At 46.7% G+C, this 141,185-nt stretch overlaps 8 protein-coding genes across 11 annotated transcripts in view; 3 read left to right on the top strand and 5 right to left on the bottom strand.

Moving 5' to 3' along the window:
* LOC138999206 (complement factor H-like) overlaps positions 1–17,315 on the bottom strand; it is a 26,307-nt gene extending 8,992 nt beyond the window's left edge. The window contains exons 1-6 of one of the 3 annotated variants that reach the window (XM_070401289.1): positions 17,185–17,315; positions 14,091–14,285; positions 13,505–13,681; positions 4,864–5,046; positions 3,065–3,241; positions 891–1,067 (exon numbers count right to left, since the gene is read on the bottom strand). In XM_070401289.1, coding sequence (XP_070257390.1) covers positions 891–1,067; positions 3,065–3,241; positions 4,864–5,046; positions 13,505–13,681; positions 14,091–14,285; positions 17,185–17,242 — 967 coding nt within the window. In that variant the 5' untranslated portion in view covers positions 17,243–17,315. Of the gene's footprint in view, positions 1–890; positions 1,068–3,064; positions 3,242–4,863; positions 5,047–7,471; positions 7,549–13,504; positions 13,682–14,090; positions 14,286–17,184 lie in introns of those variants that run through there. The other 2 variants (XM_070401287.1, XM_070401288.1) reach the window with 2 other exon arrangements.
* Positions 17,316–18,828: 1,513 nt separating this feature from the next.
* On the bottom strand, positions 18,829–36,064 carry LOC138999205 (complement factor H-like). Its single transcript, XM_070401286.1, is given in 17 exon segments — positions 18,829–19,235; positions 19,763–19,945; positions 20,169–20,342; positions 21,611–21,787; positions 22,714–22,763; positions 22,765–22,876; positions 23,577–23,765; positions 24,230–24,406; positions 25,245–25,421; positions 26,791–26,973; positions 27,088–27,270; positions 28,185–28,364; positions 29,372–29,554; positions 31,937–32,113; positions 32,518–32,712; positions 34,221–34,394; positions 35,974–36,064. Coding segments are annotated over 17 exon segments (2,769 nt in total). The 5' UTR covers positions 36,032–36,064; the 3' UTR covers positions 18,829–19,038.
* A 3,336-nt stretch (positions 36,065–39,400) lies between these two features.
* Positions 39,401–48,727, top strand: LOC138999211 (complement factor H-related protein 3-like). Its single transcript, XM_070401295.1, has 7 exons — positions 39,401–39,516; positions 41,081–41,254; positions 42,323–42,517; positions 43,990–44,160; positions 45,815–45,991; positions 46,200–46,382; positions 48,197–48,727. The coding sequence occupies exons 1-7, from the start codon at positions 39,459–39,461 to the stop codon at positions 48,391–48,393; spliced, it is 1,155 nt and encodes a 384-aa protein (XP_070257396.1). The 5' UTR covers positions 39,401–39,458; the 3' UTR covers positions 48,394–48,727.
* A 1,494-nt stretch (positions 48,728–50,221) lies between these two features.
* Positions 50,222–55,542, top strand: LOC138999213 (complement factor H-related protein 1-like). Its single transcript, XM_070401297.1, has 6 exons — positions 50,222–50,364; positions 52,173–52,367; positions 53,095–53,271; positions 53,926–54,099; positions 54,323–54,505; positions 55,027–55,542. Exons 1-6 carry the CDS (start codon positions 50,307–50,309, stop codon positions 55,221–55,223), a joined length of 984 nt encoding a protein of 327 aa, XP_070257398.1. The 5' UTR covers positions 50,222–50,306; the 3' UTR covers positions 55,224–55,542.
* Positions 55,543–56,054: 512 nt separating this feature from the next.
* On the top strand, positions 56,055–63,662 carry LOC138999210 (complement factor H-related protein 3-like). 2 transcript variants are annotated; one of them, XM_070401293.1, is made up of 7 exons: positions 56,055–56,153; positions 56,841–57,014; positions 57,631–57,822; positions 58,719–58,895; positions 60,816–60,992; positions 61,234–61,416; positions 63,228–63,662. In XM_070401293.1, exons 1-7 carry the CDS (start codon positions 56,096–56,098, stop codon positions 63,422–63,424), a joined length of 1,158 nt encoding a protein of 385 aa, XP_070257394.1. In that variant the 5' UTR covers positions 56,055–56,095; the 3' UTR covers positions 63,425–63,662. The 2 variants fall into 2 exon arrangements, with proteins under 2 accessions (XP_070257394.1, XP_070257395.1); XM_070401294.1 differs by lacking the exon at positions 57,631–57,822.
* Positions 63,663–64,714: 1,052 nt separating this feature from the next.
* On the bottom strand, positions 64,715–76,914 carry F13B (coagulation factor XIII B chain). Its single transcript, XM_070401292.1, has 12 exons — positions 76,851–76,914; positions 74,626–74,826; positions 73,187–73,372; positions 72,574–72,750; positions 71,672–71,848; positions 70,659–70,838; positions 70,386–70,571; positions 68,242–68,424; positions 67,640–67,840; positions 66,927–67,115; positions 65,263–65,476; positions 64,715–64,871 (listed from the first exon to the last, which is right to left on the bottom strand). Exons 1-12 carry the CDS (start codon positions 76,912–76,914, stop codon positions 64,838–64,840), a joined length of 1,992 nt encoding a protein of 663 aa, XP_070257393.1. The 3' UTR covers positions 64,715–64,837.
* A 2,272-nt stretch (positions 76,915–79,186) lies between these two features.
* ASPM (assembly factor for spindle microtubules) lies at positions 79,187–103,511 on the bottom strand. The gene is made up of 27 exons (XM_070401458.1): positions 103,269–103,511; positions 101,857–102,000; positions 100,206–101,691; positions 98,943–99,047; positions 98,413–98,559; positions 97,274–97,519; positions 96,966–97,033; positions 96,128–96,269; positions 95,463–95,593; positions 94,917–95,092; positions 94,100–94,245; positions 93,785–93,870; positions 93,229–93,450; positions 92,885–93,092; positions 92,650–92,795; positions 92,419–92,547; positions 91,136–91,330; positions 86,218–90,462; positions 85,708–85,874; positions 85,350–85,446; positions 84,088–84,237; positions 82,860–83,051; positions 81,976–82,168; positions 81,690–81,844; positions 80,766–80,942; positions 80,247–80,416; positions 79,187–79,424 (listed from the first exon to the last, which is right to left on the bottom strand). Exons 1-27 carry the CDS (start codon positions 103,509–103,511, stop codon positions 79,319–79,321), a joined length of 9,672 nt encoding a protein of 3,223 aa, XP_070257559.1. The 3' UTR covers positions 79,187–79,318.
* A 2,558-nt stretch (positions 103,512–106,069) lies between these two features.
* Positions 106,070–128,268, bottom strand: ZBTB41 (zinc finger and BTB domain containing 41). The gene is made up of 12 exons (XM_070401285.1): positions 128,189–128,268; positions 126,243–127,634; positions 123,182–123,389; positions 122,383–122,452; positions 121,489–121,636; positions 119,399–119,528; positions 118,118–118,213; positions 116,424–116,530; positions 115,360–115,465; positions 113,336–113,424; positions 111,142–111,977; positions 106,070–110,183 (listed from the first exon to the last, which is right to left on the bottom strand). Exons 2-11 carry the CDS (start codon positions 127,486–127,488, stop codon positions 111,322–111,324), a joined length of 2,856 nt encoding a protein of 951 aa, XP_070257386.1. The 5' UTR covers positions 127,489–127,634; positions 128,189–128,268; the 3' UTR covers positions 106,070–110,183; positions 111,142–111,321.
* Between the last annotated feature and the right edge of the window lie 12,917 nt (positions 128,269–141,185).

Raw genomic sequence — 141,185 nt, 5'->3', positions numbered from 1 at the left:
TTTTTTCTTTAATCTATTACTTATTATCTAACTTATAGCATTCTTTTGAGGAAGGATAAAGAATGGTGTTTACACCAAATTCATGTCTCCCAGCTCTGTTATGATACAGAATTAGCACATTGGACATATATGTAAGCCCAAGAAACATTCGATGTTCTAGATCAGGGGTGGGGAACATCTGGCCCAAGGGCCATAAAAGGCCTTGGAAATCATTTGGTCTGGCCCTGCCAAGGCATTAGGGGTGAGTATATCAATGTTTGACCAATTACAGCAGGATAATTTTTAAGTTGATAATTTTGTGTGATCTGAGAATGATTTCATAAATATCCAAATGGCCCTTGGCAGAGAAAAGGTCCCCCACCGCTGCTCTCAATGATCTAAACCTGTACACAAATCAATGACCAAATATCATTGTGTAACTATTCACATTCCACAGAAACATTTCATCAAAACTTTTTGGGGGAAAAATCATTGGAGGCAAGCATTTCATCAACAAATTTTAACTCTACATTATATTGTATATGGCATTGAATTAACTCTGTGAGGCTTGAAATTGTCTAGAAATTCTCAGGGAAACTTAAGGTGAGACCCACGCTGATAGAAATGTCCAACACCAATGGTGGAAGTTATGCAAAAATTATGACTAAAGAGATCACTCCAGCATCACACAATATGTCCATCTATGGAGATTTTTAGTATATACTCCAAGAAGCAATTAAAGATTATTTCCTTAAATAAGAAAGTGGGAGGTATCTACTACCCAACACACATTCCTGGCTTAATGCACTGAGTTATCGACACACTGGGAGCCAACAGAAAATTAAGAGGAAAAGGGCAGTTGATATCCAACATTCTTATTCTTGTTTGAGCAGGTGTCAGAAATTAGTCACCTTTACATGTCGGAGGACTAGGGGACCATCCAAAGTGGTAGCACTGAAGAGAGTCTGCTCCAATAAGTTTAAGTCTATTTCTGCAGGAGAATTTCAACACGTCTCCAATGACATATTTCTCTTTCCGGGGCTGAACAATTAAGGTCGGCTCTATATCGGGAACGATGCATTCTCTTTCTATAAAAAGGGTAAATAATTTAATGAGAACAGATGATTAACCAGTGCCAAGTAAACTTTATATGTCATGCAAGAATAAGTGGCTGGGTGTTGCCTATACGGAGAGGCATCAAATAAATGTTCTCCCTGGAAGTGCATTATCTATTATGTCTGAAACATCCCTCACATTCATTTGGGACCCTCTGATAGCAATAGATGTGTCCTGAACACTTATTTGTAATATGAACTAGCTTATAGTAAATCTGATTTTATCAATGACATTTATAAAATTAAATGCTACATTTTTGGTATTATCAAAACAATACTATTCTCTCACATTAAACAACAACGAATGCTACAATTTTAAATTGCATGCTTAAATAAAAATTGGTTATTTTAATTTAATATAGTCGGGGACCAGGCCTTTTAGAGAAGCATTTCTTATATATTTCAGTAGAGGAACATTAGTAGTTGCTTAGTTAATAATTTAAATCAATTCCTACATAGAATAAAATCCCAACTCTTTCACGCCTACACTTCCAATGCCATCTTATCTTTTCCTCCGGTTGTTGATCCAGACCCCAGGCTTCATGGTCTCTGAACATTTTTTAAGAGATCAAGTTCCTTGCTCTCCCTGTTGCATGGTTCCGAATGGTTTTCAAACTTTCTGTGAGGAGATGCCTTCCTGTATGAAACAAGCCCTCCATCCCTCCTATTTCAAAGTCCTTCGGTATATGTGTTCCTTTGAAAATATAATAATGTATTAGAAATATTATTATCATTTGATTCATTATTTAACTTTTTTCATTGTTGTTGTTTTTTCCATAATGCAAGGAGCCTGCATGGAGAATGTAGTCTAATCACCAGAATATTTTTTAAAATATTAGGATGCTTGTCAACATGGAAACATTTCACAGAAATGGAAGGATAAACAATGCTGCCGATCAGCTTGGTGCTGCCCAAAGACACATGCTTGGCAAATCGGGGAGTGGAATTGAAACCCACCCAGACTATGAATCCATCTGTCAGACTTCCTGTCCCTTTCATCCTTTTATCTCCCCACACCTAAGGCAACATTCATTCCAACATTTTTTTCCTCCTGATTCTCTGAGTCCTTTTATTCTCTCTACTTTGCTGCCCTCTCCTCTTCTGACGGACATCTGCATGCTGGAATGCTTCAGGGCTCAGTCTGGAGGTCTCCTCTTTTCTCATTCTGGATTCTTCCCCCATGAGACGTTGTAATTTACATGGTGAGAATCTCATATGTTGAACTAGCGAGGCCTCAACATTCAACTCTGTAGCTTAGAATCCAATGTTGATGGTCCCTGGGCGGCTCAACGCTCATGTGCCCACGTCAACAGTGGAGACGTTCCTCTCCAAGAGCTTTCTCCTGCCCGCACCGCCTGACCAAAAGCCACCTGCATGTACCTGCTTCCTTCTGAGAGAATATTTACAATAAGCATGTGAGTCCCTGGATGATTACTCTGCCTGACACCCAACACTCAGTAACGTCACTGTGTTTTCTACCAACATGCATCCCAGATCTGTCCTCTGCTCTGCATCTCCTCAGCTGCCACTCTGGGCCAATCTCCACCGAAAATCCCCCCCCCCCCCACCCCCTTCCTCAGTGGAACACTCATAGTACCCAAGGATTGTTTGGTTTTCAAAGCTTTACACACACTGTCCACCCACGTGCCCACAGATGGAGGTTCTATTTCTAACCCCGGAAAACAGACAGAGGGCTGGCAGACACGCAGGAGATTCCTGTAACTGTCCTCAGAACTGTCCACAATCAGGAAATAAGGAAGTCCTCTCGGGGCCTGCAGGAATGAACACTCGGCTGGGAGGTGGCAAGAACCAACTCGGGAGAAAACTGCTGGGGAATTTGTAAAACATATCACCTAGGTCACAAGTATCTAAGTTCACATAATATAAATGGTTGTGTTTAGGATAACAAAACAATTATACGCTTTACACACATTTTGTTTATTTCGATGATCCTGAAAATCAGTACTTACCCTGACAGGTGGGTGTATCAGACCAACCATTTTCCTCACACACTATGGAGCCTACGGTGTGTCCATCTCGGTTTTTATATCCATCCTGGCATTCATAGACCAACTTGTCATTGACCTTAAACCACGTGCCATCACTTCTGGCTCTGGCATTCTCAAATACTGGCACACCACAAGATTCTAATGCATAATAGAATTGAAGATTTCACTTCTAATATTATTGAAGGGACAATCAAATTTCATAAGTTCCATCCCAAGAATAAAGAGCGTTATCACTTAGCATGTGCTAATAGATTATGCATCATATACAAGTAATCTACGCATACTAGTGATAAATCACTGTCCTAAAATTGGTACTCATGAGAAAAGCTTGTGTTTCTAGACAGCAGATTTATCATCACTTAAGCCACCAAAACCTTTATTTTAAGAACATTTTTCTCAATGCAATTAAACTTAGATATTTATTCCGTGTTAGCAATAAAATAGGCCATAATAGACGCGTTGTACTTTTTTTTGGCAAAGCAGAATAGCATTTTGTGAGTGTAGATGCCAAAGTTATTAGCAGTTGTGACACATAAGCCAGAAAAAAACAGAATTGGTTCAACTAAAAAGTTATTTTTCAACAGTGAGAGCAAATTTAACATTTATGCAATTAGACATTCTACACAATTCTCCTTTAACACATACTAATTTTTACAGCCTACATGCTGATTTAGCTTTTTCAGATATTTTTAATGACTATATTCTTTTATACTTTTCGAGGTGGAATGTAAAGATAGTTCTATATTTATAATTAGTATAAGAAAGCTAAGTGCTAAAATATGGTCTCAATTTTCACTGACACTATATTGGAGTGGTGTTAATAAAAATTTAAATAATTTACCTCTTATTTTATAATATACTATGTAGGTAGCTAGCTTAAAGTGTTAAAAATAAACTACAATTATAATAATAAAAATAGGCACATTTCTTCTTTTCCTAATAAGAGTGTTGTAATGAATAGTTGATCACAATTTAATATAAAATGAGTCTGATATGGATGCAACATCATTTTTGCTCTGGCTGGTTCCCATGGTACGTATGGAAATGGAAAGCAATGAAAACAATAGGAATGGACATTTTAAATATCTCCTTCACTTAAAGTAAATGAAAACTATCACCACGTGGCTTTGGAATGAATAAGACAAAATGAGCGAACTGTCTAGGGAATGTTCATAAACTTCGAGGTCATAAAACAGAGAGCTCTCTCCCTGCCGCGGACTCTGGTTGTGTCTAGGAGCATCTCACAGTCTCCACTCACTGCACATCCCTGTGGGCTTCCTGGAGGAAGTGGCTGCTCAGAAGAGGAGCTCCCCTGCAGCACCGAACACATAAATCACACAAGTGACATTCCTCTAACCTGTGTCCTGTGAGCGCACATTTCACTTACAAACCTAACTTTTATGTCTAGGAACTGAGACTCTGAGAGGAAAGTCTGATCACCTGCAAACAGGTAAACTGGGCAGGACCTCAGCTCAAAACGATGAGCTTACAGCGGAATCCACACAGGCTCCCTGGGCAGTTTGCAAATCGCAGGGTGGTTTACGGGGATAAACCTTGAACTGAATGGTGGACTCATGTCTACCCTACTAGTAATTCATTGTAAAAGACAAAAAGAAATTACATATATTTTCTCACAAATTTCTTATGTAGCTTTTACAAATAGAACTACGTCAGCTCCACCACCCCACAAAAAAGAAAGCAGTTAAACGTTTGTTCAACAGCCATTAAAATAATGGACACCACAGTCATGAACGACTTACTAATGCATCTGGGTTGAGCTGACCATCCATTCTGGAGACACGTAATATACCCGGATGTGTGACCATCTTCTGTTACATAATATTGTTTGCACTTATATTTTACTCTTTGATTTAAGAGATATGTAGATTCAGGCTCAGCAATAAATCCATTCTCAATTTTTATTTTTGAATTTAAGCATGTTTCTAAAAGGAAGAGAGCATAAGGAAACGGTAAGCATATGGTCAGGAAACAGTTTCCTAAGGACTCGCATAACATTACAGCATAAGAAATAAAAACCTGGAAAATTCCTGATCATCCAAAGCATTGTGTCTGAGAAAATAGGTTATGAGTTTCCAAAAATATTAAATCTAGATGTTAAAAACATATGGGGGGACTAAGCCAGATTCAAAACTCTCAGGATGCCTTGTAAGAAATTATTAAAAATCAGTTTGCCTCATGAATCTGAAAGCCCCCTCCCCGCCAGAGCTCTCCTAGCAACAGGCCCTTTCCTGTGCCTGATTGGGTGTCAGTATTGCAAAGAGGGTGGAGCTTAAGTGTTCTCACCCCATGGGAAGCAATGGCACCTATGTGAGGTGATGGATGTGCTACGCAGCTCCATCTGGTGGTCATGTCACTATGTGTGCTTATATCAAAATAGCAAGCTGTCCAAGTTAAACATATGCAATTCCCATTTTCAGTTCCACCCCATTCATGCTGATAAAGGAAAACCAACTGGAAAACAGAAACATCTGAGCAGGAATCAACTAGAAACCAAACACTAGAGAGAATGTACAGAGTCATATGCTGGTTCATTGAAAATATGCACTAAAATGGATAAACACACGGAAAGAACAATGAAGAGACTGCCAGCCACACAGACACAATGAAGAAACGGAGCCAAATCTATGAACATGACCTTGGGAGGCGTATGGACACAGCCAGTGCCTAACAGTGGTTCCCGAGACATAGGGTCAACCGATGGGCTGTCCATTCTCAACAGGGCTTTGCTGGGAGGTGGGAATTTCCCAGATCACAGCACAGGAAGGGAAAGACCCAGAGAGGAAAGAGCCCTGGATTGGGGGGGAGAGCTCTACCAACCTGCACAGCGATCCTAGATTCTTTGGTGACTACATCCCCCTGGAGTGGAGGGCAGAACCCCCTGAGAATGGGCAGAGAACAACTACCAGAGGAAAGACCTGCCAGGAAACAACAAATTCCAAGATCCCAGGGCACACACAGCACTGAGAACATTCAGATGAATCAGTCACATGGGAACAGGTCTTAAACACAAATCACTAGAGAGACTGGGAGAGGCCTTCTCCATCCACTTGTACAGGAGTATATGATTGCGTGTCCCAGGTCATATTTGCTCCTGTCAGCAACGAAATGACTGTTTGCAATTCTTGGAGGGTCACAGGCTGATCACCTAGACACAGTGTTATGTAAAATCTGTCTGCAGTGTTGGATGTTAATCGACACGAACCTCAAATGAGCCTTAAATATGTTTATTTTTCCTGGCCGGTGTGGCTCCGGGGTTGAGCATGACCTCTGAACCAGGAGGTCAGGGTTTGTTTGCTGCTGAGGACACATATCCAGGTGGGCAGCTTGATCCCCCGGGGCGGGGAGAAGGAGGGAGCCTATTACTGATTCTCTCTCATCATTGATGTTTCTAACTCTCCCTCTCCTTTCCTCTCTGAAATCAATAAATATATATTTCAATACATGTTTTTCTCTCACTTTAATCTGCTATATCTACCATATTTTCAGATTCCCATTGCAGTCCAGTCTACATATCTTAGTTTTTACTCTTATCTACTCTTAACACCATTGCGTGAAGTCAAAAGTTCTGATACATATATAAAAACACACGTTTCCCTAAGAGACAAACCAAATACTATTGGGAGAATTTTGTTAGATTAGTTAGGAATAGAAGAACTTCTGGTGGGTGCTTTCCAGCAGTGGGCATACATCCCTTGACAAATTGTAATTCCCTACTCTCATCATCTCCATGAAAGTAAACGGTGCTGTTAAAACATTGCCTGGGCAGGTGCCTCTATCCAACAGAGTAACAGCTGAGACTGTACAAACCCGTGAGGCCACATTGTTCCTACTGTTAGAAGTCATCATTAAGATTTGGGATAAGAATAATAATCCCACATTGGCACTCCCTGTTGTGAATCAGTAGAAACATCCAGTTTGCACAGGGACGGATGAATTGGGTGAAAGATGGCTTTTAATTAGCTGGCCTTGATACTTTTCATCATTCCTGCCAATGATTTATTGTGAGAGATTGTCCCTAATGAATGCAGAGACCAAAGTTTTGGTAAATTACCTTCTAACACCCATAGCCGGTGGGTGTAACTGCGGTCAAGGGCACATATCTTGGTGGCAGTTTCCAACTGAGGCCCTGGTTAAGGCTTGTGCGAGAGGCACCCAGTCCATGTGTCTCTCACAACAATGTGTGTGTGTGTCACTCTCTCTTCCCCTTCTCCCTCCCTTTCACTCTTTCTCTAAACATCAATGGAAAAAATATCCTCAGGTGAGGATTTTTTATAAAGTAAAAACAAATGAAAATGGGCAAAGTCCTACTTAAGAAGGAGCCAAATATTCCCGTCAGTTTCAACTCACCTTGTCCACGAGCCCAGGAGACCCACAGGGTGAGGATGACCGTGACTAGGAACTGCATGGTGGGCTCCCCGGGTGTGTTAGCACAGAGAGTCCAGCGCTGCTGTTTGGGGTTTAAATCTGCTGCAGTTACCACGTGTGGCTCTGGATTTAAGTGAAATTACCAGGAAGCTGGTTGACTGGGGTCACTCGGTAGATATCAAAGTCCAAAGACTTTTGCAATTCTGTAAATTTACATGAAGGATTTCACAATCATTTCTTGAGTTACTTCCATGACAGGTACTTGTGCCACTTTCCTTAGATAAGTTGAAACCTGGATCCAAGAGTGATATGAAACTCTATTGTTTAAACAATTCTTGAGAATCGGTGAGGTTCTTCCTCAACCAGGAAATTAGCATGGGAATAGCTCTGCCTGCATGTCCCTGTGACGGTCTCTCACCCGAGTGCAGTCTTAGGGGTCTGTGGACACAGCGTACATTCCTGTCTGTAGGACAGCACTGATTTTTGTGTAAATTCACAATAGACAACACCACAAAGTCCAAGAATTTCAGCACATTGTTGGCATGCAATTTTTTTTCATGATTTAAGAAGAAGAAGGAGGAGAGAGAGGAGAGAGAGAGAAGCATCGATGTGAGAGAGACACATCAATTGTTTGTGTCCTGTGGACCCCCGACTGGGACAGGGATCGAACCTGCAACCCAGATCCATGCCCTTGACCAGGACTTAAACCGCATACCCTCTGGCCCTTGGACCAAAACTCTGATAACTGAACCACAAGGACAATTTGAACAAATAATTTTTGATTATGTAAAACCCACAGTATAGTCTAAGCTCACATGTTTTGTTTGACTGGTTAAACATCCGATTCAATAGGCAGAAAGTCACACTGTTATGTCCATTGCTGTTTATTGCTCAATTGGCAAGTAGTCTAATCCCACGATGGTGAAGAATTATTGTCCTGGTACAAGTGTAAGTGATGATATAGTTGCGTTAACAACTTTGGGAGAGGATTAAGTTGAAAAGGAGGCTAACATATTGCCTTTATGTCCTTCGAAATATAGTGGGAAAGAGCAGGGAATGCCAGAAGCCTGGCAAGCTTTGAGGCAAAGAGCAGTAGGTGGGACTGGCCACATATTTGGGGCCACAGGGCTTCTTCATTCACACCTGGGGAACTGCACTGTCCCTTCCCAACACCTGCTGATACTGGATATTTTATCAGTTTTTAAGTCTGTGTTACAATAGCTAGGCCCCTGATTAGAATCTAATACCTCCTTATGGACCTGTTTGAATGATTGTATGTGCTAGATGGATAGTAGATGTTGCATTTCATCATTTGGGGTGTAGTGAGCCATGGATAGATAAGCAAAACTAAGTAATAACCTCTACCAACTGTTGCCAACATGGGTGTGACACAGTTTGGTTTTGACATGTTTGTGAAGTGATTTTAAGGTGAAGAAGGAGACAAGCATTTTTCATCCTTTCCTCTGAAATTAGAGTCTCAAAACCCCCCACAGCTGTGGAGAAGCTTTGAGAAAGTCGGGAGGGTGGTGGGGGGAGCAGGGAGGGGAAGAGATGGCATCTGCTTTCTGGCCAGAGATGTTTCATGAACAGAACACGTAGCATCTTGGTTTGTCACATTTTAATGAGATGCTTATGAGAAGTGGTCCGTTGGTCTCAGATTACAATGACATCTCCACATGGCATTTAACAGGAATTCTGATTAATGAATACAAGTGAGTTACAGCCTACTAGAAAAATAAATTGAGAAGAATTAGATTAATATTAAAACATTCTGAATGATGCGCATATTTTAATGTGAAAACTGCCACACAGCTCTCTTTATGCACAAGTGGGAAACTCCATTTTTCCTTCATGACATTGTACTCGGAATGCAGACGCTGGTGACACTCTACGATAGTGAGGTCGACACGCAAATTCAACATAATCATTTGATCTGGAATAAATTTTTTTCGCATCTGACCATTTCAACTGTATGTTATGTTCTTTCATGATTTCTTCTGATATTATACAGGCATCTGAAGGTTAAAAAAAGGAACATAAAAGTTTAAGTAGTATACAAATATTTCCCACAGATCTTTACACTTTATGTAGAATATTCTACACAGATCCAGGAATTTATTCTCAAATCCTTTTCCAAACCAATTCATTGAAAACCCATCATGTTGCCATAACACATTTTAAACTATCGATGACGTAAAAATGAGGTACTCTGTGGAATGTGTGGTCATTGCACGTTATAATCAATGTTCACAGTGTCACCTACGCTATGAAGGGCTTTCACTGAAGAATCCTTGAAGGGGGAGGTGGAGGTGGATGAGGGTGGAGGGGGCATAAGTGGTGATGGGGAAAATAGATTAAAATAAAGAAAAAGAACTGTTTCTTGCTGTTTTAGCTCAAGAATTTTTTAGACTTTATACCCTCAGACATGACTATTTGATTGTCAACAGAATAGGTGATAGTCCATGCACGTTCTGTTGTAAACAGCAAACATGACATTCATTACACGGATTTAACAGAACCCATGAGACATTAAAGGACTTACCCAAGCATTTGGGTGGCTCAGACCACTGTCCATCACGGCACGTTATTCTCCTGTTTCCCTCAAGTTCATAGAAGGCCTGGCATTGATACTCCACTGAAGACCTGGGAGCATAGACTGCTGATGGATACGTGGTAATGTCTCCATTGTCAATAACAGGAGGGGGCCCACATTTTCCTTTGGGCTCTAAGAGAGGATATTGTTTGATTTATTGAGTGAGCAGTTGATTTTAAGGGAGCTGCGGAGTAGGTGGGAGCTACACTCACCTCCTCCCGGCCCCAAACCGATTTACAGGAAACGATAGAGCAACAAACCTGAGTAACCAATGAAGGCCAGCTGGACAGGAGTCTAGTAACCAAGTGCTTACAGAAGCTGCACAGAGACTGGGAGGGGAGAATGAGACACCTACCCTTGCACTCAGGTGGGTCTGTCCAATTCCCACTTAGACATGTCACTTCTGCATTCCCGACGAGGCCCAAAGGGTGCCTGCATTCATAACGTGCTGTGTCCCCATGTTGATACCTGCGCATCTCGTTTGGAATAGAGGCATTTTGCACTGTGGGAGGGCTGCCACAGGAGAGATCTGAATAAAGAGAAAAAACATGGATCTCTAATGCAGTGACCATTAAGACACAATTGAGAGTGAAAATCTTCACAAATTTACGTGTAAGATTGAAAAAAAGATGATAAAGCAATTTTTTTTTTTGGTAAGAGTTAAGCTTTTGTATCTTAAATTTCTTTCCCATCCTCTCTCAAAAGTTAATAGAGATTTTTAGGCCAATGAAAATGATGATTATGCTGTGCAAAATGTTTTAGTTTGATGTTGTTATATTTGTTTTTTTTTTTTCTTTTGTTTTGCTTGCCTGAGGAGATATATTAAAAAAATGTGACTATGAGAAATGTCTAAGATTTTACTGCCCATGTTTTTTCTTCTAAAATTTTTGTGGTTTTTGAATCTTATATATACATTTTTAATCCATTTCAGTTTATTCTTTTGTAAGGTATAAGAAGGTGGTCCAATTTCATTTTTTTTTTTTTGCTTGTGTTTGTCCAATTATACCAGCACGATTTATTAACCAATAGCACCCCAATAAATTCAATAAAAATATAAATACCTTTTAAAAGTAAAAAAAAAAATTGATGGTTTTTCTGAAAATTTTTCTTTAACTTAGTAAAATAAACATACATTATATAAAATTAAAGTGAATTTATAAACCAAAGAAACTCATAATAAACATATTATTTGGCAGCCAAATGTGGTTCGCAAACATCATGTTTTTGAATTGGGATTTCAGGCCCTTAGAAAATGAGCAGAGTAGCCAGGTTCTTAGAAAATAAGTCAAGTATTGCCATGCTTTGAGGAATATCGCATGGCTAAAGAAGATGATGATTGCTTAAGATATCCACACAGAAACTGAGGAAAATTAAGAGTACAATATATTTACAGTTTCCTAAAAATACTTTCATAATGTGAGTGCTTAAGGGCACTGCAGTGAGCACTGTGCAGTTCATTGGGGAGACTCGGGCGGATATAAAGTAATAAGAGGCTGAAGCTACGGTTCCCCACAAAAGTGGGTGCAGAGCCCGCTGGGAATTGCTACAACGGTTTCAGGGTCACAACCCCTGAGCTTCTGATGCTGAGTCTGAGTGAGCCTGTGAGTTTGCATTTGCCTTCCTACCAATTCCTCAGAGATGCTGACATGGCTGTTTCTGGGGTCACACTCTGAGGGCTCTGGGACCCCAATGCCCAGTACTGAGTGCACATCCCATTCCTCTACATTGAGGCATAACCCTTCCTTCATCTGGTTAACCCAGAAACTACGTCTAAATTTTAATGAAGCCAGAAGCCATTCATCAAAATACCTTGGCATGTGGGTGTTCCTATCCAGATGCCGTCCCTAAACTCTACAAAATTGAACTCATCCACTTGGTAATAATCTGCACAGCGATCCTAGATTCTTTGGTGACTACATCCCCCTGGAGTGGAGGGTGGAACCCCCTGAAAATGGGCGGAGCACAACTACCAGAGGAAAGACCTGCCAGGAAACAATAAATTCCAAGATCCCAGGGCACACCCAGCACTGGAAACATTCAGATTAATCAGTCACATGGGAACAGGTCTTAAACACCAATCACTGGAGAGACTGGGAGAGGCCTTCTCCATCCAGACCCTGAATAAACTCTTCTGTGTAAAGGCTCCCACACCAGCCTTATCCATTAAAAAATAAGCCTTAGTGGAAACTGTTTCCAAGATAGCAAAGGCTGACGAAACCCAGAGGAAACCTGTCCTGCAATATTAACGGAGGAAGAAGAAGGAGGAGGAGGAAAAGAAGGAGGAGAAGGAGGAGGAGAAGGAGGAGGAGGAGGAGAAGGAGAAGGAGAAATGTTCAACATATTCTCTGGAACAGAAACCAGCAAGATCTGGCATCTTTTATAGCCTTTCCTACCCCAAAGCATGTGTCACATGTACGCCACAAAGCAGCCATTAATTTTAAGAGGAAATATGAGTCATTAGTAATAGAATAATAGATAGTGTGGATAAGTTCAGGTAAGGTGACCAGAACTTCCCTTTCCTGTCCTTCAGAAAATGTGTGGCCTAACACCCTAGGAGACATAAATTCTTGCCTATTGCATTTTCATTTCATTTCTATGCATTTTAATCTGGGCACTGAAATATGGGCAACAGAGATCAATATTCACATTTAGCTTTTGCAAGAGTCTCAGTGTGGTTTTCACTTAGTGGTCTCCTGGGGGTGAGCAAATAATATAGAAATGTCTAAACATTTAATTATAATGAACATTAAAAATGTTTTTTGCCCTAGCCCGTTTGGCTCAGTGGCTAGAGCATCAGCCTGCAGAATGAAGGGTACCGGCTTCGACTCCGGCCAAGGGTACATGCCCGGGTTGCGGGCTTGATCCCCAGTAGGGGGCCTGCGGAAGGCAGCCAATCAATGATTCTCTCTCATCATTGATGTTTCTATCTCTTCCTCCCTCTCCCTTCCTCTCTTAAATCAATAAAGAAACATCTACTTTAAAAAAAATGTTTTTCAATAAAGAATAAAACAGCAGCCGAAACCGGTTTGGCTCAGTGGATAGAGCGTCGGCCTGCGGACTGAAAGGTCCCGGGTTCAATTCCGGTCGGGGGCATGTACCTTGGTTGCGGGCACATCCCCAGTAGGAGATGTGCAGGAGGCAGCTGATCGATGTTTTTCTCTCATCAATGTTTCTAACTCTCTATCTCTCTCCCTTCCTCTCTGTAAAAAAACAATAAAAATATAATTTTTTTAAAAAAAGAATAAAACTGCAAGGAAAAAAAGAAGAAAAGAAATGGCGTTTCCACTCATACACACTTGAAAAAATAAAACCAAGTCAGGCCATTGGCAAAACAAGGAGCTGATAGAAACCTTTTGCCACAGTTATTACAGGTGAGTCTTAGACAATGACAAGCAGACTGGATGTTAGACCAGTTTTCTTACCGACACGGATGCATCTGGGAGGAGGGAGCCAGCCATTCTCCGTACAGGTCATTGAGGTCTGCTGGTTTTGGAGTGTGTGGTGAGGAAAGCAACTAACATTTACAGATGTGCCCTGTAAATATCTTCGTTCAGAATTTGGACGATGTCCATTTTCCAAATCATTGAAAATGCATATTCCTGAGAATTAGGACATGATGATAAAAGAAAAAACACAAAATTTGATCAAAATAACAAATTAAAAACTATCTTTACAACATTTCAATGAGAATCCATAAGCATTCAACAATAGCACATGACTTAAGAAAGACTAAAGCTGCTACCAAATGTTTTTAAAATCAACATGAAATAGTATTTATCTGTAGTTTCCACAACTGAAATATGTATAAATGCTAAGGACAGGCTTGTAGAATCTATGTCTATGTCTCGTGCTGTTAATGAAGACCCTTGATGACAGAGAAATCCAGTGTCGGTCTTTCTGCTCAGAGACTCATCCTCCACCTACTTTCCCCACGGGCTTAGGGAGCTAATGTTTGCTCTCTCCACTCTGGACTATGGCCACGGGCACAGGACAGAGAGGTTCACTCACTGCGGCAGGGCACTTCCGGGGACCAGCCATCTCGTGTGCAAGTCATGCGATCCCACTTGTTTTGTGAAGGAGTCACATAGTTGTCATCACAGGAATAGTAATACCATTGTCCTGCCGATACTGGAAATTGTGATCTATACCAGTCTCCCCAGTGTAGGCTTCCATGTTTTATTTCTGGAAACTGACAGGGCTTAACTAGCAAGTAAAACAAATAAAACACAGTATAAGTAATGTTTTGCCTTAATAGAAATGTAATGAGAGATACCTTGTTTAATTGATGAATTATATTCTCATATGCCTATAATTACACTCATTGCATTAGGCTTTCTAGGATAAGAAAAGTTATAATCTTCAGATTATGTGAATAGCACATGTTCCCTGATCATTTCACAATATATACAAATACGAAATCATTATAGTGAACACCTGAAAGTAACACAACACTGTAGGTCAATATTATCTACATAAATCATCACTCTCCTTGTCATTGTCATGCACACAGAGGTCTGTGTCACGGTGGTCATGGCCTCCTCTTTAAGGCACCTGATTGTTAACATTCATTTGGCCTTGGCCTTGAATGAACCCTGAGCCGTTGACCTGTTATGTGTGTCATTTCATTTGTCATCCATGGAAGATCCAGCTGAAGTGCGGGCCCCTTTCCCAATGAGCTGATACACAAGGAGCAGCAATGAGATTGTAGAGACAGAAAACACTGGAAAAGGGGCAGCCCCCCAGGAATGAAGTGCCCTGTGGACTGAGGGGCGTGTGTGACAGGTGGGGCTTTAGAAAGTGCACAATGTCTCCCACATTCATCCCCTCATACAAGGGAGCCCCGGGCCCCTCCCTTGAGTGAGGCTGGACTGAGGGGCGCTCTTCTGAAGAGGTCACGTGGCTGAGCGGACCGTGTGACCAGGTCATCGATGCTCTGGAGGCGCCTCCAGGGCCCTCAGGTCATCGCTCTGGGAGGGTTCCTGCCCTCAGGCCACCGATGGAGACGCCCAGGGGGACGAATGCGGAGGCTCCTGCTCTCGCCCTGGGCAGCATCCCAGGGAGCAGCAGGGAGCGGCCCAGAACCAGGCAGCTAAGCGGCTCCCACATCCTGACCCGCCAACGCTGACACAGAGGGGGCTGTTGTCTGAGTCCATATGTTCGGGGGCGTTTGTTACACAGACATCAATATCTCATGTTCTAGGTGTTGGCTGGTAGTGCTCTTACCCAGTGATCTAATTCACATATTAGAATATTAGTGAGAGAAACATATATACATACATCTTCATGTACATACTTAACATTGATTAGCAAAAAGTTAAACGTTTTTATTAACCAAAATGTGGTTTTGATCTTAGAATTGGAGACTTTGGAAATCAAAGCCTGCCCTGACCCTCTGTGTTACCTTCTCTGTGAGGCCAAGATTAGGACTTATTAGGTCGTTTTTAGTTTTCATTTATTTTTTATCGACTTCAGAGAAAAAGGGAGAGGGAGAGAGAGAGAGAGAGAAACATCAATGATAAGAGAGAATCAAGGATCAGCTGTCTCCTGCACACCCCACACTGGGATCAGCCCACAGACCGGGCATGTGCCCTGTTGGGAATTGAACAGTGACCTCCTGGTTCATAGGTCAACACTAAACTGTTAGCCACACCAGCCAGGCAGATCCCCCTTATTTTTAAGTTTAAGAGAAGTAATTGCAGAATTAAGAAGCAGGTGAAGATCTGGAGGGAACTTACAGCTACATCTTGGAGGAGGATCCCAGCCCTTGTCAATACAATTTACAGTATTTTTCTGGGTGGAAGGGAAGAAGCCACTTGTACAGGAGCATGTGATTCCATGTCCCAGGTCATGTCAGCAATGAAGTGACTGTTTGCAAAGGGTCACACGCTGATCATCTAGTCACAGTGTTAAGTAAAATATGTCTGCAGTGTTTGATGTTAATCGACACGAACCTCAAATGAGCCTTAAATATGTTTATTTTTCCTGGCCGGTGTGGCTCCGGGGTTGAGCATGACCTCTGAGACAGGAGGTCAGGGTTTGGTTGCTGCTGAGGACACATATCCAGGTTGGCAGCTTGATCCCCCGGGGCGGGGGCGAAGGAGAGAGCCTATCACTGATTCTCTCTCATCATTGATGTTTCTAACTCTCTCTCTCCTTTCCTCTCTGAAATCAATAAATATATATTTCAATACATGTTTTTCTCTCACTTTAATCTGCTGTATATGCCATATTTTCAGATTCTCATTGCAGTCCAGTCTACATATCTTAGTTTTCACTTCATAGTATAGCTACTCTTAACACCAGTGCTTGAAGTCAAAAGCTCTGAGACACATATAAAAACACACGTTTCCCTAAGAGACCAGCCAAATACTATTGGGAGGATTTTGTTAGATTAGTTAGGAATAGAAGAACTTCTAGTGGTTGCTTTCCAGCAGTGGGCATACATCCCTTGACAAATTGTAATTCCCTACTCTCATCATCTCCATGAAAGTAAACGGTGCTGTTAAAACATTGCCAGGGCAGGTGCCTCTGTCCAAAAGAGTAACAGCTGAGACTGTACAAACCCGTGAGGCCACATTGTTCCTACTGTTAGAAGCCATCATTAAGATTTGGGATAAGAATAATAATCCCACATTGGCACTCCCTGTTGTGAATCAGTAGAAACATCCAGTTTGCACAGGGACAGATGAATTGGGTCAAAGGTGACTTTTATTTAGCCGGTCCCTCTACTTTCCATCATTCCTGCAAATGACTTATTGTGAGAGATTGTCCCTAATGAATGCAGAGACCAAAGTGTTGGTAAATTACCCTCCAATACCCATAGCCGGTGGGCTAGACTGTTGGTCAAGGGCACATATCTTGGTGGCAGTTTCTATCCTGGGCCCTGGTCGGAGCTTGTGTGAGAGGCAACCAGTCCATGTGTCTCTCACATCGATGTGTGTGTGTGTGTCTCTCTTCCTCTTCTCCCTCATATTCACTCTTTCTCTAAAGTTCAATGGAAAAAATATCCTCAGGTGAGGATTTTTTAAAAAGTAAAAACAAATGAAAATGGGCAAAGATCTACTTAAGAAGGAGCTAAATATTCCTGTCAGTTTCAACTCACCTTGTCCACGAGCCCAGGAGACCCACAGGGTGAGGATGACCGTGACTAGGAACTGCATGGTGGGCTCCCCGGGTGTGTTAGCACAGAGAGTCCAGCGCTGCTGTTTGGGGTTTCAAATCTGCTTCATGAGCCATTACCAAGTGTGGCTCTGAATTTAAGTGAAATTACCAGGAAGCTGGTTGACTGCGTTCACTCGGTAGATATCAAAGTTCAAAGACGTTTGCCATATCTGTGTATTTACATGAAGGATTTCACAATCATTTCTTGAGTTACTTCCGTGATATGTATTTGTGCCACTTTCCTTAGATACGTTGAAACCTGGATCCAAGAGTGATATGAAACTCTAATCTTTAAACACTTTTTGAGAATCGGTGAGGTTCTTCCTCAACCAGGAGATTCACACGGGAATAGCTCTGCCTGCGTATCCCTGTGACGGTCTCTCACCCGAGTGCAGCCCTTAGGGGTCTGTGGACACAGCGTACATTCCTGTCTGTAGAACAGCACTGATTTTTTTTTTTGTAATCTCACAATAGACAACACCTCAGAAGTTCAAGAATTTCAGCACATTGTTTGCATTCAATTTTGTTTCATGTTTTGTTTCTTTTTAGAGGAGAGAGAGAGAAAGAGAGAGAGAGAGAGAGAGAATATCAATGGGAGAGAGACACATCCTGCACACACCCCAACTGGCACAGGGATGAAACCTGCAACCCAGATCCATGCCCTTGACCAGGACTTGACCCGCAGACCCTTTAGTCCTTGGACCCACACTCTGACCACTGAACCACAAGGACAATTTTAACATATAATTTTTCATTACGTAATTCCCACAGTATATTCAAAGCTCATGTGTTTTGTTTGACTGGTTAAACATTCGATTCAATAGGCAGAAAGTCACACTGTTACCTCCATTGCTGTTTATTGCTCTATTGGCAAGTAGTCTAATCCCAGGATGGTGAAGAATCATTGTCTTGGTACAAGTGAAAGTGATGATATAGTTGCATTAACAACTTTGGGAGAAGAATAAGTTGAAATGGAGGCTAACATATTGCTTTTTTTGTCCATTGAAATATAGTGGAAAAGAGCAGGAAATGCCAGAAACCTGGCAAGCTTTGAGGCAAAGAGCAGTAGGTGGGACTGACCACGTATTTGGAGCAACAGGGCTTCTTCATTCACATCTGGGGAACTCCACTGTCCCTTCCCAACACGTGCTGATACTCGATATTTTATCAGTTTTTAAGTCCGTGTTACAATAGCTAGGCCCCTGATTAGAATCTAATACCTCCTTATGACATGTTTGAATGATTGTATGTGCTAGACGGATAGTAGATGTTGCATTTCATCATTTGGGGTGTAGTGAGCCATGGATAGATAAGCAAAACTAAGTAATAACCTCTACCATCTATTGTGAACATGGGTGTGACACAGTTTGGTTTTTGACATGTTTGTGAAGTGATTTTAAGGTGAAGGTGGAGACAAGCATTTTTTATTTTTTTCCTCTGAAATTAGAGTCTCAAAACCCCCCACAGCTGTGGAGAAGCTTTGAGAACGTTGGGAGGGTGGTGGGGGGAGCAGGGAGGGGAGAGATGGCATCTACTTTCTGGCCAGAGACGTTTCATGAACAGAACACACAACATGTTGGTTTGTCACATTTTAATGAGATGCTAATGAGAAGTGGTCCGTTGGTCTCAGACTACAATGACATCTCCCACATGGCATTTAACAGGAATTCTGATTAATGGATACAAGTGAGTTACAGCCTACTAGAAAAATAAATTGAGAAGAATCAGATTAATATTAACAAATTCTGAATGAAGGCTCATATTTTAATGTGAAAACTGCCACACAGCTCTCATTTTATGCACATGTGGGATACTCCAGCTTTCCTTCTCGACATTGTGCTCGGAATGCAGATGATGGTGACACTTTAGTATACTGAGGTCGACACACAAATTCAACATAATCATTTGACCTGGAATAAAATTTTTTCGCATCTGAATATCTCAACTGTATGTTATGTTCTTTCATGATTTTTTCTGATATTACACAGGCACCTGAAGGTTAAAAAAAGGAACATAAAACTTTAAGTGGTATACAGATATTTTCCATAGAACTTTACACTTTTATGTAGAATATTCTACACAGATCCAGAAATTTATTCTCAAACCCTTTCCCAAACCAATTCATTGAAAATCCATCATGTTGCTATAACTCATTTTAACTATCAATGATGTAAAAACGAGGGACTCTGTGGAATGTGTGGTCATTGCTCGTTATAATCAACATTCACAATGTCAACTATGCTAAGAAGGGCTTTCATTAAAGAATCCTTGAATGGGTGGTGGAGGTGGATGAGGGTGGAGGGGACATAAGTGGTGATGGGGAAAATAAGTTAAAATAAAGAAAAATAATTGTTTCTTGCTGTTGTTGCTCAAGAACTTTTCAGACTTTATACCCTCAGACATGACTATTTGGTTGTCAATAGAAGGAGTGATTGTCCATGCAAGTTCTGTTGTAAACAGCAAACATGACATTCATTACACGGATTTCCCAGGGTCCACGAGGAAATTAAAGGACTCACCTAAGCATTTGGGTGGCTCAGACCACTGTCCATCACGGCACGTTATTCTCCTGTTTCCCTCAAGTTGATAGTAGGCCTGGCATTGATATTCCACTGAAGACCCCGAAGCGTAGAATGGTGATATGTATGTGGTAATGTCTCCATTGCCAATAGCAGGAGGGCGCCCACATTGTCCTGTGGACTCTAAGAGAGGATATTGTTGGTTTGTTGAGTGAGCAGTTGATTTTAAGGGAGCTGCGGAGTAGGTGGGAGCTACACTCACCTCCTCCCGGCCCCAAACCGATTTACAGGAAATGATAGAGCAACCAACCTGAGTAACCAAATGAAGGCCAGCTGGACAGGAGTCTAGTAACCAAGTGCTTCCAGAAGCTGCACAGAGACTGGGAGGGGAGAATGAGACACCTACCCCTGCACTCAGGTGGGTCTGTCCAATTCCCACTTAGACATGTCACCACTGCTTTCCCGAAGAGGCCCAGAGGGCGCCTGCATTCATAACGTGCTGTGTCCCCATGTCGATACCTAGGCTTCTGGTTTGGTATAAAGGCATTTTGCACTGTGGGAGGGCTGCCACAGGAGACATCTGAATAAAGAGAAAACAATGGATCTCTAATGCAGTGATCATTTAGACGCAATTGAGACGGAAAACTTCGCAAATTTACAGACAAGATTGAAAAAAGAAGATAAAGCAATTTTTTTGGTAAGAGGAAAGCTTTTATATCTTAAGTTTCTTTTCCATTCTCTCTCAAAGGTACATAGACATTTTTATGCCAATGAAAATGATGATATGCTGTGCAAAACTTTTTAGTTTGATGTAGTCCTATTTGTTTATTTTTTTTCTTTTGTTTTGCTTGCCTGAGGAGATATATCAGAAAATAAATATTACTATGGGAAATGTCTAAGATTTTACTGCCCATGTTTTTTTTTCTAGGATTTTTATGGTTTTTGAATCTTGCATTTACGTCTTTAATCCTTTTGAGATTATTCTTGAGTAAGGTATAAGAAGGTGGTCCAATTTCATTTTTTTTTGTTGTGTTTTTCCAATTATACCAGCACCATTTATTAACCAATGGCACCCCAATAAATTCAATAAAAATCTTAAAACTTTTTTAAAAGTAAAAAAAAATGACGATTTTTCTGAACATTTTTCTTTAAGTTTAGTAAAATAAATGTAGATGATATAAAATCAAAGTGAATTTATAAACCTAAGAAACTCATAATAAACATATTATTTGGCAGCCAAATGTGGTTTGTAAACATCATGATTTTGAATTTGAATTTTAGGCCCTTAGGAAATGAGCAGAGTAGCCAGGTTCTTAGAGAGTAAGTCAAGTATTTACATGCTTTGAGGAATATCGCATGGCTAAAGAAGGAGATACGTACTTAAGATATCCACACAGAAACTGAGGAAAAATAAGAGTACAATATATTTACAGTTTCCTAAAAATACTTTCATAATGTGAGTACTTAAGGGCACTGCAGTGAGCACTGTGCAGTTCATTGGGGAGACTCGGGTGGATATAAAGTAATAAGAGGCTGAAGCTACGGTTTCCCACAAAAGTGGGCGCAGAGCCCGCTGGGAATTGCTACAACGGTTTCAGGGTCACAACCCCTGAGCTTCTGATGCTGAGTCTGAGTGAGCCTGTGAGTTTGCATTTGCCTTCCTACCAATTCCTCAGAGATGCTGACACGGCTGTTTCCGGGGTCACACTCTGAGGGCTCTGGGGCCCAATGCCCAGCACTGAGTACACATCCCATTCCTCTACATTGAGGCATAAACCTTCCTTCATGTGGCCTCACCAGAACCTGCGTCTATTTTTTAATGATGGGAGAAGCAATTCACCAAAATACCTTTGCATGTGGGGGTTCCTATCCAAATGCCGTCCCTACACTGTACAAAATTGGATCCATACATTTGGTAATAGTCTGGACATCCATAAGCCACCTGTTCTCCTGACTTGTATGAGTTCTTCTTCCGGCCTATGAGGATGGCATTGCCATAGCTGGGTGGGCTAGGACAAATTATTTCTGAAAAAGGAAGAACATAGACTTTTCAGTAAATCTCTAAAAGTACGTGTTGGCCAATAATTATACTTTAGAATAATAGATACACACCCAACCAATGCCTACTGTACAATGTCTTTCTTATAACTTGAAAATGGTAGCCATCTTGATTTAGTTACATTGAATAATTTTACATTTATCAAAAGTGCAATGTGGGGATGGTGGCATTGAAAGCCTGAGGAGATGGACATACCGGGCATGACCGAGACCAAACTTCTTATAATCAAATTCTTATCTGTCCACACGGGCACAGACACTATGTGCATTTGATATTTTTTGCTTCTGTCCAAATCTTTCCCCATAATTACATCAAACATCTTAAAATAACTATGTTTTTATTTATTTCAGAGAGGAAGAGAGAGGGGTTTAGAGATAGAAACATCAAAGATGAGAGAGAATGATTGATTGGCTGCCTCCAGCACATACCACACTGGGGATTCAATCCTGCAATCCAGCATGTGCCCTGACTGGGAATCGAACTGTGGTCTCCTAGTTCATAGGTAAATGCTCAACCACTGAGCCATGTGGACCTGGTTTCGTCAAACATCTTAGAACATTATGGATTTATGAGGAGACAACTGATAAACTCTCAGTGAAATGAATAATGATGAGGTTGGTGAGCAGGGAGCAGCTGTGATACAGGAAGAGATGAGAAGTCAGAGGATGCCCATCAGAGCACATGGAAAGTGAACACAGATGACATCCAATGAAATAACTTGGCTCCTGTTGCCAAACTTTTCATATTACTATTAATTCTGCTATTCATTCTCTAGTAGAATCCAGAACTTCTAGAAATACCTTCTAGAATTAATGCAGTTCTATAGTTGTACCATGGATGCTCTGAACTAAAGGAATTCATCAGCCTTAGAAGAAAATGAAATACACTATACTTGTGCATTCTGGTGGATGGGACCAATTTCCTCCTGAACATTCTACAGATCTGAAATCCTCTGTTACAGGTGTACATATATTTTATCCCATGTGGATAACTGTTTAACCTGTTAGGAAGAACAGCATTGGAAACTACAGGGGATGGTTCACAAGGAAGTCCAAAACACACACAAAAAAAAAGAAAGGAAATTTAACTAACTCTGAACTGCATTTCATGTCCTGGTTGTCATATTTGGCACTTTAATTTGAAAGAAAATGATCACACAGGTGCTAATATCACATGACAGAAAAGGCACACAAATGTTTGACAAACCACCATGGTGGTGTGTCCAGCTGTCAGCTTGAGCAGAAGCTTGAAGCGAAAATTATGAACACAACTGAGATTGAGCATGTTGATGCTTCTCTAACAAATCATAAGCAATAAAAAGAAACACATTGAGGATCATCTTAAGAAAAGTATCCTCTACTGTAAGAGATCAGAAGGGGCAATGGAGAGAGAACATAAATCTTTATAAAACCTGACGACAAAGCCTTCATTGCAACCCATATGAATATGTAGGAGCATGAACAGGTATAATTATATGAAGAGTTAGGTTTCATTTCACCACATTTCAGGTTTTGTAGGAAAAAATGCCCGAATTACAAGTGATATCACAATGAACCAATAAAAGTAATAAAAATAGGCTTGATTTGTTTCTGCAAAAATAATTTGGTAAAATATTATAATCTATATAAATGACATATAATGCTCTTATACGTTTATAAATCTAAAGAGTTATTTCTCATGGCTTTGATGATGACGATGGAATATCTTACTGAACTGCACCAAACAGAACTTTAGTTTGCATGCTGTCCTCACCTGCACACTGTGGTGGAGCACTCCATTTTCCCCGGTGGCATGTTATCCCATCTTCTTTGGATAATTTGAAACCATCCTTACAAATATAACTTAATGTGGTGCCATGCGCATATAGCTCGGGTTCCAATGTTTCTCTGGATGAAATAATGCTTCCATGTTCTACATGAGGTGGTTGAAAACACAGCGTGTTTTCTATATAAAAAAAATAGAGATTAAAAGGTGAAGAACAAAGATAATGTTTAAATTGAAAAAAAAATCCAAAACTGTTTGGGATTTTAAACCAGGGACATTGGAACCAAATAAATTATTAATAACTAAAAGTATTTGAAAGTTACAAAGATATATGTGCCCATAAAATTGATGCTACTGTCCATGTGTCCCATATGCCTCTTCAGTCTCTTCCTGTTCGTCTTGAGGAGTGACATACGCATACACAGAACTTGGGTATTTCCACAGTCACCGGAAGTTTCTGTTTGCATTTGTTTCACATTAGAAGGGAAATAATGCTGATGGATTTCTGCACCTGAATGGTGTGTACTGTTTGGAGATGAAGTGGGATGGGTAGAGGAGAGGGGTCCTCTTCTTCCTTTACACAAAGCAGGGGTGTGGGTTACCCTCATCTGAGAGGCAGTGTAACGCAGTGACCCACTACTGACCGACACAGCGCGGGATTGACTGCCATCGTCCATCCTGGCACACGATTTCCTCTCCTCCCTGGATTAGAAAGTTTTCTTGACAGAGAATAGATATTTTTTCTCCTTCTTGATAATTCACTGAAAGGGCCATATGTTGAGAATTGGGAATCTGAGGTGGAGGTGGACATCGTGGGGCTTCTAAAAATATTAAAATCAGAATTCTTGATGAAAAATCATAAGTCAAATGTTAAAATAACAATTCAGTGAATAAAATGATCAATAATATGCACCTGGAAAGATCAAACTACAATGCTATGTTCTCTGTTTAAATATGTTATACTTTCAGCTTGCTTGTCACTCTAATATACCTCATTGGGTTTATATTCTCATGGCTTTCCTTGTAGGTTCTTTCCTTTATTCCTTCTGGGATCAATCTTGGGAAGCTTAGCTTATGTAAAATGCTTTCTGTATATTCTAGGCCCATGGAAATTGGTAAAAATATTGAGGTGAGTGGGTCAAGGTGCCCTCAATTAAAGAAGAGCAATAGTGATATGAAAAGTGAATAAACCCTGTGTTGTTGGAATTGGTGGTGGCAATGAGACTCAGTGTTTGCCAGACAGATAAATGAGCAAAGACAGATGACTAGATGGGTAGATTCCTACAGAGATAGATGGATGCAGACATAGATAGAGCGTGCACCCATAGATGCTTAGATAAACACACGCGTTATAGGCATAGGCACATCTGTAAGGTAAGCACTTGGTAGCAATGGGGTCCCAATAGTAATGCGCACACCCACTGCCCAGTGTGACTTCAAAGCCACCGCACTGCCGGGCGGTTTGTTGATAGCTGACCACTGCACATGATACAATTACTATTCAGAAACAGTGTTTTGGTTATTTTCTAAATTACTTTCCAGCTACAAAATTATTGTCATAATACAGACTTAATAAAAAAATGTTAAGACACAAAGAGACACCTTGTACAAGGCAGGAAGGAAAATCACCGTTTGGAAATGTTCTAAACAAGAGCTCACCTGTGCAGGTCACCTCGGGCTCCCACTTTCCGTTCACGCAGACTGAGTGTTTCTGCTTTGACTTCCTCCCACAAGTGTAACTGATTTTCTTATTATGCTCATAGCGAATCCTATCTGACAACTTTGTCTCATAGGCAATTGTCTTTGGTAATTTACACGTCTTCAGTTCAACTGTCGCTGTAAAATGAAAATATTCCATTGAAGACACTAACTATGAAAATCCAGGCAACTAATAAAAAAACAAACCAACAGAACAACTATGGAGTCCGGGATCTAAATTCCGGCAGCGACGTTCTTCCTGATCATGTTGAATGAGTTGGGCTACAATATTTGAACACATCATCATCCTAAAGCCATGTTGCCCTTTGGGGATTGCAAGGACTTTGGGGTTCACCTTTTGTATGATCTACATAGGGAAGAGTCATACATGACTAAATATGGTCTCATTTGAAATCTGCAGATTTTCACATCCATTTTTCTTGGTGCCACATATCTCTACATTATTTTCAGTCTACAGTCTTCAAATGGTAAAAGAAAACAATTATCTGTGGAAATAGAATATATGAAGTTCCTAGTTTAATTATATATTTTAAAATAGCTTTAATCTATACTAACAAGAAAAGTTGATCTAAGGTGTAGGGTGTAGACTGTGAATGTTGCAGCATATCTTTGGCACGAACACCAAAAACCAAAATAAGAAACTTGGTTTTTAAGTCATAACACATTTTGGATATATGTTCTTAGAATCTTTGAGAAGCTATTTTATACACCAGATCATACTAGAATCCAAACATATTATAGTGCCATAATAACACATTTATGTTGGCTGCAGTATGTTTTAGATATAGACTATGGAAGTTTTCGTACACAGCTACATATTTCAAAAATGCAATGCAGGTGGCAATCCTTTTTGAATTTGATAAGGTATCAGTGTGGGTCTTAGGTAGTATTTGTTAATAATTTGTAAATGATGAGAGTCAAGTGAGGATGAACAGAACAAAGAAAAGTCAAGTAATTGGCCAAAGAAAAGTAATGATTTTGTAATGCAACCTTGAAAAAAAAACTAAAATAAAGGGGATTAATTTAAAACAGACAAGAGGCTTGAAAAATAGTCTTATTGTTAGGGCGGGTCGAGTGGTGAGGGACAAAAATGAGTCAAAAGGAGGTGTGATGGCTGTGGTATGTCGAAAGATGCTGGTTTTCTGAAATAATTTATTTATTCAGAGAAAAGAAACATCTTCATAGATTGAAAGGCTGGTTTATGGGAAGTTACAAAATAAACACTGGAAGAAGAAAATTTTAATCATGTGTCTTTAGGTAAAATTTAGCTTCACAGGTTTCAATGATGTTTATATCAGGGACAGAAACATGACATTCTATTGTTGGTTTCTATTTTTCCTCTGTAGATCCTATTGAACTATAAACAATGAATGTTGGATTCATTATAATTGGCAACCTGACAATTTCAAAAATATGGTTGCATGTAGAGTTTTACAATAAAAAATCACAATGTTATTAAGTGTCAATTATAGAAGTGTCTTCTCACCAATGCACTGAGGTGGTTGGGTCCACGTTCCCCTAATGCATGTAACTGAGCTGTCACCAATCATTATAAAGCCTTCTCCGCAAGTGAACTCTACTGACTCTCCATGGTGATAGGAGGGCCGTGCTGGGGATACGATCTCGCCATGGTCCAGCTCAGGTACGTCTCCACATGTGCTGTCCTCCGCTGTGAAAATCCCACAAACAAACATTCAACTTTAAAATGTAAGTGAGGTCTTGATAGGAACAGAAACACAAAGTGTTGACGTAAGTCTAACCACTGAAAGTTTGGATACATTACCCACACACACGGGCAAGGGTGTCCACTCTCCATCAACGCACTGAATTTTCCTCGCACCCTTCATCAGGAACCTGGGGTTGCACACATACTCCACCACCTCGCCGTGTTCATATTCCCCTTTAGGTGTGTCTGCCACTGTCCCGTTGGGGAGTCGAGGAGGTTCGTCACAGGACTGTACTTTCTCTACGGTAGAAATACTGTATAACTAAAGGTTAAAGTGTCTCTTGTACAACTGAAAATCCAGTAAAATGAAGTGATTTTTTCTTTATTACTTATTATCTAACTTATAGCATTCTTTTGAGGAAGGATAAAGAATGGTGTTTACACCAGATTCATGCTTCCCAGCTCTGTTATGATACAGAATTAGCACATTGGACATATATGTAAGCCCAGGAAACGTTCGATATTCTAGATCAGGGGTGGGGAACATCTGGACCGAGGGCCATAAAAGGCCTTGGAAATCATTTGGTCTGGCCCTGCCAAGGATAATTTTTAGGTTGATAATTTTGTATGACCTGATGTCATAAATATCCAAATGGCCCTTGGCTGAGAAAAGGTGCCCCACCACTGCTCTAGAAGATCTAAAACTATATGCAAATCAATGACCAAATATCATTGTGTAACTATTCACATTCCATGGAAACATTTCATCAAAACTTTTTTGGGGGGGAAAATCATTGGAGGCAAGTATTTCATCAACAAATTTTAACTCTGTGTTATATTGTATATGGCATTGAGTTAACTATGTGATGCTTGAAATTGTGTAGAAATTCTCTGGGAAACTTGAGGTGAGACCCACGCTGATAGAAATGTCCAATATCAATGGTGGAAGTTACACAAAAATTATGACTAAAGAGGTCACTCCAGCATCACACAATATGTCCACCTATGGAGATTTTCAGTATATAGTCCAAAAAGCAATGAAAGATTACTTCCTTAAATAAGAAAGTTGGAGGTATCTACTACCCAACACACATTCCTGGCTTAATGCACTGAGTTATAGACACACTGGGAGCCAACAGAAAATTAAGAGAAAAGGCGCAGCTGATGTCAAATATTCTAATTCTTGTTTGAGCAGGTGGCAGAGAATTAATCACCTTTACATGTCGGAGGACTAGGGGACCATCCAAAGTGGTAGCACTGAAGAGAGTCTGCTCCAATGAGAGTGAGGAATCTATTTCTGCAGAAGAATTTCAACACGTCTCCAATGACATATTTCTCTTTCCGGGGCTGAACAATTAAGTTCTGCTCTATATCGGGAACGATGCATTCTCTTTCTATAAAAAGGGTATATAATCCAATGAGAATAGATGATTAACCAGTGCCAAGTAAACTTTATATGTCATGCAAGAATAAGTGGCTGGGTGTTGCATATACGGAGAGGCATCAAATAAATGTTCTCCCTGGAAGTGCATTATCTATTATGTCTGAAACATCCCTCACATTCATTTGGGACCCTCTGAAGCAATAGATGTGTCCTGAACATTTATTTGTAATATGAACTAGCTTATAGTAAATCTGATTTTATCAATGACATTTATAAAATTAAATGCTACATTTTTGGTATTATCAAAACAATACTATTCTCTCACATTAAACAACAACTAATGCTACAATTTTAAATTGCATGCTTAAGTAAAAATTGGTTATTTTAATTTAATATAGTTGGGGAACCAGGCCTTTTAGAGAAGCATTTCTCATATATTTCAGTAGAGGAACATTAGTAGTTGCTTAGTTAATAATTTAAATCAATTGCTACGTAGAATAAAACCCCAACTCTTTCACGCCTACACTTCCAAAGCCATCTTATCTTTTCCTCCGTTTGTTGATCCAGACCCCAGGCTTCATGATCTTTGAACATTTTTTAAGAGATCAAGTTCCTTGCTCTCCCTGTTGCACGGTTCCGAATGGTTTTCAACCTTTCTGTGTAGAGATGCCTTCCTCTATGACACAAGCCCTCAATCTTTCCTCTGAGAGGAAAGTCTGATCACCTGCAAACAGGTAAACAGGGCAGGACCTCAGCACAAAACGGAGGAGCTTACAGAGGAATCCATACAGGCCCGTAGGCAGTTTGCAAATCGCAGGATGGTTTATGGGGGATAAACCTTGAACGGAAAGATGGGCTCATGTCTACCCTACAGTAATTCATTGTAAAAGACTAAACTAGAGCCACTTCCAATAGATCCACTTCAGCTTCTGTCCCTCAGGAAAAAGAAATCAGTTAAAGTAAAGATTTGTTCAACAGCCATTAAAATAACAGACACCACGGTCATGAATGACTAACTAATGCATCTGGGTTGAGCTGACCATCCATTCTGGAGACACGTAATATACCCGGATGTGTGACCATCTTCTGTTACATAATCTTGTTTGCACTTATATTTTACTTTTTGATTTAAGAGATATGTAAATTCAGGCTCAGCAATAAATCCATTCTCAATTTTTACCTTTGACTTCAAACACATTTCTAAAAGGAAGAGAGCATAAGGAAACGTAAGCATATGGTCAGGAAACAGTGTCCTAAGGACTCGTACAACATTACAGCATGAGAAATAAGGGCCATTTGCCAATGAAAACCTGAAAAATTCCTAATCATTCAAAGCATTGTGTCAGAGAAGTTAAGTTATGAGTTTTCAAAAATATTAAATCTAGATATTAAAAACATTTGGGGGGAACTAAACCAGATTTAAAACACTCAGGATGCCTTGTAAGAAATTATTAAAAATCAGTTTGCCTCATGAATCTGGAAGCCCGCAGCCGGCCAGAGCTCTCCTAGCAACAGGCCCCTTCCTGTGCCTGATTGGGTGTCGGTATTGCTAAGAGGGTGGAGCTTAAGTGTTCTCACCCCATGGGAAGCAATGGTACCTATGTGAGGTGATGCATGCCCTACAAAGCTCCATCTGGTGGTCATGTCACCACGTGTGCTTATATCAAAATAGCAAGCTGTCCGCATTAAACATATGCAATCCCCATTTTCAGTTACACCCCAATTCCTACTGACAAATGAAAACCAACTGGAAAACAGAAACATCTGAGCTGGAATCAACTAGAAACCAAACACTAGAGAAAAAATACAGTCAAACGGTGCTTCATTGAAAATATGCACTAAAATGGATAAACACAGAAAGAACAATGAAGAGAGTGCCAGCCACAGACACAATGAGGAAACGGAGCCAAATCTATGAACATGACCTTGTGAGGCGTATGGACACAGCCAGTGCCTAACTATGGTTCCTGAGACACATGGTCACCGATGGGATCTCCATTCTCACCAGGGCTTTGCTGGGAGGTGGGATCTTCCCAGATCACAGCCCAGGAAGGGAAAACCCAAGCAGACGTGTCAGTCCTACTGAACAGGAGAAACGAAGGCGCTGTTCCCCAAGAGGCCGACACCGCCAGACTCTGAATGTCCATAACCAGAGAGGAAAGAGCCCTGGAATGCAGGGGGGGGGGGGGGGGGGGGGGCGGGAGCTCTACCAACCTGCACAGCGATCCTAGATTCTTTGGTGAATACATCCCCCTAGAGTGGAGGGCGGAACCCCCTGAGAATGGGCAGAGAACAACTACCAGAGGAAAGACCTGCCAGGAAACAACAAATTCCAAGATCCCAGGGCACACCCAGCACTGGGAACATTCAGATTAATCAGTCACCTGGGAACAGGCCTTAAACACCAATCACTAGAGAGACTGGGAGAGGCCTTCTCCATCCAGACCCTGAATAAACTCTTCTGTGTAAAGGCTCCCACACCAGCCTTATCCATTGAAAAATAAGCCTTAGTGGAAACTGTTTCCAAGATAGCAAAGCCTTACAAAGCCTAGAGGAAACCTGTCCTGCAATATTAACAGAAAAAGAAGAAGGAGGAGGAGGAGGAGGAGGAGGAGGAGGAGGAGGAGGAGGAGAAAGAGAAGAAGGAGAAGGAGAAGGAGAAGGAGAAGGAGAAGGAGAAGGAGAAGGAGAAGGAGAAGGAGAAGGAGAAGGAGAAGGAGAAGGAGAAATGTTCAACATATTCTCTGGAACAGAAACCAGCAAGATCTGGCATCTTTTACTCCCTTTCCTACCCGAAAGCATGTGCCACATGTACGCCACAAAGCAGCCGTTACTTCAAGACGAAATATGAGTCATTAGTAACAGAATAATAGATAGTGTGGATATGTGTGGATAAGTTCAGGTAAGGTGACCAGAACTTCCATTTTCTGTCATTCAGAAAATGCATGCCCAGCATCCTAGCAGACATATTGTATTCCCATTTCATGTCTATGAATTTTAATCTGGACACTGAAATATGGGCAACAGAGATCAATATTAAGATTTAGCTTTTGATGCCGAACCGGTTTGGCTCAGTGGATAGAGCGTCGGCCTGCGGACTCAAGAGTCCCAGGTTCGATTCCGGTCAAGGGCATGTGCCTTGGTTGCAGGCACATCCCCAGTGGGGGGTGTGCAGGAGGCAGCTGATCGATCTCTCTCATCGATGTTTCTAACTCTCTGTCCCTCTTCCTTCTTCTCTGTAAAAAATCAATAAAATATATTTTTTAAAAAAAATATTTAGCTTTTGAAAGAGTCTCAGTGTGGTTTTCACTTAGTGGTCTCCTGGGGCTGAGCAAATAATATAGACATGTCTAAACATTTCATTTTACTGAACATTAAAAAATGTTTTTTAATAAAGAATAAAACAGCGAGGGGAAAAAAAAAACAAAAAGAAATGGCATTTCCACTCATACACACTTGAAAAAATAAAACCATGTAGGGTCATTGGCAAAACAAGGAGCTGATAGAAACCTTTTGCCACAGTTATTACAGGTGAGTCTTAGACAATCACAAGCAGACTGGATCTTAGACCAGTTTTCTTACCGACACGGATGCATCTGGGAGGAGGGAGCCAGCCATTCTCCGTACAGGTCATTGTGGGCTGCTGGTTTGGAAGCGTGAAGCCAGGAAAGCAATTAACACTTACAGATTCGCCCTGCAAATAGCTTTGTTCATATGGTGGACGATGTCCATTTTCCAAATAATTGAAAATGCATTTTCCTGAGAATTATAAAATGATGATTAAAATAACACATAAATGGGGTCAAAATAAATTAAAAACTATTTTATAATATTTAAATTAGAATGCATAAGCATCCGAAAGTAGCACATAACTTAAGAATCACTATAGCTGCTACCAAATATTTTTAAAAGCAATATTAAATAGTATTTATCTGTAATTTCCACAACTGAAATATGTATGAATGCTAAGGACAGGCTTGTAGAATCTATGTCTATGTCTCGTGCTGTTAATGAAGACCCTTAATGAAAGAGAAACCTAGCATCGGTCTTTGTGCTCAGAGACTCATCCTCCACCTACTTTTCCCCACAGGCTTAGGGAGCTCATGTTTGCTCTCTCCACTCTGGACTATGGCCACGGGCACAGGACAGAGAGGTTCACTCACTGCGGCAGGGCACTTCCGGGGACCAGCCATCTCGTGTGCAAGTCATGGAATCCCACTTGGCTTGTGAAGGAGTCACATAGTTGTCATCACAGGAATACTTAACCCTTTGTCCTACCGAGAATGGGGAGGACAGTCTATACATGTCTTCCCTAAGAAGGAGTCCATGTTTTATTTCTGGAAAGTCACAGGGCTTAACTGGCAAGAAAAACAAACAAAATGTACTATAAGTAATGTTTTGCCTTAATATAAATGTAATGAGAGAGACATTGTTCCTATTGATAAATGATACTCTCATATGCCCGGAATGACACTCATTGCATTAGGCTTTCTAGGACAAGAAAAGTTATAATCTTCAGATGATGTGAATAATACATGTTCCCTGATCATTTCACAAGATATACAAATATGGAATCAGTATAGTGACCACCTGGAAGTAACACAACACTGTAGGACAATTTAATCTGCATAAATCATCACTCTCCATGTCATTGTTATGCACACTGAGGCCTGTGTCACGGAGGTCATGGCCTCCTCTTTAAGGCACCTGACTGTCCACATTCATTTGGCCTTGGCCTTGAATGAACCCTGAGCCATTGACCTGTTACGTGTGTCATTTCATTTGTCATCCATGGAAGATCCAGCTGAAGTGCGGGCCCCTTTCCCAATGAGCTGATACACAAGGAGCAGCAATGAGATTGTAGAGACAGAAAACACTGGAAAAGGGGCAGCCGCACAGGAATGAAGTGCCCTGTGGACTGAGGGGTGTGTGTGACAGGTGGGGGTTTAGAAAGTGCACAATGTCTCCCACATTCATCCCCTCACACAAGGGAGCCCCGAGCCCCTCCCTTGAGTGAGGCTGGACTGAGGGGCGCTCTTCTGAAGAGGTCACGTGGCTGAGGGGACCGCGTGACCAGGTCATCAATGCTCTGGAGGCGCCTCCAGGGCCCTCAGGTCATCGCTCTGGGGAGGGTTCCTGCCCTCAGGCCGCCGATGGGGACGCCCAGGTGGACGAATGCGGAGGCTCCTGCTCTCGCCCTGGGCAGCATCCCAGGGAGCAGCAGGGAGCGACCCAGAACCAGGCAGCTAAGCGGCTCCCACATCCTGACCCGCCAATGCTGACACATAGGGGGCTGTTGTCTGAGGCTATATGTTCGGGGGCGTTTGTTACACAGACACCAATATCTCATGTTCTAGGTGTTGGCTGGTAGTGCTCTTACCCAGTGATCTAATTCACATATTAGAATATTAGTGGGAGAAACATATATTCATACACACACATATACATATTTAACATTGATTAGCAAAAAATTAAAAGTTTTTATTAAACAAAAATGTGGTTTTGTTCTTAGAATTGGAGACTTTGGAAATCAAAGACTGCCTTGAGCCTCTGCGTTACCTTCTCAGTGAGGCCAAGATTTGGACTTTAGTTTTCATTTATTTTTTATCAACTTCAGAGAGGAAGGGAGAGGGAGGGAGAGAGAGTCATTAATGAACAGAGAGAATCATGGATTGGCTGACTCCTGCACTGGGGAGCAGTTCACAACCCGGACATGGGTCATGATGGGGAATCGAAGGTGACCTCCTGGTTCAAAGTCGATACTAAATCACTGAGCCGCTCTGGCCAGGCAGATCCCCTGTATTTTTAAGTTTAAGAGAAGTCATTGTGGGATTAAGAAGCGGGTGAAGATATGGAGGGAACTTACAGCTACATCTTGGAGGAGGATCCCAGCCTTTGTCAGTACATTGTGCAGTATTGATCCGGATGGAAGGGAAGACGCCACCTTTGCAGTAGTATGTGATTGTGTCTCCCAGTCTGTATTTGCTCCTGACAGCAACAAAGCGACTGTTGGCAATTCTTGGAGGGTCACATGTCATTTCTGAAAAGTAAAGGGGCAGGTGTGTTATGCAGAAATCACATGAAAACCATCAAAGACATGAGAATCCGTGAATGTCATTTAATTCCAAAGAGCACAGGGCATTGAAATGAGCCCCCTGTCCTCATATGTATATTAGCAACCATTATATCATAACGAATAGAGAACATATGTGACCACCTAGACCAGTGGTTTTCAACCTTCTTAACGCAGAGACACTTTAATACAGTTCCTCATGTTGTGGTGACAACAATTTCATAGTTACAAATTGAACATAATTAAATCATAGTGATTAATCACAAAAACAATATGTAATTATATATGTGTTTTCCCGATGGTCTTAGGCGACCCCTGTGAAAGGGTCGTTCGACCCCCAGAGGGGTCGTGACCCACAGGTTGAGAACCGCTGAAGACACAGTGTTAAGTAAAATATGTCTGCCGTCTGCAGTGTGTGATGTTAATCAACATGAACCTCAAATGAGCTTTAAATATGTTTATTTTTCCTGGTCGATGTGGTTCCGGGGTTGAGCGTGACCTCTGAACCAGGGTATCAGGGTTTGATCGCTGCTTAGGGCACATATCCAGGTTGCGAGCTTGATCCCCGGTGGGAAAGTGAGGGGTGAAGGAGGGAGCCTGTCAATGATTCTCTCTCATCATTGATCTTTCTAACTCTCCCTCTCCCTTCCTCTCTGAGATCAATAAATATATACTTTAACATATGTTTTTCTCTCACTTTAATCTGCTACATCTATTATATTTTCATATTCCCATTGCAGTCCAGTCTACATATCTTAGTTTTCACTTCATAGTATAGCTACACTTAACACCAATGCTTGAAGTCAAAAACTATGAGACATGTATGAAAACACAAGTTTCCCTAAGAGACCAACTAAATGCTATTGGGAGAATCTTGTTAAATTAGTTAGGAATAGAAGAACTTCTGGTGGGTGCTTTCAAGCAGTGGGCATACATCCCTTGACAAATGGTAATTCCCTACTCTCGTTATCTCCATGCAAGAAAACGGTGCTGTTAAAACATTGCCAGGGCAGGTGCCTCTATCCAAAAGAGTAACAGCTGAGATTGTACAAACGTGTGAGGCCACATTGTTCCCACATTGGCACTCCATGTTGTGATTCAGTAGAAACATCTAGTTTGCACAGGGACGGATGAATTGGGCCAAAGGTGGCTTTTATTTAGCCGGTCTCGGTACTTTTCATCATTCCTGCCAATGACTTATTGTGAGAGATTGTCCCTAATGAATGCAGAGACCAAAGTGTTGGTAAATTACCTTCTAATACCCATAGCCGGTGAGTGCGGCTGCTGGTCAAGGGCACATATCTTGGTGACAGTTTCCAACCGAGGCCCTGGTCAGGGCTTGTGCGAGAGGCAACCAGTCCATGTGTCTCTCACATCGATGTGTGTGTCTCCCTCTCTCTCTTCCTCTTCTCCCTCCCTTGCACTCTTTCTCTAAAGTTCAATGGAAAAAATATCCTCAGGTGAGGACTTTTTAAAAAGTAAAAACAAATGAAAATGGGCAAAGTCCTACCTAAGGAGCTAAATATTCCCGTCAGTTTCAACTCACCTTGTCCACGAGCCCAGGAGACCCACAGGGTGAGGATGACCGTGACTAGGAACTGCATGGTGGGCTCCCCGGGTGTGTTAGCACAGAGAGTCCAGCGCTGCTGTTTGGGGCTTCAAATCTGCTCCATGAGCCGTTACCAAGTGTGGCTCTGAATTCAAGTGAAACTACCGGGAAGCTGGCTGACTGGGGTCACTCGGTAGATATCAAAGTTCAAAGACTTTTGCAATTCTGTAAATTTGCATGAAGGATTTCACAATCATTTCTTGAGTTACTTCTGTGACATGTATTTGTGCCACTTTCCTTAGATAAGTTGAAAACTGGGTCCAAAAGTGATATGAAACTCTAATCTTTAAACACTTCTTGAGAATCGGTGAGGTTCCTCCTCAACCAGGAGATTCACACAGGAATAGCTCTGCCTGCATGACCCTGTAACGGTCTCTCACCCGAGTGCAGTCCTTAGGGGTCTGTGGACACAGCGTACATTCCTGTCTGTAGGAAAGCACTGATTTTTGTGTAAATTCACAATAGACAACACCACAAAGTCCAAGAATTTCAGCACATTGTTGGCATGCAATTTTTTTTTCATGATTTAAGAAGACGGGAGAGAGAGAGAGAGAGAGAGAAGCATCGATGTGAGAGAGACACATCAATTGCTTGTGTCCTGTGCCCTCTCCGACTGGCACAGGGATAAAACCTGCAACCCAGATCCATGCCCTTGACCAGTACTTGAACCCTCTAGTCTTTGGACCAACACTCTGACCACTGAACCACAAGGACAATTTTAACATATAATTTTTTGATTATGTAATTTCCACAGTATATTCGAAGCTCATGTGTTTTGTTTGACTGGTTAAACATTCAATTCAATAGGCAGAAAGTCACACTGTACCTCCATTGCTGTTTATTGCTCTATTGACAAGTAGTCTAATCCCAGGATGGTGAAGAATTATTGTCTTGGTACAAGTGTAAGCGATGATATAGTTGCGTTAACAATTTTGGGAGAAGATTAAGTTTAAAAAGAGGCTAACACATTGCCTTTATGTCCTTTGAAATATAGTGGAAAAGAGCAGGAAATGCCAGAAGACTGGCAAGCTTTGAGGCAAAGAGCAGTAGGTGGGACTGGCCACATATTTGGGCAACAGGGCTTCTTTATTCACATATTGGGAACTTCACTGTCCCTTCCCGACACTTGGCTTGAAATGACTCCTCTGATGTCACCGCCTTGTATCCTGATTTGCACATAAATTCAATGATATCCCCTGCTTTTGCATAGGTTTTGTCATCGTTCCCTTTTAACCATATGTTGTTTTCATTCATGATTTCTTCTGATATTACACCTGGATCTGAAAGCAGACGAAATGAATAAAAACAATTAGTAATCTTTCCTTTTATAAACAAATAAACCTGCAACCCAATGACTAGCTTAGAGGATGAAGTAATCGAAAGAGCTAATGCACATCATCAATGTGGGCCGAGTCCTGTTCTCCGCCCGGGTCCGTGGGCCCTCACAGCTCCTCAGGGGGCAGCTGCTCCTCCTCACACACCAGGAAGCTGAGGGGAAGGGAAGGTCAGGCACACCTGTCCAAGGTCACAGCGCTCATCAGGTGGACGATGAATGTGGACCCTGCAGTGTGAACCCAGGGCCTCGGCTCTCTGTCTCTGGGATGTTGGGCACCCACACAGGTGATGTACAAATACATTCGCTGTTTCCATTATTTTGTCTTCTAAGCTAGCCATTGGGTTGAAACTTTATTTGTTTATAAAAAGAAAGATTATCACTTAATTTTATTTATTTCTTCTACTTTCACATCCATGTTTAATATGGGGAAAATCATGAATGAAAAGAACATACAGTTAAAAGGGAAAGATGTGAATGAAGAAGCCCTGTGGCCCCAAATATGTGGCCAGTCCCACCCACTGCTCTTTGCCTCAAAGCTTGCCAGTCTTCTGGCATTTCCTGCTCTTTTCCACTATATTTCAAAGGACATAAAAGCAATATGTTAGCCTCCTTTTCAACTTAATCTTCTCCCAAAGTTGTTAACGCAACCATATCATCACTTACACTTGTACCAAGACAATAATTCTTCACTCTCATGAGATTAGAATACTTGGCAGTAGGGCAATAAACAGCAATGGGCGTAACCGTGTGGCTCTCTGCATACTCAATCAGATGGTTAACCAGTCAAACAAAACATGGGAGCTTAGAATATACTGTGGGAAATCGTACAATAAAAAGGTATGTGTTAAAATTGTCCTTTCTGGTGTGGTCAAGTGGTCACAGCCTTGGCTTGAGTACCAAATGGTCTGGGGTTAGACTCCTGATCAAGGGCATGCACCTGAGTTGCAGGTTTGATCACAGTCCCAATTGGAGGGTGTGCAGGATGCAAGCAATTGATGTGTCTCTCTCACATCAATGTTTTCGCTCCCTCTCCTTTTCCCTTCCTCTCCCTCCCTCCATCTCTCCTCCTCCCCTTCCTACATTCTCTAACTGGAGTCAGAGGTGAATCTTGGACTGAAGAATACTTGTTGTGAGGAAGAAAGGCAGTTTTCATTGTCTCCACCTGTAGGGTTTGAACTGTTTGACAGAGTCGAAGCTTTGCTCTTCTATTTGACAAAAATAATCAGTTATTTTAAAGCTACAAATCTTAACTAATCTGGTCAATGAACAATTTCCCTGATCCTAAGTCAATATGGGTTAGACTTTATGCTTCTCATTTTCTCCATGGCGTGCCTCTGAATATGTTGTTCCCTCAAAGAGAAGGTGCCTAGGCTGCCAGTGTGGCTCTGTGAGGGCACATGCCAGGGTTATGGTCTCATTCCCAAGTAGAGGGGGTACAGGAGGCAGCAGGTAGATGTTTCTCCTTGTAGATGTTTCTGTCTCTCTCTCTGCCTCCTTCTCTAAAGGGAAATAAAACATGTGGAAAATACTGAATGCGAAGAATGTGCTGAAATTCTTGGACTTGGTGGTGTGGTCTGTTGTGAGTTTACAAAAAAAATCAGTGCTGTCCTACAGACAGGACCCTACACTGTGTGACACACTGACTGGTGTCCATAGACCCCTAAGGACTGCAGTCGGGTGAGAGCAACAAGAGGATGAGAGGTCATCACAGGGACAGGCAGTCAGAGCTATTCCCACGTGAATCTCCTGGCTGAGAACGAACCTCACCCATCCTCAAGAAGGTTTCACTTAAAGAAAATTGTTTTATATCACTTTTGGGTCCAGTTTATTACTTTTCTAAGGAAATTTGTACAAGTACATGTCAGGGAATGAAGTCAAGAAATGATTCACTGTGAAATCACTCACGAAAATTTACAGATATTCCAAAACTCTGAAATTTGATATCTACCAAGTGACCTCAGTCAACTACCATCCATCCTGCTATTTCACTTAAATCCGAGGTCTCACTCACACTTGGTAAGGGCTCATTTGAAACCCCAAACAGCAGCGTTGGACGATCTGTGCTAACACACCCGGGGAGCCCACCATGCAGTTACTAGTCAAGGTCATCCTCACCCTGTGGGTCTCCTGGGCTCGTGGACAAGGTGAGTTGAAACTGATGGGAATATTTAGCTCCTTCTTAAGTAGCATTTGACCTTTATCATGTGTCTTTAAGGTTTTTTTTTTTTTAATCCTCACACGAAGATTGATCTTTCAATCCTCTCTCGATTGATCTTTAGAGTGAGAGAGGATAGCAGGGAGAAGGGAGAGAGAGAGAGAGAGAAAAGGGTAGAGGGAGAGGTAGAAAGAGAGAGAAAAAAGGGTAGAGAGAGAGGGAGAAAGAGAGAGAAAAAAGGGAGAGGGAGAGGTAGAAAGAGAGAGGGAAAAAGGTAGAGGGAGAGGCAGAGAGAGACATCAATGTGAGAGAGACTGGGTGCCTCTTCCCCAAGTACCAACCAGGGCCTTGGATGGAAACTGCCTCTGAGACATGTGTGCCCTTGACCAGGAGTCAAGCCCACCAGCTATGGGCTATTGGAGGGTAATTTACCAACACTTTGGTCTCTGCATTCATTAGGGACAATCTCTCACAATAAGTCATTAGCAGGAATGATGAAAAGTATCAAGACCGGCTAATTAAAAACCACCTTTGACCCAATTCATCCGTCCCTGTGCAAACTGGATGTTTCTACTGATTCACAACAGGGAGTGCCAATGTGGGATTATTATTCTTACCCCAAATCTTAATGATGGCTTCTAACAGTAGGAACAATGTGGCCTCACGGGTTTGTACAGTCTCAGCTGTTACTCTTTTGTATAGAGGCACCTGCCCTGGCAATGTTTTAACAGCACCATTTTCTTTCATGGAGATGATGAGAGTAGGGAATTACAATTTGTCAAGAGATTTATGTCCACTGATTGCAAGCAACCACCAGAAGTTCTTCTATTCTTAATTAATCTAACAAAATTCTCCCAATAGTATTTGGTTGGTCTCTTCGGGAAACCTGTGCTTTTATATGTGTCTCCTGGCTTTTGACTTCATACATTGGTGTTAAGTGTAGCTACATTATGAAGTGAAAACTAAGATATGTAGACTGGACTGCACTGGTAACAGGAAAATCTGATTTATAGATATAGCAGATTAAAATGTGAGAGAAAATAAATGTACTTTTTATTTTTAAAATATAGTTTATTGACTTCAGAGAGAAAGGGAAAGGGAGAGAGAGTAGAAACATCAATGATGAATGAAAAAGAATCCTTGATGCGCTCCCTCCTTCACACCCCCTCCTTGGGATCAAGGCCCCAACCAGGCATGTGCCCTGACCAGGAATTGAACCATGATTTCTTGGTTCATAGGTCAATACTCAACCCCCAAGCCACACCGGCCTGGCAAAAAAAATGAACATTTTTTTTCAGGTTCATTTGAGGTTAGTGTCAATTAACATCAACCTCTGGAGACATAATTTACTGAACACTTGTGTCTAGAAGGTCACATATATTTTCTACTAGTTTTAATATAATCGTTGCTGATATATATGTAAGGACAGGGTGCTTGTTTGAATGCCCTTTTACCCTTTGGAAAGAACAAAAACATGATATTTGCTTTATTCTCATGTCCTTGATGATTTTCATGTGATTTCTGCATAATGCGCATGTCCTTTTACTTTTCAGAAATAGCATGTGACCCGCCAAGAATTGCAAACAGTCACTACCTTCCTAAAAGGACCAATTACGGACTGGGACAAGAAATCACGTACTACTGTACAAGTGGCTTCTTCCCTTCCTCCCGGGGAAATACTGCAACATGTACTGACAAAGGCTGGGATCCTCCTCCAAGATGTAGCTGTAAGTTCCCTCCATATCTTCACCTGCTTCTTAATTCTGCAATTACTTCTCTTAAACTTAAAAATACAGGGGATCCATCTGACCAGCGTGGCTCAGGGGTTGAGCATTGACCTGTGAACTAGGAGGTCATGGTTCAATTCTTAGTCAAGGAACTTGCCCAGTTTGGGGGCTCAATCCCTAGTGTGGGGTATTGCAGGAGGCAGCAGATCAATGATCCTCTCTGTTCATTGATGTGTCTCTATCTATCTATCTATCTATCTATCTATCTTTCTCTCTCTTCTCTCTCTCCCCTTTCCCTTCCTCTCTGAAATCAATTTAAAAAACTAAAAATTAAAAAATAAAGGGGACCTAAGAGGTCCAAATCTTTGCCTCACTGAGAAGGTAAAGCAGAGGGCTTCAAGGCAGTCTTTGGTTTCGACCTTCACTCAAGGGAGGGGCACGGGGCTCCCTTGTGTGAGGGGATGAATGTGGGAGACATTGTGCACTTTCTAAAGCCCCACCTGTCACACACGCCCCTCAGTCCACAGGGCACTTCATTCCTGGGGGGCTGCCCCTTTTCCAGTGTTTTCTGTCTCTACAATCTCATTGCTGCTCCTTGTGTATCAGCTCATTGGAAAAGGGGCCCACACTTCAGCTGGATCTTCCATGGATGACAAATGAAAGGACACACATAACAGGTCAGTGGCCCAGTGTTCATTCAAGGCCAAGGTCAAATGAATGTGGACAGTCAGGTGCCTTAAAAGAGGAGGCCATGACCACTGTGACACAGAGCTCAGTGTCCATAACAATGACAAGGAGAGTGATGATTTATGTAGATAAAATATCATTTAAGTAATCATGATGTAGATAATGATTTGATATTTGTAAATATTGTGAAATGATCAGAAAACAAGTGTTATTCACACCATCTGAAGAGTATAATTTTTCTTGTCCTAGAAAGCCTAATGCAGTGAGTGTAATTAGGTGCATATGAGAATATAATTCATCAATGAAACAATGTATCTCTCATTACATTTTTATTAAGGTAAAACATTACTTGTACTGTGTTTTGTTTGTTTTAATTGCTAGTAAATCCCTGTGAATTTCCAGAAATAAAGCATGGACTCCTATACAAGGAAGACAAATATAAATCATACTTCCCAGCACCGATAAAACAATGGTTTTACTATTCCTGTGATGAAAACTATGTGACTCCTCCTGAAGATTTCTGGCATTACATTACTTGCACACAAGACGGATGGACCCCGGAAGTGCCCTGCAGCAGTAAGTGAACCTCTCTGTGTTGTGCACGTGGCAATAGTTCAGAGTTCAGAGAGCAACACATGAGCACCGCTAAGCCTGTGTGGGAAAAATAGGTCAAGGGAAGAGTTCTATGAGCAGAAAGACCAATACAGATATTTTCTTTTACGAAAGGTCCCTCATTAAAAACATGGGAGATGAAAAAAAAAAAAGACTTTATTACAATGTTGATATCATTTATTCATAGTTTAATTGTGAAAACTACAGATAAATCATCTTCAATCTTGGTTTTCTTTTTCAAACACATTTACTAGCAACTTTCGTTGTACTTAAGCTGCCTGTTGGAGTGCTTATACATTCTAGTTTAAAGATTGTAACGGAGGTCCAGTGCGGAGAGCCCTTCATCCTGGGAAACGGGGTGTGGTCGGTAAGGGGGGCCGCCCCCTTGCCCTTCAGGGAACCCACATTTGGGGGAACCTGGTGCTAAGCCTTTCCTAAACCACAGGCTTCTAGGTCGGGGTTTCCTAGGTAGCAGAGCAGCTCCCTCCTGTGATCTATTGAAAGTCAGCCCTGGACACAAGGGTTTGTCTCCCTCTGGCCTCTCTTCCTTCCCAGGCAGGGGCGGCCATCCCCCTCCGGGCAACCAAGGGAAGGAAGGGGAGGGGAATGGCTTCGGCATCCGCGTCCATTCACCTTCCTTTCGCGCCCAGACCAGCCAGCTGTGGCCTCCTCTCCCGAATCCCACTGTGGCCTTGGGGCCCGGGCTGGGCAGGGAGGAGGGGGTGGGTGACGGCGGATGCCATCCCTTTCCAAGTGGGGCCAAGGGCCGGCTCCCCCAGCTGTCGACCAGCACTCCCCCACAATGGGCGGCCAGGAGAAATGTTGCTTGGTGGCTCTGGTCGACCAGATGGCTGAGCCTGGACTTAGTCTCTGGCCATAATGAGGAGAGATTGGGTAGACCAGATGTCTTGGCCGCCCGGACTTTGACTCTAGCGGTAGGTGAGTGATTGGGTTGACCAGTAGTCTGCGGAGAAGAGAGATTGAAAACTATGGACTGGTGGTTGCGGGGGGGGGGGGGGGGGGGGGGGGGGGCGGGCCAGGGGCGGGGCCACGGCCAAAGAGCAAGTAAATGGTCACAGAACTTTAAAAATAAATAAATAAAGAAGATTGTAAAGATGACAGTCTGTTCGAGGCAACTCTGTCAAACTACAGCAGGAAGGCCGGGGAGGGGGGGGGGTGGGGGCGGGGTAGGGGGGGTGGTAAGAGATCAACCGAACGACTTGTATGCATGCATATAAGCATAGCCAATGGACATAAGACACTGGGGGGTAGGGGAGGCCAGGGGATTGTCAAGGGCGGGGGAAAAAAAGGAGAAATATGTAATACTCTTTGTAATAATTTAAGCAATAAAAAAAATATTTAAAAAAAGATTGTAAAGATGATTTTTAATCTATGACTACATTTATTCGTTTTTCTGATCATTGTGTAATCCTCAGGAAAGTGTGTTTTCGATGATTTGGAACATGTACGTTCTCCATCTAAAGAACAAAGATTGTTACAGGGACAGTCTATCAAAATTGATTGCGATCCCGGCTACAGTCTCTCAGACCCACAGAGCACAGTGACCTGTACGGAGAATGGCTGGTCCTCGCCTCCCAGATGCATCAGTAAGTGAACCTCCCTGATGTCCAGTCCATTTGCGATTTTCTAAAACCACACGTATCACCATGGAAAGTTTAATGTGTCAACTCTCAAGGTGAATGTGCCAGGCCTTCTTGGCTTTAAGACAAAGGCCAACTTCATTTCCTGTTCCAAATGTGTGTGCAGAGTTTTAAATTTTTGATAACAAATAGGTCGTTAATTTATTGCAGTCAGTGACAGTGAGCAATCAGTCATGAATATTGTGAAATACTGTTGAGTGAAACAGATTAAGACCATGTACTGTATGTGTTCATTGAAGAAGCATCGAAAATGTCATTTAAATTAAAAATGAATACTCCTCGCCGAAACCGGTTTGGCTCAGTGGACAGAGCGTCAGCCTGCGGACTGAAGGGTCCCAGGTTCGATTCCGGTCAAGGGCATGTACCTGGGTTGCGGGCACATCCCCGGTAGGAGATGTGCAGGAGGCAGCTGATCGATGTTTCTCTCTCATCGATGTTTCTAACTCTCTATCCCTCTCCCTTCCTCTCTGTAAAAAATCAATAAAATATATTTTTAAAAAATAAATTAAAAAAATAAAAATGAATACTCCTCTTGCCCAATGTCAATATATATATTGCTGTCAACCATTTCACCTATGATTGTATGTGTTCATGCTATGAGGATATAAATGAAGATTCTCATATGCAGTCATATCTGTCTTTTACATGTTAAGTACACAGGATTCTATAAGTCATTTTGTGGGTGTTTAGAAATAAGAGAATAATTGTTATGAACATGGAATTATACATCAGGATATAATAGAGCTGATCTTTCAATGGAGTGTTCTTACACGTGTGTATCAAAGCAGTGATCACTGACTTGAACTGGGAATTCAGGAATCTACTGAGCGCCGTGGTAACAACAGCCTGAGCACCTAAAGGAGCCTCTTCATCCTGCTTTCCCTACACCCGGTACACGGGTTGAAATACTTACTATTAATTCACTCAGACTAAGAACATTTATAGATATTAAACTAAACTATATGCAATAGAAAGCGGGCAAATTAACTTAAAAAGCACACAAAGAGATATCAGTTCTTACATTTAAAAATATTGTTCTCCATTTCATGGACTCCCTTTAGTGAAAAAGCTGTACCCTTTGCAATTCCTTTTTAAAATCAGTGTGGATAAACTTTCAGTTCTGGGAATCATTAGGGAAAGGAGGGTGTTTTATATAAACACATGGGTCATATATCCAAGGACTACAGTCTTTCTCTAAGACTCACACTCTTAGTGTTAGTATGTCTGCTATGTAAATACATACATTGCCTCTTACATTCTCAAATGGTGTTGTCCTTCAAATGATAGCATCATATCATGATAGTAGTGTAATTTAGTAACAGCCAGTGACATATCACAGTTAAAAATAGGTCAGACCAAAGGTTCCTAACCTGTATTTAGAGGTTTTGAAAGGTAGGAAAAAAGGATGAGTAAGGAAATCTATCCTTCATGTTATATAACTCTTCCAGGCCAGAACCACACTGAATCAGAGTTGTCAGATGATACATCACTTACCTACACACTGATGGTAAAGTTTAGTATTGCCAGGATGAGATTTTCTTAGCTGGATTCTACATGATATGGCATTAGAAATACAATGGTCACCTTTATTTTGCTTTAGAACATTGTGACATGCCAATATTTGGGAATGCCACAGCCATAATCACTGGAAAACCATTTCGACCCGATGACATGTTGGACTACCAATGCCTGGATGGCTATGAAAACAGAGATGGAAGCAAAAAGGGTTCCATGGTGTGTGGTGAGGACGGCTGGTCCCACTTGCCAACCTGTTTTAGTAAGTTTTTTGATTCCAGCTTTTCCTTTTCCAAGAATTGAAAAGTCTACATGTATGGAGTCCTTGCTTGAGTGTGGGGATCTAAGGCATTCTTAACACACAAGGGTTAAAATGCAAAATAAGGATAATACTTCTTATGCAGCTTTATAGAAATAGTTTTCAACAAAACTACAATTTGTTCTTCAACATTTAAAATGCTCTTTTTCAGAATCTTCAGACAAGTGTGGGCCTCCTCCAGGGATTAGCAATGGCGACATCACCTCCGTCACATTAAAAATGTATCAGCCGTGGTCAACAGTGAAATACCAATGCCAAGCGTACTATCAAATTCAGGGTCCTAAATATGTAACCTGTAGTTATGGAAAGTGGTCCAAACCCCCGAGGTGCATAGGTAAGTTCTCAAGATTCTTCTGGATCCTGAGACCATGAGGGTGATGTTGATGAGCTCGCCTGTGGTCTACTAGTCATGCAGTCAGAGTCTAGAACTGTGCTCACCAACAGCTCTCCTGCTCAATGTTTCACATTCGGAGACTCGTGTGTAGGGCTATGAGCCTGGAGAATCCCTATGTGAACAATGATAAAGGTCCTTTAAACAGGAACATTGGGAGAGGCTGATTCTGATACATTAGCTGACCCCACTGTGGACCCTACCTGACTCATCCTCTCCTGTGTATGTGTCCCCTTCTGCGGAAGATCACAGCAAACCCAGTAAGTCCAGGACTGGAAATCAAAGTTACCTTACCCAAGTCAGAATAGTCTAGAAATAGTGCCAACCTAGATTTTATGGGAGGGAAAGTGTTGCATTTCAAAGATAAATTCTAAACCTGAAGTTGAAATGATTGAGTAGATGGACATGTCTAACACATGTCTCCCAGCACAAGCAAGACCTGCTCCCACAACCTAGAATAGGAAGCAGTCTTCATTATCTGGGAACATCAAATCAGTTCGGTGAAGGAGCTAAGACTGTATTTGAGTCTTGGAATTGAAACACGCAGAGAGCATTTAAGATCATCAAAGGCAACCTCCAACATCATGTAAAAAATTACACAGACATATGGTCTATTAAAGCAAGGAGGTAAATTTTGCTTGGAGTAGTAAAGTTAGAAAGGGAAGATCAGAATATGTGTTTTGGCAGGTGTGTGGAACTCACATAGTGTATACTTCTGAATGTACTGGGAAACATTTCAAAATATCTGGATATGAAGAGTCATCTGGGTTATTCTATCATGTTTCATCATGTAATAGTTAATGGGATGTGTTGGAACAGAACTTTTAGCTATGTCTAAAGCCTTATCTATGACAGTGATGGCTGAACTAGAATATAAAATACTTGCATCAAGAGAAGAGAAATAGGAGTCCATGATATCTTCAAATTTTGACATAAGAAGAGTTGAAATATTGCCATATGCAGCAACATGGATAGACTTTGAGAATATCATGCTAAGTGAAATAAGTCAGACAGAAAATATGTGAACCATTGATTTCACTTATATGTGGGATATAAAATTGAAACCAACAAATGAACAAATAAGAAGAAGAAACAAAATCTCACAGACAAAGACCACACTGTGGTGGTTACCAGAGGCGAAGTGGGTGGGGCAGTAGCAGAGGGTAAATACATGGCAGTGAAAAATGATTTGATTTTGGGTGATGGGCACACAATGCAATATATAGGTAATGTTTCATAGAATTAATCATTCAAAGCCTATACAATATAATTCACCTATATCACCCCATAAATATCATTTTTTAAAATATAAATTAAAAATTTTAGCATGTATTAAGTTCTACAGTGAAAGAACAGTTTGCCCGTAGAAAAAGGAAAAGGTCTGAAACTTTATTATAATACTAGAAGCCCATTGCCCAAAAATTTGTGCACTTTGTGGGGGGGAGGGGGGCCTCAGCCCATCCTATGCCCTCTCATAGTCCAGGACCCATCAGGGGACGTCCACCTGCCAGCTTAGGCCTGATCCCTTGGGGGATCAGGCCTAAGCTGGCAGTCAGACATCCCTCTGGCAGCTCCGGATGTCCAACCTTGGATCTGTCCTTGGGGGCTGTCCAACTTATGGCTTAGACCCCGATAGGCCCTGATTGCCGGTCAGGCCTAGGGACCCTACTCATGTACGAATATCGTGCACTGGGCCTCTAGTTTGTTTATAAAAAGAAATATTACTAATTGCTTTTATTTATTTCTTCTACTTTCAGATCCATGTGTATTATCAGAAAAAATCATGAAAGAAAAGAACATACAGTTAAATGGGAAATATGACAAAACCTATTTTATAAAATCAGGGAATAGTATTGACTTTAAGTGCAAAGCAGGACTCAAGGCAGTGACGTCAGTGGAGTCATTTCAAGCCTTGTGTCTGGAAGGGAAAATGGAGTACCCTACGTGTAAATGAGGAAGCCCTGTGGCCCCAAATATGTGGCCAGTCCCACCTACTGCTCTTTGCCTCAAAGCTTGCCAGTCTTCTGGCATTTCCTGCTCTTTTCCACTATATTTCAAAGGACAAAAAAGCAATACGTTAGCCTCCTTTTCAACTTAATCGTCTCCCAAAGATGTTAACGCAACCATATCATCACTTACACTTGTACCAAGACAATAATTCTTCACCATCATGGGATTAGACTACTTGCCAATAGAGCAATAAACTTCAATGGAGGTAACGGTGTGGCTTTCTGCCTATTGAATCGGATGTTTAACTGGTCAAACAAAACACGTGAGCTGAGAATATACTGTGGGAAATCATACAATAGAAATTTACACGTTAAAAATGCCCTGTCTGGTGTGGTTCCGTAATCAGAGCATTGACCTGAAGACAAGGGGCTCAATTCCTGGTCAAGAGCATGTACCTGTGTTGCAGGTTTGATCCCTGTCCCAGGTGGTGTGTGTGCAGAATGCAAGCAATCGATGTATCTCTCTCACATCTCTCTCTCTCTCTCTCTCTTTCTCTCTCTCTTTTTCTCCTCTTTCTTCCCTCCCTTACACTCTCTCTAAAAATCAATGGGAAAATATATCCTCAGGAGAGGATTAACAACTATGCCTACATAGATAACATATGTTACAATAGTCAGTGAAAATAACCCCATTACTACATTCTCTTACTGGAGTCAGACGTGAATCGTGGACTGAAGAAGACTTGTTGCGAGGAAGAAGGGCAGTTCTCATGGTTTCCACCTGTAGGGTTTGAACTGTTTGACAGAGTTGAAGCTTGGCTCTTCTATTTGACAAAAATAATCAGTTATTTTAAAGTTGCAAATCTTAAAATATTTACTGATCCTAAGTCAACATGGGAACTGAATTTCTGTTTTCTCATAGCCTATTCTGAAAGCACATAAAAACAAACTAAAGTCCCGTCCAATGGAAACTCTGCCTGATAACTAGTCTCCAATTTGTATTGGAGCAGAAGGTTATTGGCCAAACTAGTTCTCAGATGAGGTTAGACTTTATGCTTCTCATTTTCTCCATGGCGTGCCTCTGAATATGTTGTTCCCTCAAAGAGAAGGTGCCTAGGCTGCCAGTGTGGCTGTGTTGGTTGGACGTCCTGCCATGCACCAAGACTTCAGAGGTTCATGCTGTGGTTATGGGCTTGATCCCCAGTAGAGGGTGTGCAGCGGGCAGCAGGTAGATGTTTCTCTCTCCTTGTAGATGTTTTTATGTCTCCCTGTGCCTCCCTCTCTCTTTAAAAACAAGCAAAACATAAAAAAATAAAAATAAAAATAAATAAAAACAAGCAAAACATATGAAAACAAAAAGGAAGAAGTTGAATGTGAAAAATGTGCTGAAATTCTTGGACCTGGTGGTGTGGTCTGTTGTGAGTTTACCAAAAAAAATCAGTGCTGTCCTACAGACAGGACCCTACACTGTGTGACACACTGGGTGGTGTCCACAGACCCGTAAAGACTGCAGTCGGGTGAGAGCAAAGAGAGGAGGAGAGACAGTCACAGGGACAGGCAGTCAGAGCTATTCCCACGTGAATCTCCTGGCTGAGAACGAACCTCACCCATCCTCAAGAAGCATTTAAAGATTCAAGTTTCATATTATTGTTGGAACTCGTCCATTATTGTCCCTAAGAAAAGCTGTCCAAGTACAAGTCAGGGGAGTAACTCAGGAGATGATTGTGAAATCCTTCATGTAAATACACAGATATTGCGAAAGTCTTTTTGTTATCTACCGAGTGACCTCAGTTAACTAGCTTCCCGGTACTGTCACTTAAATTCAGAGCCACACTTGGTAACAGCTCATGAAGCTGAGTTAAAACCACACACAGCAGCGCTGGACTCTCTGTGCTAACACACCCCGGGGAGCCCCGCCATGCTGTTACTAGTCCAGGTCATCCTCACCCTGTGGGTCTCCTGGGCTCATGGACAAGGTGAGTGGAAAACAGAGCTGGCCAGGCCGTGTGCTCTTACCTGGGACTTCATGTTATATCTACTTTCATGGGTCTATGTTTGTTTGTTTTTAATGAATCGTCTGTATTGGGAGATCATAACAGAGAATAATGACTTTTTTAGGAAAATACAACCAATTATGTTGAATTTTACTCCCCGAGTTCCCAGTAAAAGGGCTCGCAATGCCGATTACGGGAATATTTGAATGTGTTCATACACATTTGGAAACAATGGTAATTCTCACAATTGTATGTGTGGGGACTATTTTATAGATTGCTTTGTAAAAACTCATGAAATCAGTCTTTTCAAGTATGTGCTGTTTACTGTATTTCAATTATACTTTAATAAATTGGTAAAAGTAATTAGCATTGCAATCAATTTAGTATTACTATAAGATTAGCAGCGGGTAAAAAGAAATACCTGTTTCCACAAAAAGTAAAATACATTCTTAATTTCCAGTGGAATGTCAATAAATTTTATTATATTTCTGAGTTCACTGTTAAGTGTTGAGTACATAAATTACTGTATTTCATAGAATTATCTCTATTGTGCACTGATGTGCATTCTTTAGAATAATATGTGGTCTCTATTATGTGTCAGTGCAACCCTATGTATTAAAGAATTGTATCTTAAAACAAATATAATTGGTAGTCTCCTTAACTTATCTTCAATTAAAAAGCAATTTATTTTGTACATTAGTTCTAATAGCATTCATTGCACTTATAATCTTTAAGATTTTATTTTCACAATGACATTTCCTCCTCCCTTTGCCATCCTTCTGGATATTGTATCTTCACTATTCTATCACTTAACATCCCTTATTTTCCTAAAATCAAATTCTCTCATTCCTGAGTTCCTGTAAATGAGACCTCTAGCAGCGTGCCTTAGAATACTTCATCCTGCCGCTTGCCAATCATTGCTTTTTCCTTAGTTTACAAGAGGAATTCATTTACATGACTTGCTGCCTGCTGGCTTGTGTCTGTTGGGTCAGTTTACATTTGGGCACTTTCTTTCCCTGGCCGCCACAATTACAATCACACAGCAAAGCTGCCTTCCCAGTTGAACAATCTTCTTCATTAAGGAAGTCTTTCTAAAAGTCACCCTTGAGCCCTGGTGTGGCTCCGTTGGTTGGGCATCATCATCCCGTGCCCTGAAAGTTTGCAGGTTCGATTCCCGGTCAGGGCACATGCCCGGGTTTGGGGCTCAATGGCCCATATCAATGTTTCTCTCTAAATATCCCTCCCCTGTTTTCTTAAGAATCAATAAAAAAAATTTTTTTAAGTAACTGGCCGGTGTAGGTCAGTGGTTGACTGAGTAACATCCCATGAATAGGAGGTCACGGTTCGATTCCCGGTCAGGACACAGGCCCGGCTTGTGGGCTCGATCCCCAGTGTGGGGCGTGCAGGAGGCAGCTGATCCATGATTCTCTCTCATTATTGATGTTTCTATCTCTCTCTCCCTCCCCTTTCTGCTCTCTAAAATCAATAAAAACATATTTTTTTAAAGATGGCTACCAGTCCACTTTTAAACGCTCTGTAGTTGGAGGTGCACCAGTGTTTGTCAGGGGAAAGGATCCCCTTAGGGGCCAAACCTTTCGTGCGGACACAAACACCTCTGTGTATTTAGTTGGCAGGGGTTGGATTGAAGTCCAAACTCCTAGACCTCAGCATGTAACTGTGTGGAGATAAGGCCTTTAAGGGGTGATTAACTTACAACATGTCATTAAGGGGCTGAGGGAAATAGAGGCGACTTCCTCGTTCATCCGGGGTCCTACATTTTTTTCCTTCAGGAAAAACTTGTGATTTCCCAGAAATAAAACATGGAAACATATATGAGGAAAACAGATATAAGCCCACCTTCCCGGTCGCCACGGGGAAATACTTCTACTACTCCTGTGACCACAGCTTCGTGTCTCCCTCCCAGTCACTCTGGACGCAGATAAACTGCACGGAGGGAGGATGGTCGCCAGCTCCGAGGTGTATCAGTGAGTAAATGCCCCCCAACCCCCATTCCCCGATGAATTACTGGGCGGACTCAGTGAAGGGGGCGGGGGGGGGCCTGCAGGAGGGATCACAGAATCTGAACAATTACCGTGTCAGGGGCTGGTGGAGCCAGCGAAGGTAAGATATGTCACTCTTCAGAAATCAACTCGGCAAAAAATAAGATGCAAGCTTGATGAAATATCTACATTTTTTTTAATTTCAAAAACCAATGCCATTTCAACTGCTAATATTTAAACGCGCTCACTTGGTCATTGTAAGAACACAGATGGTTCTCGGGGGAGTTCATTTTTGACAGGTAACCTCTGTCCACCATATGCTGTCCCTTCGGATACTCAAGGAGCATTTTTATGAGTTTCCTTCCTTTGTGTGGTTTTCTTAGTTACATGTTTGTGAGTCACACCTGTCTTCCTCTCTCAATGAGGCTCAGAGACGCGAGGAGAACAACTAGGAGAGAGAAAAAGGGCGGAGGCGAGCCCAGGAGATGGAAGCCTAGGATGCAATTGCGTCAATGGAGTGAGAAAAACCAGTCACTTTTCTGATACCTAAGAGAACGTGACAAACGTCAAAATGTGCTCTACATAGAAGTCATGATTGACGGATAGCACACACTCATATGTTCATTGGCATGAACTGATTTTTAAGGAAGTGCTTTTTGCACTTGATTTCTGACCTGATGCAGGATTCATCTTAGTCATCCTTGGCTTGCAGGACAGTGCTTCTTCCCCTGGGTGGAAAATGGGCGTTCCACGTCTTCAGGGCAAACGCACCAGGAGGGGGACACGGTACAGATCGTCTGTGACCAGGGCTACAGCCTCGCCAATGACCAGGATGTCATCACGTGTGCGGAACACGGCTGGTCCACGCCTCCTACATGCAGCCGCATCAGTAAGTAGAATGCTGGCCTCTGGGATTCTGTCTCCTTCTTCATTTCATAAAGAAAGAGCCGTGGCCCTGGCTGGTGGGGTTCAGTGGATAGAGCACCAGCCTGTGGACTGAAGGGTCCTAGGTTCGAATCCGGTCAAGGGCACATGCCTGGGTTGTGGGCTCGATCCCCAGTAGGGGGTGTTTAGGAGGCAGCCAATCAATGATTCTCTCTCATCATTCATGTGCCTCTCTCTCTTCCTCTCCCTTCCTCTCTGAAATCAATACAGATATATTTAAAAAAAGAAATAGCTGTGGCCCTGGCTGGTGTGGCTCAGTTAATTGAGTGACATCTCTTGTACCAAGAGATTACTGGTTCGATTCTGGTCAAGGCACATGCTGGGGTTGTGGGCTTGATCCCCAGTAGGAGGCATGCATGAGGCAACCAATCGATGTTTCTCTCTCTCTCTCTCTCTCTCTCTCTCTCACCCCTTTCCTCTCTATCTAAAAATTAATTTTAAAAAATTTTTGGAACTTAACATATAGAATCTTAAATCTTACCAAAAAATATTGCTTTATCTTTTTTTCATTCTTGCATGTAAATTTGTGAAGATTTTCAGTCTCAATTGGGTCTAAATGATCGCTGCTTTAGAGATCCCTTTTTTTCTCTTTATTCAGATCTCTCCTGTGGCAGCCCTCCCACAGTGCAAAATGCCTTTATACCAAACCAGAAGCCTAGGTATCGACATGGGAACACAGCACGTTATGTATGCAGGCACCCTCTGGGCCTCTTCGGGAATCCAGTGGTGACCTGCTTCAGTGGGCATTGGACAGAACCACCTGAGTGCAGGGGTAGGTGTCTCATTCTCCCCTCCCAGTCTCTGTGCAGCTTCTGTAAGCACTTGGTTACTATACTCCTGTCCAGCTGGCCTTCATTTGGTTACTCAGGTTTGTTGCTCTATCATTTCCTGTAAATCAGTTTGGGGCCGGGAGGAGGTGAGTGTAGCTCCCACCTACTCCGCAGCTCCCTTAAAATCAACTGCTCACTCAATAAACCAACAATATCCTCTCTTAGAGTCCACAGGACAATGTGGGCCCCCTCCTGCTATTGACAATGGAGACACTACCACGTATCCATTAGCAGTCTACGCTTCAGGGTCTTCAGTGGAATATCAATGCCAGGCCTACTATGAACTTGAGGGAAACAGGAGAATAATGTGCCGTGATGGACAGTGGTCTGAGCCACCCAAATGCTTAGGTAAGTCCTTTAATTTCCTCGTGGACCCTGGGAAATCCGTGTAATGAATGTCATGTTTGCTGTTTACAACAGAACTTGCATGGACTAGCACCTATTCTGTTGACAACCAAATAGTCATGTCTGAGGGTATAAAGTCTGAAAAATTCTTGAGCATCCACAGCAAGAAACTATCATTTTTCTTTATTTTATTTTCCCCCTTCACCACGTATGCCCCCTCCACCCTCATCCACCTCCACCTCCGCCTTCAAGGATTCTTTAATGAAAGCCCTTCATAGCATAGGTGACATTGTGAATGTTGATTATAACGTGCAATGACCACACATTCCACAGAGTACCTCGTTTTTACATCATTGATAGTTTAGAATGAGTTCTGGCAACATGATGGATTTTCAATGAATTGGTCTGGAAAAGGGTTTGAGAATAAATTCCTAGATCTGTGTAGGAGATGCTGCATGAAACTGTAAAATTCTGTGGAAAATACTCATAAAATACTTAGTTTTATTTCTTTTTTCTACCTTCAGATGCCTGTGTAATATCAGAAGAAATCATGGAAGCACATAACATAGAGTTGAGATATTCATATGCGAAAAAAATTTATTCCAGAACAAATGATTTTGTTGAATTTAGGTGTAAAAGTTACTATCGTAAACTGTCACCAGACTCTGCATTCCGAGCACTTTGTCAAGAAGGAAAGCTGGAGTATCCCACATGTGGATAAAATGAGACTGTGTGGCAGTTTTCACATTAAAATATGCGCCGCATTCAGAATTTTTAAATATCAATCCAGTTCATCTCAATTTATTTTCCTGTAACTCGCTTTTATTCACTAATCAGAATTTGCATTAAATACCATGTGGGTGATGTCATTGTAATCTGAGACCAACGGGCCACTTCTCCTAAGCATCTCATGAAAATGTGACAAACCGACATGCTGTGTGTTCTGTTCATGAAATGTCTCTGGCCAGAAATGACCTCAGTGCCTGCCTCTGTCCCTCATCGATGTTTCTCTCTCTCTCTAAAATCAATAAAACATGAAAAAGTTGAATATCAAGAACGTGCTGAAATTCTTGGACTTGGTGGTGCGGTCTGTAGTGAATTTACCAAAAAAAATCAGTGCTGTCCTACAGACAGGACCCTACACTGTGTGACACACTGGGTGGTATCTATAGACCCCTAAGGACTGCAGTTGGGTGAGAGCAAAGAGAGGAGGAGAGACAGTCACAGGGACAGGCAGTCAGAGCTATTCCCACGTGAATCTCCTGGTTGAGAAAGAACCACACCCATCCTCAAGAAGCGTTTAAAGATTCAAGTTTTATATCCAGTCTTACTGTTACTGTCCCTAAGGAAAGCTGTGCAAGCACATGCCCGGGAATCGAAGTCAACAAATGATTGTGAAACCCTTCATGTGAATACACAGATATTGCGAAAGTCTTGGAACTTTGTTATCTACCGAGTGACCTCAGTGAACTGGCTTCCCGGTACTGTCACTTAAATTCAGGGCCACACTTGGTAACGGCTCAGGAAGCTGAGTTAAACCCACACAGAACAGCGCTGGACTCTCTGTGTTAACACACCCCGGAGAGCCCTACCATGCTGTTACTAGTCCAGGTCACCCTCACCCTGTGGGTCTCCTGGGCTCGTGGACAAGGTGAGTGGAAACTGGTGGGAATATTAGCTCCTTCTTAAGTAGAACTTGGCTCATTTTCATTTGCCTCTAGTTGTTTTTTTTTTAATCCTCACCCGAGGATATTTTTTCCCATTGATTTTTAGAGAAAGAGTGAATATGAGGGAGAAGGGGCGGCGGGAGAGAGAGAGAGAGCCAGAGAGAGATAGAGAAACATCAATGTGAGAGAAACATATGGGTTGGTGGCCTCTCACACTCACCCCAACCAGGGCCAGGGATGCAACCTGCAAACAAAGTCTGTGCCCTTGACCGGGAATTCAACCAGGGACCCTTGGTCTGAGGGCCAACATTCTAACCACTGAGCAACCCGGCCAGGGCTGTCTGTAATTTATGAATGAATTGACCAGTAAACAGTTTCTGTGTTTTAAGGTCACAATAAATAATACCTTGATGGAGCCCGGCCCATGTGGCTCCGTGACTGAGCGTTGACCTAGGAACCAGAAGGTCATCTTTCGATTCCCCGTCAGGGCACATGCCTGGGTTGTGGGCTGGATCCTGAGTAAGGGGCCTAGCAATGATTCTCGTTCATCATTGATGTGTCTCTCTCTCCCTCTCCCTTCCTCTCTGAAATCAGTAAAAATATAAATTTTTTAAAAGAATATGTTGATGGGATAATTATCTGCATAATCCACGTGTCCTTTTTCTTCTCAGAAATAACATGTGATCCTCCGATAATTCCAAACGGTGACTTTGCTCCTAAAATGAACCAGTACGAACTTGATGATGTCATCACATACCAGTGCGGAAATGGCTTCTATCCTCCCGTCCTGGGAAATACAACAAAATGCTCTCTTGCAGGCTGGCTGCCTCGTCCCAGATGTGTCCGTAAGTCCCATTCAGGTCCTGGCCTGCTTCTTCGTTATAAATTCCTTCCCTTAAACACCAAGAAATGGGGCCTGAGAAGCCCAGTCAATGCCTCGATGAGAAGGTAAAGCAGAGGACTGACGGGTGCTCTTTGCTTTTCAAAGTTGCTAATTCTAAGGACAATGTCCCATCTTTGTAAGTGAAAAACCTTTTTAAATTTTGCTTCAATGTTAAGTGTGTGTGTGTGTGTGTGTGTGTGTGTGTCCAGATAATATAATTCTAATATCTGACCTAGGATAGTGGGTAAGAACACTCCCACTTAACACCTGGCACATGAGATGTTGGTGTCTGTGTAACAAACGCCCCCAAACATACGGCCTCAGACAACAGCCCCCTCTGTGTCAGCGTCGGCGGGTCAGGATTTGGGAGCCGCTTAGTTGCCTGGTTCTGGGTCGCTCCCTGCTGCTCCCTGGGATGCTGCCCAGAGCGAGTGAATTAAACTCGTAAGTCAAGGCCCCACTGTATTTGTATGGTAAGAAAGGGATATAATTCACGGTTGAAACAATTTCAGGCCTATTGGATTTTTGTGAATGCACCCCATTATTCATACTGCGTGCTCTTTGTTTTCATTGCTAAGTGAAGCCCTGCGGATTTCCGGAAATAAAACATGGACGGCTGCTTCATGCGGATACATCTAAATACTTTCCGGTATATGTAGGGCGGTCGCTACTCTACTTCTGTAACTACGGCTACGTGCCTCCTTCACAAACTAGCCTGGCTATCATGAATTGCACACAAGATGGATGGTCGCCGGAAATCCCCTGCCTCAGTAAGCCAACCCCTTCATCCTACGCACATAGAAACACTTCACAGTGGAGAGAGAAAAACATGAGTACAACAAGGTCGAGGGAAGCGTTCTATGAGCAGAAAGACCAATGTAGGATTTTTCTTTTATGGTAGATTTCTCATTAAAAATATGGGAGGTTGCCCTACCCGGTTTGGCTCAGTGGATAGAGTGTCGGCCTGCAGAGAGAAGGGTCCCATGTTTGATTCCGGTCAAGGGCACGCACGTACCTCGGTTGCAGGTTCCTCGGCCCTGGTCAGGGCACGTGCAGGAGGCAACCAATCGATGGGTCTCTCTCACATGGATGTTTCTCTCTGTCTCTTCCTCTCCCTTCCACTCTCTCTAAAGATCAATGGGGAGGCCTAACCGGTTTGGCTCAGTGGATAGAGCGTCAGCCTGCGGACTGAAGGGTCCCAGGTTCGATTCCAGTCAAGGGCATGTACCTTGGTTGCGGGCACATCCCTAGTGGGGGGCGTGCAGGAGACAGCTGATCGATGTTTCTCATCGATGTTTCTAACTCTCTATCCCTCTCCCTTCTTCTCTGTAAAAAAATCAATAAAATATATTAAACAATGAAAAATAAAAATCAATGGGGAAATATCTGCGAGTGAGGATTAACTGAAAAAAAGAAAATGGGAGATCAAAATAGAAACTTTATAACAATAAAGTGATGTCATTTATTCATAGTTTAATTGTGAAAATGGCAGATTACCTTTCATCTTGATTTTTCTCTTTTAAAAAACACTTGCTAGCAACTTTAGCTCCTCTCAACCTATGTGTTCTTTTTGGGTGCTCATGTATTCTAAATTAAATATTGCAAAGATGCTTTTTAATGTCTTAACCAAATTTCTTATTTCTTATTATCAATTTATAATTCCTAGGAAAATGTTCTTTCAAGTCTTTGCTACATGGATATTCTCCAGTTACTGAAGAAAGCTATGTCCAGGGCCAATCCAGAACAGTTATGTGCCATCTGGGCTACGGTCTTCAAAACCCACAGAACAGGATGACCTGTACGGAGACCGGCTGGTCCCCTCCTCCCAGATGCATCCCCGTCAGTAAGTAAACAGCTCCAAGACCCAGGCTGCCATTTCCTGAGACCAGACTTACTTTGGTGGAATGTTTTGTGTGTCGGCTCTCAAGGTGAATGGACCAAGTCTTCTTTGCCTTAAAAGAAAGGCATATTTCACCTTGGCTGGTGTAGCTCAGTGGTTAGAGGGTGGGCCCGCACACCCAAGGGTCTTCGGTTCGATTTCCCGCAAAGGGCATGTACCTGGGTTGCAGGTTGGATTCCAGAGAAATGCAGGAGGCAACCAATCGATGAGTCTCTTTCACATAGGTTTCTCTCTCTCTCTTTCTGCCACTCCCTCCCTCCCATCCACTCTCAAAAAACCAATGAGAAAAATATCCTTGGCAGAGGATTAACAACAATCAAAACAAAGGGATTTCAGTTTTTTGTTCTAAATGTGTCTGAAAAGTTCTAACTTTTTGACAGCAAGTAGATTATGTCATTGTATTGAATTAAGTAACAGTGAAGTCAGTCATGCATGTTACTAAACAGTGTTCAATAAAGCGGAGATTCAAGTTACAACACTCGAGTATTACACTGAAACCATGCTCTGTGTTCACTGAAGAAGAATTTAAAATACAGTTTACATTAAAAATAAATACACCACCCGCCCAATGTCACATATACTGTAAATTGCTGTCAACCATTTCACCTATGGTATGTATTTTTTTTAATATATTTTTATTGACTTCAGAGAGGAAAAGCAGAGGGAGAGAGAGGTAGAAACTTCAGTGATGAGAAACAATCATCGATCAGCTGCCGCCTACTGGGGACTGAGTCCACAACCCAGGCATGTGCCCTGACCGGGAATCGAACCATGACCTCCTGGCTCATAGGTTGATGCTCAACCACTGAGCCTTGCCGGCTGGACTATGATTGCATGCATTAATGCTATGAGGTTATAAATGAGGGCTCTTATATCTAGTCACATCTGGCTTTCACATGTTAAGTAGACAGGATTCTGTACGTTGTTTTGTGTGTGTTGTTTAGAAATGAGAGGATAATTGTTACAGACATTGTTTATACATTAGGATATAGTAGAGCTGACCTTTCATTGGAGCCCTGCATGTTTTAGAAAAGCAGTGATCACTGATTTGAACTGGGAATTGAGGAATCTACTGAGCCCCGTGCGAAACAACAGCCTGAGCCCCTAAAGGACTCTCTTTGTACAGCTTTCCCTACACCCAGTTCACGGGTTGAATTATTTACCATTAATTCACTCAATAACCATTGAGGACTAAGAACAGTTACAGATATTAAAAAATAAGACTGTTTTCAAGAAAAACTAAACCCTATATGACAGAAAGTGGGATTATTGACTTAAAAGAACACCAGGAGATATCACTTCTTACATTTTTAAACATTGTTTTCCATTTCAGGGTCTCCCTTTAGTGAAAAAGCTGTACCCTTTGCCATTCGTTTTTATACTCAATGTGGGTAAATTTTCTATTCTAGAAGTCATTATGGAAGAGAGGGTCTTCATATAAATACATGCATCATGTATCCTAGGACTACAGTCTTTCTCTAACACACACACACTCTCTTAGTGTTAGTATCTGGCACGTAAATACATACATTACCTCTTACATTCACAAATGGTGTTGTCCTTCAAGGGATAGCATCGTATCATTCTAGCAGTATAATGTACTAATAGCCAGTGACATACTCACAGTTAAAAATAGGTCAGACGACAGGTTCCTAACCTATATTTAGAGGTTTTGAATGGTAGGAGAAAAGATGGGTAAGGAAATCTATTCTTGTTCTAAAACTCATCCAGGCCAGAGTAACAGGGACTCAGGGAGTTGTCACCTGATGCATAACTTACCCACACAAATTAATGAGATTCTCTTTCTTAGATGGGACTCGATACAGCATTAGAAACACAATGGTCACCTTTATTTTGCTTTAGGACATTGTGACATGCCCATATTTGAGAATGCCAGAGCCGTAATCACCGGAAAACCATTTCGACTCAATGACACGTTGGACTACCAATGCCTGGATGGCTATGAAAACAGAGATGGAAGCACCAAGGGCTCCATGGTGTGTGGTGAGGGCGGCTGGTCCCACTTGCCAACCTGCTTTAGTAAGTATTTTGATTCCAGCATTTCCTTTTCCAAGAGCTGAAAAGTCTACATGTATGTTGTCCTTGCATGAGTGTGGGGATCTAAGGCATTTTGAACCACATGGTGGTTACAAGGTTTAAAATGCAAAAGAGGGACAATACTTCCTGGGCAGCTTTAGATGCTCAAGCAATATCTGTTCCAAACATTAGTTTCCAATAAAACTACAATTTGTTCTTCAACATTTAAAATGCTCTTTTTCAGAATCTGCAGACAAGTGTGGGCCTCCTCCAGCGATTAGCAATGGAGACATCACTTCCTTCCCATTAAAAGAGTATCCTCCTTGGTCAAGAGTGGAATACCAATGCCAGGCCTACTATGAACTTCGGGGTCCTACAGATGTCACCTGCAGTTATGGAAAGTGGTCCAAACCCCCGAGATGCATAGGTAAGTTCTCAAGATTCTTCTAGATCCTGAGACCATGAGGGTGATGTTGATGAGCTCGCGTGCGGTCTACTAGTCATGCAGTCAGAGGCTAGAACTGTGCTCACCAACAGCTCTCCTGCTCAATGTTTCACATCGGAGACTCGTGTGTAGGGCTACGAGCTTGGAGAATCCCTATGTGAACAATGAAAAGGTCCTTTAAACAGGAACTGATTCTGATACATTAGCTGATCCCACTGTGGACCCTCCGTGACTCATCCTCTCCTGTGTATGTGTCCCCTTCTGCGGGAGATCACAGCAAACCCAGTAAGTCCAGGACCAGAAAACAAAGCTAATATACCCAAGTCTGAATAGTCTAGAAATAGTTCCAAACTAGGTTATATAGAAAGGAAAATATTAAATTTCAAAAAAAATTCTAAATCTGAAGTTGGATTGGCTGAGTAGATGGACAAGTCTAAGACGAATTTCACAGCACAAGCAATATCGTTCCAAACATTAGGATGAGAAAGCAGCTATCATTCTCAGAGGACATAAAATCAGTTCTGTGATAGAGATAACAAACCAGCAAAAACTCATAGACACAGACAAACAGTATGGTAGCTACCAGAGGGAAGGAGCTAGCGGGATAGTAAAGGATCAAATATATGGTGACAGGAGATGTGACTTTGCGTGTTGGGCACACAATGCAATATACAGATGATGTGTTATAGAATTGTGCCCTGGAAACCTATATAATTTTATTAACCAATGTCACCCCACTCAATTGAATCAAAAAAAAGAAACTTAGCACGGTTAGCATGTAATACTTTCTACAATGCAATAGCACCTTGCCTGCAGAAAATAGACAAGGTTGTAAGCAATATAATAATATATGAAATGATGCTTACAGTCTCATTGCAATAGCGATAAACTAGTACCTCCCTCATGTCACTAAAAAAAAACTTTCTGAAGAAGAAAATATTTATACTGATTTTACAGATGGGGCACAGGGGGATAGTGACATAGAGAAATGTGTTCATAATCAAGTTGGGATTCTAAAATTCTCTGTGTACTAGTATATAATCTTGCACCCATCCATTCAGACTGTCTTTACCATGAAGAATGAAGATTAGATAGAGAGATGATAGATAGGTAGGTAGGTAGGTAGGTAGATAGATAGATATGATAAATGGATGTGGGTAGGTGGATGGATGGATGGATGGATAGATTGATTGATATAGAGATAAAAAATATATTTATATTTATCAAATATATAGTTGTATTTTAATAGAATATTTATTAGAAATTTTGTGATTTTCTATGGTTCTGTTTCCCCATTTTGTGGGCATAAGAGAAAAATATTAGCATCACTTAACCCAGTGGAAAGTGACTAACCTGGGAGCATTTGTAGCCACTGCCAGTTGAGTGGGAAGTGGACAAGGAAGAACCATGGCCACCATGAAGCAGGCTCCCATGTTCTCTGGACAGGAAGTCACCTGTGTGGGTGCCCCACATCCCAGAGACAGAGAGCCAAGGCCCTGGGGTCACACTGCCGGGTCCACACTCATCGTCCACCTGATGAGCGCTATGACTTTGGACAGGTGTGCCTGACCTTCCGTCCCCTCAGCTTCCTGGTGTGTGAGGAGGAGCAGCTGCCTACTGAGGAGCTGTGAGGGCCCATGAACCAGGGCTGAGAACAGGACTCGGCCCACATTGATGATGTACATTAGCTCTTTCGATTACTTCATCCTCTAAGCTAGTCATTGGGTTGAAGGTTTATTTGTTTATAAAAGGAAAGGTTACTAATTGCTTTTATTCATTTCTTCTACTTTCAGATCCATGTGTAATATCAGAAGAAATCATGAATGAAAAGAACATACAGTTAAAAGGGAAAGATAACAAACGCTATTATGTAAAAACAGGAGATATCATTGAATTTATATGCAAATCGGGACACAAGGCGGTGACGTCAAAGGAGTCATTTCAAGCCGCATGTCGGGAAGGGACAGTGGAGTTCCCCAGATGTGAATGAGGAAGCCCTGTGGCCCCAAATATGTGGCCAGTCCCACCTACTGCTCTTCCTGCCTGAAAGCTTGCCAGTCTTCTGGCATTTCCTGCTCTTTTCCACTATATTTCAAAAGACATAAAAGAAATATGTTAGCCTCTTTTTCACTTTAAAGAAAACAATATCATTGCTTACACTTGTACCAAGACAATAATTATTCACCATCGTAGGATTAGACTACTTGCCGATGGATCAATAAACAGCAACGGAGGTAACTGTGTGGCTTTCTGCCTATTGAACTGGATGCTTAAACGATCAGCATATATCTTAGAATATACTGGGGGAAATAGTACAATCAAAAATGAGATGTTAAAATAGTAAGTGAGCCCAGCAGGCGTAGCTGAGTGGTTGAGCGTCAACCTATGAACCAGGAGGTCGTAGTTTGATTCCCAGTCAGGGCACATGCCTGGGTTGTGGGCTCAATCCCCAGTGTGGGGCGTGCAGGAGGCAGCCAATCAATGCTTCTCTCTCATCATTGATGTTTCTCTCTCTCTCCCTCTCCCTTCCTCTCTGAAATCCATAAAAATATATTTTTTAAATGTATAAAATAGTAAGTAAAAATAACTCCTTTACAACAGCCCCTCACTGGAGTCAGAGGGCAGATCCCTGGACTGAAGAATGGCTGAGGGAGAGGCAGTTTTCAGTCTGTTTCCATGGGTGAGGTTTTACAGAGTCGAAGCATTGCTCTTCTATTCGACAAAAGAATCGATCATTTTAAACATGAGATCTTCCAAATAGCTGGTCATTCCTGTGGCTAAGTAAATACAGAAACTGACATTTTCTTTTCTCTTAAGTGGTGTTGAAGACATATTCAAACAAATGAAAGTCCCCGTCCAATGGAAACCCTGTGTGATAACTAGTCTCCAGTTGATATTTGAGCCCCTGAACTGAAGGATTGTGGGTTCAATTTCAGTCAAGGGCATGTAGCTCTGTTGCAGGCTTGATCCCCGGCCCCTGACCGGGCCCATGAGGGAGGCAACCAATCAATGTGTCTCTCTCACATCAACATTTCTCTGCGTGTGTGTGTCTCCCTTTCCCTTCTACTCTCTCTGTGAAATTCAATGGAAAAAAATATCCTTGGGTGAGGATTAACAGCAACAACAAAAAATGAAGGAAGTAAATGGACAATAGAAGGCGGAAACATTTTGATGTGAAGATCAATAACAGAACAGATGGAAGACGTGCAATCAAACTAGGAATAAAGGGACCTGTTTGGATTTTTTATTTGCAGACAAAGAAAATGTTCATCATAAACAATTGAAATTCAAATCTTCAGGCAAGTTAAAACTTAGAGGTTTCTAATCCAACCATTTTCTTCTAAAAATTATGTTTCTCAAAGGATTTTACAATGTGTTGAAACATGGTTTTTATTTCTGCCATTCATGTTTTAAAGGGCTCTTTATAATATGACATCCTGAGAGAGAGAAAGTGAGAGAGTTGGAACAAGCATCATTTCTGCTTAAATATTCATTACAATCTTAGCCCTTTGATATTTCATACAATTAGTCATTGTTTTGACTATGTTTTGATAAAGCATAAAACCACACTTGAAAAATTAGGCCACCAATTTGTTTTTATAAACTCAACGTCACTTACTAATTCACACCCTTTCCCCCCATTTTTCTGTTATTTACTTATTTTTCTCTTAGGAATTAGAAAGCCAAGATACACTAAAATATTTAAACAGCATAAAGTGCGTGCGTTGTAGAACATAACGTTTCTGAAATTGACCAACACGATGAATCTCTTGACTAACACTATGACAAGAAAACAAAAGCCAGTTGTAGGAACGAGCCTCGTGTTACCTTCGTCTTGGAACGCATCTTGGATATTCTAACTTCCCTCTGTCACATATCACTCTGAGTTCCGTTGCAAAAGCAGACACCTCCGTCATGTAATGATTTATTTTACAGACAAAGTCAGTGTACTCGCCATGGAAAATAAGTCGCCTATTGTCATAGTGCCATTTCAGAAGTAAATTATTCCTGTCCATTTCTTCCAACGATAAGTTGCAGGGCTCTGAAATAAAAAAAGGAAAAAGAAAAAAACCATTACCTTGGTAGACCAGGAAGCCGTGCGTTGCCTACTCATGATGACCTGGAAGTTTCTGGGCATTAGAGGAGCAAGTAAGCTGGTTGGAGTCAATATTTAAGTCTGAAGAAATGTTCCAAGCTCTGTCCTAGCTGGGTTGGCTCAGCGGATGGAGGGTCAGCTGGCAGACTGAGGAGTCCCAGGTTCAATTCCAATCAAGGGCATGTACCTTGGTTACAGGCTCAATACCTGGCCCTCGGCAGGAGGGTCTCATTATATTGAGGGCAACAGCCCTGAGCAAGAGGGTCTCCATCTATTGGGGCCAATAGCCCTGGGCAGGAGGCTCTCATTCTATTGGAGCCAATAGCCCAGGGCAAGTGAGTCTCATTCTATTGGAGCCAATAGCCCAGGGCAGCTGAGTCTCATTCTATTGGGGCCAATAGCTCCGGGCAGGTGAGTCTCATTCTATTGGGGCAAATAGCCTGGGCTGGAGAGTCTCAATGTGTCTCTCTCACATCACTGTTTTTTTTCTCTCTGTGTCTCTCCCTCTCCCTTCCACTCTCTCAAACGATCAATGGGAAAATATTCTGGGGTGAGGATTAAAAAAAACCAAACCAAAACATGCTCTGAGCTCACAGGAAACACCTGCCATTTTCCTCCGTGGTCCTTGGTAGATGTCATTTCCCTCCACAACGATGCCCAGCTAACAACATGTTCACTCGCTTCATCTTCCTGGAGGCAGGTGGCCATCCCTGTCTGTTTCTAGGCCGTGCTCGTGTTTTCTATTATAGTGCCAATCACACTGAATAATAATCATTTATACATATACTAGAGGCCTGATGCACGAAATCTGTGCATGGGTAGGGCCCCTAGGCCTTGCTGGCGATTGGGGGCCCCCACTGGCACCCACCTTGGCCGGCCTGGCACTGCTTGCTGGCCAGCCCTGATGTTCCCCTCCCCTCCCCCCTCCCCCCCCAATTGCCGCCACCGGTTGCCTCCCTCTTCTTGGCGACCAGCAAGGGGCGATTGGGAAGCCCCCCGTTGGCACCCACCTTGGCTGGCCTGGGGCCTGCAGGTTGGGGGCAGCTCCTGCATTGAGCATCTGCCCCCTGGTGGTCAGTGTGTGTCATAGCAACTGGTTGTTCTGCCGTTTGGTTGATTTGCATATTAGGCTTTTATTATATAGGATTTACTCTTAACCACCATGGCGCATTCATCTCACCCATATCACACCAGTATCTGGCGAATGGTGTATACTTAACAAGCACTTGTTCTAGCGAACTGGACCTACAGTTATTTATGATCCAGAGGAAAGAATAGAAACCCGTGGTTCAATAAGCTCTCTAACAAAATAACACACATGCAGTGTGTGTAGCTACTCAAAGAGAACAGAAAGGGAAGAAAAGGTGGTTGTATTGTATTAAATAGGAACACATACCTAAACACACTGGCGGTTCTGTCCACACTCCGTCTACACAATAGGCATATACGGGCCCTTGTAGGAAATAGTGCGTCATGCACCTGTACTCCACCGAGGAACCACTTTCAAAGCTGACATTGAGGAGGTCGATGTTAAGAATGAGCCCGTGATCAATACGAGGAGGAGGCCCGCACTTGCCTTTGGATTCTGCAAAAATACATACAATGACTTGCTGTCATCGGTACCCAGTGCTCCCGTCATGGCTGCAGAAGACAGTGAACTATTTCATGGAGAAGCACTGACAAGGCAGCTCTCCAGCCCGGCCGGTGTGGCTCCGTGCTTGAGCGTGCAGGAGGCGGCCAATCCATGATTCTCTCTCATCACTGATGTTTCTCTCTCTTTCTCTCTCCCTCTCCCTTCCTCTCTGAAATCAATACAAATATATATATATATTTTTTTTTTAGTTAAAAAAAATCAATGGGAAAAAAATATCCTCAAGGAGAATTAACCAAAACACAAACAAACAAAAACACCCACAAAATTCACTGGTGGAAATTCAATGACGTCAGCACAGTCATCCACCTGCAGGGTGCGCGTGAACTGGGAAATCGATCAGACCCCTCCCGGTTCCCTAGATGAGAGGGAGAAGGTGGTGCATTGTCTCAGGTCTGACCTTTGAACCCCGGGGGCGACCCTGACCCTCCGAGGACCGGTAGAAAGCAGGCGCTTACCTTTCCTCATGCATAAGGGGTATTGCACTTGGCCTCGAGAGCACTGCACCGACAGCCCCGACGGCGGGCTGGAGGGCGCTAAGTCAAAGCCCGGTTTGCACACAAAGTCTATGAGGTCCCCGTGCAGGACCTTCCCTTCGTACTCCCACTTCAGCTCGATGTTGCTGCTCTCCATGTCCTCCTTGCTGACCTCGCACGGCTCTGCAACACCAAGCACTCTCGTCAGTTCCCTCCTCGTCTGACTAATAGGAAAGTGAGGCGTTCTTTTTTTATTTAATATATTTTTATTGATTTCAGAGAGGAAGGGGGAGGAGGAGAGAGAGAGAGAGAGAGAGAGAAACATCCATGATGAGAGAGAGTCATTGATCAGCTGCCTCCTGCACAGCCCCCGCATATTAAGAAAAATAATAACAATAAACAATGGTATTTACGTGAGGCAAAGTCTATGCTAAGTAGCCTAACTGTGGTCGTCATCTCACAATATTATCCAAGTTTATGAAATCATCACCTCGTACACCTTCATCTTACGCAGTGTTGTATGTCGATGGTATCATTAAAGCTGGGGGAAGCCGTTGGACACATCCCACGTGTGTTCGTCTTACCTAAGCAAAGAGGGGGGGAGGACCACTGCCCGTGGTCACAGGAGGACTTCCTCTCGCCCTTCATGATGTAGTACTCATTGCATCTGTACTCCACGAAGGCTCCCGTTGGGTAACTCGGCAACACGTCGCCAACAATGACCCCATGGGTTATCTTAGGCGGAGACTGACAAATCTTAAAGTTTTCTAAAAAGAAAAAGGTTATTTTTAAAATCGATATGAACATACAACCGCGTAACGATACGATACAGTTCCCACACCATGGTGCCTCGATATTGTGTCTGATATAATTTAGACAATTGATTTCTAAATTCGCCGGAAATGAGAAATGTTATTCAGGTCAAATATCTTTAAGCAAGACTAAACAGCAAATGTTTTGGGTTTTGTTAAATATATTTTTATTGATTTCAGCAAGGAAGGGAGAGAGGGAGAGAGAGAGAGAGAGAGAGAAACATAATGATGAGAGGGAATCATGGATCGGCTGCTTCCTGTATTCCCCGCACTGGGGATGGAGCCCACAACCTGTGCATGTGCCCTTGACCAGAATCAAACCCGGGACCCTTCAGTCTGCTGGCCAACGCTCTATCCACTGAACCACATTGGCCACGGCATCAGCTGATGTTTGGCCTTAGCCTGAGGATGAGTATTTTCCCGTGCTTGCTTGGGAACCAATGTAGGGGATGTAGATATTCTTAAAATATCAAGAAAGGTAAGCCACGCTCTTCACCCTGACCATCAGGGTCATGTCTACACCTGTCCCCTGTCATGATCCACTTCCCATTCTCTCCTTCTCATCCCCTTCCTTTCTGATCGAAATCCAACCCAGGGATGGGCATTTCCAGTGGTCTCTGTATTTAGAGCAGCGGTTCTCAACCTGTGGGTCGCAACCTCTTTGGGGGTCGAACGACCCTTTCACAGGGGTCGCCTCAGACCATCGGAAAACACAACTATAATTACATATTGTTTTGTGATTCATCACTATGCTTTAATGATGTTCAATTTGTAACCATGAAATTGGGGGTCACCACAACATGAGGAACTGTATGAAAGGGTCGCGGCATTAGGAAGGTTGAGAACCACTGCTTTAGAGTCTTCCTCTAACTCTGCTCATGTCTCTACTGTCTCTGAATCGCTTTTTTCTTATCCTGTAAGTAGCCCCGGCCCACAGGTGTGTGGAGATTTCTCCAGAACCGGATGGAGATATGAGAAGGTGAACAGGGAAGGGCGCTCCCAGGGGTGGCCACGTAGCCTAAAGGGTTGTGTCCTTTAGTAAAATGGACGCACAGGGACAAGTGTCAGAGGGTGGCCTAAGCCAGGAGCAGAGAGCTCCGTCCTAACGTTGTAGGACATCCAGGGAGGGGAGAGAGAGCTGGGCATCATAGGTCTCTTCTCTAAAGAAACACGTCCCTCACCCGCTGCCACTTCAAGATCGTAAATCACGGCGTCAGGCAAGTCAGAGAGAAGTGCCTCGCCCGAAGGTTCATTCAAAATTGTTTTGGAAGCCCAGCCGGCCTGGCTCAGTGGTTGAACGTTGACCTCTGAACCAGGAGGTCAGGGTTCGATTCCCCAGTCAGGACACGTGCCTGAGTTTGGGGCACGATCCCCAGTGTGGGGCGTGCGGGAGGCAGCCGATCCATGATTCTCTCTCCTCATGGATGTTTCTCTCTCTCTCCCTCTCCCTTCCTCTCTGAAATCAATAAAGATATATTTTTTTAATTTTTTTAAGTTCCCCAGTTCCTTACATTGCCTTCAGCTCTATAGGTGGCTCTCTATATTCATGAAAAAAAAAACCACAGAGGGTCTAACTCTTCTATGCAATGGCCTCTTGCTATAAAAATGTGGATTAGCCCTAGCCGGTGTGGCTCAGCGGATAGAGCATCAACCAGTGGACTGAAGGGTCCGGATTCGATTCTGGTCAGGGCACAGGCCTGGGTTGCGGGCTCGATCCCCAGTGTGGGGCGTGTAAGAAGCAGCCGATCCATGATCCTCTCTCATCACTGATGTTTCTCTCCCTCTCCCTTCCTCTCTGAAATCAATAAAAACATATTTTAAACAAACCAACCAACCAACAAAGGTGTGGCTTAAACACAGAGAATGAACCGTGAGGCACCGCAGGCTGAGCCGTGGATGCTACGTGGCGCACCTACCGACACACTGCGGGGGGCTGGTCCACGTTCCGAGCTCACAGGCGATCTCCCGGGGGCCACGGAGGTCAAAGCCGACCTGGCAGCTGTAGGCCACGCGGTCGCCGTTGAAGTAGGTCTGGGCCGTGCGGATGGCCTCGCCGTGCTGCACCTCCGGCGGCTCATCGCAGGCGATCTTGTCCGCTTCTTCTGCAAAAGGCACAGTCGCGAGAGAAGAGACCGTTTAGCGACCCACGCGGCTCTCCTGGGGGGGAGCTGGCGGGAGGCGTCGCTGACCGATGCACTTGGGGGGGTCCGTCCACTTCCCGTTGACACAGCGAATCGCCCCCAGGCCCCGCAGCCGGAAGCTCAGCTGACACTCGATGAAGACGGCCTCCCCGTCGTGGTAACTGGCGGCGGTGGATTTCAGTTTGGCGTGGGGAGGCAGCGGGGGAGGGGGACAGCGAGTTCTTCTTCCTTCGGGGAGAGATGTCAGCACAGTCAGTCCTAAAAGTGCCCCCAACACCAACGCGCCAGGTGTCATAGGCACGTCCAGGTAGCGCGAAGAAGGCTGGCAGACAGCCCGGCCAGTGTGGCCCAGTGGATAGAGCGTCAGCCTGTGGCCTGAAGGGTTCCGGGTTGGATTCCCATCAAGGGCACAGGCCCGGGTTGCGGGCTCGATTCCCCCATAGGGGGGCGTGCAGGAGGCAGCCGATCAGTGATTCTCTCTCATCATGGATCTTATCTCTCTCTCCCTCTCCCTTCCTCTCTGTAAAAAATCAATAAACTATATTAAAAAAAATAAAATAAAATACTCTAAAAATGTATTTATTATAATAAGAGATTTAAAAATGTATGAGATTGTTTTTTTAAAAAATACGTTTAAAAGACATATCCACTCAACAAGCTAATACAAAATTTAGGATGTCTTTAGATTAATTGTATTAAAGTTTGCTGAAAATAGTAACTGATATGAGACAATATTTATCTTAAAAAATAGCACTCAGGGCATGAATTAGAGACTTTCCCCCCGCCCCCCATAGAATTAGAGCTGGTTGAGACATGATATTTTGGCTAATAACTATGGATGGTGCCAGGTGGGTACTGGCAATATTAGGGGGCAGTTCCCTATAAAGTATAAGATTATCCAACCACTGGGCCGCATACCAGAAACTAATACAAAATAATATTGAACGGAAACTGTAATTGAAAAAAAATAATTTGAACATAAAAATATATAGAAGCATTTTATAAAACAAGAGAAAAAAGACATGCTATTTTATGGGTAGGTATGAAATTTTAAAAATTACCTTGGCATACAGGAAATTCTGGGTACCAGCCAAATTTGTAGCATTGGACTAAATCAGGGCCACTTAGATGATAATTTTCATGACAGAAAAACTGAACGACATCTCCTTCTTCATAGGTCCGCTTGACAGGTTGAAAATAACCATTTTCCATTGATGTTAAAGGGGTGCATACTAATTCTAAAAATGAAAGTAAGACACACATAAAAAAATGTAATTATTTTCCTGCTGGAATAAAATGCGCCTACCACTTACACACCATATCTGGAACAGACATTACTAGATTTGCCTTATTCCATTTCACAAAAGGAAAGCTTGTCCATTTATATATATATATATACTAGAGGCCCGGTGCACGAATTCATGCACGGGTGGGGTCCCTCGGCGTGGCCTGCAGGGATCGGCCGGAAACCTGCAGTCCAATGCTGCCTGTAGCTCCTGCTCATCCCAGCCCCCCTGCATCTGCCACTGCTGCTGCTCGATAGGCTCATCGCTCGTCTGGTGCCCATTGGTCAGCTGAGCAGCCCTCCCACTGTGGGAGCGCAGTGACCACCAGGGGGCAGCTCCTATGTTGAACGTCTGCCCCTTAGTGTTCAGTGCATGTCATAGCGACCCGTCAACTGTTCCAGTCATATGGTCACTTAGGCTTTTATATATAGGCTGATTTTAATGTAGTTATTTGAGCAAAAAGGAATTTGTTTTCCTATTAGAGAGCTTTTAAGGATCAAAGCCTACTCTAATCAAAACCAGAAGCAAAAAAAAAGGGGGGGGGGGGGAAGGGGCGGGTAAAATGGACCATAATTAGCATCACATAATCAGCATCACATAATTAGCATCACATAATCCCTGTCTGAGGGAGAGGAGGCTGCAGAGTGGAGGCCATTGCGTTCCCAAGGAGAACCTACTGGTACATGATGGTGGGAGAAACCACCCATGCGAGCGACACTCGGCCTCCTCCTCCGACTCTCCCTTCGTGGTGTAGTAGCCGAGGTCGCATCGGTACCGCACTTTGTCCCCCAGGCGGAACGCGGTCTGTGTTGTGGAGTAATTCCCGTGAAGTAATTCAGGAGCCAAACACGTGTCTAACAGAAAGGACAGTTATATGTTATGAACGTCATCACCGAACCTGGAAGAGCCGAAAGAAATCTCCAAGTGACTTTTCACTGAATCTTAAGGACAAATATGGCAGCTACAAATGAGCGGAAGCATATACTATGTTCATGGATAGGAAGACTCAACAGCATGAAGATGGCCACGCGACCCAAAGCCATCTACCGATTCAACGCAATTCCTGTCGAGATGCCGATGGAGTATTCTACAGAAGTAGAGCAAACGTTTCAAAAGTGTGTAGGGGACCCCAAAAGACCCCAAATGGCAACAGGGATCTTGAGAAAGAAGAACCAAGTGAAAGGAGTCACCCTACTGCTATCAAACTCTAATACAAGGCCATGGTCATCAAAACAGTATGGTACTGGCATAAGAACAGACAGGTTTGGGGGATGACGGGCGCACACGTACCCTGCTCCTCCCTGCAGGCCGGCGGGGAAGACCACCCGTCGGGGAGGCACTGCACCTCCTCCTCGGCCAGCCCCGCGGGGGTCTTGTAGCCTGAGGCGCAGGTGTAGCGCAGCTTCTCGTGGACGCTGTAGAGCAGTTTCGCCTCCGAGATGTGCCCGTTGGTCAGGGCAGGCCGCGTGCACTTTTCTGGGGAGAAAAGATGTCTGCTGAGCTGGATGCCATGAAGCCCGTCTTCCAGGCCCACGATTAGGGTCCTTCTTGGACGGTGAAGGTGGAACACGCTCACTCTGCGTTCCCTGCTTCTATGTAGGTTTGGAAATAGCCCGTGTGCTCGGAGGCTCGTTCATTCTAAAAGCGATTCCAGTGGACGGTGGCGTGCATTGCAGTGCCTACTCTCGGTTCTTAGAGTCATTCATTCCTACCTCTCCCGCGTCCACACTGAGAAAATATGCCCAGAGCTGCCCACTCGCTGTCACTCGTGGCAAATAAAAGGAATTTGTTTGGGTTGACTTGCCACCGCGTTAAAGTCCACTGTGTTTGTGGATCGTTCACACCCTTAACAAAAGGGCGACCCTACTGTGGGGACCCTTCGCCAATTCTTCAACGTCAAGGACCCGTCTGGCTGCCTACATACAGTCACCGCACAAGTTCCTCTTCCCTTAAAAGTAACTCGATTGAATAACAAGTCCCGTGATTATTTCTATTCTCTTCACGGGGAATGATGAACAACAAAGAAGGAAAGCAACATCTTAATGAGAAACATTGTTTACACAATTTCAGAATCTGCCTTCATTTTGGAAAAATAAAACACACCCAGCTGGGCCAGTGTGGCTCAGTGGTTGAGCATCAACCTATGAACCAGGAGGTCACGGTTCGATCCCCGGTCAGGGCACATGCCTGGGTTGCAGACTCGATCCCCAGTAGGGGGCATGCAGAAGGCAGCCGATGCATGAGTCTCTCTCATCATTGATGTTTCTCCCTCTCTCCCTCACCCTTCCTCTCTGAAATCAATTTTTAAAAAGAAAGTGTATACAGATTTTTTTTAAAAAAGATGGTGGGAGGAGGCCATAAGAGGTGATAAACAAATGGTGATGGGGGAAAAATAAAATAAAATAAAAAATACAGGACAGTGGGCCAGTCCTTATGTTGTTCATTGGACTCTTCTATTCATTTATTTTTTTATTGATTTCAGAGAGGAAGGGAGAGGGAGAGAGAGATGGTAACATTGATAATGAGAGAGTCTCATGGATCGTCTGCCTCCTGCACACCCCACACTGGGGACCAAGCCCACAACCCGGGCCTGTGCCCTGACTGGGAATCGAACCGTGACCTCCTGGGTCATAGGTCGATGCTCAACCCCTGAGCCACACAGGCCCGGGCGGCCCCTTCTGTTGACGACGGAGGAGGCGGGCTTGAGCCGGCCCCCGGCCCGGACTTACTGAAGCACCTGGGCTGGGGGGACCAGCCCCCCGCGGAGCAGGTGGTTTTGTCCTCTTGCTTCCCGGACTCCGTGGTGTAGCCGGCCAGGCAGGAAAAGGACAGTGTCTGGTCTATGGCCATTGGGAAGTAAAAGCTCTCGAACGTGTAGTAATAGACGGCGATCCTCCCATTCTCCACGCGGGGCAGGCCGCAGGGTTTGTCTGCAAGGAGGGGACAGTCAGCCTGGGGACGACGGAGCCGAAACCGGGACACTGGTGACCGAGCCACACCACGTGCCTCTCGCTGACAGGCATGCTGGCCACCCACTTCGTTGTATCACCTACATTTTTAAGGATTTGGGGGACGATCCCCTTCCATGGGAATTAACCAGCAAGCCCCCCCGCAGCCCTCAACCCCCAACAGTCAGGTGGACCCGGGCCAGGAGCCCACTCAGAAAGCTCCTCCCCAACTTCACGAAACAGCCTTTCGATGAGACGGCGTGCAAAAGCCATAACGCGATGCCACAGTTTCTCAGCAGAGAAATAGAACCGCAGGAAATGACCCTGCAAGGATTATCTTTTTTTTTTAATATATTTTTTTGATTTCAGAGAGGAAGGGAGAGGGAGAGAGAGATAGAAACATCCATGATGAGAGAGAGTCATGGACCTGCTACCTCCTGCACGCCCCACACTGGGGATCGAGCCCGCAACCCGGGCATGTGTCCCGACCGGGAATTGAACCCTGACCTCTTGGTTTATAGGTCGACGCTCAACCACTGAGCCACGCCGACGGTGCCATGCAGGTATTATCTCATTGTGGGATTCCAAGCATCAAATAAGATGTATCCTACTTATTTCACTTTCATAACTGTAATTGCAGACCCTTGTTTGGTAGAAAATTTGTAGGAAAGTATTTCACTAGAAGGCAATTATAATCTGGTAGGATATACATATTCTTAATCCTCATCTGAAGAGTGAGGATATTTTTTCCATTGATGTTTAGCAAGAGAGAGAGAGAGAGAGAGAGAGAGAGAGAGAGAGACATCGATGTGAGAGAAACACATTGATTAGTTGCTGCCTGCTCGAGCCCCCACCTGGGCCTGGGATTGAACCTGCAACCGAGGTACGTGCCCTTGACCAGGAATCAAACCAGAGACCTTACTGTGCACGGGCCGGTGCTCTAACCACTGGGAACACCAGCCAGGGCCCCATCAGGGTATTTTATTTCAACCGATTTTCTCAGGTGTGTGCTTTAGGAGAGTCTATTGCTGTGGCTTTCCACTTTGTGTACTCCGTCCGCTGACAGCGGCCGGCCGGTTTCTTTTCTCCTGATAACACCCACAGCTAGCCACCGCCTCCCTCTCACCCTGGCCTCACACCAGGCCGTCTGGCTATCAAGGTTTCTTATTGTGACAGCGCCCACAGCTCCCGGTTTGTCTAAACTCCGGTCCTTATTCACACGCTGTCCAGGTAATTATTAACAGAGCCACTCCTCCCTCAAGTGTCCTTGTTTGCAAGATCAACAAAGGGTCTCCCTACGAGTCACTACTCCATGTCTTCAACCAGGGAATAAATAGGATACAAGTCCATTCCAAGCCCGCTGGCATGGCTCAGCGGTGGAGCGTCGACCTATGACCCAGGTGACGGTGTGATTCCCGGTCGGAGCACACGCCTGGGCTTTGAGCTCGATTCCCAGTGTGGGGCGTGCAGGAAGCAGCCAATCCATCTCTCCCCGCCCCCCCCCTCCCTCTCCCTTTCTCTCTGAAACCAATAAAAATATATATATTTTTTAAAAGTCAGTGTCAAGAGCTGAAAACCTTCCTGATGCTTTGTCAAGTTCCCCACATGAAGCTCTCACGTTAGGAGCAGAGATTCAATTTGCCCCGGCTCTTCGGCATGAGGAAGGGATTCTGGCAGGAGCTGAAAGTTAAGGTTAACATACAACTTCCGAAGGGCTATTCAAGTATCTAGATCTCAGTCTCCTCTGCCCCCAAACCTAGATATCCAAAGGGCTTGGGGTCTTGTCCTACTTTTCTAAATTATGTTGCTGTAAGAATAGTTCGCTAGTTTAGCCCAAAGAAACCCAATCTACATTTTATCACAAATTATAAGAAGCATGTATTTTTTTTTTATCAAATTGACGAATAAAAAAATGAAATACTGCATTAAAAACGTAAGTGAAAGGAATGCCTAGCATTTCCTTTCATGCTTTGGAGAGAATAAAGAACACGAGAAATGGAATTTACCTTCCGCGTTGAGTTCTCCTGAGATGGTTAATAGGATCATGAAAGCCAATCCTTTGGGCTTCATCTTCAGGGCTGTGCTTGCCCAAGATTTGGAACGATTTTAAAGCCCGGGGGAGTCCTCGTTAAATACACAATGCTTCTGAGGAAAAAGTTAATGATTGATAGCACCCGGGTCCCTGGGTAGCACGCCCTCGATTCCAGCCAAAATATGTCCGAGTCATATTCAAATAACACAGCTGAGTACCTTGGCAATGCCTCTCACATCCGAATCCAGCGAGGACCCGATGACCAAGACAGGCCGCAGCACGAATCATTAACTCGGGCCACGTTGACAAAACTGGGTCAGTTTTCAACTTCAGCCCCCGGGACCCGTCCACAGAGTAAAGTTCGCCGCTGGTTTCTTTACCGCCGTTGATCAGGGGGAAGAGCTGAACTTGGGAACGGGAGATAGCAATGGACACCTGACCTGAAAACAGCCCGGGGGCGCCTGGGCCGCTGCTTCAAGGGCAGTGACCTCAAGACTCCTAAGCAGCGACAGGGGGAGGTTGTTGATCGAAGCAGAGGATGTTTAGAGCGGGGTGGTCAGCCACAGGTACGCCGGGCGTCCGGTGCATTCTAATGGGTTTTCGTTTGAAACCACAAAACAATGCCGGGAGGTGGGAGCTGTGATGAGTTCGATTTTGTAACTTTTTTTTTTCCATTTTGAATATATTTTTATTGATTTCAGAAAGGGAGGAGAGAGAAACATCCACGATGAGAGGGAATCATGGATCGGCTGCCTCCCGCACGCCCCCCACTGGGGATGGAGCCCACAACCGGGGCATGTGCCCTGACCGGGAATTGAACCGTGACCTCCTGGTTCATAAGTCAACGCTCAACCACTGAGCCACGCCTGCCGGGCAATTTTGTAACTTTTTAAAAAAAATACAACACATTAAGAGAAAAGGGGCACATACCGTACGGTGTAGATGAATGGGGCCTCATACTGAACCCTCCCGTGAGACCAGCACCCAGAATAAGAACGACAGCACCCACCCCACAGCTTTCTCCCAGTCCCTGCCTGGGCCCAGCCTCCGTGGGAAACACTATCTTTTCTGTTTTTTTTTTAAAAATATTTTTTTATTGATTTCAGAGAGGGAGAGGGAGATAGAAATGTCAATGATGATGAGAGTCACTGATTGGCTGCCTCCTTCATGCCCCCTACTGGGGATTGAGCCCACAACCCGGGATGTGCCCTTGGCCGGGAATCAAACCGTGACCGCCTGGTTCATAGGTCGGTGCTTAACCGGTGAGCCAGGCCGGCCGGGCAGTAAACACTATCCTGACTTCTACCGCGTAGGCCCTCTCACTGGTTTTATGGAAAATAAATGAAATCACATAGTGTGTATTTTTAATGTCTGACGACTCGTTTCACCTTTGGTTTGTGGGATCCACCCGTATCTTGTCCGTAGTGGCTAGTCCCTTCCCTAGGTGGTATGTGTTCCATTGTTGCCATGCCACAGGTAGCCTATTCATTCGACTCTTCATGGACACTCAGGTGGCTTCCCACCTGAGATATGAGAGATATAATATGGCCTCTGCTCATTTTCAGTAATTTGTTTTTAATGTGAAAATTGTCCCTCACCCCCACCAGGGAGATAAAGTGGCCAAACAGCTGTACCCAATCAAGGCTACAAGGACTATCAGGGAGATCGTAAGACCAACCAACCCCGGAGGATTTGTGGGTTAGAGCTGGCAGAACTGACGGGACCACCACGTGGGACTGGTCTCGCCTCGCAGTGACCCCTCGTCTCCTTACACGCTCGCGGTCCTATAGAGCACCTAACGACACCCACGCTGAGGTGCGGGAACTGGGAACCCACATAAGGGAACAACGGGCCACCAGGGCTCCTCACCCCTTTCCCAGGAAAATCCCGAGTGTTCCTCCCCCTCAAGGGATGCCCTGCTTCTCCAGTGCGTCTGAGAAAAGGAGGCGATCCCACCGGGCAGGGGCTGCCGCCTGGGGAGTGGCCGCTCTGTTCCTGCTTCAAATGAACTCTCGGTCAGGGTCAACTCTGCTGCCTCGTGTTGGAATTCTTTCCCACGAGAAGCCAAGAACCCAGAGAGGAAGATGGGCGACCCCAACCCCTGGATCACCTGGATTCTTTTATGAACATCTTGTTATCCTTTTAATTATTACATACTTAATCATCCAGCCAGCCAGTTTTTTCTTTATTTTCTGTTAATCCTCACGGAGGGTATTCCCATTGGTTTTTAGAGAGAATGGAAGGGGTGGGGGGAGAGAAACATCATGTACATAAAGCTATTGCTAAAAGAAACAATGACAAACGTAAAAACTTTATTGATATACACATTTCTTAAATTTTAATACACAATCTGATCTTAGTTCTAGAAAAAAATCCAAGCACTTTCCACAGCCATGATTCGCTTTACAACATCCTCTCCCTGCACACGTGGAGCTGCCCCCGTCACGGGTAAGGAACACCAAGCGTGTCCATCACCAGTTGCACAGCTTGCAGGGGGGCCGTGATTTCCTGCACGTTGTCCCTCCTCAAGACCCAGCCTGGCTGGAGCCTGTGGGAGAACAAAGGCCTCGCATTAACCAAGTCCTTCTCCTCAAAGAGCGACCCCCCCCCTTCGGTGAACACGGCGGCTCCTGGCCACGTGACTGCCTGACCCGGCTCTCAGACATCACTACTCCCCACGCTCCCTCCCGCCACACCCAGCGGCCTTCCCTCTCCCTCTGACCACCTCGCAGCCGCACCCTCCGCTGGCGGGGAGGCCACTGTCCTGGGGTGTCCTCCTGTCGGTTAGCAAGTCCTCGGCCCCTCACGGCTGCCTCTCCCCTACGTGACTTCCGGAGGAGGGGGGGCTGCCCTGAGGTTCATTTGGGACTTTCCCGTCTGTGTCTTCTCCCCCCAAGGTGATCACATCCCTCTCAGGCCTTAAAGCAGCGGTTCTCAACCTTCTGGCCCTTTAAATACAGTTCCTCATGCGGTGACCCCAACCATAACATTATTTTCGTTGCTACTTCATCACTGTCATGTTGCTACTGTTCTGAATCGTCATGTAAATATCTGATATGCAGGATGGTCTTAGGCAACCCCTGTGAGAGGGTCATTTGACCGCCAAAGGGGTCTCGACCCACAGGTTGAGAACCGCTGCCTTAAAGGCTATCGAATGGGTCCTGAATCTCCTGACCCCTCATGTGACCCCAGAACCACAGGCCTGACTCGGGCGGCAGCACCCTGACGGCACCGCGTCCGGAGAGGCTCCCGCGGGCACCTCTCCTCTTGGTCAGGCTGCTTCTCCATCAGCAGACACAGCACCTGTGTGAGTTACGCCGTCAGGACGCGCACGCAGGGACGCGGAGCCACAGAGCGCACCCCTGCTTACCGTGCCACCATCCTGGCCCGGGCGGGGGTTTCGGGGAGGCGGGGAAGGCTCACGGAGCAGTTCTGACTCTGCTTGTGAAGTATTCGCTCGGCGTCCACTCTATGCTTATGAGCTGTGAGCTTGTAGATACTGTACACGCAGTCGGCCACCTTGGACCTGCTTTGAACATCCTGAGAGAGAAAACTGAGAAGTACACTCTGCATTCCTTCCATCGAACGCGCTGTGATAAACCAGCGAGCTCCCCAGGCTCTGAGGTCGGGCGGGGGTGAAGCATAAGCTCATTTATAAGATGAGGATAGAGGGCAAATGCTCCACCCTGTGCCCTGAAATCCACAGGACACAAAGGCAAGAACCAGTCGGTGCCCACTGTGTCCGTTACCAAGTCCTGGGACTTCACTCCTCAGGGTTCCCACAGGTGCACAGCCCCGGCCGAGCCCGACCTGCCCCGACCACCACACCCCACCTGGCCTCTCCCCTTCACACCCCACAGCCCACAGGGAGGTGGGAGCGTGAACTCACCGAGGCTCGGCTCGGCGCCGTCAACAGAACAGCCAACAAGCAGCAGGTTTTGGTGAAAATGCTCCCGCTCTTGTCTGCGACCCTGTCGCCCGGCTTCTCCCGGTACGTCCGCAGCAGGTCCAGCAGCGTGTCCACGCAGCCGTCCACGGCGCCCACCGCGGCCGTCGTCTTCTCGTACTGGAGGAGACAGGGGAGGGGAGGGACAGTGAGCACAGGTGTGCGCAGGAACCCCGGACCGGGAGGAAGCTCAGCCGCGCTCCTGGCCCACCTGCCACCGGGGCGAAGGGCTGTGAGTGACCTGTGACCCCCCCCCGTCGTCCCGAGTCCCTCTCTCAGGCGCACCTGCCCTTCCTGCCCGGCCCCAGAGCTGGTGTCTGGGCCCCTCCCGCTCCATGAAAACCCCGGGGGACAGAGCCCTCAGCTGTGGCTGGGGATGGGGTGCGGGAGGGGAAGAGCTGTCCTCTCATCCCCTTCGACTGCCTGCATCTCGACAGCACAGACCTGCGCCCCCCACACCCGGGGGCCTGACGCCACGGGAGAGAGCAGCGCAGGTGGCGGCTGCAGCGCGTCCGGATCACCTGCTGCGGGAGGAGGCCCCAGTCCTGAGAGCGCTGGGGGCCAGGACCGCGGGGCAGACAGAAACGGTCCAGCTCAGCTCCCGCACTCCCACGCGAGCCCTCAGGTGAGGACTGAAAAGCTCCCCCTCTCTCTAGAACGGGAGCAACAGCACCAACCACCTCAGGGCCAGTGCTCAGTGAGAGCCAGTTCCTCGAACACCCACGTCCACAGACCAGCCCGTTCCCCTAACACGTGCAGACGCGTGAATGTGCCCGGGCTTCTGCATTCTGGTGATGAGCACACGGAAACCTCACTTGCTGAGCGGACTTCCTGCGGGAGGATTTGCTCACTAGAACGGAAACCTACCTTGGCGACGTGCAGCAGGACTTGCACCGCGTAGCTGACGACTTCCATACAAGGGACGCTGCGGTTACAGCTTCGGATCAGGAGGAATATTTTGAGAATCGCCCCGCTCTGGGCCATGTTCTCACAGCACAGCGGGGACAGCCTCGTGACCACCTCTGGAAGGAAGAGGAGAGACTCAGCCACACGAGGCTCCGGCCCAGCCACAGGGGCCACGAGAGCGCCCCGGGCCCGGAGGCGGACGTGGGGCGTGACCCCAGATAAGACCTGTTGGCACAGGGACGCTCACCCAGGTGCTTCAGGGCCTCAAGGACAGCCGACAGGTGCTTGTATGTCAACAGGCGGAACAGGGCCAGGGCGGTTCTCTTGTAAAGTTTGTCTTCTTCTCGAACCTCCCCACTCAGAGCTTGAAGACTTCTGCGAATGGCTTTAATTTTTGTACAATTATTCTTCTTCCTCAGAGCGTAGCCCCTCCACAGTGCCTGGGAGACAAACACTGCTTTTTAAAGACCACACCCAGGATGCTGTAAGCTGACACTTATCTCCACAAAGTAAACATCCTCCATGAGTTTAGACGATTGAGCAGACACCTGGCAACTAAAGCTTCATTCAGGTTCTAAGTCAAACAGCCAACTCAATCTTTCTAAGAAGAAATACACGGATATTCCTGTGCACAATGGAAGGTCACTCGCTGACCCGAGGTAGCTAACTCTATTCAAAATGTGAATATACTTTTCAGCAAACATACACTTCTCCCCAGGGAATCTGAACAGAACATTCTGGCAGCTTCGTATTTACTAGTATGACTTAGTCCAGTGATGGCGAACCTTTTGAGCTTGGTGTGTCAGCATTCTGAAAAACCCTAACTTAATTCGGGTGCCGTGTCAGGTATAGAAATTTTTTTATCTTTGCAACCATAGTAAAACAAAGACGTATATTTTTGATATTTACTTTATATATTTAAATGCCATTTAACAAAGAAAAATCAACCAAAAAAATGAGTTCACGTGTCACCTCTGACACGCGTGTCACAGGTTCGCCATCACTGGCTTAGTCTAGGGACCAATATCAGCTTTTCAAAGGGTGTGTGACTGTTTTCAAATGGCAGATTTCCCACAGATGAACGGCAACCGCGGGTCTAGACCTACAATTGCGGCGTCTGCAATGGCTCACCTGGATCTTCACGACTCCGTGACGGAGCCGCTCCTGCTTCCTGCGGAGGAGGAAGCGGCGCGCGGCCGCCTGGATCACCGAGGCCGCCCTGTGCTGCCGCCACCGCTGCTCCTGAACTTCGTGCTGGAGGTCGATGACGCTGTGACAGATCTGCATGAACCTCCTCAGCCGCAGCCTCGCCCGAAACCATCTCTGTTTAAAGCACGTGAGGATTTTACTTCGGTTTTGTGGGTGTGCGTGTGCGTGTGTGTGTTTTATTGATTTCAGAGAGGAAAGGGAAGGGAAGAGAGACTGAAACATCAGTGATGAGAATCATCAATGGCTGCCTCCTGCACGCCCCACACTGGCGATGGAGCCCACAACCCGGGCATGTGCCCTGACCGGGAATCGAACCGTGACCTCCTGGTTCATAGGTCGATGCTCAACCACTGAGCCACGCCGGCCGGGCTGCTCTGGTTTTTAATGTAAACGGATGTACATGCACATGCACATTACTAATGACACAGACGTTTCAGTTGTAACCGGACACTGGAAACCACCTCTCAGCCTCCTCCCTGGCATCGCTTCCCCCCATCCCACTGCAAAGCCCTCCAGGCCACGCTGGGTGTGTGAGCGTCTACGTCTAACCCTGGACACGTGGCTGTTTCGTGGTCTGTGAATCCCACCGAGCTGCAGGGTCACTCTGCAATGCATTGTCCACGTGCTATCTTACGTGTCAGTGTATGTTAAGTATATCGTAAGTACATACGATCAGGGTTCATATCCAGGACACATACAGACTCCGATAGCACATTAAAAGAATGCCCAACAGGAACATGGGCAAGTACATATTAGGAAAACCACGGTAAATAAAAAAGCACGGCACACAGAAGAATGTTAATCCCAAAGGAAAATGAGGGAGGATTTGCCACTCGCTAAAATGGCAAAAATCAGAAAACCTGCTGCAGCCACGTGTGGGTGAGGATGCAGAGAAACAGGCCCCCAGACTTGGCTGGGAGGAGCGTCAACGAGGGCAGTGACGTCAGAGATGAGACGCAGCTTCATCCCTGCGTCACAGAACATCCGCCTCTCCCTAAGCCGCCACGCCCCCTCCCCCCCCCCCCCCGCCCCCGCCCCCGGCGATCGGCAAAGGCTCGGTCTGATCTGACCTGGCTTAACGCCCTCGGAAAGTACTTAGTAAATACAACGGTGTGTGACACACGTCCCAGGCGCCACTGCGAGGGCTGACCTGGATGCAGATGACGGAATCGAGGTGCCTTTCCGCGCTCCTCAGGGCCACGTGGCGCCGATACGCTCTCTGGATTCGCACGGCAGCCAGGTGGCAGCGGGCGGCGGCTGCAAAGTGGAGGAGCCTGACTGTGGCTCTGTGTTCCGACGTCTGAAGGAGAAGAAAACATTAGTAACCAGACACTCGCCTCGTAAGACAATCAGTCCATGTCTATTCCTGTACATCCCGCTGCCAAACTACACACATGAGCAAATTAATCTTTACATGCTAACGTTCTTCACACCGTAACTAAAAAGTGCTGATCAACTCTAAAATATTTCCACTGGGCAATCCATCACTCAGAGACTCAAGTTACATTTTGTGCGTTTTACTAAATAACAGCACTTCATTTAACTGGAGCTCCCAAGAACAGCGAGTTAAGGCTTTGAATGTGCTCATTATCATGAGGGAAGTGTGTGAGTATTAAACTCAAAGTGTTCCAGGGACAACTGCTGGAGACAGAGGCGTTAGTCAGACAATGTGGGAGCTGGTCTCTCCTGAGTCTCCGGAGGCCCAGCCCCACCGACTTCTGGGACGCTTCCTGCCTGCCGTGGCCTCGATGACCTTGACCTTCTCAAAGCAGAGTGAATGGGACCCAGGTCTGTCTTACAACATAGATCAACCAGACTCCCCCACCCACTAGCAGAATGACCTTGGGCAAGTCACCTTGCCTCCCTGGACCTCACTTTGCTCATCTGTAAAATGGGTATGCTAATGAGCACCACCTCACAGGGTTACTACCAGGATCAAATACGTTAATACACAGCAGGACCTGTGCTAATAAGTGGCTATAATCGCAGTGGGTATTACATGAGCATCAAAACTTCCAAGTAAAATTTTTATTTCTTTAATAAAAGACCATCGGTACTGCAACTATTCTAAAGACTTAATGTTAAATATTTTAAGTAGTTCACCAATTGCGGTCCACAGTATGTTTTTAAAGTGTGTGACTTTTATTGGACACAATGCTACACCGATGATCACTTTCTCCAAGGAAATGATTTATTCTGAAAGTCACTTCGAAGTTGGGTTTGAGAATCTCTTATAATTGCACATGTGGACGTCAACAAAAATACATACAAATAGTATTTTGTGATAAGTTTCAATTGAGGACGGCGATGTGTTTAAATGAATGCCCTGGTAGGTCTTAAGCACGGTCTTTTGTTCCATTTCCTGAGGCAGCTCTTTGCAGACGAGCTGTGGTCGCTCACGTTCAGACCCACCTGCATGGCCAGGAAGTGCTCGCGAGCCCGCCTTCCACAAAGCGTGGCTCTCCATCTCCTCTGGATGGTAACCGCCGACGCCCTCACGCTCAGAAACCTGAGGAGCAGTCATGGGAGAGCAATTTCAGATCAATCTGTTCAGGAAGTATTTATCGACCCGCATTTAAATAAATACCCCCATTCAAAAAGAAAGAAAATATGTGAAAGGCAATAACAAAAGAACATAACAAAGAAAAGTGTAATTTACGTTTATGTTCTAGCACCCATCATTGCACACACACACATGCACACACACGCATGCACACACGTGCGCGCACACGCCCGCACGCCCTCCCCGGCCCCAGCAGGGCTGCATTACCGTGCCCGCGCCCGCCTGGCCCGGAAGCGGCCCTGCACGGCCCGCACAGCCTTCAGTACAGCCAGGAACCCCTTGCGCGCCTTCCAGCCCCGAAACCAGGCTTGAATCCTGCAGGCTGCCTCCACGGCACGAGCACGCCGCCTGGCTCTGTAGCTCCTCCACGCAGCCTGCTCAACACAGAAACAGACACACGCCAGGAGGTGCTTATTTACTTACTTTTTGTAAATTCGAAGAATTAAAATTCTCCCTTAGAAAGAATGTCACCCAATAGAGAAGCCCCACTATCGCCCTGTTCTCCTGGGAGAGCTGCAATGATACCTACGGAAATGCAACCCCGACGTGTGCTGTCTCAGCTCAGTCCCTCCTGGTGCCCTTGGCTCCCTCTCAAACGGGGCATTTGGGGAGATCAGTAACAGGGCCCTCAGCCAGCACCCCCTATGCCCTGCTGGTACTCGTCTCCTAGCCTCCCAGGCACTGAGAGGATGGGAGCTTCCTATGGAAGTTACACACCTGGATTGTTAAGGCGCTGGCTTTAATCCTCTGGAACTTCCGTTTCTGTAGAAATCCCCTGGTCCACGCTTGAATGATGACAACGCTGCTCCTGATGTGTAGCCACGCGCGCCTCTGGAGCCTGGCGGACGCACAGGCGCGGCGGCGATTCTGCACGGCCACCGCGTCCCTCCCCAGCAGGAACCGTCTCCGGGCCCGCCGAGCCCGGCAGGACAGTGGCAGGGTGACCGCAGCCCTGCTCCGCCGGACAAACCTGCTGCGACACACGGCCATGCGGAGGGAGGGCCGGACGCGCAGGGCAGCAGGCTCCTGCGCTCCCAGCGTCCCTGGGGCCGTTTCCCGGAGAGCTGGCGGGCTGGTGACCACAGCCTCCCCCTGGGAATGAGCTTCGGCCCCCAAGTGCGGCCTGGCCGCTGGGCTCCGGGCAGCGTCCTGCTGAGCTCCAGGCCCATCACAGCGGGTTGCAGGGGGCCCAGCGCTGGCGGCCACCACGCCCTCAAAGGCCTCTCCCAGCGCCTGTCTCCCTCTCGGGCCTCGACAGGCAGCCTCAACAGGTGGTGCGGGTCTGCAGGCCGCTGAGCACCGCCGTCCCCCCGCCGTCCCTCGGACGTACAACCCGCAGTGACTCTGTACGACTACAGCTGCACTGCTCTCGGCCCGGTCGGTGGCGCGGGCCCTGTGCATCCGCCGCGAGGCCTGAATGCGGGTGGTGGCCCGGAGCCTGCGGTCGCCGTCCCTGTGTCCCCACAAACCTCTGCAGGAAGACTGCAGGCCGGGGGCTGCTGGGGCTCGCGCTGCCGCGGCCACGCTGCGTCTTCTCTGAACAAAAGCCACGGCTGCTCTGAACTGGAGGAAACGCTTCCGCCTTCTGACGGCTCTGAGATGCGGCTGAACAGTGACGGCCGCCGGATGCTGCTCCCGACTGCGCTCCCCCACTGCTGGGGCCGCAGAACCCGCCTGCGTACCGGCCGCGGCCTTCGCGAGCGCACGGTGGTCGAGCGCCTCTTTCTCATTTGCTCCGTGAATTTCCTGTGTCACCCCGGGGGCCGCCCGCAGCTGCTGGTGGGAGAGACGCCGCCGGTGCCTCCTGTACGCGCTCTGTATGACGGCAGCGGCCCTGTGCTGCTCCTGCGAGAGCCGTCCTGCCTTCGCTCCCTCCTGTGCGGCCGACAGGACCTCAGCAGCACCCCTCTGCCCGACACACTCTTCTCTCCGCAGCCTCGCAGCTCGGCCGGCTCGATACTGCCGCTGGATCAGGACCGAGGCCTGTTTCAGGACCTGGTACCTCGCCCGCGCTCGGTGCATCCGGAGCGCGGCCTGGACCACGGTGGCCGCCCTGTGCATCTCTCGCAGCCTTCTCCGCACCAGCCAACCTCGGACCCGGGCCTGGATTTTGACGGCTGCCTCTCGTAAGCGCAGGAGTTGCCGGTGATGCTTTGCGCGAACGTTGGCTCGATACCTTCTCTGAACCCAGACGGCAGTGCTCCGGAGAGAAAGGAACCTCCTCCTCGCCAGCAGGGCCCTGAACCGCCTCTGAATGACAGCTGCGGCCAGATGCAGGGCCCTCAACCGTCTCCGGGCTCTCCTGCCCCTGAACGCAGCCTGCACGCGGATGACGGAGCGCCTCAGGCTGGCGTAGCTCTGGAGCTGCAGGCGCCCCGCCTGGGCCGCGCGGTACCGGCGCTGCACGGTTTCTGTCGCCCGCTTCAGCTGCAGGAAGTGTGTTTGCTGGCGGTACCGGCGGTAGCAGGACTGAATCAGCACCGCTGCTGTCTGCATCTGCCTCAGCGTCCGCCTCACTCGCGCTCCTCGCCAACTCGCCTGGAGAACACGAGCGGCCTGCAGGACGGCCAGGTACTGCGCACGCTGCGCCCTGCCTTGGCGACAGGCCCTGTACCTCACCTGGATGACGACGGCTGCCGCCCTCACCTGGAGGAACCGCCTTTGTGCCTGGTGCATCTTAAACACGGCCTGGATGGCAGTGGCGGCCCTGTGCATGCGCTGCAGCTGCCTCCTGGCCCTCAGGCCCCGATACGCAGCCTGGAGGCGGGTCGCGGCCTCCTTTACGTGGAGGTACTCCCCGCGCTGCTGGCGGGCGGCTCTCACACGCCGGTACCACCTCTGAATGGTGATGGCGGAGGCCCTGCAGGCCGCATACCTCCTCCTGGCCCTGTGCGCCCTGTACCGGGACTGGATGACGGCCGCCGCCCTGCCACGCTCCCGCGCTCTCTCTCTTCTCGCTCTCATCCTCCGGAAGGCGGCCTGTAGAGTCACCACGGCCGCCTTGGTCTTCAGATACCAGAGCCGCTGCCTCCTCCCAAGGCGGTGGGCCCGATAGCGGGCCTGGATCAGATGCGCGGCCTCCCTCAGGGCTGCCCACCTCCTGCGCTGCACGTGCATCCTGTACTGCGCCTGGATGATGGTGGCGCAATCGTGTCGCTTCTGGATCTGCCTTCTCGCTGTCCTCGCCCTCCACGCGGCCTGCAGCCTCAACGCCGCCTGCTGAAGCCCCGCGTACGCCACGCGCTGGCTCCTTCCCGCAGCCCTCGCTCTCCAACGTCGCTGCAGGACCAGCGCCGCTGTTCTCAGCCGTCGGAACTGCCTCTGGGCCTGGGCCGCTCTGAACGCGGCCTGGATCTTCAGCGCCGCCTGCTGCTCCCTGCGGATCCGCGCCCGCACTTTCCAGCCACGATAGGCAGCCTGGAGGGAAAGCGCAGCTGTCCTCGCCTTGAAGAACTGAGCCCTCAGGTCACGAGCTGTCCTGCGGGCCCGGTACCACCTCTGGATCGTGAGGGCAGACCGCAGCACGGACCGGAACCGCACCCTCTCCCTGTGGCCTCGGAAAGCGGCCTGGATTTTACGCGCGGCTGTGGACCGGCGCCGGAGGAGCTGGCGAGCTCGGTAGCCTCGGTAAGCTGCCTGCAGGCGGGTCACTGCCCTGAGCACTTGCCAGCGCTTCCTGCAGCTGAGCCGCGCTTGGCGCGCGCGGTAGCCCCTCTGGATGACCAGGGCCGCGCTGCGCACCCGCAGGAAGCGCCGCCGCGCCGCTCTCATGCGGAAGCAGGACTGCAGGGTGACGGCGGCGGAACTCTGCAGCCGCAGCTGCCTGCGGACCAGGTGCCCCCTGGTGAAGGCCTGCAGCTGGATACAGGCTGCCCGCACCCGCCGGTACTCTTCCCTCCTCCGCGCGGCCGTCTTCAGGGCCCGGAACCTCCGCTGGGTGAACAGGGCGGCCGCTCTTAACCGTAAATACCGTGCACGGGCTTGTCGCATCCTCACAATGGACTGCAGCTGGACTGCGGCGTGTTTGAGGCTCAGAAACCTCCTTCTGGCGATGCACGCGCGGCAGTGGGACTGGATCTTCACGACGGATGTGCGGGCGAGACGGAACCTCCTGCGGGCCCGCATCCCCCGGCACGCAGCCTGCAGCACCAGCACCGCCGCGCGCGTCTCCTGGTAGGACGCCCGGGCCCTCCTGGCTGCAACGTAAGCTCGAAAATGGACCTGAATCACGAGGGTGGCGCTCTTCATCTTCCTGTAGTTCTGCAGCTGTTGATGTTTTCTTACGAGCGCCTGCAATCTGATGACCGTTTGCCTGAGGCTTAAAAACCGAGCTCTCTCTCGTCTCATTCGCCAATACGCCTGGAGCACGCAGGCCGCCCGAGTCTGTGTGCGCCGACCCCGGGCTCTCGCGGCCCGAGCCTGCAGGTAGCGGGCGCGCTCCGCCTTCCCCTGCAGGTGCGCGCGCCAGCCCTGCTGGATCGTCAGGACAGACGCCTTCTTCCTCTGAAACAGCTTTCGGGCTCGAAAGCCCCGAAATCGTGCCTGAATGAGGACGATGCAAGCTCGGACGTGGCGGTATCTCCGCACTTCCCTGTGCGCCCGGTACCACGCCTGCAGGGCGGTGGCGGCCTTTTCCTCCCGGGCCCGCTTCCTGGCCCGCCACTCGCGGAAGGCCCGCTGCAGCGTCGCCGCAGCTCTCATCTGGAGCCGCTGCTCCCGGCGCCGCCACCTCCGGAAGGCAGACTGGATGACCAGGCACGAGGCTCGGAGCGCCCGGTAGCTCTGCTGGTCCTGTTCCCGCCTCACACACGCTCGCCAGTGCCTCTGGATGGTCACTGCGGCCCACAGGTGGCGTTTGTAAGAAGCGACGGCAGCCACCATTCTTCTCCGAGACTGCAGGATGACGGAATAATGTCTCAATCTCAGAAACTGCTTCCTAGCGGAATACCTTCTCCAATTTCTCTGCAGGAGGTAAGGAAGGACAGAGTAAGGGACGTCACTTCTGTACTCAGCACATTCGAATGGATTAATTTTTCGAACATTGCTTAAAAATGAGCACGTTAAATTAACACACAATATATTTTTGAAAAAGATACTTGTCTCTTTTGTGTGTATTTTGATTTCTACATTGATACAGCTATAGCCAACTCGCAAATCCTTGTCTCAATCCTAATGAAATTACCTAAAACTGGGAACAATGCAAGTATTCTTCAACAGATACATCCATGCAGTGGGCGTGGAGTGGAATGACCGGCCCACAGGCCAGCACGGCCGAGGGGAGGCCTGAAAACCTCCAGGAAGAAGACACAGCAGAGGCGACAGGCAGCCTGGGTGCCGCCTGTGAGGAGAGCGGGCATCGTCCCGTCTGTGCCTGCGGCTGCACACAGCCGCTCACAGGTGGCGGGAAGGCACGCAACAATTGCATCTGGTTTTTTAATTTTTGTAAGAGTTTACGGCAAACGGATGACATGTCAGGAGGCAAGATCTCAAATGCTCCTGAAATATTTGCTAAAGTTAAGTACCAGATAAGATGTAGAAGTCTAAACTACAATAATTTAAAAGATGGTCGTATTTCACTTTCCTCCTTTAAAAGTTACTGAAACTTCCTAAATTCCAAAGCGCCAGGATGCTCTACCTGAATCACCGATGCCGCCTGGCTCTGCGCCTTCTCCAGCTGCGCCTGCTCCGCCCTCAGGACCGCCCTCCGCCGGCAGAGTCTTCGCCAGCGTTTCTGAATGGCCAGTGCGGCCTGAGCCTCCTTCCGCAGCCGCCGTCTGGTGAGGAAGCCCAGCACAGCCGCCTGGATGATTCTTGCAGCCTGGTCTCTCTCCTCAAAGCAAAACATTAATTAAACAATCACTTGAGACCCTAAGTTATTATTTGTAAGAAAATCATTTGTTAAATATTAATCCATTCGTCCTGGAAATCAAACACCCCCACACTTGCGTGGGACACGCTCGTAGTTGGGGTTGGAGAACGGGCACCCTGGGCACCGAGAAGCGGCCGAGAGGTGGACGTGCAGCTACGGTTACGTGATGAAGCTAAGACTCCGAGGGATTTCGTAGGAGAAAGACCACAGACATGTCTGATGCATCACAGATCGTCAGCCATCACTGTAAAGGCACTTACATGTGGTGGCTCTCAGATTGTGGTCCAGTAAATTCATGCTTAACTTTCAAAACAGGGGTGCATCGTATGGGGGGAAAAAGGAGGAAAGACCCTAAAATAAACAAGATGCTCTACAGAATAAGGCCAGGTTGCTTGGTCACAATTTGAACAAAAGAGTTCACAGAAAGGGAGAGAAAATGACCCCCTTAGCACAGAGCACGGGGGCGGCAAACCCCGCGGTGCGGAGAACAAGCACCAGTGGGAGAGGCGCTGCCAGAGCCACCCGAATCCCTGCCGCGGAGGCCAGACCCGCCTGCCTGGTGACGGGACACCCAGGCAGAGGCTACACACGGTTCCAAACTCAAGAAAATACTTTATGTTCCTGCAACTTTTTGTCCTTTTGGGGCCACAAGGGAAATAAGAACTAACATCCCTACCCTCTAGGTCCTAAACATTTTGAAAAATAAAACCATGGAAACTGAAATGCTCCCTTTAATAACAAAAGACCAACCGGGGAGCTTCGCAGACAAAATGAGCGGCTCCCTGAGCCCCAGCCCCAGCCCTGACCCCCAGCACCAGACACGCCTGCTCCCTGGAGGCCGGGGAGAGTCCAGAGGAGGGAGGGCGGGGCCAGTCAGGCATCCCATCCATTTCCCACACATTTACGCAGCGGGTACATTACTCCACGGACCCTGCAGCCGAGGGAGGCAGGGCGGGCAGGCAGGAAGGCACATCGAATACAGGAAACCGGGAGTTAGACAGAAGAGCCATCCCCAGCTCCCGGCACACGTGCATCAGAACACCCTGTACCTGATGGTGCCACAGGTCTGCCCTCAGCTTGTACTCTCTCCACGCCGCCTGGATGCGCCGCGCAGCCCGGGTTTCCTTGCGGAGGTCCAGCAGCCTCGCGCAGAGGAACGACAGGTAGGTGACGACCACCTAGGAGGAAGCGCGAGATGGAGGCGGACAGCAGCAGGCCCCTGGGCCCGTCTCCGGGGCGTTTCCTCCCAGTCCCCGGGGAAGAGGCTCCTCCTCCCGCACCTTCTCGTCCGGAATCGTGTTTGACATGTCCGCGTGCTGCACCATAGCAGGGATCCCGCCGAGGTCCCTGGCCGCAGAGCTCACCAGCTGGAAGTTCCTCCTCTCGTTTTCCAGGAGCTCCCGGTGCAGCTCGGGGGCTTTCCCTGCTGCGAGAAGACAGCGATGAGACGGCTCTGCCAACGGGCAGGCCTGGCACCGCCAGCGCGCGCCACGCCCACCGACCGCCGGCACTGACCCAGCTCGAGGGCTTTCAGGGACAGGTCCAGGCAGCTCTCGTCCGACTCGGACGAGGAGTTGAGGACCACGGAGCCCGACTGCGCGCACTCCACGGTCTGCGAGGTCCGCTGGCGAATGGCGTCCAGCGGCACACAGCGGGGGTGATAGTGGTGGATCAGGTAGCACAGCACGCGGCCGTCCGAGAAGGACACCGTGAAGTTCTCCACCTGGGGGGGGGGGGGGGGGGGGGGGGGGCAGCCGGAAAGGGGTCAACTGCCTTGGGAGAGAAGCACGTTTCCTTTCTTTTTAACCCTCAGCAAGACTGACTTGAAGACACGGGGCTACACAAGAGGAAGGACCTACCTTGACGCTGTAGAAGGCACAGACGGCCTGCACCCACTCCATCAACAGCCTGATGCTTTCGGGACGCTGCTCCGAGGAGTCGCTTGGCCGCGTGTCCGTCTTCGCACTGAGAACAGCGTCCGCAGGGCGGGAGTGTGCAGGCGTGCTTCTCTTCACCCTCCACGTGCGCTTCAAAAAGTCGATTTCTTCTTTTAACTCATCTAAATTAAGAGAAATGTCCACCTGAAACGTAAGAGAAAATAACTACCTCAGTCCTGTAAGAAGGTAACATGCCTTTCGACAGGGTATCACGCTCACCCACATGCTAAAGACCAGCATGTCCGCACGGAGGCGATGGAGAGGGCGGGGGTTCCGTCCATGGGGTTTCGGGCCATACCAGCCTGGGTCCCAGGCTCATGTCCACTTCCCACCCCGGATGTGCCTTTCCCTTCGGTTCCTTCTCCTGGGGGTGAGGTCGAGGGTGGGGGGCTGTGAGGTTAGCCCCGTTCCTGGGACAGCAGAGCAGCTGGAAGTCACAGTTCCCACTGTCGGTCTAGTTGATGGGAAGACGCGCTACCTGGAACGCCAGGGCTATTTTCCACAGCAGCGCAAGGGTTTTCTCCCGGTGCCTGTCCACAATGTCCTTGGCCAGGATCGCGCCTCCTGCAGGTGAGACAGCCGTTAGCACCGCGTGGGGCCAGGGCCCTCGGGGAGCAGCCGCCTGGGCTCCCCCTGCTCCCGGGCTCCCCCTGCTCCCGGGCTCACCCTGCTTGTCCTGTAACGGGCTCCCCCTGCTCTCGGGCTCCCCGTGCTCTCGGGCTCCCCCTGCTCCCGGGCTCCCCGTGCTCTCGGGCTCCCCCTGCTCCCGGGCTCCCCGTGCTCCCGGGCTCACCCTGCTCGTCCTGTAACAGGACCCCGCGGGACCGCAGGGCCTGCAGAGCAAGCTCGACGTTGTGCATCTTCTGGAGACGGCTGATGGCGGGGATGCGGAGCTGCTTCGAGAGGTCCCAGTTCCGGGTGAGCAGCTCCATGGTTCGCCTACCAAACGGGAGGGGTTTTCAGATGAGAGTGTGATATGAAAACGTAAGGGGAAAAGCCTCATTTAAATATGGTTACCACCCGCATAACCCTCCCTCGCCCAAGTTAGAGAGTTCTGGGTTAGAAAGACTCTAAAACATTGTCCTGAAACGCTGTGGCTCCAGTCAGCACCCTGTAGGCCACGCCCGCCTTCCCCGCAGGAACTGGGTGCTCACAGGCGATTCTGAGGCTTCCGGTTTGATACGGAGGAACAATCGTGCGATTTGACGCCAGACCCGAGTTGTACCCTAATTCCAGGGTAAAAGCGGGCAGGCAGTTTCCTTCCTCGTCCTACTTCTCGTGTGGAATGCGGTTGGTGCTAACACTGGCCTCGAATGCTGTCGGACTCGTGCGACCACTGCAGACAGTTACCCCGACACCTGACGCCTCCCCAACCCCTGTTCTAGGCACCGGTGGTTCCTCCTCTCAGAAACACTGTGGACAGGAGGTGGTGTCTGGGCCTAAAATTGCCCCCATTTTCCCAAAAGTGTTGCAGAGTCTTATTCCCATTTTTAACCTAAATTAATTTCCAGACATGAAAAAGCAAGGAAGATTGTGCAACTACAGGAAACAGTGCTTTTAGAACATTTCAGCCCAGTCCTAAGTAGCCCGATTCTGTGTCTTATACTCACACGAGGCGCACCCCGCACTGCAAGTCCACAGCGAGGTTCGTGACGGCAAAGTCAAACTCGTCCAGGGGCGTCTGGACGTGGCTGACGGGCAACCCCAGCCAGCTCAGGTGGCGCGACAGGTCGCCTTCCCCGCTGAGGAAGCTTCGCGAGAACGCCAGCAGGACGTCTCTGCTAGCCTGTGGGGAGCCAGCGCAGGTGTCAGACTCTACTCTCTCCACCATTCAAACATGGCAGCCTTCAAACATTCACTTAAATTAATAACACTCTCCAAGAACGAGCCGTGGTTGGCTATGCGCCCGCTAGGAAAGACCTCCCCACAGCAGAGGCCTGGGCAGCCCCGTCGGCTCACCTCCAGGTTAGAGCAGGGCTGGCGGCTCAGTCAACCCTCAAACGGAGGGGAGCTGCTGGAGGACACACTGGGCACGCCTCTGCCTGCCACCCCCACCCCGCTCCTCGAGAAACTCGCTTTCTAGAGAAAAACGTGTGACCAGGGCCAGCCCGAGCCTCAGGGGGGCTGTGCAGCCACAGACAAGACGGGAGCCGCACCTTGAACTCCGCGTCCTTGCAGAAGAGACAGGGGTCGTGGTCGATGAGCCGGGAAAGCTTCGCGCGATCCAGGAAGCAAACCAGCAGCAGCAGCTTCTTCAGGGTGAAGGCAGACAGGGCTTCCTCGTGGCCTAAAGGGCAGCACAGCAAGCGAGCGGTGAGCCTGGGCCGGACCCGTTCCCCGTGAACGTGATGACGACGACGTGTAAGAGTGACAGGAAGTCGGCATGAAACGCGACGGACGCACTGGACGCATCAACTCACACCAGGGGCAGGAACAGGGAGCATTTCCAACGCAGGCGGGAGGGGGAGAGGCGCAGAGGCACCATGTGCTTTAGTCCACCTCCCTCCACGAATCCTAACGAGCACTATGCCACCCAGCACCAGCCCAGGGGCCATGCGTACAACAGACACTCAAGCAGATACGATCTCCACAGGCTACAGCCCCAGAAGGGGAGGGGGGGGGAGGGGGGGGGAGACAGCAGAAAGGCAGAAGGAACTACGGGGGAGGAAATGCGGGGAATGTGGGGGTGGGGTGGGAAGAGGGCCCTACTGACGCTGTCTCCCAGCAGGTGACTTCAGAGGCAGGAAGAATGAGACGCAGCCATCTCTAAGCTCGGCTGGACGGCTGGACGGAGAGAAGGCGGTGGAGGCAGACTGCTCACCGTCTCGGTACAGATGGGGGACGGAGGGGTGCCGGTACTCGGCGGCGATGTCCGGGTTCCACAGCAGGCGGTGCAGAATAAACACAGCCAAGCCCGTGACGTCACTGTTGTCTTCCAGCGCGATGAGCTCCCCAAACACTGTCTGGGAGGGAATCAGAGCCACAGTCAGGACTGGCACCTCTGGGAGGCAAAGGGGTGTGGTGGGAAGGCGGACGGCGACCTTCGCTCTCAGGCCGCCACGCTCTCCCTCCGCAGGAGGAGGGACAGGGCCCGTAGCTGCCGAGCCGCCTCTGCACCCTGTGCGACGCGTCTAACTCAACGGGCTTTAACATCCTCAACACGACTGAGCCTTGAACGACTGGAAAACCTCAAGTTCTGATGCCACTTTTACGCCCGGTGTTCAGAATGGTTGCCCCGCATCTGTCGGGGTAGGGCACAGCCCGGCCAGTGCTGGCACTCAGGTCACTGCACACCCACGCTCTGGGTCATCGGAGAAGGGGAAACAGCAGCACAGACCTCAATGGTGTTACCAGGTTTCAATTAGAAAATGGACTTAAACAGCCTGGTTTTGTCAAAAAGGAGCTTGCTCTACTTGTCATTCTATCTAGCACCACATTATACATATGCTTCAGGAACTAACAAAGAAGTGACTATAAAACTAAGTGGCGATGATCTACCTTGGCATGGTCCCCTACCTCAGGAGCACTCACATTTTAAACGGGAAGAAAAAGCTAACGAAATGCTTTCGTCATAAGTGAAACCCTATTTTATTTTAAAAGTCTGCTAAAAGCACGTTTCTAAAGGGCAGTCTTTTTGCGCAGTCGCAGGGAGTCCTCACCTCCAGACCAATGCGCAGCCACAGGGGGTTGTAGGACAGCAGCCAGTTGAGGACTTTCTGCCGCTCTCCTGAAACGCAAGCAAACAGCGCAGCTCAGACCACGGTCACCTGCCTGCGCGGAGGAACCAGCGGGAGGCAGGGCAGTCACGTCTGTGAAGTTCCTTTAAATAAACGGACTTCCACCCAAATACACATGACGGCATCTGAACATGCGAGATGCAGGCAGCAAAGCCAGTCACACATGCGTGTCACTCTGACACCACGAAGCCTGTTAAAAGGAGGAGCCCTCAGGCTGCGCCACCGCGTACCCACGTCCTTCCAGAGGTGCCTGTCTCTCCGGACAGCTAACCGCCGGGCCGCGATTTCCACCTCGAGCTTCTTAATGGCCTTCACCATGCTCTCGGAAGTAAACAGGCGACAGGCTGCGTGACGCAGGCGGTTCAGCCGGCGGCGGGCCGTGTAAGCCCGGAGCGACACCTCCTCCTTGGTGGGAGCTCTGGGCACACTCAGCTTGTGGTGGCTCTCCCCGCCCAGGAGGAGAGAGGCCGCATTCACTGGGAGGGAGGGAGAGAGGGAGGGAGAGAAGGGCCTGGTCAAGGAGAGGCACACGCGCCCTCGCATCCAGCAGTGAACGCAGTCGCCCACAGTCGCCCACAGTCACGGCCGCCCTTCCACGCGCTCTCCTCTCTTCCATCTCAAAACAAAGGTGTGGCCGTTCACTCGGCCCGGCCCGGAGGCCCATCTACCACGGTGACCTGTTGGTCCCACCGCAAGCCTAGCCACGCCTCCCAACCGCCACCACCACCACCCACTGCAAACACTCTCTTCTCGGACCCAGACCAGGGGAGCCTCCTCGCTGGTTTCTCTGCCTCCATCCTCTTTGTAAATTACGGACACACCCCTAGGGAGTGCGGGTTCTTAAATCAATTCCATTGTGAAATGCGATTTGCATTTTTATCCAACACACTTCTCTCCAGAGGGGAACGAACATAAGAAGCTGTTTCCTTGGAGACCATCTAACCCAAGTCCTTCGAGGTCAAAATCCTGCACGTGCCTCCGCGATGAGGCCACGCGATGAGGCCACGCGAGCCGCTGTGTCTCCCAGGATTCCTGCCTGCGGACGGCTCTGAGTGGCCGCGGCTCCCTGGACCTGGCTGACGGCATTAGAATAACCCACCTGCAAACTGCACTGGCTCGTGTGTAAGAACGAAAAGTTAGACGAAAACGTCAAGTTCGGTACCTTCCGTCCAGAATTCCCTAAAAGCTCTCCCTGACACAATCTTCAGCGTTTCTGTCGATAAATGCCTGAGCATGCCATTACTGTAATAAATGCCTGAGCATGCCATTACTGTAATAAAACATGTGCCATTAAAAAGGCAAACGTCGTGGCGGACCCCATCGGTGGGAACAGGGTGCTGTTTCGCTGACGCGAGGACTCGGCGCTTACCTTCCGAGACGTGTATCTTCACGGCGAAGTCGTCGGGCGTCAGGATGAAGTTCAGCCACCACGTGAGGCCCTGCTGCTGCTTCTCCTTCCAGCGCTCGTCATAGAACATGTTCTTCGCGGCGAATGGCATCGGGTGTCTAGGGATGTCTGAGGGCACAAGGGGGTCAGGGCGTGAGACCTTTTCCTTTACGTCGTTTCAGGACACACAGCAACGGAGCATCTTGACTGCAAAGGTGCCCGAGGACATGGAGTAAGGGTTTCTCTCCGCTGCTCGCTGGAGAAGTGGGGAGCCCTGGGGTATGAAACGCAATCCAAGTACAAAGGGAGAGCGAGGCAGCCCCTGCTGACTTAACAACCCCGCATCCCAGGAGCTGGCTCACGAGTCTGAGAAAACACCCTCGTTGTTACTGAATACACACACTTTCCCGGGTCTTCGAGGCTTTCGTTCAACAAACACATTGTTCAATCCGTTCCCACTGGAAACACACTTCCTGCTCATTCCCAGGACTGTGAAGACCAGAGACACTTGCCTGTTTTCAAGCGTTTTATGAAGGTCAAACTAGCCTGGGCCACAGGAACCATGCGTGGGGTCCGTTTGTGTGTTTTAGAGTTAGGAGTTTTGAATGCTAAAGAATCTAAAATAAATTATAAAGCAGAAGAACAGCATTAAAAAGTGAACTGAAATCCCTGAATGAATGTTCTAGTTAGACGGCCTCTCCGAGGTCCTGCCCATGAGCGAACAGTAGCAACACGAAGCGCCAGGCCCCTCACACCCTCGGTGGACGTGAGAGACTCCGGCTGGTGCAGGAGGCAGAGGAAAGGGGTCGAGACTAGAGACCCAACGCGAACAGGAAGCTGTCAGAGGCCACGTCAGCCACGATGAGCAGCAGCTGACACAGAAGCAGTGGAGACAGATGAGAGTAACAGCCCAACCACTGGGTCTTCCTAGGGGGCAGGGAGGGAGGTGGAGGCCTCAGGAGAAGAGAAGGGAGGTGGAGGCAGCTGCGGCAAAGCCACAAGCCAGGAAAAGGGAGCTGAGCTGAAAGGCTTAAGGGCTTCCTTGAGGTCAGAGTTCATGAATTTATTTATTATTTTAAATCCTCACATGTAGATATGTTTATTGATTTTAAAGAGAAAGGAAAGGAGGGAAGGCAGGAGGGAGGGAGGAGAGAGGGAGGAGGAGAGAGAGAGAAACACCGATGTGAGAAACACCCATGGGTTGCCTCCCATTTGCGACCCAACCAGAAATCAAACCCACAACCTGGGTATGTGCCCTGACTGGACTGGGTACGTGCCCACCACCTTTTGGTGAGTGGTACGATGCTCCCACCCACTGAGCCACCCGGACAGGGCAGAGGTCAGGCATTTAAAGACCCACCGGCAAGGTGCAGGCAGAGAGCCCGCAGCGTGGGACTGGGGTTGGGATTTTCTAGGCAAGCACAGCGAGGGGAAGGACGTGTGCGTGATGAGTGATGGAGTCCACGCTGAGGAAGACAAGTGGGGGCGCGGGGAGGTGGTGGCTGAAAGGGCTGCAGGTGCTGGAGGGTAGGAGGATGCTGGAGCCGGGTTTCTAGGAACACACTGAGCCGGAGAGATGGCGAGGGGGGGGGTGGGGATGCTCTCAGGAGGGCATGGCCCCGTCTTGCACTCTGGTCCCACCTCCCGCTAAGCAGATGGGGAACTGCAGGCGGCAGGTTAATGCGAGCTCAGCGGCAGCCAGCGTGAGACCAAAAGCAGCAGAAAGCGCAGCCTTTATGAAAGAACTTTCACTGAAGTTCTCAGGGACAACTCACCGGCCTTCTTCTTCGGGTGCGGCCTCCCTCGGCTGCTCCGACACTGGGAGGCGGGCGTCCCCGGCATGTGTGTTTTCTTAGCAGTGGAGGTTTGAGACTCCGCGGGAGAAAAGTGGATCCTTTTGCTTTCTCGTTCTCCTGCGTGTCCTGTACCTGCGATCGCCCCAGCTGCGTCCTCCCCGCCTCCTCCGCTCTTCCTTTTCCGAGCCTGGAAGGCGGCCTTGCAGGAGGGAGCTGCTCTCCTGCACCCCTTAGGGTTGCCCCCCGCGGGATCTATAACCGGGAGGTAAGGATGAAGAGCATCCTCCTCCTCCTCCAGGTCGTCTGCTGCGGTTCCGCAGTCGCCCACCGCGCTGCGAAGGCATCGCCTGGCCTTGGGCTCGCTGGGCTCCAGGCCGCGCTCTCTGGGGCCCGCGGGCTTCGGTTTGGTAACAGTGGCCGAGAGTATGGGGCGTCTCCGAGGCTGTGCACCGTGGGCCTGTCCGGCAGTATCTTGAGCCGCGGGGAATGCAGGCTGCGTCTGTTTTGTAAAACCGTGACCACCTGGTATCATTTCCGAAGCCTCGGGTTCTGCAAAAATAGCTTTGGGAGAGTTCGCACCCTGGTTTCCAGGAATAAACGGTAAAACTTCGTCTTTTCTCTGCCCCGGAGGAGACGGCGGGGCCTGAGAATGTCCTTTTGACAGCGGTGATAATTCACAAGTTGGTTGAGAGAGAGATAAATATGGCATATTATCTCTGACAAATTGATTTGGGGATACAAATGGATTCACTGACTCTGATTCTAGCTTCTGATTTAGTCCATAATTATCCTTAAGGAAGGAATCGGGACTTAAAATTGTCCGATAAATTTCATGCATAGTGTTTGATTCCAAATGCCTGGGCCTTGAATCATCTTTGAGAAACGTATCTGGTGAAACGGTCACTGATTCTAGTTTATTACTCGCTCTGTGGCTGTTCTTTACAAAGGAATCTGGACTTAGAAAATCCCCTTGGCTCTGGGTAATGTTCCAAGTGGAAGAACAGTTTGGAGTAAGACTACGTTTACCATCCTCTTCAATCTGGCGGTTGATACCAGTCAAGGAGTCAAAGGAAGTTTCCGTTATGACTTTCCCATTAAACTCTTTGCGCATGTGGGCGCCTTCTAATGTCCACAGCTCCCCGTTCTCGGGCGAATGGAGAGATGTGTAGGTGGTGGACCGCCGGACACAGAGTGGCAAGCACGTGTCCCCATGGCATTCTTTGAAAGTGGGGCTAATTGGGGAAATGGGTATTTTATTCTCTTGGAGGATCAGAGGATTGTTTTCTGTTGGGGAACAGCCTTCATTCCCACCCAAATTTTCACAAGCTTGTAGGGGGCTCCTAACTCTGTCAGCTCTGGGGGGAACGCTAAACGTTTGATTAACATTCTGAATATCTGAAATCCTTTTCTTATGGCTTGAAGAGGACGAAACTTTCTTCTTTTTGATGGTATCCCAAAGACTCCTCTGCAAAAATAAGCAAAACAGACAAATTAAGTTGATGGCTGCTGTATATTACCTTTCATCAGAAAATGTATGTACGTCACTCAGCTCAACAAGAGTGTTATCAAAATAAGTTTTACACATGATCATTTTCTCAGAGTAAACCACAGAATGATGAACAGTGATTACCTTTTTCTTTCTTGGCTCTTCTGCATTTCCTAGTAATATAACTTCATGTTTCAGAATATCATTTACAAGAAATGTCAGGATCTCTCTCACCCGGCCTTCTTTTACTGGTGTCCAGTTAATGGAAATAACAATTTTTTCCTTAGGCTGTAATCAAAAGGGTATTTTTAAATTACTGTAACAGTAGACTATGCATAATAACCAATACATACTATACACCACTGGGACTACAGTGCAAGATTAGTAACCGATACTCACCAACACTCTACACCATAGTAACTTTTAAGTCAAATATACTTTCCTAACCTAGCTCATTTTATTACAAGGAAAAAAGCTACTGGTAATAACAAGGTTCACAATAAAATAAACCTGCAACACAATCTTAATTGTAAGCAAAGCAATGGCACAGTCTCCAAATCATGTTTCGTTATCAGCGGTTTTTAAAACGATCCCCGAGAACTGGAGGGGAGGCGGGCCCCCAGGGGCAGAACCCCTGTTGACACCCAGGTGGGCGACCTTGGCTCCCGGCCTCGGGGCGGGGCCTCCCCTCCTGAACCCCTGGGACCCGCGGGTGAGCCGCACATTCGGGGAGACATCCCCCCGGATGGAAAGGCCGCCGCGGCCAGAAGAACCGACAGTCGATGGGTTTCGGTGGCAAAGACGGGAACAGGGCTCTGGCCAGCGCCAGGCAGAAAAGCCACCGGGGAAATCCCGGGAAACCACGCCGATGGGATGAAACTCCATCCGTGCACCGAGAAAACTCCAGTTCATTCATTCAAAGCGCCCTCTGGCCGCGATGCCTGAGGTCTCGACTTTTCGCGGCTGTTGCGCAAGAACTTTCAGAATTTTTAAAAATTTAAGCCCAAGGCACTGACCTCACTTGCCTTAGATTGTCAAATTAAAAAAAAAACACACACAAAAAAACAAAAAAGACAACAGCCAACACAACAACAGCGGTCCGGGGTGAATGAATCACAATCATGCCTATTTTCATTTTTTTTTTGGTCCGATCAGCACAAAAAATATATTTGGGGGGGGGGAGGGGCGGGGGAATCAGATTAGCAAAATTCTATTTTGGGGTGTGTGCGCTGCAGAATTTTGGTAGTTAGCATACGTGTGCCAGGGGGCGAACGAGGTGGCACATCGCTGCTCCATCGGGTCTGGAAATGCGGCCAGGGATGCTCCGCGCATGCGCGCTGGGGTGCGGCGCCCCCGCCCCCTCCCTCCCCGCCCCTCAGTTCCCCTCCCGAGACCCGGGACCGGGATGTCCCCCGAGTGGGCAGCGGAGACCTGGCTCCGTCCTCTAGGGTCCCCCGCGCCTGTCTTTTCCTCTCCGGGCCCCACCCCGACCCCGACCCCGGCGGGGCCGCAGGGTGACGGCGGGGTCGGGGCGAGCGCCCGGCCCGCACACCCACCTGCAGCTCGAAGGCGCTCGGGCAGACGCGGAAGCCGCGGTCGGCGGCGGGCCCGCGGGGCAGCGTCACGGCGGCCGCCTCGGCGTTGGGGTTGAGCACGGCCAGCGGCAGCGTCCGCGAGGCGCCGGGGCGCAGGTCCCCGAAGCACACGAAGGGCCTGGGGCAGAAGTGGCTGAGGATGAGCACGGGCGGCGGCCCCCGCCCCGAGGCGCCCGCGCCCCCGCAGCCTCGCCGCGCCGCCATGCAGCCCGGGCCGCCCCGCAGAGAAAGCCAGTCGCCTTGTCCTCCTCTCCCAAGCGCCCGCACCCCAGAAACGAAGGGAACGACACCCCAAAAAAACTCGCCGACAAAACACTTGCGACGCTAAGGGTGGTGTCGGCCTCAGCTTAAACTTCCCTCCTCCACCAATGGGCACGCGCGGCCCCGCCTATGTCCCTCGCAGAGCCAATCAGCGAGCAGCGGCGCCGTCAAACCTCCTCAAGGGCCAATCGGGGGGCGGGACGGCCGGGCCAATGAGACGGCAGCGCTTCATTTAAATGATGGCTCTGTCGCGCTCTCCGCGGGGGGGCCGCAAACCGAGGCGGGGTCTTTGCGACACCTGGAAACCCGTTGCTTAGAGACGGAATCCGCCTTTTGGTTTTGCGAAGAGCTAGTGTCGAGAGGAAGCCCGGGGCGGCAGCAGCCTTTCCACCCGAGGTAGAGCCGCCCTTGCGGTTGCCAGGGGCAACCTCGGGCAAAACCGTTCAGGAGGCTAATGTGGCTCCAGCCAGCCTCCCGTCCAATGGCCCCCGCCCAGGGTTATAGTCATTCATTGGGTTTTTTTTTCTCGCGGTTTCCACGGCCGAACGGGAGAGAATGAAGACGATGAGATGTCTAGTTTGTGGGAACGTGCTTATTTCAATGAGTGACCACAGCAGGGGGAGTCAGTGAGTTTACATGCCGGGTTTTTATTTATTTATTATTGAATGTACTGGGGTGACATTGGTGAGTAACATTATGCAGGTCTCAAGTGCACAGTTCTACAATATTGCATTGTGTCTATTGCATTGTGTTGGCTGGTTCTTAGAGATTTCTGGGAGCAAAAGTAGATGAAACCTGAGATTCACAATTAATTCACGACTGATGGCGTTGGCAGGCCGTCCCTGGACAGATAAATCCTTGGTTTTATCTAATAACATATGCATATATGTCCAGGGTGGTTTTAAGCCCCAACCCTGTTGGATGGAACCCATTAACCTGTATTTTACGGACGTGCACTAAGGCCAGCAAGAGGCAAAGCCAGGATATGTAACACAGGAGGCGTGGCCCTAATCTTGCCCTTACCCTACACCACACTGCCTCTAAAGGCAGTAGGAAACTCTGTTTTGTTTTCACTTTTATTGATTTTAGAGAGGAAGGGAGAGGGAGAGATAGAAACATCCATGATGAGAGAATCATTGCTCGGCTGCCTCCTGCACGCCCCCCACTGGGGATCGAGCCTGCAACCTGGGGCATGTGCCCTGATGGGGAATCAAACCGTGACCTCCTGGTTCATAGGTCGATGCTCAACCACTGAGCCACGCCAGCCGGGCGGAAACTTTAAAAATATGTACCGGTATGGGTATGGGTACACAAACGCTGTCAGACAAGCATCCCTGGTTGAAAGGCAATGCGGAAGGTGAGACGGGAAATGACATTCACTGATACCCAATGGGGCCTGAAGTGGACCCGTTACCTTCACAATATTTAAACAAAACTGTTACAGAGGTGTGTTGACCCCGTTAAGACTGGTGTACAAGGAGAACAGTACTACAGAGTTTTCTAAGCAAAAATGTTAGCATGAATGATCATTCCAAAAACACTTCATTTACATTATGTCATACCGTGAATACCATCCTTCAGATTAACATTGCAAATACAAGCCTTCTCACGCCTCTGTCGCTGAAAGGTTGGTTTCCGCTCCACGGTGTAGTTCATTTTGTTTACTAGTCATTGTTAGCATGTAAACGTATATTAGTTAGCCACTTAAAAACCATTAAATCATTTAATACACTTAATATGTAAAATATCGCAAGGTAAACTGGCTGATGAGAAATAAAATTGACGTCGATGTGCCCCGGAATGCTCGGTTTTCCATTTGTTCAGGGTCTCTGACTCACCCAGGCCTGCAGAGTGCTGAGTACCACATCCCCATGCCGAGAACCTGTTCAGTAAGACCTGGACATGCTTTATGAAGATCCAAGAACTTTATTTTAATCAAAATAACACAGAGAACTAGTTCAGCGTACAACATCCTCCTCGTCATCACAGACACGGGGACTTTTCTACAAAGACACTGGTGCTTAAGAAACACGGGACATATGTAATACCCTTTGTAATACTTTTAGCGAAAAATAAAAAAAAAAAAAGAAACACGGGACAGCCAACGTATCCAGAAAACTCGCCCGGGAACGTCATACACGGTCGACAAAATGACGCCTGTGGGTATCTGAGGTTTCTCTCTGTAACTGCCCTGACTCGTGTCCTTAAGGATGAAGACAAAACTTGGGACCTGAGACTGCAAACGAAGTTCGAAAGCATTTTCCCTTTAAGGAACAAGGTGAGTCCCCTTCATCCTAACAGGTACTGCACAGCGTGGAGCAGCTCAGCGCTCACCTCTGCACTCATCTGTTGGCCGCCACACTCATCAGCTGTCCTCCAGTTTCATCTGCAAGTCAAGCCCGACTGCTGGCAGGAATAAAAGTTTTGTAATCGCACCCCAGGGTGCTGTCCAACTTCACCGCAAGCAGGAATACCGAGCAAAGAGGAGAAATAACCATGAGAAGTGTACATGCTGTTTATTCAAGAAATGTTTTAGAATTTCCAAAAGTAATGCAAGCACTGACAATACTTAAGAATTTGGGGGGAAAAAAAAAAGAGGTATGTCCATCTCTGTATAACCTCTATTCCGTGAATATAATCTTCACTTCTATTTATATAATGGCTACAGAGGCTAAATTTAGATTCTTTGGGAATTTTTCCAATAGTCATAGACTTAAGATCAATCGATACATAGCAAGTTGATGCGTGAAGAGTAAACAAAACGTAGGCTTTCTCTCTACCAAAATCTCTCATCTACCATACAAGCTAATCCTATTACTTTTGTCTTATTAAGGCTACTTCCAAAGGAGGTGCAGAGGGCATGCTAATATTCCAGCATAAAAGGACCTCGAAGAAGAAATAGTTTGGAAGGAAATAAAGAGGCCGATCCCCCTCAGGAAACCCCTGCAGACTTTACCGAGAGGCAATGCAAAAGCAAGCGAAGGGCCCAAGAAAGAATTGTCTAATTTTCTCAACGAGTTAGAAAACGATTCTCACATTACCCATCATTCGCTCTAATAGCAGGTAACACTTGCCCATCACCCTATTTAAAGTCTTAGAAAAGCCACTGGCTTCTTGTACATTCTCATCATTTTAAATTTGGCACGGAATCTTCGAGTCACCCCAACTCGACTTTTAAAGTCCTCCCTCTGCCCGCGTTGATACGCTCAAGCTGTTCGCCGGTTGGCTGGGTTGCTCCTGCTCCTAAGGGGGAACTCATTCAAGCCATCACCACCTCTTGTTCAGTTTGAGGCAAACTGAACTCAGAAGCCGCTCAGTAGAGAGCTGTGTGGTTATGTGACTGATGATTGTTAGAAAACTGGGGGGTGGCGCGGGGGGGGGGGGGGGGGGGGCCGGGGAGGAGACAGAGAGACAGACACACAACTCGTTTTATTTTATTTGTTAGATTCCTCTAAGAAGCGTATAGAGCCAGGCCTGGGAGTGTCTTTGCAGTGACTATAAAGGCCAAAAGAGACATAAAAACACAAACGACAAATATTCACAGAAGTACGCGAGTGCCTATTTCCTTACGTAAACATAAAGCAACCTAAAAAAAAAATTATAATAAAGTGCTGCCTGACCAGCAGGCCACACACACATAAGACCCATAACCACCACAAAAATCAAACCCCGTTATCAGCCGGCACACGCTGGCCGGCGGAAGCAACTCGAAGCAACTACAACACAGGGGAAAGGCACGGAGCATTCCATCCAGACAAGACGGTCAGAGAGCCAGGGCCCCGGGTCTGACTTGTCCCCGGGGACACGGTCGAATGATCTGGAAGGAGGAAAACGCAAACTACCCAACATACCAGTTTAGCTGTGTCTTTACTTCGCTTGCCATTGTAGAATGGAAAACAATGCATGATATTTTACTAGCCCTCAAGTGACGGTTTATAGTTACTCCGCTAAGATGCTTTGACACTTTAAAAGGTCGGCCAAAAGCTATCGCTCAAAAGGAAGTCACTTAGAAAAGCACCAGGTTAAGCCCTATCTTGGCTGCTCGCTCTTCTCGTGGCGATAAATGACTAAATTACCTAAAAGGACGCCAAGACCACTGCCTTCGGAGTTAGTGACATCTTGCTGGATGCAGGACCGACCCTAACCTAGCCTGGTATCTTAGACTGCAAAAAAATAGGTGGAGTGTTTCATACAAAAATAACTTCAACTCGTCTTAAAAAAAAAAAAAAAAAATCTAAGGCAAATGATTTTAATAGTGTAGTGTAAAAAATAAGCTTCCTGTTATGCATTTAATAGTGTTCACTTAAGGTAACATTCTATACATGAAACTGAGGAAAACAGCGTTCTTACTTGTGATTCATCTGTCAGTATGACTCTTTCCAGAGTACTTTCTTCTGTTCTTGTTTTTATACATATAAACACAAACACTTCATCTTAGTATTCAAACTAACCATTTTTTCTCTTTTTAAATCCATAAGCCTAGGACTTCAACTGTGCTTCTTTGGACAAATATTTATTCAGACAACGAAGAATTTAAATTCTTTTGAACTATTGCAATACCTACTAAAATCTTTGGTGCATTTAAGTAAAAACGGAGCAGGTTAACAAATCTCTACACTTTATATAAATTATTCCACTTACATATTAAGTGCTAACTGCTATCAGCTAAAACATTAATTTAAAACAATAAATTATGCTCATAAGATAAAAAATTCTGAATGAGGCTAAGCTTAGTTGCAAAATTCAAAATTTAAGTACAGCTACAGAAGTAACGAATTTTAGAGCTGACGGGACATTTGTCCCAGAAACTCCCAAATCGTACAAAAGGTTAAGGGAAAAGAGGAGGCCTCATTTCATATTTCTTGTGCCAACTTCAAAAACTATATACATTCAGTTTGCCCAAATCTACGAGGTTTTCACCAGGTTAGTGTTTCTTAGGCTCTAATTTGGAAATTAGAGGCAGCAGATTGGGATCGTTTGCTTGTTCGTCCGCTGAGACTCTTTTTCGTCAGAATCACCCTTCCCCGCCCAGCCTGCTGACGACGACGCGAGAACACGGGGTGCCTGGCACCTGGGAGGCACGACTGATGCCCCGTGTCCTTCCCTAGAAGCCAGGACCTGCCACTCATCAATGTTGGGGGCGTAACTGCGTCCTTCGCCTCAGACTCCCTCTCTCCAAACTGGGAAGACAGCACGTCCGACTCACCCTCAGAGCTCGGTCTGAAGTTTGCAGAAGGTAACATGCGAAAGCAATTTATAAACCTCTGTTCAGGCGTAGTGACCTACAATAACTAAATAGATTGGTATTTCATTTTACGGAAGAGATGCATTCCGGAAAAGTTGCCTACTGTAAGCCAATCCCTACCATCGAACCGTGTATTTAAAGCAGTAGGTGATGGAAAGAACCCTAAAGTAAATACCTTCAAAAAATAAAGTGTCCTTTTCCCTGTGAAAATGCAACACCCCTTCTGTGCCGCTACCAAACAGAATACACCCTGTACACACGTCTAGACCATCTGCCTTTTTGCAAGTCCCAGTCTTCCACGCAGCTGTATGCGAGGCAGGGTACACTGCTGGCTACGATGACTTCTTTTCCTAAGAGGAACTTCTTTAGTTCAAAGCCGTGTTGTTCTTTATGTTAAAAATCCTCAGGATACGTATTTCTCAAAGTCGATCTGAAACACTCACAGACTCACAGGACCTCTCATTGTCAAGTTCAGCCGTGTAAGTACCAGACAGATGACCGTTTCCACACAAGAGAATGTGCCAAACAGGAGAATTCATACATTCAGCACAGCTACCGGTCCTGGAAGGACTGTCGCCGAATCTTAACAACTGAGGCAAAACTCGGGCTGGTTTTCTTATTTACAGGAGCTACTTGGGGGAAGTAGCCTCAGTTCTCACCACTTTTCCTCCTCTTCCCACTAGCACGACAAATGTAAAGTACCTTTCTTCCCTAAGTGCTTCAGCAAACACCTGTCCCCATCGAGTGGCTAAATTTTAGTAAAACTTCATTATTTTATTTGTGATTTTTTTTTTCTCACAAGGGCTGGGCCAGACATTAGTTTACATTAAAAAAAAAAAAGTGCTTAAAGCAATTAGGAGTGTAAACAAAACGGAAAGAGCAAACTCAACATTGCTGTTTTCCACCAGTTTACATACAAACGACAGGCTCCGGGAATCGGCCCCGCCTATCTAACCTCCCAGCAGCTCTCCCAGGAAACAGTGTCCTCGCTGAAGTTGAAGTTGACTTGAAGATACGGAAAGTGCACACCTTTCAAGGCATTTCACTGACTTTTTCCTCAGTTAACTGTCATCAGTGAGGAGTCCCTGTAACTGTCATTTCCCTTCACCAAGTGCTCAACTTCTGTCTCAGACAACAACGAAAACCAAGGATAATTAGACTCCAGGCTTATGGGAAAAGCAAGCATAAACCTGGGTTCCATGTACACCTGTACACACACAGTGGTTCCCTGTAATTACTAGTAAACAACACTGAGTTCAGACAGACACACAGAGTATAATTTGGCACCTTTTCTAACAACGGTGTGTGGAACATCTCGGTTCTGTTTCCTAGAGTTTCAGCCGGCCAACGTCAATGAGACCAAACATCACCTGTTAATTACATTTCATTGATTAGTGAGATGAAGATCTATGCTGTGATATGTTAATGGGAAATAAATGGCAGCTACGACAGGTGAACTGACCTTGAACGATGCTATCACAGTTTGCTTTCTACATATTATCAGCTGTGTAATTTAATGCCTAGATCTGTATTTGCATTTCTTATTCATGTTAACTGAAGCATAGGCAAAAACCAATCATTTGGATACTGTGGGGCCTTGACTTACGAGTGTCTGGACTAACGAGTTTTTCGAGATACGAGCCGTCTCTCGGCCGATTTTCTGCTTTGAGTTGCGAGCTAAAAGTCGGGTGACGAGCCAGCTTCAGATACCCCACCGCTAGTTGGCGCAGCGAACGTCACAGTGAACGCCACAACATCAGCCCAGCATCACGTGTCTCGCTCGTTCACTTTTTGATTTGACATACGAGTAATATGAGTTACGAGCTCCGTCACGGAACGAATTAAACTCGTAAGTCAAGGCCCCACTGTAATTATTTCCATCCTGCATTTCACTGAACACGCTACTCTGACACTCGTTAGCTTTCTGGCTTTTTGTCAAAAGACCAAAGGAGAATGATAACCTAAAATTATCAGGTAACCAGACTAAGAAACAACACAGATATACCCAAGACTTCATTATGAATTCAAATCCCTAATACCAATTTCCAGAAACCTGGAGGAAATAATGAATCTTAGTTCGGATAAGGAAGGGTTGCGATTATCAGTAAACTCTCGTAAATTCTTTCCTAAAGCTTACATGGTCCTTAAACTTGTTCGGAAGATGGGGAAGGGAGAGAAGAGGAATGAGACTAAAGAATAAAATTTCCACTGATGATTCAAAAAATCAAAACATAGTGTCAACAGCTAATAATTTTGAAAAGTTTGAGATTCCATTAAAATTAGCGCTAAATCATCTTTTAAAATCATAAAAATGTTCACTTCAAATACCTCAAAATGTGTCCAAATATTCACATGTTCGGTAAACAGAGATACGTATTTTTTCTTGATTTGCGACGGCTCTGAGTACTTGAAAATGAAAAAAATCGCAGCCCTACTCGTTGAAAAGCCACCTGCACCAGGCGGCCAGCACGTGGGCACCCAAGAAACCCGTGGAACGCGTGAACTTGCTCACGAGCGATGCTCCGCGTCGGACATGTTCTGCACGGCCGTGGCGCTGTCGAGGCCCAGCAACGTCCCGAGGTAGGACTGTTCCCGGGGATCCAGCATCTGCTCGGGCCGGACGGGGTGAACTATATTTGCAGGCTGAGGAGTCAGGGTGTATTTTTCCAGAAAAGCTAAGTCGGCTGCCCGTGGGTAGTCGGCTGCCGGTGGCTGTGGCGACAGGATGTCGTGCGAAGACGGTGGGAGGGGGGCGCCGTGCTGCCCCAGGTCGCTCGGGGCGTCGGGCATCTGCACGGGAACCAGCGTCACAGGCACGCACACCTCGGCAGGCACGTCCTGGAGCATCGTCTTGGCCTCCGTCTGGTAGGCTTTGGGCTGGTCCGTGTACTGTTTCGTTTCTGCCTGGAAGATCTTGTCGTCGGACGAGTACTCCGCGGGCAAGGGCACGAGCTTCTCCTCGGAAGCGCTCAGAGCGTCGTCGGGGGACTTGATGCCGTGCACGTGGTCTGTGTGGTACTTGAGCTTGTCTTTCCGCTTGAACGTGGCGTTACAGTACTGACAGTAGAAAGGCCGGGCGTCCGAATGAATGACCAGGTGCTTGGTCAAGGTTTTCTTAATTCTGAACGACTGATTGCAGATCTGACACTTGTATGGCTTTTCACCTGCATGAACAAACATCAAGTGTAAAATGCCCTGGCTGGATAAGACAGTGGTTTTAAGTAGCCAATTTTCCATGCGGATCCTTACAAGAACTGAATAAAATAATGCAATATGTTATGTGCTGCCACAACGCAGTCAGCTGGTAAAAGCGTGAAAGACTTGGGTTTGAATTCTGGCCGTGCCCCTTACTAGACAAACCTTGAGCAAGCGTCCCAATTCTCAGTCGTTAGCCCCGGCCATTGTCATTACGGCTGGCTTTCACTCTCCTTTGTTTTCACAGTGGCCTCTATGTCCCCCCCGATTGGGGCTTCTTCATCTGGAGGGAGGTGTGATTTTGCTTGTCACAGCAGCACTGGGTCACTCAGAAATTCTATCCTGTAATTCTTGCCTATTGAAACCACCCAAATCCGGTTATTTCCCCCATTCTGGTATGTATGAACGCAATTATCGTTCTTTTCCAGAACAGCCGCCTGACAACACTCAAACCCAATAAAAACAAAGCGGCAGGCCCTAGCCGGTTTGGCTTGGTGGATAGAGCATCGGCCTGCGGAATGAAGGGTCCCAGGTTCGATTCCGGTCAAGGGCATGTACCTGGGTTGCGGTCACATCCCCAGTGGGAGGTGTGCAAGAGGCAGCTGATCGATGTTTCTGACTCTCTATCTCTCTCCCTTCCTCTTTGTAAAAAAATCAATAAAATATATTTTTTAAAACAAAGGCGCTGAAAATGCATAAATGTGTCTCTTTCTCAGAGAGGAAGAGGAAGAGCACGAAAACCTCCTAACTGATATGAGACGTCAAACACAGACATCCAGGGAGGATTCCAGCAGAGCCTCTGTTTCACAACAGGCAGCAGCGCCCAGGGAAGAGGAGGATGTAGAACGAGGCCACTTCCGGAAAGCAGCGAAGCCAGCCGTTCTACTCGCCCGCCTGTGAGTGACAGCTGACTGTGCGGAGGGAAGGACACGTGGGCACTTCCGGGCGAGGCAATGAGGCCATATCTGAATTACTTTGTCAAAGACAAGAAAATAACTGTCTTTAGAGAGTTCACAGATAGAGAGGAACCATAAACAAGCAGACGAGAGGAACAGGACAGCCATGCACTGAGTCCATTCCCCATCGGAAAGGTCGTCCCCTAATTGTACAGAAGGATGTTCACAGCATTAAAGCTTATGTCAGGGAGAATGGGAGAGCGGCATACAGCTCATCGGTAACGTCAAACTTTACGTAATGAGTAACAGTCTTAATGGGGGGGAAAAACAAAACCATTTAACCAAGAACAACAAAGTTTAAATGCCTCTATTTTACTCCTGAATAATACACAAAGGTATATATATATATATAACTGCCCATTAAGTTTTACCTGAATGCGTCCGAAAATGCATTTCGAGACTTGATTTGCCTTTAAAAAATTTCTTACAGACATCGCATTGATGAAATGTGGCTTTATATCTAAGAAAATAAAAAGGGTTGAGTTTTTTTAGCGTAATTTCAATAAATAATACACCACAAATCGAAGCACAATGGTGTCAAAGACAAGCACCTGTAAGACCAAGTTGGGCGCTGAAGTGGCCACTGTCTTCGAGGAATAAATACCATTTGACTTGAAAGAACAAAAGACAACCTACAGTTACAGACCTGAATATTTTGGCAGGTACTTTCTCAAAATTAAATGAAGTGAGCCTGTCACTTCATGGGGGAAAAACTGACAATACCGGTTGCTGATAAAATTGGAACTTTCAAACTAATGTAAGACTTTGGGGAAACTTGCATTTGCCCTTGATCTTGGCAGGGTCCCAGCACTCCATTCTGGGACGCTGGCGGAAGTCTTAGCCAACGTGACTTGTTGATCCCGTCCTGTGAAATACACTGACACAGGAAAATCTGTAACTCAGTGAGCCCCTGTCTCTAAATGACGAACACAAGATACGACAGTGTCATGTAGGTAACACACTCATTCAAAGTGCAAGGCCGACCAAGAGATTACAGGCATCAGAGGATAAAACCCCAATTATCTTGTTCAGGTCGCCCCTTGCTCCTACCCTTACGAAGCTACCCCTTGCGAGTTTCAGTGTGGCTGTCACGAATAACACCCACAATTACCTACGGAAAAGGCTATTGTAAGGCTCCTCCGTTAACCAGCTGTGTATGTGAGGGAGGCTGGGTTTTCTTCAGTTCCTTCAACCAAAATAACACCCGTGACAGCAGACGGGACAATCCAGCTCGGAGGCCGTGAAAGGGATTTACACGAACGTAAAACACCACCACTCTTTTGATAGTTTTGTTTTGTGAAGGACTTATTTTTCACACAACTGCTATTTATGTGAGCATGGGATGGCCGTCTCATTACTGAATGAACTAATAAGTAAGAACTTATGTTTTTCTCATTTTAATTTCTAAGGATTCATGTAATGCATCTCAACTATAATACAGCATCTATGTTGTAAGCACATAAACAAACGCTCCCGGGGCACTGACCCATTATAAGGGGACAGAGGGGCTGAGGCTCTGGAGCAGTGAGCGTGCGGGCCCGGCTTCCACCCACGCGAACGGGCTGCTGAGGCCGACTTCCTTCTCCGCATGGCATCGTGGGTATTTTCACGGCCCAGCCCTTCAGAGCCTGCTGGCACCTCGTGAGCCCAGAGTACAACGACCCCTCTGAACACACTGATGCAATGAGTGGGTCGCTGAACAAGGTCAGCGAAGGTCAGCAAAGGGAGCGCCAAACCAATGCATGAAAGTGAGCAAAGGATGCAGTCGCCTCCTAGTGGCCCTCAGGCCCGTCTCCAGCTCCTGCCGTTATGGACGCTGTGGGCAGCACGCTCAGGACTTGTCACTAAGTGTCTGTGGACCACGTCTGCTGCTTCGCACTTGCTCCAAATACCGCGTCCAAGAGCAGAAACTCGTTCAACATTTTACACTCGACAACTCAGTTAAGCTTGGCTATCTAAACTGTACTAAAAAGTGGATGATCCGGACAATGCATGCCTCCTTCAAATGAAATACCATGTTAAGTGCTTAGTGTGGTTAAAAAGGTTTAAGTTCTGACTACAGACATTCCCGGTAACTGCTGTCTCATTAAGGATAATACGCAGGCAGTGTCATACACGCAAAGAGCCACAGCAACCAACACACACGGATCCCCCAAAGAGCCGAGCTTTTATATGAGTCAAGTTCAATGTCCACCTCCCCCCCCAGCCTCTGAACAACTTGGTACTTATGCCTTGCTCAACTCCTACAGGTCTGCAGAGAAGCTACCGCAGTGAGAGAGAGGTGGTCAGCCAACCTACCCCCAACCAAACAGCATCAACTGAGACACCTTGTGAGTCCCTCCAGCCCAGGCTGATCCGACGCGGTACTGATGAGAAACACTGCCTGTTCACTTACTTCTGCCACACTTTCTCTCCAAGGTGCACGCTCTTGTAATGAACAGTGAGATGATCCCTGCGGCCAAAACATTTTCCGCATTCTTCACACTGATGAGCCTTTTCACCTTAAAGACCCAAATATCTGATTATTATATGCACTACAGTTTTTTCCCCGCAGAAAGAAATTACCAAACAGGAAAATAACAACGGGGAGAAATAGACCGGGAAAGTAAAGCCACCCTCAGCTGAGGGTGGAACGATCTGAAATTGATCAGCATGATTAAGGTACTCTTTTAAAAGAAATATGGGGTTTCAAAAATTCACTGTGACATGAACTTGAACACCCAGGCACAATCATTTCTCTTCAAGTGTCCATGTTCTGCTAACTTCCTTCAACTCCAATCAAAATGATAAATACTATCCTGGCATCTACCTTTAGGGCAGCGGTTCTCAACCTGTGGGTCGTGACCCCTTTGGGGGTTGAACGACCCTCTCACAGGGGTCACCTGAGACCATCGGAAAACACATATATCATTAGATATTGTTTTTGTGATTCATCACTATGCTTTAATTATGTTCAATTTGTAACAATGAAAATACATCCTGCATATCAGATATTTACATGACGATTCATAACAGTAGCAACATTACAGTGATGAAGTAGCCACGAAAATAATGTTATGGTTGGGGGTCCCCACAACATGAGGAACTGTATGAAAGGGTTGCAGCATTAGGAAGGTTGAGAACCACTGCTTTAGGGAGCCGTGGGCAGCCATCGCTGCATAATCCACATGATGTGCACAATGCTAATGTTGAGCATTTGATTAAAACAATTTTAAAGTATAGTTTGTAGTCATTAAAGACAACCAAGTGATTAAACTTACAGTGGAAAAAAAATGGGTCATAAAATTATGTCCCTTTCAAATGCTGCTTAAAAAAGGTAGTTGGGACCAGCGTTCAAGGAGTGGCCCTCATAGACCCAATCATTAGACTAATAGCCAACGTTAATTAGCATTAAATAGCATGTACTTTTCAGGTGCTTGTTACAGAAGGGCTTCGAACAGCCTGACCTAACACACTCACCTGAATGTATCTTCTTGTGCTTCGTCAGGTGGTCGTGGCGAATAAATGTTTTCCCGCACTCGTCGCACTCGTACCTCTTGTCATCGTGGTGGACTCGTAAGTGAAGTCTATAGGGGAACAGAGTTGAACAGCACGGGAGACGGTGACTCCGGAGGAACAACAGGGGTGACTCCACGCGGGGGGAGCGGCTATCTGCTCCCAGCCTCATCCCTTTCCGGCTCCCTTTCTAGGTCTGAGCCCTTCCTGCTCTGACCACCTGACTCCAGGCTTCCTGCGTCCTCACCTCTTCAAACAAGCACTCAGCTCCGCCCAGGCTCCCACACGGCCGGACGACACTGCCTCCTCACCTTTCAGATCCTCCATCTACTTCACTAGACCTACCATGAGCTGGACTCGTATCCCTCTGGCCAGTGAGGTCTCCGAGCAGCCAGAGGAGGAGAGAATCCAGAAGGACTGGAAGCAGACAAACCGGTAGGAGCCCAAGGGACAGATCGGAGGGTGGCCAGTGACAGCCAGTAATTAAAGGAACCCTTTCGGAGCACAGGCAGTGCTGATAAAGTGACAGTTGAGGACTGAGTGGATGTCTAAGTAATCAGCTTTCTGACAATTACATTTTACTACTGTTCTTCATATTTAACCAGACAAAATATGGCTCATTTCGTAGTTACCCAAGGACAGATTATAAAAGGTTTAAATTCTCAAAACTGACTTAACTGGGATTATTTTTACCCTCACCGTCCTCCAGCTATGTCTGTCCCAGGGAAACGAACAGCTTTCTCATTCAAGTCGCCCAAACATGCTGATTCTACTGTCACTAAAACTGTAAACTGACTGAATTACCTGCAAAGGGAAGCATTCTGTTTAAACTTCGAGGTAAATAGCAAAGCCTTAAGGTTAACATCCTTCAGAGCATTAATTAACAGTAAAACTGTACACGGATCTCCCAGTACACAGTCACCTATTCATCCAGAAAAAAAAGCAACTTTTCAGAAACTGCAAATGTGGTCAAGGATTCAGTTGCAGAAATAATTACATGAATTTCAAATAATGAAGACTTTTCAAAAACTGAGAATCCTGGAGTTTTCCATTTTGCCGTATTTTCATACCAAACTATTCTTGGACAATCGAGAATGAAGAAATACACTAAGTTTACAACGCCAGAGTTATAATGAATTTTGATTCAAAGAAAAGTCATGAAATAAATCTTTAAACGATGACAATTCCAAGAGTAAAGCATCCGGCAGATCTGGTGATGAGGAAACGTTTAAAAATATTTTATAGCACAGAATGAAGACGATATTGGAAGTTGTAGGGGGAAGTCTACACGTTTTTGCACACCTTTGCTTGTTACAAGTATTAAGAAATGTTTTCAGCCGAAACCGGTTTGGCTCAGTGGATAGAGCGTTGGCCTGCGGACTGAAAGGTCCTGGGTTCGATTCCAGCCAAGGGCATGTACCTGGGTTGCGGGCACATCCCCAGTGGGAGATGTGCAGGAGGCAGCTGATCGATGTTTCTCTCTCATCGATGTTTCTAACTCTCTATCTCTCTTCCTTCCTCTCTGTAAAAAATCAATAAAATGTATTTAAAAAAAAAATGTTTTCACTCAACACACAACTAAGCCACTGGTAAGAAAACAGAAGTAAAACGAAGACATAATTCTCGCTCGCGTACCAGGAAGAAAAGGGCCAGCTCACCTGTACGAGCTGCCGTGACGGAAACGCTGCCCACAGATGCTGCAGAGATGAGGCTTCTCCCCGCTGTGGATCCTCATGTGCTCCTTCAGCGTGGTTCTACGTTAAAAAACACACGTTTAAACGAAGGATTTATTGAATGCCAACGTGTACACGAAACAGACGCCCAGCAGGCTCACTAGAAACGTGTTCAAGCAAACACTCTTCTTCTAGGACCACTCTCCCCTGCACACACACAGCTCTCTCTCCTCTGAAAAAACCAAAAAGGACAAAATCTGAACGTTGGCCCCTTTGCCACTGGTTTGCTCATGACTTAACTATCTATCTATCTATCTTACACAAAACCTGGAGAAGAATAAAGAGAAGATACGTAACTGAGATTGCTGAGTCAGGGAATTGTTTTCTCATCTGCCTGGAAGATCAAACCCATAAGCCAGGATGTCCGCCGGGATCAGGCCCGGGTCTCAGTGCTTTCAGGAGTCAGAACACACCGACCCTGCACTGCGCGCTGGGAGGGGGGTGCCCGCAGCCATGGCCCAAGTGGGGGGTGGAAGGATCCAATGACCTCCCTTCTCAAGCACCTTGACCTCAGGCCCCCTTTTCTGCCTCTCCTTCCCGCTGGCTCCAGGGGGACCCCCCGCTGCTAGTCCTTGTGCCTTCTGTGGGTTCTGTGATGCCTCCTTCAGCCCGAGACCTCAGTCGGGTACCACTGACCCACTGGCTTTCTAGCTGTAAACCTGTGTTGTTCCTGTTACCTTTCTCCTCGGTCTCTGTAGCTGACTGTCTTTAAGATAAATAAGTAAGTGAATAAATGTTAATGTATTTCTAGTGGGGTTCCAGAAAAAGGCAAAGTGGTACCTACATTACATTCACCATCTAAACTCACAAATCCTGGCTTTATAGTGTCATCTATAGCAGTGGTTCTCAACCTGTAGGTCGCGACCCCTTTGGCGAATGACCCTTTCACAGGGGTCGCCTAAGACCATCCTGCCTATCAGATATTTACATGACGATTCACAACAGTAGCAACATGACAGTGATGAAGTAGCCACGAAAATAATTATATCGTTGGGTCATCACAACATGAGGGACTGTATTTAAAGGGCCAGGAGGTTGAGAACCACTGGTCTATAGCCTTTTACATAATTTGTGTTTTACCTTTAGCCCTGACGTTAAAGCATAACTCAAGCACGCTGTGTCCTGCGTTTCTCTAGTCCTCACACACGACAGGTCTCATTTCCACACCCGGCACCAGGGCGCTCCTGCGTGTGTGTGGGCCCTCACCTCTCTCGCACTGATTTCCCGCAGATGAAGCAGGTCCACTTTCTCTTCCCGCCGTGCGTGCACTCTATGTGGCGCTTCAGGTTCCCCGTGTCATTGAACTGGCGACCACAGATGTCACACGGAAAGGGACCTGGAAGGGAAAGAACAGTGTAAGTCCAGGCTGAGGAGGAGAAACTAAGGTCAACTTCACGGGTGTGTGTGCGACCAGAGAGGCTGCGGGCGACCTGGAACCTACTGCCTGTGATCGGCATCTGAAGGGGGAGGGCAGTCCGGAGGGCGGAGCCCCTCACCCGTGGGATCGGACACCGTCTCCAGCCAGCGTGCCGGCACCGAGTTCACCTGTGGGACAGCCAGCTGGTGTCGGGGACCCGCCTACTGGTGTGGGGAGAGCCCCACACACATCTGGTGACCAGAGGCTTCGGAAATGAAGGGTTTTGCATAAACAGCAAAGGAGACTCGAGGGGAAGGAGGAAGACACAGTGGGTATGAACTGGGCTTCCCCCTCCACGGGAGACTGACTGGGCTTTCCCCTTTACGGTATGTAACAAACGGATGCCCACTCTCACTAGTGCCTATGTCACGACACAATGCAATCCTTTATTTACAGTCATATCTTCTCTTCCCAGAAGGCAGATTTATAATCCTGTCTATATTCCTGGAATTGAAGACCCCTCAATTTCCAACAGAAGCTGTTTTTCCCGGAACTAACGCCTAAAGAAACTTCTCACATGCAACACGCAGTCATGAACGTGCCTTCAACCACGGTTCTTACATTACACATATCGTAATAGTATGTAACCCATGCAACAGTAATTACAAAACCTGTTTCTTAGACATGCTGAGATGAAATACTATGCTAGAACAACTTACTAAATGCAGAGAAGTCTAAGCAAAAAAACAAAAATAAGCCTCCAGCAGACACTAGTGCTATATACTAGAATTGCAAAGCTGAAGTATTCCTGACCACACAATGGAGGCTTCAGAATATTGGGAGATAGATGGTCAATCTCTCTTCCCAGACAAAATATCTCCCTACTTCCAAAAGCGTTTTAAGTCCTTCAAACGTTTTATTCCATGAAATAACTGTACGACCCTAGGCGACCATGGTCACCCACCTCTAGAATATGTATTTGTCAATTTCCATCTTGAATGTGGTATCGAGAAATGCCATGTTGCAGATGAAGTTAAAATCGGTGAGACAACTACCTCCTAATTTTGAACGATATATTCTTATTAATATAGTTCAAAGCTACACTGGTTTCCGTCAAGTCCTATGACACTGGTTGGATTGTGCCTTGAAAGTCTCTGCTATTAAGCCCACCTGTAAAACAAGAGTTGGGATCTGGACCATTTTACAGTGTCTCCCACGACCAAAAGTCAGGTCATCCCCATGCCTACGGCTTTGCATTTATTCTTAAATAAATGTAACTTAATTTGTTTTAACCTTTTGTCCAGTTCTCTTTTTACATTTTTATTTTCTACTGTATTTATCACCCCTCCCAGCTTCACGTTAGCTACACATTTCCTGAGCGCGAGGCACGTATCTGCATCCAAGTTGTCAATGGGAACGCTGAAAGGAAAAGCCTCCACCGGGCATGACAATACTCATCTCCGGGGTTAACCATGGTGACTGCGCCTCACCACACCACCAGCAGGCCACAGTCCCCGCTGTGCCCACACGCTCTGGGGAGAGACTTCACCCAACACGACACTGAATTCCAAGCAGACGAAGTCTATTGCCCTCCCTGAAAAATGAGTTTTTTCCAACACAAAGAAGCCGTAACCCAACCACTCCCAAAGCTATCCAACTGTCAACGGTGAGTAAATGCCATTTAGAACCACGGGAAAATCTGCCACCGAAACAATAAATAAACAGACGTATTTCCTGGTCTCCAGGAACTGCAGGACACGCAGCGCCCCTCCCGATCCACACGACTCCTCCTCCTCCTCCTCCTCCTCCTCCTCCCCCTCCTCCTCCTCCTCCCCCTCCTCCTCCTCCTCCCCCTCCTCGGGGGTGTGACAGCAGCAGGCCCCCACACGCTGTGGTCACCAACCGCTGCCACTGCTTCTGGAAGAAGCCATCTGCTCACCCAGATGGAACTTCTCCTGATGCTTCAACCGGGCGAACCGTGACTTGAAATGCTCTTCGCAGTAGGTGCACTTGAAGGGCTTGTCCTGGGAGTGCAGGATCATGTGTTCCTCCAAGTGAGGCCTCCGAGTGAAATACTTCTTGCAAATCTAAAAGAACGTGCACACAAAAGGTAAGGAGACCGGATTAGAAATTAAAATACAGATCTCGTGATGAGGAAGAAACCCATAAATTCAAGTAGATTTAAAAAAATGTGCTGACAGTGCTGCTCCGGGGCCTAAAAAGCCCTCTAGTTTTGGCCAAGGCTTCTTGGATCCTAGCCGCCACGCCAGAAGGAAGCTCAAGCAGCCCCACCAAGAGACCAGAGCAGAGAAGACGCCCAACACCAAGTTGCCAGCGCTGTGATGAGTCACTTTGGAAGTGCCCCTGACCAGACCAGATCACACCACCCACTGGCTGCAAAGGACTGAGTGACGTCAGCTGAAACCGCGTGGAACAGAAGAATCACCTTGCAACGTCCTGCCCTAAATTCAGACGACTGACCCAGAAAAGGAGTGTTCAAGGCCACTAGGCCTTGAGGTGGCTTGTTATGTAGCAACAGATAATCAGAAATGGAGGGGAAGTTCCAACATTTGATATGCACGGGCGACAGTGGTGTCACAGTTTACACGCACAACTTCAAGTTCAAGGCATGGCGATCACAGTAAAATAAAGCCAGGACTGTATTTGTCAGGTTCATCACCAGCCTTAATTTATCAAACAGAGGATGTCATAGCTAAAAGGCAGATCTAAAAGGCAGCTACACCAAGTTGGTGTTACGTGCAAGTCTGATTACTTTCCCCAAAGGTCCCATGGCATTTAGCTTTGTTTTCTAATACAAATGAAAAGCTATTACCTCACATTTCCAACTTTCACTCTTGGTCTTCCTAATGGAAATAAACTCTTGTGCATTTTCAGGATGAAATCTGGAAGAGAAAGAGAAAAGAATGATTGAGAAGAGATTGTATTAGTTAAATCAACATTCCATATAACCTGTGGACAGTGATTACAAGAATCAGACAGATTCCTTTCTGACACAGACAGACACACGTGAGTATGTTAGGAATATACATGTCACTTCATGAAGTGAATGCATATGCCTAAATTTATGCAGATGTTGTCAAAAAGTCTAGACAGACTTTAAATACATCCAGGGACCTAGCTATTCAGAGATAATCTTCAAGGTGATTCACTTAATTTTTGTGGATTTTTCTGGCCAGATTTCAGTAAATTTAACATCTTATGAGTTAAATATTCTCTCTCACAAATTCTTTATCAACTAAAGACAAAGTTGAGCACGAGGAATAAGCTTCCTAGGGTTCTAAAACCCTCCCTAGAGTTCTAAAACCGTATTATTTTGAAAACAAACTTGCCCAAACCCAAGGCAGAAAACAAGATAACTAAATGCTGTATCTGAAATGTCTACAGTCTAGAGAGACGAAGGAGAGCATTTCGTCAAAAACCTTCATCTCAACAGCCTGAACAAAAAATGTCAACAAACCAACACTCGCAGCTCTTAATCAGTCTACAGTCTGCAAAATGCGAAGCCAGGACAGCACTGGGGACAAGTCCCCCCTCCGCCGACGCTCCCGGAGACCTGCGTGTGTAAGCCGGAGGGCACGGTGAGTGTGTGACGGACGCAGGGCCATACTTGCCTCTTCACGTGCTTGGCGAGCGTCTTCCTGCTGGCGTGGAGTTTGTTACAATAAGGGCACTTGTGCTCCTTCTTATGAAAGTCGGTTTCGCTGCCGTGCTTCCTCCTGTGAACAGTCAGGTTATACTTTGTCGAATAGCGCTGGTGACAAATATCACACTCAAAGGGCTTCTCACCTGTGTGAACACGTGTGTGGCTCTCGTATTTCCCTGGGAAGAGAGAGACGGCAACATTAAACTCAGTACCTTCACCACAGTGACTAGAATTTGACAGGGGGGGGTGGGAGAACAACCTCATGATTCATAGCCTAGTTAATACACAGACCCACACCCACACCCACACCTAAAGGAAGTTTCCCTAAACTTGTAACTTTGATAAGCCTCAGCGACTTATTGTTTTGAGCTGACTGTTCAAGACACCTTCCCTCGAAAACCTGGGCCACCTCCTCCCCTGTGTTCGAGGGCTGAGTCTGAACGCAGGCCTTTCCTGCGAGACAGGTGAGCTGGAGGGTCCCAAGGTAAAACCCGGGATGACTGTTCTCCGACATCACAAGTAACGAGGAGGTTTTATCAAACCAGAATGAAGCTACGTTGCGCTTTCGATCAGCGCTCCGCCATTCCTCGGGCTGTGAGTAGGGCTGGGGGTGGAGGGAAGGGACAGAACGCAGCAGGAAATATCCAAGTGCGTTCACACTAGCTGGCCTGTCAGAGACACGCAACCACACTAGATCAATGAACAACAAGGGCAGCTCGCATTCCTCGAACACCTTCTACATGTCATCCGTTGTAAGCAATTCCATCCTCACTGTCACCCCAGGAGAAGGTACCGTTAGCATCTACCCCACTCTACGTACAAAGGACAGAAGGTGAAGGAACTTGCCCAAGATCTGGGTTCAAAAATGCAGGCGGCGGGACATCCCCCACAGCCCATGCTTTTTTAACTGCTATGTTATAATGTCAACTGCCATCTCTAAGTTCTGGGGGAGAGAACACAGCCCCAGTGAGGCCAAGGGGGGAGGGGGGTGTGGAATGAGAGGGAGGGGCAATGTAAAATACACTCCGAAAGGTATGCTGGAAATAGACCTGCAATGGGACCCATCTATTCCCACAATGACCTGCGCTGCCCTTGGATTAAAAAGCTGCCAGGACCTTCATCTTGAACAGACTTTCCCAAATGATGTGCAGGGAACTCTCATCTCTCGGGGCAGGGAAAGAAGTGCACCCCAAAAGTGTCCTGTGATAAAATTACTGCAGGAAATGCCAGGTTATGTAGAGTGAACAGGTTTCTTCGCAGGGACTCTGACAGGTAACACAGAGGGGGAATGACAGCACCGGCCTCCCAACCTAACGTCCACGCGGAACTCCTCTCGGAAGCATCTCACAGGCTGAGGCCTGCGTGCTGGGCTCGCGAGGCCATTTGTGACCCAACTCCCTGCTCGCTCCTCTCGAGTCAAATTAGGTCAAATGAAGGCAGAGCACGGGAGGCATGAGCGAAGAACCCAAAGCCGAAGAAAGAAAATCTATTGGAAAGATGACATGTTCTCGGGTCTCCCCATGCAAAGATGTCGTTCTCGCCCCTGCACCCGCACAGCATTCGTCGAGAGCTCTGCAGGAGCGGCTGTCCAGCCTGAGTCAACTAGTTCACCTGTGTTTCTGTGCCCTTCCCACTGCGTTACTCAGGAAAAGTTACATTATTCGTGTTTGTACAGAGCCGCACAGTAAAAATCGAGATAAATTATTAAACTGGGCTGTCAAAAGTATTCTCATGCGGAGTGACGAATGTTCAGAGGTGTGATAAAACGCAAAAAGATGTCGGCGCTGCTGTCGCCTATTTGGAGAGGAAATGATTATCAATCCCTTATAAAACCAATTTCCACCTATAACCAGTCCCATGAGTAACTCACCCCTGCCACACACATGGGGAGAGATTAAACTGAGTAATTTTACAAAGTGGGGTTGCACTCACATGTTCCTTTTACCGTTTCATGTGGTAGATTATATTTCACAATTTCATAACTTTGATTTATATGGAAAATATCAATTGTTGCAATTTAGAAGTCCACATTAGAAAAGTTCATATAAGAGGGCTTCAAAAATTCTTTTGCTAGCAAATATGAGATATCTTAAATAGTCACTGACATATTTTTAACTCAAGCTGACAGACCACATTTCCTACAGAGACTTTTCTAATAAGGGAAAAGGTGATGTATTCATTATGACCACAACCAAAGAATCTACTAATTAGGGCACTTCCTAAAGACTCGTCCGACAAAATTAAATCGCAATCAGTACAGCTTTACTCTCAACTATGTAACAGTCTAGTCCGAAACCTCCCGGCTCTAACAATACCCAACACTGGAAAGGTGATGTTTCTAACTCACATGTTACCAAGTCCAAGAGGAAAATACGCATTATTGAATTAAATCTAATATGGCCTAATTCATTCTGTCATGACTCAAAAATAGCACTTATCTATGAAATCGAATTAGCATATAAATCAAATCTCTACATTCACCATAACTGATGCTCTGGAGATTCTCAAACCAAATACATAAACCAATCACCTGTCACCTACTGTCAATACATGGAGAGACAATAAAGCCTTATGAATACTTAATTCCTGAAAAACGACAAATTTAAACGAGCAGGATAAAATATGTACTGGAAACCAAACACCCACCCTAGTGAAGCATTCTTTTTAAAATTGACTTTCCAGCCCTAACCGGTGTGGCTCAGTGGATAGCGCGTTGGCCTGCGGATTGAAGAGTCCTGGGTTCGATTCCGGTCAAGGGCATGTACCTTGGTTGCGGGCACATCCCCAGTAGGGAGTGTGCAGGAGGCAGCTGATCGATGTTTCTCTCTCATCGATGTTTCTAACTCTCTATCCCTCTCCCTTCCTCCCTGTAAAAAAATCAATAAAATGTATATTAAAAAAAAAAAAAAGAAAATATTAAAAAAATGATAAAATTGACTTCCCAAGTCCAGTTTTTAATCATGGCCTTCAAAATACCCATGAAAACTAATTTATTAGAGACAGAAGTGCGACACGCTCTCTCTTCTTACCTATCCGGTCGAAGGTTTTATCGCATACGGGGCACTGCAGGATTTTTTTGTTATTTATCTGAATGATCACAGGAGATAACCCGTCGTGAATACTTCCTGCAGAATCGCCGGTCTCGGGTTCTTCTTCTTCCTCCTCCTCCTCCTCCTCCTCCTCCTCCTCCTCTTCCTCCTCCTCCGCACCATTCGGCTCCTTGTCACTTGGCTCCTCGGTGTCCGAGAACTCATCGGACATCTCCTCCTCTAGCTCATCTTCCTCGGCGTTCCCTTCGCTTCCCGGGTCCTCGGAATCGTTACGATCGGGCTTCCCCTTCTCGAAACGGTCCCGGTTCAAACTGCCTGACCCGTCGCCACCTTCCCGTTTGTCATCGCCGGCGGTGGCAGCGGCGTCTTCGAACTTCACGGGGCACCTCCGGTTCCTCTTGGACCTCCTGGCGGAAAACCCTCTGTCCAGCATGTTTAGCCCATGTTTTTTCCCCAAGAAGCGGGACCTGTGCGTCTTGGCCAAATGGTTCTCCAAGGACTTCTTGTAACAAAAGTGTCTGCTGCAGAAGGTGCACCGATGGTCGTCCGACAGCCGCCCGCCGGTCAACCCGCTCAGCGACTCCTCGGGGGGCGGCTGCTCCAGGCGCTGGGGCGGGAACGGGGGGTGGACGCCCTCGCTGTTGAGCAGCTTGACCGCATCGATGATGTCCAGGAACTTGGCGGCCTCGAGGACCAGGGGGATCTCGTACTGGGACACGAAGAACTCGGCCGTGTAGAGGAACTCCAGCAGGTGCCGGAAGACGGAGTGGGGGACGTGGTCCAGGATGACCACGTCCGTGCTGGGGTTCTTGCTCAGGCACGCGTGGAAGTAGCTGCTGCCCACGGCCACCACCACCTTGTGGGCGCTGAACTCCTTCCCTTCCACGATGATGAGCAGGTCGCAGAAGGACGGCTGCTTCTGCCGGTCGGCGTTCAGGTAGGTGAGCAGATTCCGGCGGTACTGCCAGGAGCTCAGGAGCTTCCTCTGATCGGGGGCGGCGGCGGGAGGAGGCGGTGGCAGCGGCAGCGGCGGCGGCGGTGGTGATGGGGGCAGGTCCCGGTAGCAGCGGAGAGCCTCCGGGGGGGCCGGTCTCGGGGTGGCACGCGGGGCGTAGGTCAGCGGGTCCCGCGCCCCGGCGGCGACATGCCCCTCGGGGGGATCGCGGTGACAGCCCAGGCGGATCTTGTCGTCAAGGCTGAGAGTCGCCTTTCTCCTCTTCTTCATTGCAGGGCGACGGTTTCGGGGCGAGAAACTTCATCAAGTGGCTGAAGGGAGGTAGCAAGGGGGAGAGAAAAAAAAAAAAAGAAAAGAAAAAACTAGATTGTCTTGGGTATCGGCTCCCGGAGGGGCGTGCCCGAGGGCTTCGTGAGCTGCAAAATAAGGAGAAAAAGTGTTAGATCGCAAACCCAAACCCCTCGCCCCACCCGCCCCTCGGCCCTCCCGGCCCGAAAGGACGGCCAGGTCGTAGTGTCCACTCCCTCGGGGCTGAGAGCTCAGGGCGGGGAGCCCCGCGGGCCGCGTCGGGGAGACAACCCACAAAGGACCCGCGGGGGAAGCCCGGGCGCACGGGGCAGGAGAGGCGCCCGCGACCCCCGAGCGAGGGGGCAGGTGGGCGCGGGGCTGGTGACAATAAGGCCTGCGCCGCCGCGGCACCAAGTCAGTCCCCCCGATCACACGCTGTTGTGGGGCGCGTCAGGCTCCCCGCTCTGGAGACACAGCGCGCCCCGCGGCCGACGCCGCCCCGCGGAGGCGCCACCCCCGGAGCGCGCCTCGCAGGACGAGCGGGGTCAACCTCCGGGACGACCCCGTCAGCACCGGCGCCTTCGCAGGCCCAACCCCGGCGGGGACGGCGCGCTCGCCGGCGGCCAACCCGCTCCCGTCCCCACCCCGGGGTCCTCGGGCGAGCGCCCCGTAGAGCCCTTACCGGGAACCCGGGGCTGCCCCGCTGGCTGCCGCCGCCGCGCTCCACTCCCGGCGCGCTCGCTCCAGCGCCGACCCACTTCCGGGTTCAGCCCCCCTCCCTCGGCGTCGGCCCCACCGACCACGTCACTGCGCGCGCCGCCGCCCAGCCGCCCCGCTTCCCAGCGCGCGGCCGGGCGCCGGCCACTGCGCATGTGCGCGCGCCCCGCTGTGCGCATGCTCCGTAAGCCCTCCCCGCCCGCCCGGGGAGTCCGGCAAGTGCGCATGCTCCGTAAGCTCTCCCCACCCGCCTGGCGAGTCCGGCAGTGCGCATGCTCCGTAAGCCTCCAGGCCCGCCCTGGTAACCTAGCAACAACCGTGACTCCGAGTTTTCGGGGGGATTTGGCGGCTTGCAGGGATTGAACCCCTCAAAGTCCCGCAGGGGGCCTTGTTGGGAAAGGGAAGCGGGCCGGACGGATGGGAACTGGGGAGCCATGGGCAGGGGCGCTGGAGCTCCAAGGATCGCACCTCCCTGTGTGCAGCCACCCTCGGAGCCCGTCCCCAAACTCTGCGTCCGAGGAACCCACGTGGACGGCGTTTCCTTATTTTTCTTGAGTCAAAGAGCTAACGCGGCTGCTCCTGAAATTATTCTTTAATTTCTTACTGTGCACAGAAGACATGGGGAAGTGTCCATATAAATATAATACAAGCCGGGAGGGCAGGAAGGGGAGCCCAAACCAGAGAAAAGTGTTGTGATCTCTCTGAAATATGTCTTTATTAAACACACCGTCAGGGATATTCTTTCAGAAAATATTCAATAGGTGCATGAGATCTGACTTTATCTTCCAGTTAAAAAATAATAATTCAAAGAGCTTTGAAGCTCTTTTACTTGCCCAACATTTAAAGTCATATTTACATACTAGACTCAAACTCAGAGCGACTTTCCGGGGCCCAGAGAAACGAAGAGCGACAGACATACATTAGTGCCGGTCGCAAAACATCGGTCCATTAAAACGTTTTAGATAAAAACACATTTGAATATCGCAAGCCTGCCTGCGGTGCAGCAACAGCCGAAATGTTTATGGGTAAACTTTTCTTTCCCACTGGGGGGTGCAGTTGGTCAGCGTATCGAGATTTCCACAGCTCCTTTCCTGAGTGTGCTTAATAAATAATAACAAAGAGGTGATTATTTCCAAGACACTGTAGGATGTAGAGAAGAAAGAAAGAAAAGAAAGGGGAGAGAGAGAGAAGAAGAAGGAGGAGGAGGAGGAGGAGGAGGAGGAGGAGGAGGAGGAGGAGGAGGAGGAAAGAAAGAAAGAAAGAAAGAAAGAAAGAAAGAAAGAAAGAAAGAAAGAAAGAAAGAGAAGAAAGAAGAAAGAAAGAGAGAGAGAAGAAAGAAAGAAAGAAAGAAAGAAAGAAAGAAAGAAAGAAAGAAAGAAGAGAGAGAGGGAGGGAGGGAGGAAGGAAGGAAGGAAGGAAGGAAGGAAGGAAGGAAGAGAAAAAGAAAGAAAGAAAGAAAGAAAGAAAGAAAGAAAGAAAGAAAGAAAGAAAGAAAGAAAGAAAGAGAAAGAAAGAAAGAAAGGAAAGAAAGAAAGAAAGAAAGAAAGAAAGAAAGAAAGAAAGAAAGAAAGAAAGAAAGAAAGAAAGAGGAAGGGAAGGAAGGAAGAGAGGAAGGAAGGAAGAGGGAGGGAGGGAGGGAAAAAGAGAGAGAGAGAGGAGGGGAGGGCCTCCTCTATTTCAGGTTCTTTTTTGAGCCCTGGGTCTGTTGGCCGGGCTACTTCTCTCTGTCGTCCAGTCTCCTTACATTTGCTTCCTACGTCATGCCCAGGGGTTTTTCATTAGCGAAAGAAGGAGGGACACAGACACCCCCTCCACTTTTCCTGGAAGAGGTTCCAAGAATATGTTCAGATTTCTTTTTTTAAGTCGTTGGGGGGGGAAAAAAAGGACAAAAGAAAAATAAAATTCCATGACACACGAGGATCCGATGAAATGCAAAATTCAGCGTCTGTCAATCAAGTTCCAAGTGCCTATGGCTGCTCTTGAGTTGAGTCGTGGCATCAGAGACCCTAAAATACGTACTATCAGATTCTTTACCGCCGTCAGCTGACCCCTGGGAATAATGGGATGAATGATGAGCCTTTTACTGACAGAGCAGGAAAGAGTACCTCCTCCTTCAAGACTAAAAGAGACTGGAAATCCGGGTAGCTTCTACTCACTTGTGGACCCTGGGGAATATAGGCGAGGCTGAAATGTTGGTCAGGAAAAATGTTGCTGCTGTAGATGATTTTTTTTTGTCCTCCTATTAGTACTTTCTTCATGTTTTGACATCCCTGACGTGACTTATTATCATTTAATTGGCAGCATTTTTTTTTTCTCTCTTTGTGACACATAAAATGAGGGTGCGCCTTATGAAGGATGGTGTCTTCCATTCGATGAAACATGTCACTGATCTGGAGTAATCACAAGTAAATCCTTTGCAATGAAAATATGTACATTTTGTCACCTCCTCCGGTTAGATTGAAGAGCTCCTGATTAAACATTGACCTCAGAGTCGCTCTTTTAACATGCTTGTTCGCGCAAATCCTTTTTCCAATTAAATGAATTTCCAGCAAGGTCTGATACAAACACCGTGACATTTTTTTTTTTTCTACTCACACAACGCCCTCCAAGAAGCTTGCATGCTTCCCAAGAACATGCCTGCTTATGATGACACATGTTTTTGTGTACCTGTCGTTCTTATTGGCACGTGGGAGTCCTATAACCAAGGTTGTCACTATCAATGTTGACCCTGTCTTCATCCTCAGAGCCATAAATAGTGAGTCCAAAACTACATTTGAAAGGCAAGATGCAAGAAAAAAAACACACAAAAAAAACCCCATCGTATCATTCCCCACTCATCTAACCCTTCCAGGACGCGTCGCAGTGAGAAGACAGTCATGGGCACAGACAGATTTCCCGATTAGCAGGTTCATTAGGGAGAAGGTCCAGAATACTCATCGCAAGACGTTCATTCGCGCTGACAAGGCCTGACCCGGCGGGCACTCACTCATCGGTGACAGTGGAACTGCTCCCTGGTGGGAGCAGCCACGGGCCAGGCAGGGAACACGCGTTCCTCGTGGAGGAATGTTTCAAAGGGAAGCAGGCCCCCCCCCATCGCATGCCCCTGCTTCTGGGAACTCCCCGGGGAGCAGCCAGCTCCTCTCCCGTCGCTTTGTTCGAGCTGCAAAATGCTCAGGGGAAGTTTGCATGTTACCTCAAAGCAGTTTAAACTTCAAGATGCATGACTCTGCACCTTAAATCATCGCATTGGGCCTGGCCGGTTTGGCTCAGGGGTTAGAGCGTCGGCCCTCGGACGTAAGGGTCGCCGGTTTGATTCCGGTCAAGGGCACATACCTGGTTACAGGCTGGATCCCTGGTCCCGGGTTGGGGTGCTTACGGGAGGAAACTAATCTATGTCTTCTCTCTCTCTCTCACATCCATGTTTCTCTCTCTCTCTCTCTCTCTCTCTCTCCCTCCCTTCCACTCTCTCTGAAAATCAATGGGAAAAATATCCTTGGGTGAGGATTAACAACACCCCCCCCCCAAAAAAAATAATCAAATTGATCCTGAGTAGCTCCTTTGGTCAATACAAACTCTATAAGCACGGGGTGTACTCAGCTACAGTGGGGCCTTGACTTACGAGTTTAATTCGTTCTGAGACCGAGCTCGTTAAGGAGCTCGTTAACTCAAATTACTCTATCAACTCAATGCAAAAAATCGGCCCGGAGACAGCTGGTATCTCAAAACACTCGTTAGTGGAGACACTCGTAAGTCAAGGCCCCACTGTATTAACTCCGTAGTAATTGTGTTACAAACTCTTATATTTTCATTTTTCAATATTGTGACACCCAAAAGATTACTCTATGAATATCAATCAAAATCACACATTTTAAGCCCAGAAGGATATTTTCACATTATGATTATAAAATGTGTACTTAATGGCGCTTTTTCCAAAGGTCAGAATGTTCAACGATCTATGCCCTCCTCCTATATTGGTTGGAGGCCTACAGCCTGTCCCCACCCCTCCTCCTGCCCAGAGGACCACAAGTCCTATTACCCAGATGATCTCACTTTTCATAATAAATGACCATGAATTGGGAGGGGCGGTGGAGAGTAAAAAGAGAGAATGTGGAGAGAAATGGAGGAGGAGGGGGGAGAGATTGGTCGACGTGGCAAAAGGCCTCGACCTCCAGGAACATTCCTTCTCTCAGCGCCAAAGCTAAAATGAACAGAAGGGGAGCCAAAGGTGCTGAGGGTCACAAGGACCCCCAGGTGTGGCCCTGGCCAGGTAGCTCGGATGGTTAGACCATCCTCCTGGTGCACCAGGGTTTCGAGTTGGATCCCAGGTCAGGGCACATCCAATAATCAACCAATGAATGCATCAATAAGTGGAAGAAGGTGATGGTTATGGACAAGTGAACACAGGATCAAAATCTCCAATAAACTATAATTTTTAGTACTTAATTACGTGATGTTTTATTCTAGGAAATAAGAAACAGATGATATCATCGATGTATCTTCCTTTCATCTTCAGAATTTTTGCATCTTTTCAGAACATGACAAAATACTATTTTTCTGTTTCACGCAGCAATTGTGACTATACTTAAAACTCTTGTAGTCTGTAGAGATATCAATAAAATTGTGTATGTTTGTAAAAAAAAAAAAAGTGGAACAACAAATTGATGTTTCTCTCACACACACACTCTCTCTGTGTGTCTCTCTCTGTCTCTGTGTCTGTCTCTTTTTTTCCGACTAAATTTATTTATTCTTCTTATTTTCTCCCTTGTTTCCAGCAACAGAGAAACATTTCGAAGCAAAACTATCCTGGGAATGGAGCGGGGAGTCGGGAGAACGATGGCGAACGGATGAAAAGCTAGCTTCTTGTCTTTCGGTGGTTACTATAGCAATCATCATGATGGGAGATTGCTTCGGCCGAAAGTGGTTTCTATAACAACGTGATGGGGGGCTTTAGAAATAGACCTGAGCGAAGACCACGGGATTAGCATCCTTGTAGAGGGTAGGTATGCCTTGGCTTATTTGCTGGGAGCCTTAAACATATTGCTTTTATTTCCTGCAGATTAACACATTCGATTGTCCTACCGAGACCTGGCTTTCGCGGCTAGGATCTTAGGACCTCTTCCTTTTGGAAAATAATGGAAAACCTCCTGACTTCGTGTCTCTATCAAGACATCAAAATAGCCTTAAAGCGCCTTCTCTCGCTGTGTCGCCCTCTAATGGGGAAATCGGTAACTATCCCTCGTGATCACATCTGCCAATTCTCTCCCAGGTCCCCCCCCCCCCCCCCCAGGTTGCTCTAGGGAGCGGTTCTCAACCTTCTGGCCCTTTAAATACAGTTCCTCATGGTGTGACCCAACCATACAATTATTTTCGTTGCGACTTCATCACTGTCATGTTGCTACTGTGATGAATCGTCATGGAAATAGCTGATCTGCAGGATGGTCTTAGGCGACCCCTGTGAAAGGGTCGTTCGACCGCCAGAGGGGTCGCGACCCACAGGTTGAGAACCGCTGCTCCAGGGAGACCTCGTACACGCGAGGATTCCCCCTGATGGGAGGTGACCTTCCTGCTCCCACACATGGAGCCTGGGTACTCCGCCTTGGCTGGGCTCCTCTCACTGGGCATGGCCCCTGTTCGACTTATCATTTCACAGATATCAGACAGGGAAGCTGATTGAGTTGTTCTGCATGGATTGCGTTTCAGCACAGTGAGAGAGTGACCTAGAAGGAAACAAGGCTGCCACTTCCACACGCGTGTCATTCAGGATCGTGGATGAGTAGAGAGGATCGATGCAAACGCCAGTGGTTTCCTAATAACGGCCGATGGCCTGTGGCGGGCGTGACTCTCATCTCCACAGTTCACCTGTGGGGTGGGTGTCGTGTTTACCCTCCTCGGGGCCTACAGACCACCCAGGACAAAGGGAGGAAGGCCGTTCACAAGGATGTCTGAGAAATTCAGGGAATGCCTTTCCTGAAATGGCCTTGTAGTTTTTCGTTGCTCTGAGCGACTCCACTCCACCTTGTAACTGAGCTAATGACCAACATCACTGTTTTCCAAGTCAATCGAATTATTAGAAAATACAGGGTGTCCCCCCCCCCAAAAAAAAACATGTATACACAGGCTTTGAAGAAGAATAAAGGCAGTGTTTGTCACAATACGTTTCTTTTTCAGAATTGAGCTATCCGCTGTTAGAGTGCGCAGATGTCTTTTGGGGACACCCTGTCTATACACACAGACACTCACAAAATACAACGTTCAATGTTTGGGTGTTCATCTTCTTTAAAAATGGTCAAACTGGTGCCTGCGTCTCAGCAAAAATATGTATGCATATTTCATGTATGTTTGTATTAAAAAATGACACATATATATTTTCAGCAATGGCAATGCCAACATAGCAAACACGAAAAGAATTGCTCAGAGTAACCACATCAAATATTTTCTTTGGACAGAGATGTCCGAGTTGCTATGGTCAACCCTTCGTTGGGGATGTTTCTGGAAAGGGCCGGAGTCCAGTGACTGGGCTACAGGGGCTCCTCCCCTTCCTCCTCCCCCTCCTCCTCCCCCCCGCTAGCTGGCCCACACCCTGATTTTGTGCATTGGGATTACTCACGGCATTTTCCTGGAAAGAACGCTACTGCACTTGAGAAAGAAAAGGCCTCAAACCCACCAGCATTCTAGAACCTCTAATAAGATCCAGTAGGTGGCGGACTTGACTTTGAGAAATAACTTGGCAGGCTATATAAATTGGGCTGGAAATACCAATTCTACTTCACATCTGTGTGCGTGTATGTGTGTGTGTACGTGTGTGTGTGTGTGTGTGGTGTCCCCCCCAAAATGTATGCACACACTTTGAATCATTATAAAGGCAGCGTGTATTTGTATGGTTCATTTTTTCAAATGCATTTACTTAATTAAACTCATTACTTAGGAGAGCACACCAAGGCAGTGTTTTATTAAAATACATTTCCTTTTCAAAACGGAAGATCCCCGCTGTCAAAGTGAGTATACATTCCTTGGGGACACTCTATGTGTGTGTGTGTGTGTGTGTGTGTGTGTGTGTGTGTATATATGTATATGCTATACATATCATCAAGAATAAAACAATCTATGGTCTACACAGCATAGACAACAGAGCAATATGAGCTTAGGAAAGGAGTCCAGATGTAGTTTTTCTCAGGAAGGGACCCTGGAGGGAAGACACGAACATTGAGGAGCCGGTTAGACATTCCAAGGTGTGGTCAGAAGCCCAGCCTCTGGAGCAGCGGTTCTCAACCTGTGGGTCGCGACCCCTCTGGGGGTCGAACGACCCTTTCACAGGGGTCGCCTAAGACCATCGGAAAACACATCTATCATTACATGTTGTTTTTGTGATTCATCGCTATGCTTTAATTGTGTTCAATTTGTAACCATGAAATTGGGGGTCACCACAACATGAGGAACTGTATTAAGGGGTCGCGGCATGAGGAAGGTTGAGAACCACTGGCAATAAGCCAAGTGCAAGCCCCAGCGTCCACAATGCTGAGACCTCGAGAAAAGCCCTTCTAATCGCAGGGCCTCCTCCTGGCAAAGTCAACACTCTCCCCGGGGGATCTGTGTGTGGCTCCGTCAGATAATCCCACTCGGTCCCCGAGTGCTCAGACATAGCGAGACCAAACCGCCCTGTAACCTGAAAATAGGAGGACGTAAGTCCCCGCTCACATAACGAGGGCTCCTTCTGCTTTTTGCATAATTTATTGTTTCGTTTTTCGTTAGGGGCCTTGTTAATAGGCTCTTCGTACAAGAGAGGGACCCGCTGATGTAAGTCATTCTCTCCCGCCTTCGCGGACAGGAACAGCTCCAGTGAGCGCTGTGTGGTCGTAATTCATTCCGTGTCTCTCATGCGTGAGAGACTGTGCCTGTTCTTTATGTGAATGTTTAATTCTCACAATCACTCCACGCCACAGGCTCTATTATGTTCAATTTATGGAGGAGGAAGCTGAAGTGCACAATCATGGTTTCCAAATAAGGCTGCAGGATAAAGGAAAATACTGAAGCTGTAGCTAAGAGATCATGGGGCATTGATATGGAAACTCATCATGCCTTAAGGCTTATAGAGATAATTCCCCCAGGGTTTTTTTGTTTGTTTGTTTAGGTTTTTTTAAAAACATATATATTAAATATTTTTAATTGATTTCAGAGAGAAAGGGAGGAGAGAGAGATACAAACATCCATGATGAGAGAGAATCCCGGATCGGCTGCCTCCTGCACGTCCCCTACTGGGGATCGAGCCCACAACCAGGGCATGTGCCCTGACCAGGAATCCAACCGTGACCTCCCGGTTCATAGGTTGATGCTCAACCACTGAGCCACACTGGCTGGGCTCCCCAGGGTTTTTTTGAGGTAAATATTTAAAACATTCTACAGGTCTTGGGTCAGTGGGCCACTGAAGAGATGGAATAAAGAGGTTTGATCTCAAGGTGACCATGAGCTGATGGGATGATTCCATGGGACTCTTCAGCTTCCCAGAAACCCACTGTGAGGCCCGCAGCCTCTATGGTGGCCCGAGCCCTGTCACAATTACCCGACCTGTGAGGATAGCGCTGACAGCTACACTTGTCACTGCTGGCCTGGCCTGGTAAGTGACCAAATATCTCCCACCTTTTTTATTTATTTATTTATTTTTGCTTAGAATAGAAACAAATTGCCTATAGCAAAGAGAAGGTAACCATGTCTTATGGTTAAAGGCTTAAAACCACACCTTTGAGTTCTCATCGTCTAATTTAATTGTATTCTTCAGTGCTCACACGTACCTACTGCCACGCCATGCATTGTCTACAGTAGGCTACCAAGCTGACCAAGCGACAGAACATTCTAGAAGAAACAGAGAGGCGGGGCAGGGGGGGGAAATCAACAGAAGGATCCATGTCAGCCATTCACGGGGAAAATTTCACTAGCAGATGCTTCCTTTTCCTCCGTGATGTGTTTTTGGACACTTACTATATATTATTAAAGCCCATGACACAATATTAAAACTCGAGGATCTTGCATTATAATTCACGGAGTCAGTCGACATGGCGACGACGGTCCCCGAAGAGGGTGTAGAATGATATTCCAGAATTGGAGTCGTCTCCTAAGCATTTGCAATGTAAATGAGAATACAAGCGATACAGACACTAGAACTGAAAATTATGCAACAGGGCAATCAGCCTTGTGTTGTAGAGGTGATACCAGAATCCATAGAAAACTCTCCGTAACCCTTGTCATCGGGCCACCTATCAATATTGATGTGAATTTTGGCAAGCAACCTGCCTGACCTGATTTTGGCCTAATTCTCACTAGGATCGCGTTGATAGAAATGTAAGAGCATTTCACCTCTCTTCTTTCTTGGCCCACTAGTGTGTGTGTGTGTGAGAGAGGGGGAGATAAACTTATGATTATTTTATTTTATTTTTTTAAAATATATATATTTTATTAATTTTTACAGAGAGGAAGGGAAAGGGATAGAGAGTTAGAAACATCGATGAGAGAGAAACATTGATCAGCTGCCTCCTGCACACCCCCCACTGGGGATGTGCCCGCAACCAAGGTACATGCCCTTGACCAGAATCGAACCTGGGACCCTTCAGTCCGCAGGCCGACGCTCTATCCACTGAGCCAAACCGGTTAGGGCTAAACTTATGATTATTTTAAAATCTAGTTCCTCCTCTCTGAAATCAATAAAAATATATTTAAAAACCAAATAAAGAGAAGATTTAATGCTACAAACTCCTCTACAGCTAAGAAAAAGAGATCAGCCCTAGCTGTTTGGCTCGGTGGATACAGCGTCGGCCTGCGGACTGAAGGGTCCCAGGTTCAATTCCGGTCAAGGGTACATGCCTGAGTTGTGGGCTCGATCCCCAGGAGGGGGCGTGCAAGAGGCAGCCGATCCATGATTCTCTCTCATCATGGCTGTTTCTATCTCTCTCTCCCTCTCCCTTCCTCTCTGAAATCAATAAAGATATATTAAAAAGAAAAAGAGATCACACCATTGGGTCACGAGACCCAGGGAACTCAACGGCAAGACTCCATGGGGATAACTGTGCCGGGTCCTCGCCTCCAGAGTAATTAATTACAGGAAGCGCCAGTCACCTGAAATGCTTATCTGAAAAGTTCTCCCGTTCCCCAGATAAGATTGGATTTGTTTAAAAAAAAAAAAAAAAAGAAAAGAAAGAACCTGAACAGCCCTGGGGACTGGATTCCGCCTCGAAGTGTCTCTGTGCACAGAGTCCTACAGAAAACCTCGTTAGACCGTCGACTGCAGCGGGGAGGGAGGGATCTATTTATACACACGGTTAAAGGGAAGTGCAGGCCCACGCCCCACAGGGTCCCAGCGTGGGGACAGGCCTGGAGAGACGATAAATCAGAGGCTCCTGGCCGGAAGGAGATAATCAGGAGCCAGAAAGCAGCAGAGGATTTATGACGGCTCTGGGCGGCTTCCCAGCCCGGCGATGGGGGAGTCTTGAGACTTCGGAGGAGAAGGAAATTGGAAATAGTTGAGGAGCTTTCTCCTCTAAGTCTGCCGGCGCACACCCAGCGCCGGGTTATGAAGACTCGTGGAGGCCGTTCCTGAGCGACGATGTGTCGATCCGGCCATGGGAAAGCCAAGTATTTCAAAAGGAGACATTCCAGTTTAAGGGACTGAGGGTGCCCGGCGGGAGGGTCACCCTCAAGGACTGTGGGATCTTGATCTCACAGGTGCTTTTCGTTTCCGTTTTCCACTAGACGTTGCTTCCTCCGATGGTTGGAGAGGGACCCCGAGGGTCACCCGTCACATTACACTGGCGAGCGAGCGACAAATTTATGTTGCGGATCTGCCTGGACGTCTCACCCCACTCGGGTTTTTATGAAAACTCCAAGTTAACGATCCTATTGTATTCTCGTTATTTGCTTATTAATAGTCAGCTCTCCAGGTTTGGTTTGGGTTTGTATGCGAAGCTAGGATTATCTTGGAAATGGTTGATGGATGGCTACTTGAATGCCACTCCATCCTTAACGCAAGGCAGTCTCCTTCCATTTGCTCGGGACTGAAGTCGTGGAGACAAATAAAGCCCCTGCTTTGGGGAAGCTTTTCGTCTGTCGAGAGAGGCAACTCCACGTAAGAATAAATACGTGATAAAAAATTACACGAAGGGCAAAGAAAGAAAAGGCTCGCCCGGGTATGTGAGGGTCAACGAGAGGATCTGATGCAAAGCTGTCCTCAAGGGAAGGTCATTGTGAGAACGGAACACAAGGTCAAGTCTGGAAGCTAAGAGCAGCCAATCACAGTCTTGGAAGGGTGGGGGGGGCGGGGGGAGCGGTTCTGGGAGAGGGAACAGTGTTATCACAGCCTGGAATAGAAGATGTTCCAGGATAGGGATGTAGGGATGGAAGTAGGGCCAGAACACAAAGGGCATTGTAGGTGAATGAGTGTGAATTTCATTCCAAAATAAAAGGAAGTCATTGAATGATTTTGAAGTGTGTGTATCTCTATGTATAAAAGAGTAATATGCAAATTGACCGAACGGCATAACAACCAGAATGACCACTCAGCCAGTTGCTATGAGGTGCACTGACCACCTCCCGGTCCCTCCCCCAGGCTGGCAGACTATGATTCCCCGATGGTGAACAGGGAGGTGGTAGCAGGGACAGGACTGGCTGCCAGCAGCTGGGGAAGATGACCCTGATCACAGGCCCAGGCATGTGCCCTTCACCAGAATCGAACCCAGGACCTTTTAGTCCCCAGGCCGACGCCGTATCCACTGGGCCAAAGCAGCTAGGGTGCTTGCATGCTTTTATTTCCCCCTTCATAAAACGCGTGCAAATAAATCTTGATAAATGAAGAAAAGCATGAAATAAATCTTGGAATGGGAGCTATTTCCCAGGCGTGTCAGCTGCTAGAAACCTCACAGGTAAGCTTGGTTTCCGTGAGCACAGAGCTTTCTCTGGAAGATATTTATACGTTGACCTCACCCCTGGGATTATTTAAATTTCCTGTTTCTGTTTCTTATGGTTGTCTTTTTTTAAAAAAAATTCTTTCTAAGATTATTAGATCTTGGTGTATGCACTTTTTTTGTGTAAGCATTTTTGTCAGTTCCAAGGTAGGGGGATTATAATTATTTTAAGTATTGGTTTTAGAGTCATAAAGAGGAGATTCTACCAAAATTAGAGGCCATTGCTAATATTGCCTCATCAATGAAGCTGCAAATCCTAAGAGGAGAAGTGGTGGAATATTCTAGAAAAGTGAGCTAGATTTGACTTCTAAAGAGCTGCCAAGAATGACCATCTGAGTTAGGAATTCCTAGCTGCCCCAAATCTTTTTTAAAAATATATATTTTTATTGATGTCAGAGAGGAAGGGAGAGGGAGAGAGAGAAACATCCATGATGGGAGAGAATCACGGATCGGCTGCCTCCTGCACGCCCCACACTGGGGATGGAGCCCACAACCCAGGCATGTGCCCTGACCGGGAATCGAACCCTGACCTCCTGGTTCCTAGGGCGACACTCAACCGCTGAGCCATGCCAGCCGGGCTGCCCCAAATCTTCATGGCGTAATGAAATAGTTTAGTTTTCACTCACGTGAATTCCAGAATGGGGTTATCTTGATCAACTGTCCTCAAAATGGTGATTCAGGGTCATGGGCTCGCTTTTTTATTTTTCCTCCCCAAAATGTGGCTTTCAAGTGTCCTGGGTTTTTCTGCAGCGAGCCCCTGGAGGAGGAACAAGAATGCAGTGTGGCATCTTATTGTATTCTCATTATGGAAGGAGACGGCCTTGCATTAAGGATGGAGTGGCATTCAAATAGCTATCCATCAACCATTTACAATATAATCCTAGCTTCGTATAAAAACCCAAACAAAACCCATACCAGCCGGACTCCACTGGGGTATTTTAATTATTAGAACTGACACACTCTCTCTTTCTCTCTCTCTCTTTCAACAAAATAAATTTATTTCCCATGCTTTTGGAG

This window comes from Myotis yumanensis, unplaced genomic scaffold (genome assembly GCF_028538775.1).
Source record: "Myotis yumanensis isolate MYYU_CA2020_CCGP unplaced genomic scaffold, mMyoYum1.0.hap1 SCAF_22, whole genome shotgun sequence".
NCBI classification, from domain to species: Eukaryota; Metazoa; Chordata; class Mammalia; order Chiroptera; family Vespertilionidae; genus Myotis; species Myotis yumanensis.
The sequence above is the reverse complement of the archived record's forward strand: the minus strand, read 5'-3'. Positions and strand labels throughout refer to the sequence as shown.

What these genes read in the sequence shown, in the direction of transcription:
- LOC138999211 (XM_070401295.1), top strand. Translation starts at nt 39,459, where the DNA reads ATGCAGTTACTAGTCAAGGTCATCCTCACCCTGTGGGTCTCCTGGGCT. An exon ending in CTCCTGGGCTCGTGGACAAG is followed by an intron (nt 39,517 to 41,080) that starts GTGAGTTGAAAC and finishes TTTACTTTTCAG; the next exon opens with AAATAGCATGTGACCCGCCA. An exon ending in CCCGGAAGTGCCCTGCAGCA is followed by an intron (nt 42,518 to 43,989) that starts GTAAGTGAACCT and finishes TGTAATCCTCAG; the next exon opens with GAAAGTGTGTTTTCGATGAT.
- LOC138999213 (XM_070401297.1), top strand. Translation starts at nt 50,307, where the DNA reads ATGCTGTTACTAGTCCAGGTCATCCTCACCCTGTGGGTCTCCTGGGCT. An exon ending in GCCAGCTCCGAGGTGTATCA is followed by an intron (nt 52,368 to 53,094) that starts GTGAGTAAATGC and finishes CTTGGCTTGCAG; the next exon opens with GACAGTGCTTCTTCCCCTGG. An exon ending in TGAGCCACCCAAATGCTTAG is followed by an intron (nt 54,506 to 55,026) that starts GTAAGTCCTTTA and finishes TTCTACCTTCAG; the next exon opens with ATGCCTGTGTAATATCAGAA.
- LOC138999210 (XM_070401293.1), top strand. Translation starts at nt 56,096, where the DNA reads ATGCTGTTACTAGTCCAGGTCACCCTCACCCTGTGGGTCTCCTGGGCT. An exon ending in CTCCTGGGCTCGTGGACAAG is followed by an intron (nt 56,154 to 56,840) that starts GTGAGTGGAAAC and finishes TTTTCTTCTCAG; the next exon opens with AAATAACATGTGATCCTCCG. An exon ending in TCCCAGATGCATCCCCGTCA is followed by an intron (nt 58,896 to 60,815) that starts GTAAGTAAACAG and finishes ATTTTGCTTTAG; the next exon opens with GACATTGTGACATGCCCATA.
- F13B (XM_070401292.1), bottom strand. Translation starts at nt 76,914, where the DNA reads ATGAAGCCCAAAGGATTGGCTTTCATGATCCTATTAACCATCTCAGGA. An exon ending in AGAATTTCCTGTATGCCAAG is followed by an intron (nt 70,839 to 71,671) that starts GTAATTTTTAAA and finishes CTCTCCCCGAAG; the next exon opens with GAAGAAGAACTCGCTGTCCC. An exon ending in CAGCCCCCCGCAGTGTGTCG is followed by an intron (nt 68,425 to 70,385) that starts GTAGGTGCGCCA and finishes TTTTCTTTTTAG; the next exon opens with AAAACTTTAAGATTTGTCAG.
- ASPM (XM_070401458.1), bottom strand. Translation starts at nt 103,511, where the DNA reads ATGGCGGCGCGGCGAGGCTGCGGGGGCGCGGGCGCCTCGGGGCGGGGG. An exon ending in CCTGTTACAGGACGAGCAGG is followed by an intron (nt 93,871 to 94,099) that starts GTGAGCCCGGGA and finishes TCTCACCTGCAG; the next exon opens with GAGGCGCGATCCTGGCCAAG. An exon ending in GTGCCTTCTACAGCGTCAAG is followed by an intron (nt 93,093 to 93,228) that starts GTAGGTCCTTCC and finishes CCCCCCCCCCAG; the next exon opens with GTGGAGAACTTCACGGTGTC.
- ZBTB41 (XM_070401285.1), bottom strand. Translation starts at nt 127,488, where the DNA reads ATGAAGAAGAGGAGAAAGGCGACTCTCAGCCTTGACGACAAGATCCGC. An exon ending in TAAAACCTTCGACCGGATAG is followed by an intron (nt 123,390 to 126,242) that starts GTAAGAAGAGAG and finishes CTCTCTTCCCAG; the next exon opens with GGAAATACGAGAGCCACACA. An exon ending in GGGAAATCAGTGCGAGAGAG is followed by an intron (nt 118,214 to 119,398) that starts GTGAGGGCCCAC and finishes TTTTTAACGTAG; the next exon opens with AACCACGCTGAAGGAGCACA.